Genomic DNA, 140,949 nt, shown 5'->3' on the forward strand with positions numbered 1-140,949 from the left:
TTTAAAAACACGCATAGAACGGTCCTTGGAAGTGGTGAGTGAACGCTTCGAGCACCTCTTATAAATTCCTTTATTTACTTATTTCATATATCGTTATTTCCATTACACTCTTTGCAAGTGATACATTAAAGAAATTAAAAATATATATATAATTGAATTAAAAAATATGAAAATTCAGAATGGCGCGAAAAATATATACCTATATAAAAAATTTAGAAGCCGTTTGAAAAAATTGGCAAAAAAGTAGCAAGAGCAACATCGTAACACCAACGTAATCGTATAACAATGAGCGTACTTGTGTGCTTAAGTATACAAAAATCATTTAAGACTACATGAAATTCGAAATATTATTTTTTTATTTCAAAAACTGATTAGTAAAATATAGTGGTTCAGTCTCAACTCATTGTTTATCGATTTTTACGATGACGAGAGATCCCTGTAATACCGGCTACTTATCGATCCTTTATTCCGCACAGGTCTCTGCTGCCCGTAAAACTCTTAAACATTTCTAATCGCACTATCGGAGTTGAAAACATCTGTCGGAATATATTAACCATTCAAAGAGCATTCGTTAAAACAGCGGTTCTCAAAAGTGTGATTGATGTCGGAAGTCAACGTGTAGTAAACGATCTATTGAATAAATTTTAAAATTTTAACGTTCAACAATAAATATGAAATAAGTAATAAAATTACAAAATAAAGATTTACAAGCAAAAAAATAATTAATTTTACAATAACAAAATGTAAATTCTAAAAATTCCAAACTTAAATTGTTTTTCGCAAAAACTAAATTTTCTATTCAATTATCTATTGTATTATAATAATTGATAATATTTCTTGATGACGAATTTTTTCGGTATGTTAAAGTTTTTCAACTAAAACTTAAAAATTCCAAAAGGTTCACAGGTACCAAACTACTTGTGTCAGATAATTACTGCAGCCATTCGTTTCGAAAATAATTACAAATAATACACCAATTTGCTAAATGCACTCGGAATGAAGAAAATCCTGGAAATGGAGACGGAAAAATGATAATTCGAACCAATGAAGAGCGAGCCAGCGTCTACCGTTGAATTTTTAATTATCCCGGCCCACAGTCTTTTGTTTTTGCCAACTTCTAATGGAGAAAATGCAGAGAACAAGAGGGGAGGGAGGTGTGGAAAGATGGGATGATGGCAATGCAAGTTATTAATGCACTCCGGAATGCATGTGCACGGTTTTAGGGTTAGATGGGGAAAAATACGGACTGGTTTCGAGAACTGTGAAACGGGGGGTAGTTTAATTGAAACGCCTCTCGTTACGTTAATTTGACATAATTGGTTAAACTTTAAGTCCTCGGTTTGCGCTGTAATTCAGAGTAACAGTCCTCCTCAATTCTTCAGATAGCGCCTCAATTTATAGGACAATGGGTAACACAATGGTTCAATTCATCTCAAACAAATGGAAAAAGTGGTTTTCGATTAATAACGAAGTTTTATACACTTAAACGAGCATTATATATACAGTTAAATGTAATTAAAAATAGCTATTTTGCGCAGTTTTTCAAAGAAAAGTGATTATCGAGAGGATATAATGTGTGATCAAGATTACGCGATGGCAAATATCCATATCATATTATTTAATGAAAGATTATTCCCGAGTCGTCATTTTAGTTTTTTATTCATTAGTCATTACGTCCTGGTGCGTAAAACTCCTACTATAAAGTTCTAATTCTTAAAAACGTCGCTATTTCGAAAAGCTCTTCTTTGCCCCTCTAAAACGTTTCGTAAATAATGGCGTAATAACTTAAATTTTCCGCGATTCGCTGACTCTGCTTTCGGACGATATAATTTAGGAATGTATTTACGCCCGCATTTCTCGGGGCCGTTTTATTTAATCCATTCTTTGTGAATAACCTTAAAAGATATTCATGAGAATTAAGAAACTCGTTGCCAAAGGGAAAACCGACTTCGACATAAGAGACAGTGACGGAGGAGAAATTGTTGCTGAAAAAATGCAAAAAAGACATCCAATAATTAATTGTTCAATAGTTTTCTTTCACTCTTAATATATACACAAATATAAAATCTAAAATAAAATTCTTCCCGAACTCGAAATCTCTAACTTTCCTCCGTAAACCAAATACAATTTGTATTTGGTACGCTCCTGATGCGCCATGTAACCTCAGGGATTTGTGTAATATGAGGTATAAATATTGAGATGCTAAATTTTCATCACTTTATAGTTATCAGCATCATAATCTGATATAAACTTGTAAAACATTTGCCAACTAAGCAAACGATGTACTGTTAATATATCTACAAGGTGTTTCGAGATACCTTGAAGATATTAGATTTTCAGAATCTCAAAATAAGGCATTATTTATGTATATTGTAGTTCGATGTAAAAATGGAATCGTGAAAATTCGATTTTTCTTAAATACCCTCAGAAATAACAGATTTTTTAAATTCTTGAAACGTGACAGTCTATATATTGTTTTAAATGTCGCCAATCGCTAGAAACATGACACGCAAATTTGTCATAAAAATTAGAGGCAAATATGGACAGAATAAAAAGTTGTGATATTTGTTTTAAAAATTGAGAACAAATTAGAGGAAATTTTGAAAATACCTAACATTTGAAATTTTCAAGCTACACCAATGCATTTTATTATAGGAGTACTCATAAATGTTTTTAATCATTAAAACAAGTAAAAGATATGAAAAAATGTAAGAGACCAATTCGAACAAAAAATATCAAAAATAAAAGAAATATACAAAATCTGAAACTAACATCATCTGTATGTTATATTTTTCTATAATTTCCCAATAACGGAAATCAGAACTGAAACATCCTGCATACAATAAATGAGTCTATTAAATTTAATGATGGAATTCTGGAAACACCCGCGGTGTCCTAACGATTCATGAAACGTTGAGCTTAAAACTTAAAGTATCCTACAACAGGGTAGCTACAAATAAAAGCAAGTCAAAGTGGCATGCGTATTAAATTTTTTTTAGGGTTTTTGCATATATAATTGTAATTTTATGTATATAATTTTGTATAAATAACTCTAACAGTTTGGTCATACAGAAACATTCGAATAGTTGGTTTATTCGGTACTTCCTCAATGAATTTAACATTTAATAATTTAAGTGAATAAAAGATTTATTATCGCGAAAAATAGCTTTATATTTGAAATTTTTAACGTTCATTCATCTCCATTTTTGTTTACCTTCTCGAACTTTCTCGAAAGTTAGTTCCAAATGAGAATAACCTGACAATAACTGAAGTAATGGCTAATATGTTAATTTTTTTTACACATCGGAGACTAAAACAGGAAGTTTATTTTTCACTGGGGAGGAACTAAAGTGGATCATTTACTCCCAGGAAGGGCAAACATTTTTTGAATCATTTTCATTCGTCTAACCTAGTAAAAACACGTTAATAAAACGAAAAGCTTGCATATATGTTTAACTTTGTTGTTTTTTATTATCATTTTTTTAAATTTTATCTGAATTTTTCGACGAATTACAAGTTACCTTATTAATGTTAATACCGTTGTAAATTAGAAATTAATAAAATTTGAACCGGTATGTTTATATGAGCAATTAACCATAAAACATGCGTTTCTATCCATTCCTAAAGTCCTCATCATAAACCTCACACACTGTAGATATATTTTAATAATTAGACCGGCTAATACGATAGTCAATTTGAAAACTATTAGTCTAAACAGTTGCAGACTATTTAATTATTCGAATAACTGAATAATGGTTATTCGAATAATTTTAAATATAGAAATATTCGAATAATAAAATTGGGAAATGTCCCAGTCTTAGTTGAAATTCAGTATATTTTGGAATCTGATGTCTGCCAGGTAGCTTGTTTTCCAAATGTTGAATTTAAAAGATTAGAGAATGATGAATGGTAGGTCATTAACACCATCATCATACCCACTGAGGATTGAGCCGACGCGCAGTAACAAACCTACTTAATATTCCCATGCATAGTTGACAGCACAAACAAAATCGATTTGACACCGAAATTAGACAAATTAAACTGTTGTTTTATGTCGCGTCCCTAAACCCCCAACTCGTCGAGCCAATTAATTATTCCCAATTATAATAATTGAACACATCATTACTAATTAAGCCGAATCTATTTGACGCCAAAAACAGAGCGATTGTGCCCCGTGTCCACACCGAAAACCCAACCTTAAATCCGGACTAAATAGGGTTGTTAGCGTTGCGTTAGCCAAGCTCCACCTTAACGCTTCCGGGGTGCGTTCCTAGATCAATTCCCCGACAAACCGAATGGTTTTTTGTCTCTGTCTAGCTCAACGGCGATGGGGAAATAAGCGAACGTATGCTAACGCAAACGGTAAACAATCAAGCGAGCTTGAGCTTCATGGCCGCTTCGGACTAGAGCGAAAATCGTGCTGCGCCATCGAAAACAAGAGTGCCGCGCTTTATTGGTTAAGGGGAAGCACCGCCTCCTTTGACAAACTTCTATTCAAACAGGAATATTAGGGAGTATCTTGTAGTCAATAGCCTCCCTACACTGGTATTTTTCCCTTTTGTATTAACTTCTCGCCTCAGTTTACGATGGGACACGACAGGAACGGTAGCTAGGGGGGTTATTAACGGTCACTTACATTTAATTTACCTCGCAAAAGACAGTAGTTTAGTGCGGCTATCAATCATAGTTCTCGATAATGGCTAATGGCTGAAGGTAGTGATAGTGAACAGCAGATAGTGACATTCAGTGCTCAATATGAACAATGAAATAGAAACAGCAGTAAAAAATTTTTCTGGTAAGTGTCTGGCGATTGAAAAATCGGTTTTTCATACAAGTTTGATTTTAAAATGTTCTCTACGTTTGGAATTTTTTTGGTGGAATTAAACGCATTATTTTCATTTGAAACTAACTTACAATATAATTTACCTTATACTAAGGGCTCAGATAAACATCCTTCAAATCGGATATATTCGAATAATACTTTTAAAATAGCTGAAGACACTTTCATGAAGTATATGTACTTTTGCTTTAAATTAATGACAAGAATTTCCCGGTATCAGTTAAGCCCGACGGCTCTTGCCGCCTCAACTAACTTGTATTTATATGGTCACCCGGTATAAACAGATTTTTCTAAACAGCCTGGATTCTGGAACTCTCAAATATTGGAGGGTCCAGCGTATTCAACGAGAATTTATTATTGTCTTTATTATCCTTTTTAATCTTTCCTTATCAGATTCCATTAAAATTTGCATATTCATTCCACGGAATCTGTTAGCTCCATTCAAATTCCCGTCGGATTTTTCTCTAGAAAAAAAGAAGAAAAGCTGAACATTAGCCCTTGTTTTCATGAAAAATTTCTTTCTGAGGAAAAATTAACAGTTACCAATTTATTGGTCGTAGTTTGAATACTACCAAGAAAACCAAATTGAAGAAGTAGGTTTCATAAATATGTAATAATTACTAAAATTACAAAGTGGAAATTTGCAAGAAAATCTGATTTGCGATCCTGCAATTTGCTATTGCAGATAGAAAAAAAATGAAATTCAGTATAAACAGTCACAAAATTCTTCTTATAATTTTGACTCTTCTTCAATCATTCATAATTACAACGGTATTTACTCATTGTCGTGATTATTACGTTATAATAACAATTATAAGTTGATCCGATCAAAATCTTATTATTATCATTATTTCAGTTATTACCTAATTATAAGGCAGTAATAACAAAAGTAATTTTGGTAAAAAATATTCAACAATTATGTGGATGTTTCATAGCAAATAGATAGCGTTTAAATATCTCAGTTGTGAAAATGTACTAGGTGATCTATTTTTCTTTTGTAGAAGATTTTATTCATATATGCTATGTCGAAAATTAATAATATGGCATTACTCTTTCAACTTGTTTTTTTACCGCCCCTGTAATTCCTTTAGAAAAACCCATCGTTGTTTACTTTTTAGTAAATAAAATTTTTTGTTTTTCCAAAGACTGATTTACATACATTTAAATGCTTTAAATAACTTAATCACTGAAAATTAATTAATTTTGAAACACAGCAACACAAATAATAATACAATAATAATACTAGATATGAATAACACGTAATTGACAAAACTTTTTTTTAATGAAACAAGGAATTAAAATTTAATTATAATTGGGAAGATGAAAAGGCACCAGACATCGAAAAAGTACCACCATCAATCTATATTTTTACAATAGGTTATTGTTTGTAATCGAATATTAGATTGAAGAATGCAGGTGTACAAATTTGCGATTTACAATAACTTAAAAAGTGCAGAAACCATGAAATAAAGCCGTTTTCAAAAATTCAGTTCACCACACGTCGTCATAAAACTTAATTTGTTGATTACACCACTGATCTGGATTCGAGCCACTGGACTTTTCACATTCAATTCGGAAGTTGCACCTAGACCATCATTTTTAGTTTGGTCAAGAGATCTTCGATACGACGCATAAATGATTCACAATTGTTTGTTTCCAGCCGGACATGGCGTTCCAGAGCGACCTTCGGCAAAAATGCCACAATAATTCCCAATGTTTAGCGACAATATACAAAACAGCATTTATTGGTGAAATAGGATGGTTAAGTATGGAAACACGATACATCGTTTGAAGTTAAATTTAATCGTCTTTCAGTACATTTCCTGATATACAGTGTATTTGGTTGAAAAATACTCTCTAAGCAGGTTTAGTGTCTAACATGTTAATGGTTGTAAATTTTGAGCTATCTTCCGTTTTCCATATGGGACAAATTCGTGGACCTCGCCAAAACAATCTAAAAAATTTCTGCTTCTTATGAATTCAAATCTCATTTTAATAGAAATTATTTCAAGAGCTTATTTTTAATTGAAAAAATGGAAATGTCAATTATTATTTCGAAAACCGCTGGAGATAGATTTAGGAACTATTGAGTAGAAATGATCAAAAGAAAATAGCGAACCTGAAGATGAAACTCTTTGACAATACAAAACAATGATTACTAAGATTTATTTATTGGAATGTATTTGAATGTCATTAATTTTGAGATCTAATATTAATGCTCTTGGCAACTTTCAGTGGATACGATACATGTGACGGCACCTAGCATCCTCAACAAGCCGTCGCAGACGATGCCTCAGAGATCTCCGTTCGCAATCCAGGAGTTACTGGGCTTAGGGGATTCGCAACATCATCGCTCACCCACCGCAGCGGTATCCGCTATTACCCCCAATGTTTACCCTCACCAAAAGGTGCGATGTCACAATTTTTAATTAAAACACTTCTAATATTGCTGATGGTACTTAGTACCAATTGCAAGCACCGACAGGGTTTCATCCTTCGGAGCATGGTTTCAGCCATCACCACATGACCATGGCCGCAAGCCGCATGGCCTATTTTAATGCTCAGGCCGCGGTAGCCGCGGCGTTTTTACCGCACGGAATAGCTGCGGCCGCGCAGATGAACGCTGCAGCGGGAGCGGGTCCCGGATCGGCCGCTGCGGTTTTAGGATTGGCTGGACATCAAACTCCTGGCTCAGGTAAATGCACTATGAATAAAGGTGGCCTGATGAGTAATCCAAATATATGCTATTCAAACTTATTAAAATAAATGTGGTTAGAAATTTAGCAAATCGTGTTAAATTTTGTTAGGAGTGTGCTAAATTTCTGAATGCTTAGCGTCTCCAATTGATATAATAAATATTTGATATTTATTATATTAATTGAATATTAATCTTCATCAATATTATCATGATTATTATCATCGTCATCAAATATCCGCACACGAGAATCGCATGTAGGGTTATAATCCACTGAAAAATTAGCATATAATTGGCAGTTAAAGTTAAACCCAGTACATTCCGAATAATTTAATCAACACACAAACTGGCGTGATACCGAGACTTCGTTCTCCACTTTAAAATCGACCGATCGCCTGGGCACCTCAGTTTGGCCCTTATCGCGTCCTTTTATAAAGGTCATTTTCGGCCAGGGACTCGGCGTCAGACTCTGTGGGGCACTGTTCTTTGTCTGCTTGTCACCACTGGATTAGGGCCGCATTCTTTAGGGAGAGAAGTAATAATATGTCCCGCTATACGTATAGTGCGAAAAATTATGTCTCTAATATTAACGCGATCTCTATGTTAAGCCCTTTGTACTCTTATCTCCGAGATATATGCGATGAGAAAAATGACAAATATTACACGTTTTCGATTAATATACAAGAATATAACGATGCGAAAATCAGCTCTATAAAGTATTTTCAAAAAATACATTCACAACAAATTTGATGAAAATTCGAAAATAATATCAACCAATTCAAAAATTAGAGACATTTCTGGTAATTGAAAAATAACAAAACAAAGAACAAATTAATAGAAAAAAACAATTCTGAAACGTTAAGAGTTACAAAATGGGAAACAGTTTTGCGGATTTGGAGAGCGATATATTTCCACGTAAGTGCTGAACATTGAACATTAGTAAAAACAAAATCTCTTCTCACATAATGATTTATTATTAAAACAGCAACGGGTGCAAACAAGCATAAAAGGTTTGGCACTTTCGCAGGTAGCCAAGCTTGGCAAGTTAGTTATTTCCGAACACCTCGCCATTCAGCGGTTTGAAAAGAGTAAACGGTGCGGCGAACGAAGACTGAACGAAAGGGCTCAGGAAATGTCGACCCCCCGCTACCCCTCCACCCCTGCGCTTGACATGTACTGCCTGCTTTTCACACGTTTTAAATGCGACGACGAAACGGTCTTATACACCGCGAACATCACCTGATGAATAGCCATAGTATGGGAATTAGAATGAGAGTTAGTTTTTAAAGTAAAGACCTGCCAATTTCAAAAGTTTCTCAGTTTTTTCCTTTCTCATTCTTTCTTTTTTTTATTTTGAGCCGTGGCCTCCTTATAAATATGTTTAACAACCACATTTAACTTCTATTCGTAAAACACATACATACAGGATGTCCATTCCTGGAACTTAACCATGACAATTTCGATAATCTTAAAAGATACGAGGTCGGTTAAATCGAGACGAAAATGCGCAATTTGAAGTTTACGAATACGGCATATCAAAATTTGGAAAATTCCAATAACATTCGCAGGTATTCGAAAAAAAAGTTTTATTTTTTCCTCGGCTTATTTAACGAATTAATTCAAAATTCTTCACATTTCATTAATGCAACTTTTCTTCTTTTACCGTCTAGCCATCTCATATGTGAAATCTGACGTTTCGATTTTCGGCAACCATCATCAACTTTGTTTTTTCTTATGGGGGTCACCTTAAATTTTTACATTTTTTTATTTAGCTTGTTTCTAAGTACAAAGATGCATTACATTTTAAGGTCCAGTCTTGAAATTTGGTGCCACTATCAAACATCCAGTTTCTGAAAAGTAAAACAGAAAAATTGTAATAATAGTAGTGAATAAAATTAATCATTTGAATTAAATCGCTAAGTTTAAAGAAAGAAAATGTTTCTCCAAAATTAATGTTTTTCGACTATGTACCTCTGGCAATTATCGGAATTATTCAAATTGTAAAACAGCATATTTTTTCACTCAAAATTGCACAAGTTTAACTTCCTATCTTTTATGGTTTTCGAGATTCTCATAGCGGAGCTCCAGCAACGGACACCCTGCATAGAGATTCTATAAGTTGAATCTAATAATCATTTTTTTTAATCAAACAATTACTAAGTAATATACATATTTTGCGAATGCCACCAATTTTGTTAAAATCTTAAAAGATGACTTAAAAAGCATAATTCAACAAGTATATCCGAACAAGCAAAGTCTCAAAATTCCAGAAACACAATAAGCCATACCTCGACGACATCTGGAAGTGTGAAAATTGCGCGAGGGCGCACCTAATTCGGAATTTCATTTGCAGCTCGCCAGGTCGCAAATCAGGAAAGGGGTAATTTCACAACCGACTCGCCTAAATTAACACCGCTACCGGAGAAACTACGTTAACGTTATTACGCCACGGTTATTAACACCCGTTTTAGATCCCCAAAATCGGATTAAGCGACTCAATTAGGATGCATTTTTCCTTTCCTTGACTGAAAATTATTTCTTTGTTTTTTTTTTTTAATTTGATTCGAGTTATTCCTCTATGACAGTACACATTACATCATAATTAAAATAGAGGTATTATTTATTTTCTGCTAAAAATAGTTAATGCTTGGAATTATTAGAATTTTTTTATACTAGAAATGGAGCAAAAAATTGGATTCAATTTTGAATTATTGTGAATCAACCTTAACACGTGAAATAAATTGTTAAAAGAAAAAACTTATCGATCTTTGGACGGAGTGATTGTAAAATTATTCGTGGGTGCGTAAATGCACCCATTTCAAAAACCAAAAAAACAAGTTTTTTTTAAAGCCATTTATTCCATAGATTGACTTATTCCAAACTTAAATTTTTGTTGCTATCCGATATAATGTGCTGCTTCCAGCAGGGCTTAATTGATATGTGTTTATTGATTGGTGTTTCTGCACTTCCATCAATTAATATCGATTGCCAGTTTTACTAATTACGACACTTTAGACACGTCTCATTAGAGCCACAAAGGAAGGAAGAACAATGGCATAGGTATATGCTTGTTACCGTCTCCACAAGACGGTGTTTGTCAAGATGACGATAGATTTTCATTGTCAAGATAAAATCGTCGACAAATTAATTATCCACTTACGTTTCCGTTTATTTTTTTTTAACGAATTAATAATACACGTACGCCCGCGGCTGTCACTCACTCTACCTGTACTAATTTGACATAATTAAGGTTGGAAAATGGTGTGTAGAAATTGCCTAATCACGTTACCGTTGCTGCACGGTCGGGTCGTTCTTTGCAAACGGTTACTTCGCGGTGCGCAGAAACGTTTAGGAAAGATTATGTGCAAATTACAAAACAGTACAAAATTCTTATAGCAGAATTTACGGTTATTAACTGTTGAAGAGAACAATAACTCTATATGGTGCAAAATGCTTTATTTAGTGCTAAAATTGTTAAAAAGTAATTCCTCATGTTTTAAAACGAAAGCGTATTAATAAAACCCTTGATATCTTATATGATATAAAGCATTTTCGTATAGTACAGGGTATTTAAAATTGGATTCACATTATCTGGGATTTCGAACACGGTAAAACATGAAAAATTGCCTAAAAATATTCTTAATTTTAGCTTTTAAAGCGGAACATTACTGGCCACAAAGTGTTGCTCAAATTTGAAATACTCTGTACATCGTCTGAAAACACAACTTTTACCATGGTCTCTTCTTTGCTTGTAATTGGACTGACACTGAATTATCAATTAGTCCGGTCTTCGGATAATGTCGTAATGAGCTATTTGATCCTCATTAGGCACGCATCCTGTTGGCAACGTTGCTGCTTCTATCGGCTATAATTTTATAATAATTATTGTTAATTATTATGAGCCCCATTTAGGTGAAATGGAGGCGCGCGCTTATTAGCTTCGTTATACTTGCTATGTGATTGTAGGTGCATGGGGAGATGCATAGACATTTATGCACATTTCCTTAAGCGAATCGCTAAATTTACTCAGTTTATATACACCAAAATAAGGCATAAGGTTTAAGACTTAACTTAAAATATTAAACGCTTAAGGAATAAGGGACAAGAAAGTCGCCAATTTTTATCTTTAAACGATATTCTTATTTAACTTTTGGCAGTTTCCATTTTCATGTAAAACACACAAACATAATAAGAAATCAATAAAGGTTTATAATTGATTTTATCCAAGGCTCATCTCCAATGTTTTCTTTTACCTTCTGACAGTATTTCCACATCTATCCTTAAATTTGGTTGGTTTTAAGGATATAATATAATATTATTCCTTATTCTGCTTTCTAAACAATCTAGATGATGTTATACCTAAAGCTTTATTCTTATGTCTTTTTCCAGCGTATAAACCCACCATTAATGTCTTGAAGATGGTTTCAAAATGAACAAAATCTCGATAAAGGGTATTTATAAAAAGAGATTGAAAGAGGTCCTTGTGGCTCGGGGAGAAGTACAACACACGATCCTCTGACACCTATCTGAAGAGGTTTCGAGGGCCTCGGGTAACCGGATGAAATGCTTGACAATATCTTGGAGGTCGAGCCGGTTTTGTTGTTTTTCAGTTCAGTTCAAAAAATATTTTTTATTACCGATGAGAAGTCAATTCTATTTCTGTTAAATTTCGTATACATAAATATATGGCAAATTGAGATATCTCAAAGGAATCGTTACCAATAAGAATAATTAATGAAGACATTACATTTACTTAACATTTACCGCGGACTATTAAAATTCCTTACCCGAGACGAATTAAGTCCCGAAGAAATACTTTAATTTAATTCTCAAATTGAAACGGTCCCGAACAGAGACGCGTCGCGAACGTTTTCGCAAAGTCACAAAAGGCGGAAAATAAACTAATTTATGTAAGTAGCGCTCCCCTAATGAAGAAAGCCCCGCCCTTTTGGTTCCAAAGTTTTTTGGCGTTGCCAAGTTTTAAATTGTATCTGAACTAAGCTGATTTTTAATAATTTTCAACTTTCAATTGCTGAGAGTTTTATTTTGTGATTATGATAAAGAAAAAAAACAGTCATGTTTTACGATTTCCTCTAACTTCTGATTTATTTTCTGCGAAAAATTGTTTAAGTTCGAAAAAAAAAAGAACAATTAAACAGTCATATTTTACGATATCCTCCAAATTTAAATTTGGCAACGCAGTAACAAATCCGGGATGAAGCCATTCGGAAACAAAGGAAGCGACCGGAACGCGTAATTAAGCCAAAAATGTTAAGAATCCCGACTTCTTGATTAAATGCAGTTTTACGGCCGACCCGCCTACTTTGCCGAGATGAATAACTTTAATTAAATCCTCCCGTTTTATTGTGTTGACCTGCCTCAGAATTAACTTTCTGCGACCCGCTGCTTTCCATATAAGAATGAATCATCCAGCTGTACTTTTTCATAATACACCATCACTGAACAGATATCAGATATGCACCAGATCCATTGTGAAGCTGAATAAAACCCAAAATGCCTCCTCACTTTTTCTATTGTGGCGAGATGTGTGTGTTAAACGAAATCGTTGACAGCCACTTAACATAGGTGTAAAGAGGCATAATGGCCCATTAATAGACACGAGGAAGTAGCGTTCAATTCATGAGATTACCGGATTAGAAAGAAGGCAGGGGGCCCACAACACCGCAGTAACTCGATACTTTTATTGGGATGCCGGAGATGTCTTATATAAACTCTCACGACGGACTCTTGCACCTAAATTGCATTTTAGAATGAAAAACGGCACACGGCTTATTTTCATCAGAAAAAAAATGAACCAACCTGACTGAACCTACATGAACCAAAATCTCTTGGCGATAACTAAAAAATAATAAAGGTGACTTTCGCGTATTCTCAGCTCTATCGATTTAAAAATATTTTGACCGCACCAAGAAATGGCCCTTTTATAGAGTTGAGATTTACGGATAATGGGCCATATTCAAGGCTTTATGCCGAAATAGGTGTAATCCTATATTCTCTAACGATGTACGGCCTCTATGGACTTCACAATAGTTTCGAGTCAAAACATTTAAGTTTAGTGGATTATCTGATCCGTCTCGTTGGGACAAGCAGCGTTTTTATACTCGTAAAGATTTTATGATTATTTTTTCAGCATACCCACAACACATTAATTCTGCTTAACTTAATTCCAGGTCTGGCGCAGTTCAAAAACTCATTTAGTTCCTCCAGTCCTGGATCATGTTTATCAGGTGAGTACCGTTTTTTCGTGTGCAACGAACAAAACCGCAGAAAAGCGAATAATGCATTCACGCGATCGAACTGATTAAGTAATGATTAATTAATTAGTAAGCAGACGAACACTTTGCCAAGAATTGGGAATAAGTGCTCAGGCCCTGTTTAATTGCAAACCGAAGTGACAATTACGACAGTTTCTCTCCGCTAATACGGTAATGTTATAATTGGAAGCTCCGGGCGATGGGTCCCGGCTTTTGTTCCAACTTCCATGGAGGAGTTTTCGCCGATCAGTGTGACTTTCAAATGGAAGATTAAAGCGAAAGTGGAGCAATTACTATGTATACCGCAAATAATAATTATCATAAACATGAGGAACTTCAATTGCTACGCACTGTTAATAATAAATCAGTAACACAATTTCATGCACAAATTCTGAATTTAAAACGCTACGAGCGCATAATTGATTAAACCAAAGGACGGCGTATAAAATGTCCCCAAAAATTGCAACTTTTTGCCACTATTTAACCAAGCTTGATTCTTGAATAGCAATAGGGACCGCACGTAACAGAAATACTCCCTGTATTGGTGTTAATTTTTAATACAGTAAATTGGCTTTATCTTCTGATTTAAGTGGTAATATAGTCATGTTGAAAATATTTTATTTGCTTGTCCTCCATAGACATTCATAAGTTTCCTGGTTAGTTTTTAACATTCTTCAAAATCCTTCAGAAAGATGTAAGTCATATAGTTTATTTATCCATTCATTATAAGAATGGTGAACACACTTCAAAAAAACATCCTGTATATACTGTATATACAAGATTCAGATTCCCTCATTAAAACTGAGGTCTGGATTTACGTATTGCAGAATAACACTTTTTTTGCTCGATACGGTAATCAAATTTAAAAGTTTTGTCGTTTCATAACTCCAAAAATTAATATTTATGATGTGTATCTATACGAAGCACGGATCGTCCCTTTATCTGCGTAAAATGTAGCAAAATTAAACTGGTTAAAGCCCTTTGTCGTCGTGCCAACACTTGCTAAATGGCTGCGAAATAATCCAATTATGATAATGTACACGTCCAACTTGTCGCCGAGCCGAACACTTATTTCATTTTCCGCTACATTTACTTTTACAACGCGATTTGTTTGCTTTTTTAATGTTGGCAAGAACAGAAACATCGATTTAAAAAGGTTTGATCAATGAATGACAGACCTTGGGGTAATTTCAATTGAACTTGTCAAAAGGTCTATATGTATAAAAGCGGAAACACGCTTTTTTAAATTCACTTCTCCACGAGAAAATAAACTAAAATCTTGAAATTTTGCGGTTAAGGACAATTCAGTGTGATGTGTCAGCTGCCATACACCGCGTATCTCTATAGAAAAATACTTATCGCACACATATGTATATATGTATATACATATATTCGTATATGAATGTATGTGTGCGATACTCCCTGAAAAGGGCGGTCAGCCGGGCCAGGTTTCCAGGAATTGGGGGGTAATTTACTTGGCGCGTTGTTTCACGTCCGAAAGGATCCATTGCGGGCGTGTGTGAGTGGAAACTGGAAAATATTCGGCCTGTTTGCGCACGACACCGCTCATTAGTCGATCGATAGTTCACTGGGTTTTTCGATTCACCCTACCACTAAGCCAATTTCAAGCCTTCTTTCAATGTGATCATGCACATAATGCAAGTTCTAATACCTAAATATGACTTGAATTTCAATTTATCTTTTTTGTTTTTTTTTTTGGTATTTTTAACGTTTACGCAGAAATAGCTATAATTAATGTGAACTAAGAAATAAAATTACAAAATGAAAACTTATAAGAGAACCTGCTGCGCCGTTTGCAATTGATTATTTTAAATACGTAGATATTGAAATTCATCATAAATAGTCACAAAATAAGGCAGATAATTGAAAAAAATTAATCAAAAAATTAGATTTAGTTTTGAAATGTAAGCCAAAATCAATATACGGAATAAATGGATAACAAATTTAATCATTTTTGAACGGAGCGATTAGAAAGATAAAAAACGAACGTCCATACGAATCCATACCAATATGTTAATAGTTATCAAAAAATGTTGAAAACGTTTTCCCACAGACTCTCCACAAAAATTCCATCAGCAACAAATTAATTGAAATTGATGGGTAATCGTCGCACCATGAAAAATTAGTATTTGTGTAATCTGTAAATCACAAAAGGGGCCCCTAATCGAATATAAAGCCACCCCAGGACTGTAAGTATATTCCGGATGGATGCCGGGTCAATGCTTTAGGGAATTGGGAGTAGAAATTAACAAATATGAGGGTGGTGATTATATGATTAATGATGTGTGATCATAATTATATGTCGTGACCTCTTAGTTGAAACCTTCAGAAAATTAATCTTACAGGATATTAATAAAATCTACTAAACCGCTTACACAAACACTCAAAACAGCAAATTTTAAAAATATTTTTAGAGCTTTTGGAACGTTGGCTCAAATTTTGGAAACACCTTGACCGAATTTTTTACGGTTTTTATTTCAGTTTAATGGCTTAATCGAATTCTTTCTGCACTATAAGGTTGAGCCGTGATTAATTATAGTTATGATTTTTTAACAAGAAACTATATATTATTAAATATTTTGAATTACTCGTTAATACGTTGAAGCTAAATGTAATTTGTTTCCATCAGCCTCAAGTAAACTTACTCGCATATTATATTTCTCATAATTATTAAATTTTAAAATTTTTCAACTTTTCAATTATAGAGAAACGTATCTAGACTTTAATATTAATCGGTTAAATAAATAACGTAAAGAATTAATTCCATTATTCATAGCTACAATTTATACAGCGTATGATGAGGGAAAAATTATATGACTGTTAAAAGATTTGATTCCATATGTTCTGTAAATTTTATTCGAAACTTAAAAAAACATATTTCTAAGAACATTTTATATTCAAATAAATACTTTATATATGTATGATATATATTACAACATAATTTGAATAAAATTTTTTTATTGTTGTTTTATTATATTGTTAATAATTTTAGGAGTTTTTTAAAAATTATATCTAAGCATCTCAATATACGCTCTTTTTCTTTTTTTTATTGGGAGTGTAGTACCTGTAGTAGGTATCCTTTCGGTAATATATTTTTTTTAGAATTATTAAAGGTAGGTATAAATGATAAGATAATGGATAGAAAAATTGGTGTTCGTTCAATAACAATAATGAAAACAAAGAAGTGAACGAATTTTCCAACCAATTGGTCCAAATCCTAACTCTTTCTCTCGCTCTCTCCCTCTCCCTCTCTCTTTCTCTCTCTCTCTCTCTATCCCTTTAAAAATGGGTTCGAAAACTTCTCGCTAGTCGTTATGTTCCTTTTTATCCTCCTCTAAACGAAACTAAGCTATTATACGCTTTCGCCCGATTAAGTCGCGCTAACAGCCTGTTAAATCCTAATAATTACGTTTTTCAAAAGGCTTTTTACGTCTGTTACTTCAGAGGCCCGAAATAAGGAGATTTGCCTTTCTAACAAGATATTATTACTGAGTTTTTACAAGCAAAAACTTTGCAAATTCCCTATACCAGTGGCGTTTCAAGTCAAAACCTTCGTGTAGGTTCTCTATACGAGAAAAGTAAAGTAAAATAATTTCATAAATAGACAAAAAAGTTCCTAATTTGAACAGAGAATTTGAATTTCCAAGTAGCTAGTGATGCATAACGAAAAAATATGAGGTGATACCAAAAGGCACCTCATCTCAGAAAAAGTTGTGTAGAATCCAAATCCTACTGTGTCTTCATAATTTTAACTTAACATCTAAAGAACTAAACCAATTCTGTTTACATTGATCTGAAATTGCATTTTTTACTTTTTATTGGCAAAGCCGTAGGTCACGGAATTTTGATTTGATCTCCATGTATTTCTTTTACGCATCATGACGTAAGAAGAAACATATCAAAATCAAATTTTCATGACCTATCGGTTTGCAAATAATTGTTTTTTTTTTAATTTGCCGTTAGCCTAGACTTTTTTTAAGGAATCAATATTTTTTTAATTAAGCAAAATTGTTGGGAATAATCTTTGATCATTTCATTATCATCCCGAAATGCTTGTTGAACAATTTAGATGTCAATTAGGCTTACGGCGGCGCAAATATATTTGTAAAAATCCAAGTGGAGGCCAATATGGCCGCCGATTCGGGGGAGCGGGACCTCATAATGAGCTTCGCTGCGGGGGAAACGGGCGGCACTCGCCCCCCACTGAGAAGGGCTGGCTCTGTTTTGCCGAAGAGGGTGCCAGTGGCAGCGCCGGCAAAGAAATACAAACCACTGCAGAAAATATGTAATTATAGAAAGGCGCATGAAAACTTCATGTTTGTTTTTTATACTCATCTCCCTTTTGCACTTCTCAAGAAGAAGGCAAAAAAAAACCAAAATATGTTAGCATTATAATGGCTTACCCTTTTAATAGTAATAAAATATGGGATAATACGTATACTCATATATTATGCATACATCAATTTTTCATACTTATGTTCCCTATTTCAATCCAGTATAAGTGATTTAACGCTTCTGGTTTTCAGGCATTTAAACTGCGAATTTTCCTGTAGATAGCAGACATTTAAAACTACATTTTCCCGTAAAAAAAGCAGCGGCGGAACGTGTTTTCTAAACCTAAAGTATTTTAGTTTATTTCTCATACCCCCTTGGAGGAGCAAATTTTCAAAAAAGAAAATATTCGAAATAACTAATGTACTGTTCTATACAGAAACAGAGTTGTAACTCTAAATCAGCGGTAGATAGAGCTACGCGGCGTATGACAGCCAACATATCACACTAAATTTGTTTTAGTGAGCATCCAATATTAATTTGTATATAAATTCCTGTATTGTATGGAAACGTTTGGATTATAAAAACAAGGAACGTTATATTTTTTTAATACATATCTATTTTGATAACATATTCATAATTTAAACATTTTCCTGTAGTAAAAGAGCTTTTGGGCATTATCCAAATTTCCATTTTTATAATACAGACATCAATCGACACGGACCGTGCCGAATAAGCCGCCCTCTCAAGGGATTCGCCCTTTTCAAAAATTAAAGTATCTCGGGCAATAAAAGAAATTGATTATCCCCAAACATCTGTAAGAGTGGTCGGGGTAACTACCCCTAACTAAAGCCCTCTCCGAGCATCCCATGGGACAGACTTAACGCTCGATTAGAACCGGACTGGGATGTAATACACTCTTCGGCAATTTTCGAACATTTGCTGGGCAAATAAATTGAATTAGGTGGCAAACAGAATAAAGTGCGCTGAAACCTGAGATAGTTAGAGATGGGTGTCAATTCCCTGATACACGAAAATTCTGTTAATATCTAGTGGAAACTGATTGAATAAAAAATTTGTTTTCTGGGAGAAATAGTTGGAATTTATGAAATAATGCGAATTCAAATTTAGTTAGAGAAAGGACACTGTTGAACCAGGTGCACTTATGCACCTGTAAGAAATGATTTTTCAGTCATTCTGTCCTAAAATGGGGAATATTTTCAATCCATTCACTTCATATGTTGACTTTAATTCACACTTTAAAGCCAAATCTTTTTTTTTTTACTTAATTTCGTCAATTACCTGCTTTAATGTTGTAATTATTTATGCTGAATTGCCTTATCGCAAAGCAGATTTGTTTGCATTCTGAAATTTTATTACTTCTGCGTAAACGCTAAAAATACCAAACTTAAGTTACAATTGACTTAGCCAAAAGTTATAGATTACGTTAGGGGTAAATTTATCAAACCGCCCTAAATTCGGATTTTTATATCCCGTTTTGGTCTAGCTGCAACCCCGAAAAGCAATCAAATAATCCCCAAACATGTTGACACAATTAAATTTGGAGGATCTCCCGCTGAGAAATTTACAAGCTTAGCCGGTCATAAATTTCCGTGATTGGATGTTATGGCCGCATTACCAATATTACGGACAGATGAAGCCACCACAATTTACTACTTTTGTTTTGGGGGAGGGGGGAGGGGTCTTTGTGGATTGAGGATGAAGGACGTGTTCGACTATTAATACTTCAACGATATAGCAAACGCAATAAAGTTGTTTATCGAAAGCCCTGATGGAAATGGAGTTTTCATAGCAGCTAAAGTTGTTATTTTCGCCAATGAAACATACAAAATTGATGGAGACAAAAAGCAAAGCACATGACTGTGACAAATACTTACAATTTAAAAATCCTAATGCAAAGCGTATTCAGACGAAAAAAACCTTAAATAAATCGTATAAGATTTAGTTTAGTAACTGTTGTTTTTTTGGTTCTAAAATTCCAGCCTTTTACATAATATTCAGGCAGAAAAAACCTTCTCTCTCATGGAATACCTTACCCATACCTATTTTTTAAAACAACCACCAATAAATCCCAATTATTTACTACTTACTGTGTAAACATCTGTCAACAGTCCACCCATTTCGCTTCGAACCTGTCATTACACATTGTGATTAAAATACCAGGTCTTGCTCAAATGGGATCCAATTGAAAGCCTTACAATGGATACCGAATACTACACCGTGCCTGCGTAGGAAACTAATAAAAATAAGGGCAGGCACCAAAAAGGTTTTTATTTACGGTTTGAAGGTGCACGCCCATGGCGAAGGGGGAAGGGTTAAAAGCAGCTGAAATTAGTTTGTCATTTAAAACTTGAATGTTTGGTGATAAGAAAAGAGTGCTGACGGAAGCTCCAATAAGCAACTTTCTGAATTGAACCAATCATGAGCTATTGAAAACTGTCATTGATATGGATGCACATATACATTCGAAAATAAAGTGTTGAACGGAGTCGATAAAATTAATTAGCGATATACTTATAGGCCACTTTAACCACCATAACTAATTAATGGTGGTTTTAAATGTCAAGTGCCCGTATAAACAGACGAAACGCCTATAAAAACAAACTGGCGGAAGCACCTTTGTGAAACTTTACACTGGCGCCAGCATGTCCTTGTTACAATTTTTGTCACTTGTCATAACAGTCTCAAAGTGACAAACTTAGTTTGGTTACAGGGAGGTGAGACAAAACGTGCTATGAAGCAGTTTGTACTGTATACGCATTTGAAATTCGGTAAAAAAAATTAACCGATAACAAACCCTGTCAAGGAACCGTGAATGTAAAATCTACTCCCTATAAAATCGTGTCTCGTCGGCTGCTTCTCGACTTAAATGAAAGAAAACCACCCCAGAAAATATCTTACTTTTTACCCCGCGAACACAAAACAGTCCTCCCCGTTCAGTTACCCTCTTTGAGAAAACTAAAAAGAAGAAGTATTAATTTCGTCCGGTGTACGTCTATATTCTGCGTTGGCTTTCGTCGGAATTACTTTAGAAATCCAGAGGGTAGAAAAGAAAAAGTTTAGGTTACACCGGGGGCGAATTTTCCTTGTTCGGAGCTTTTGCGAAATCGAACCTCGTCTTTATTTTTGCTAATCAGTGCGGTTTCCGGGGCATTGATATTTTGGATGTCTTGTGTGAGTTATATACATACATGGACGCATGAAGAAGGTTTTGTTTTGAGCTTTGAAAGGAGGTATAGGTACCTACATTGCAATCTCATTCAGCTTATACGAAGACAATTTTCCAATTACAAATAAGTAGGGCTTAATCTCTCTAAAATAGCAATTTATATACATAGCTGCCGCAAAAGAGAGGCTTAAACCTAAAGGGAAATAATATAGGTTTAAAATTACCCATATGTCCTAATCCGTTCGACTTGGAATTAGTCAATATATACGAATTGGAATTTGCTCAATAAGCTCCCTGGTGGCAGAAATTCAATTAGTTACAAGTGCATATCCCCCCTCACTATTTCGGTTCGTATTCTTGCACTCTTCATCGACAGATTTTACGAAATAGTGATTTTTTATTCGCTTAAATTTTCAGGCTTGTGGGAAAGAGCAATAAAATGGAATGTCAAGATAAACTGGAAAACATCCACCGAGCATAAAATTTTCGTACCCGCACAGTAGCAATAAAACACTTGGCGTTCCGTGAATGCAAAATAATTCTAAATTATGGATTTGGCATGGGAATATAACGCAAACTTGCTTAACTATTCATATATACTCATTCAGTTTTTTTTCTGTTTGGGAAATTATCAAACACCGAGTTTATAAAACGCCGGCAAGAACTATCGATGGTTTCCAATAAATCTTCACGGTTCCGAGTAGGATTTTTCGCGAAAAATCACTAAAATTCTTCAACACTTCGATGAAACAACGCGAAAGAATTCGAATGACTAAAGCGAACTGCAAACGGTGCGGTGGAATGCAACGTATTGCTTCGTTTTTTGCATGTACGAAAGGATGATGTCATGAATTGTTCTTTACGCAGAGGTAGGTACAAGGAATAGGAAGCAAACATAAAAGCAAATACAATTACAAAAGAGAAATTTACAAGCTGATGTATTTTGCGTCATTATTATTATAGATAGATTGAGAATGAAAGAGCCACAAAATAAAGAAGATAATTGAAGGAATTAAACAGAAGACTAGATCTATTTTGAAATGAATCAAAGTCAACAGTATGGAATAAATGAGTGACTGCGAAATCACTTTGTGTTTTAAATTTGTTCAACTAAATAGGATTTTGAATTATGTTTATCTTTAGTTCATTTTTTCATAAGGATGGATAAGTAATGAGCCAACAATTAATTTAAAGTCTAAACTAAAATCGGACAAATAAACTTAGAAGTTATTTAACGTCAAAACTGTGGTATATTTTTATTGGTGCATTAATTTTATGCAGGAGTTTATATCGTAGTTTGTTCGAGTGCCATTGTGGTCTCGAATCTTTTGCACCATCAACAGCAAAATATTAATTATTAATGGTTGCAGTACTTAATGAAAATGGAAGAGAAATGAGTAATGCTTTTCATTCATTCAGTAAATTTGCCTCAGATCCGAAGGAATTAATAAAATTTGCAATTCGCTGAAGCACCTAAAACAGACATATGGGATTTAGAAGCAATTTAAACCGTCTTAAATTTGAATCTTTTAATCGTTTAATTTAAGTTTGGAGTTCTTCTAAGGTTAGAGAAAGGGCACTGATAAAGCAGGCGAAATTACGTACGTGCAAAAGGCAATTCAAGAGAAAATTCAAGGCAAAATTCGATATGTTGACTTTGACGCACATCTCAAAATCAAATCTCATTTTTTGCTCATAACTTCTGCAATTATCTGATTTATTGTTGTGACTGTGCTCAAGTTTATTCCCTGTCTATACATCTATACATGTACATATTACAATTTGCATGACCGCAAACAGATTTGTTTGTAAGTTTCCATTTACTAATTTTGTTATTTACTTCGTAGTTTGACTACGCACATGTAATGAAAGAACTACAGGTTTGCTAAAAATAAAACATGGTCACCTAAAAAAGAGACTATACGCATGTAATGAACAATATTTAGATACAGTTTAGGACACCTGAAGGAAAAGAAACTCCGGGTATGTACGTAATGCATATGAAAACTCACGACGAACAAACTAGGGGCATACAGTGAAAAATTTAGAGTTGCGTTAAAAGTAAAATACGGACACAAAAAAGAAAATTCAGACTCAACATAAACAAAAATCTTGGGGCTTAATGCAAAAACTGAATATTACAAATGAAAATACGAGTAGGTCTACAAGCAGATAATGAAAAAAACGGCAACCACGTTAAAAATAAAATACGGACACTAAATTAGAAAGCCAAATAAGAAAACAATAATGAAAGAGGAAAACGTGTATTATTTTGAATCTGTTGTGTTAAAACACAAAACGCGATATAAAGAGAGAGGCAACGAAGCGAGATTGAAGTGAATGGAACGAGGTGTGAACTGCAGGGCCCCACGCCTATTAAGAAGGCATTAACCAAGGTGTGAAACACCCGTCGCATCATGGTCGTTATAATGGGTTCCCATTGTTTTAACGGCTGCGCCTTTTGCATGAGCCCCCACATCATTCGTTGTTTGATCTCTACACTCAACGAACAGATCAGGACTCCTCTATGTTAAGTAAGTATATGTCAAAAGCCACCATATAATCTGCTTAATTATCATAGTAATTAATAAACTAAAAAACTGAGGAGGGAATATGAAATTTTCCCTCATTATATTTGCGAGGGCGAAAGTCTATCGAGCCTCTAATAGAGCGTCACGGTTGTTATTTCACGAGAAGAGCGGTGTTGGTGTCTTATTTTCCAATTTTCCCTCCTCAAGTCTTTATTGGAAATTCCGATTCCGCCGTCAGACAGTTAATTTGAAAGCCGAATGAGTATATAAAATCGGGCTCCTCTCCCTAAATGCCCCAAATAGCTTTTACGCCAGCTTAATTCGTTTAATAATCGTGCCGGCACGCAACTCGAATTCTCATATTATTATCTTTTATTGATTGGTCTCTCTCTCTCTCTAATGGTGGTAACGTGGTTTGCTGCAGACGACGGAATGGATTTCCTGGCACGAAACGATCCTGATTGTATATACAACTGAGAATTCAATTAATTTTTAGCAAAAACTTGCCCTTTGGTCACTCGAGATCGATGGCAAGAAATGGTCATTTGAAAACTTTAAAAGTATAAGGACAGCAATAAAAAAAACCTTTCATGTGTTCGGGTGCGATGTATATTATTCCTCTGCAAAACATATATGCACGTACCGTGTAAAAACGATTCGTTACAACAAACTTTGCATACAGGGCTCATTTATCTTACGGGCAATTAAATGCTTTATGAAAAGGGTTAGGGCGTGAAAGCTAATACGGTTCCGGCACCCCGTAATTGCCTTTGGCCGGTAATAAATTGTGCCAATGGCCCAAAGGAATTTCATATAAGTGTGCACGTTAGTTACCCCTTTCGGTACTAAACTCGCATAGTTCTGCTTGGGGTGATGGGTGATAACATTAAGCCAGTGCACCATCTGAAGTTGAATTTCAAATTTTCTGGCTTGAAAAAATCTCGTTTTTGTTACAGGTCAACTAGATAATTCCAAAGATTTCTCAGTGCAAGACGGTTTAGGTAACTTTAGTAAAAAGAAGAAAAAGAAACGACGTCATAGGTAAGTGTTTAAACCGATATGATAAAGCAATTATTTCAGTTTTCCTAAATTTTATTCGCATAAATTTGTGAAATCTAAATTTCGGATAAAGGGGGATTAAAATTTAAAAAAAATTTTAAGTGTAAATTAACATTTTTCAAGAGGCTTTCAGCATACGAAAGTTCATCGTAAACCTGATTCTATACGAACAAATGAAAGAATGGGAATTCAATTTTTGCCTCTGTTGATTAATCTGTCAAATAATTCAAGCAGCAACGTTGATTGCGATTTTTTTACAGCTATTAAATACTACGAGTATATTATACATCGTACCTTAGAGATATTATGGTGTTATTACCTAGTCAGACACGAGAGATAAATCTAACACCTAAAAGAAGCATTAATTAACCAAAAAAACTTAAGATTTACCATCGTAGAGTAACCCAGAAATTTCTTGGCTAATACCCAATCCCTTGTGAATTTATATTCTTTCATAATTTTCCAAATTTATGCGTATATTATAAGTTAAGAATCACCTTGTATAATAAATGTGATATATGATAAGCATTTCAATTGTAAAATGTTTCCATTGAGGTTTATTCATCAGTATGTGGAAAAGTGCCTCTCGAATACACTTGTATATTTCATGTATATCCCGAGGCACGTAGCGAGAATCGATTTTGAATTCTTGATGGGGTTTCGTGAAAGATCTGGCCAATGAATATTTCAATCGGCCTAATTTAAAATTCCAGACGTTGATCAATTTTCCAGAATTTTGCTGTGAATATTTCTCCCCATCGAGCAATGGCCGAGTTACTTTTTCAGCCATCAATTTATCAATCTATGATTCTTGATTTTCCTTAACGACTGTTTTAACAAATGGAACAATATCTGTCAGTTTGACTACCCTTGGTGCGTATGTGGTAGGACGATTTTCACGAGCTATCAGCTGGAGGAACTGGAGAAGGCGTTCAAGGATGCTCACTATCCAGATGTGTACGCCAGAGAAATGCTTAGCCTTAAGACCGACCTACCTGAAGATAGAATACAGGTAAGTTCCAAAAATTTGCTCTTTTTTTATTACCTGATTAATTTGCCAAATTGTCTATTATATCATTTATATTTTACAACAAATTGCATTGTTTTAGACATAAATTTTCTTAAATTACAAGTGAATCAAATTTTTATACGTTTACTTTGATAAAAATCCAAATTAACTATTCCAAAGATGAGTTAACGCAAGCTAAAATTAGTTTTGTGTCTCCATCATATTGTAATGCAAAATGCATTGGCATAAATTTCTCTTTTCTCAAATGAAACTTTGTGAAACACTTCATACAATTAAGTGTTTGACAATTACGTTTAATCTACATATAAAGAGGAGAGAAGAAATCGCCAAATAATCTAAATCAGAGACGCAGCAATTAGAGAAAATATTATATATCGAATTCAAAATTTTCGAGAAATTTCTATTCACCCTGCGTGCCCACCACTGAATTAGTGTAGTGTATGCCAATAACTTAGGCATACATATACCAACGCACCAAACCCTACAATGAATCGAGACTGAAAAATTTTATTTAAAACTAAGTTAAATTGTTTTTTTTTATATTTTTAAATTAATAAAACCTTTTAAGAAATGCTTTACATAAATATATATTTCCCACGTTTTCACTTTAACGGTAATTCTTCCGTCTTCAGCAGTAGCCATTGTAGGCGTAACACTGCCATTTGCCAAGACCAATCAGAATGACGCGTCCTGGCGCCCTAGTGCATTTAAAAACTTTATTGGTGTAGTGGCAATAATTGTTTCAGAAATTCAATTATTTTTTGTTTAATCTCAGGTTGTTGGTTGCAATGAGGATGAGGCGAGGTGACATCCATTAAATTATTTTATGTGTCTAATCATTAAAGGCAATTGTATATACAGTTATTAATGAACAATTACAGAGATGTTGCAAAATTGTAAAAAATTTTGAACAGGCATAAAATAGTATGGAAACAGCTTCTTTTTCCGCAAAACTCTAGAAATTGATGATTTGCCGACCTCCGTTTATTCAGAAATATGTATGTATGTGTGCCTGTCTGCCAATCTCACCACTATTCGGACGAAGATTTCTTTTTCTTGATTGACAGTGAGAATTTTTGGTCACCCATTATCCGTTTTTAAACCAAATTAATCAATTTTATTTATATATATATATATATATATATTCAATTTGTCGTAAAATTCTTTCAAAATTTGATGATCTATTCGTCTATTATTGGAATAAAGTTCCCGGTAGTTTTCAACAGCACGACGTTTTCTAAAATTTGTTCACACATACAACAATCATGAAACAGCATGTTTGTTAATGTTGTACTTATAATTAATTATCTGTTAAAATGCTGTTTTATATGTCGTCACTACATGTTAGAGATTATTGTGGCATTTTTGTTGGAATGCCGTGTTCAGCTGTAAACAAACAATTGTGAATTATTTATACATCATATCGAAGGTCCTTGGCCCAAGTTAAAAATTATGATTGCGCCAAGATTTTCGTATTTAACCAGAAAAGTACAGTGGTTCGAGTTTAGATCAGGGACACAGTTAATAAATTAAGTTTTATGACCATGTTGTAAAACAAGTGTGCCCTACTTTATTATGAAACAATAGGCGTTTTTATTTTATTTTAGGAATTCTATTTAGGAATAAGGCCTCACACTCAAAGAGTGGAATTGCACAGTTCTTTCCCATATCATGTCGTTGTAAATCAAATCCCGCAGAATTAAAACAAGCAACTTTTGTTAAAAGAAAGTTTAGCTGAATCACTTTATTTGTTTACTCTCTAGTACCCAATGCTTATTTGCACAGTTCTTTCTGAATTCTCTGTATATCCTTTTTAATATCTAATACATGGTGAATGAAATTCTCCCTGTTATTACAATAATTAATAATAATCTTCTACAACAATCCATAGCCGCATGTTTTCGAGAAATGTATGTTCCTTCCATTAATATCTACGGCCGTGATGTTGGCACTAATGACTATTAGTAACCCGAACTCAGTTGCCTCCATTTTAATGAGCCTGCTTTGTGGCCAACTTTGTTCTCTAATGATTAATTTCACCATTACCGTAAAATATACTGTTCCCTCTTTTATTTTGCTTTGTTTTCAAATCATGGCTGACTTTCCGGCTCATCAATCCCGCAATCGATTTTCTGTTTCCGTGACTCTCTTTTCAGCGAAACAATTCAAATTCGATGTATTAATTTGGAAACTTTTCAAACTAAAAGTGTAGCAAATGTTCTTTATACACCACATACATTATTGTCATCAACATCATCATCATAATTACTATCAAGTCACCATCTACATGCATCCTGCATGACTATTCACTCCCAAATACAAATGTCTACATTTCAACAGTCCAATATAATTACGATGTTGATGCAGTTTCTCTGCCTTGGTATTTGCTCTTTGGGATAAAATACACACCTCTTGGCTCTGTATACCTAAATTAACTCGAAATTGCCGGTTATCACGATAATCAGAGACTACAGGGTTTTTTGTTTTTTGCCCCGATGGCTGTACATATATTATGTACATCTAACAACGGGTATGAACAAAGTAAAAATTAATTTAGATCAAAAGCGAAAACACATCATTTTTATTGTTATTCCTGAGGAATATTTTAATTCTACAATTGTGGAATCGAAAAGAAGAAAAAGAAAAAAAAGACGAAAAATAGATACAGATTTAGCTTGAAGCGTCATTGGCATATAAAAGATGCAAATCATTTTCATCGCCTTAACACTATGACTCTTCAATGAATTTAAGTATGCAGTAATATTAGCACGTTTTATTTTTCTAACATAACGAAAATTATCGACTGGCAATCCCTTCACGGGCATAATCCTTGCGGGTGTGAATTCGAGAGTAAACTCGGGCTTGTTTGGGGTTTAAAAAGCCCCTCTCGGAGGGTGCCGGGCTAGTCATTAGGGCATTACTTCGAAATTAATTTACAACAGTTACAGCAGTTTGTCGGGTAATGAATAGAACACGACCAGGGCCCGGGATTTACGTCTCTCTCTCTCTCTCTCTCTCTCTCTCTTTCTTTCTTTCTCTTTCTCTTTCTCTCTCTATCATTTTCTCCCGTGGAGGGAAAGTCAAATCTATAAATATTTAAAACGTTGTAATTGTCAGTTATGCGGACGACAAACCTACTACTTTATTTCCTCCCTCTTGACATCGTGCCTTGTCATTCTCCCGATGTCGAACTAATTATTTTGATAAGACCCCACAGAACAATTCCGTCACTGACTGATTATAGACCGAAACCCATTATAAAAGCAGTACTAATCAGCCAAAAATTACCCCTTAAATAACAATAACCAGCCCGTCACATGCCCAGTTAGCCGTCGCTCGAAAAACAGTCGAATCATCATCGTTCCGTGGATCTTCACGTGTTTCGTTTCATTGTTGTCAATAATTCCAATGCCTGCCTGCCTCGTTCGGTGTTGTTGAAGGGGGTATTCAAATGTCTGTCAGTTGCCACTAGATCACTTTTGGAAAAAATAACATCTCTGTCTGGTTGGTCGACAATTAGCACACAATGGGAGGGTTTTAATTGGGCAATCTTCCCTATGATGACGATGACTGATACGACGTGTCTTCTTTTAATTTGCTTTTCTTTCATATTTACACTGATTGAAAACCAATTACGTTCGATTATTGTGGCCCTGTCATCAGTGGCGTTTACAGTGATAAGTCAAGCGAGCCACAAAATAATCCCATCAAGTTCGATAAGATGTCCGATAGAGGGAACGAACTGCTAATCTTTCAGGCCCAGGTCCAGATTGTTGGACCGCGGACACAATCGCCCATATAATTTGATTTTCGTTCGCAATCAGGCTAAGTGCTCCGGGACCCAGGATTTAGGATATTATTTGCTGCCGAACAAGTTACAACTTAATCTTTTGCTAATAATTATTTCGAGGGATACTTCCACATGTTCGAAGGGGTTTGTGTTTTGATTGTGTTTAGTTAGATAGGAGAAAATCTATTTGGATTTATGGCATCTAGCCGACCGATGGGTTGTGATGTCATACAGATTTGAAATCAACACATGATTTCTTAAGTTCCCATCTGAGTATTGTGTGAATCAACATAATATTTTTGATATTACTGCGGATCACATTGGCTGTTTCAACCAATGCTATCACATTTCGTTTCATTGTTAGATGGGTGTAACCCAATATTTGCTAACCGATATATCCTCGAAACGCTAAGTGTCTATTAGCAAACAGCCACTCTCCTTGTTGGCTCTACTTGAATATCAAAACATGTGTCATTTCTCATCGCAATCATCTCGAAGTTAAAAACAAAATTTCTGCAAAAGTTCATTTTTTGTAAAGGACCAACCCACTAAACCGTCAAACGCTTCAGCCTATAAATTATAGCGAATCTGACAAGAGAAGAGGCGGTAGAAATGGAAATAGCGCAGCAGAGGCATTCCGATAATTTTCCGTAATAACTACTTTATTCGATCAATCAAAACGTTTCCACTCGCACAATCCAAACCCATTTCCGGCGAAATTATCCAATTATTAAATGTGCACACAGTTTCATTGTATTTAGTTTATTTGGAGGCGCCGAGCATGTCGAAAACATTCATTCGCCCGTCATTTCAGCCCGGATTCAATAAGAGCCAGTTAGAAATAACTTTTTTTGTTAAGCCCCGATTGATGTGTCGACGGCAATTGGATGTGCGGAAGCCTGTCAAATGGTATTAATGGCTTATAGCGTATGTACGTATAGCGCCGCAAAAATTATTTTTATGCTTAATAAAACTACGATTTAAAATTTAGCAAAGTATTCGAAAGAAAACATTTTTTCCTAAGTTTATTTGAAGATATTTCATGAAATAATTTTCACTTCTTTATAGGAAGTTGTTATTATTAACAAATCCAAACTTGATACAATTAAGTTTAAAAGTCGCCGCAAAGTAATTGGACGACGTCCGTCAGGCCGACACGGTTCATTTGGCGTCACGACGCAAGTGCCACGTGCCGTTCACGCGACGCCCTTTGTACCAGGCCTCTGTCGTTATGAATATACTTTCTATATAATGCGCAATTTTCTAATAACGGCCCTTTGTGAACGGACACGAAACTTGTTAAATCCATATTTATTCAATTAGAGGATGGATTTATTGGACTATAATGAAACTGATGCGTGCTCAATGGTCCTGTATGATTTATGATGCTATTTATGCTTGACGTAATTTAAGTTTAATGTGATATTATCATTTATTAAGCAGGTCTTTGGGTTTATTTGTGTTTAGCTAGATTCTTTTATAAAACCTAAAAAAACACTATATCATTACATAATAAGCAGTACACTTGTCGATTTTTCCTTCACTCCGATGTGTCCATCATTATAAAATGTGCATATATCCTACATTATATTAACAATGTATCCGCCCCATTATCGCACTCCACGGGGGGTAAAAAAGACAAGACCACGTGCCGGAAAGTTGAAACCCAGAGGGATTTTTTTCATCCCGTATTAGTTTCATTGTTACAGAGATACGAAACTCTCCCTTGAGATTTTGCTCTATTTGACAATAAATATACTTAACTGCGTTTCCCACAGTTATTATAATATTAAGCACAAGTGGCTCTGTTTCAGTTTAAGATAGGCACGCCAAAAGCTAAAAGTAATTGTGATGGTTTCACCCTGTATCTTCCATACCGGCTTCTAGTTCATTTTACTTTTATTTGGTTTGGGAATAACGCCGCGTACCTAAGTTTTACTAGCCTTTGGTAAAAAATGAACGTTATCTGTTAGTCTTAACTGAGAATAGTGTGCAATTCCAGAACTCCAGAAACGCCTATTTGTAAGTAAAGCGTTAGTACTAAAAGAAAAAACAAACCTAATATTCTACAATCAATTTCCAAGCATAGCTAGTTGATTAAAGGCAAACCTTGGGGGCTAATCGCCTTCGATTGTGGTCCGAAATTACACCTTTTGAAAGCACGCCACGTGCCCCTTCTCCTTCATGTAAAATACTATCCGCCCTCAACAGTTTAGCTATCGGGCGGGGTCTCAAAACTGTTATTGACATTTATTTCATTACCGCATTTTGCCGCGCTTTGTGCCTGAAATTGAATAATTCCATAGGAAAATTGATTTAGACCCGCCCGCCCTTGTTCGAAGTTTCAAATTAGACGTTGTCGAAAGCAAACACCTTAAGGATATTGAAAATCAGCATCCAAATTTAAACCGTCATGTACTTTTTAGGAAAAATAAAATCTTCACGTGTCTTTTATAGTAATTCTATCAAAGATCATCTTGACTAATAACCATAAAAAGTTGAGATTTTTTAAGTGACAAGTGATATTTAACTTCAACAGCTGGTCTGGTACTGTATCCAAGCTCGCTCGTAAAGAGTAACACTTAAAGAAAATATGGAGATAAAATGTCACCCCACCAAGGTTGTCGTGAAAAAAAAAGAAAGGAAAAGGTGTCTCATTAGATTATTTCAACTGCGAACATGAAGAGTGCCTAAAGATCTCAGGTCTAAAGTTGAAAATTGGAGTGAAATAGATCTAAATCTAAAAGTAAATATCTATTTCCAATAATTTTTAAAAAATCATAGCAAAGGCGGTAAACCTCAATAAAACTTTTACAAATTGTTCCATTTAACTTAAGAAGATAAAAGTATGTTAGGTTTCTTATTGAACCTTTTCTTGACATTCTGGAGGCAAATAAATTTCCAAAATACAAGAAGAATGACCAAATATGACTATTATCAATATGAATTTAAAAGTTCTAAATTCATAAACAATAATGATAATACGTATGTGACATAAAAACATATATGGCATGCAGCCCTATAAATGCAAGTGAAATGGAAAAAAAAATGAATATCAACTTTTATTACACGTAAGAACATAACTCTATTTTCATTAGAACAATTCTATAAAATACAATATTATTCATTATGTCTCAATAACAAGTAATAAATTAGACACAAAAAAGGTTTTCTGTTTGAAGCATATGATCTCCATTTTTCAAAAAATATCGTTTACGAAAACAAATTACTCTGTTATTATGTGTTACATTTTTGAAATATCACATCTGCGTTATGTAACAGATTACGAAATGAAACTCGTTTAGTCACCAGTTTTTATTAAAAAAATTGTCACTTTATTCAGCAAAATTAGAAACCATTTATGCAACCTGTTAGAAAATTTTGTGTAACAGACGATGTGCTTATCAATATGACATAAGTTCCATAAAATAGCACATCCTAATACATTTCATACATGATTTCTTTCCTAGCTTTGTTTTACGACGAAAAAACGAAATGAAAAACAGAGAAATTTGAACTTATTCAAGTTGCTCTTCGTACCTGCATAGCACGATAGCAGCAATCGTTGTTCCTGGTTCCATTTGTTAATGGAGTGAAGATACTTGTTTTCCTTATGTATCCAGTTATTAAATAGAACCCCTTTGCCGTTTAGTAATCGATTTTAATTAAGAACACTGTCACTTTTCCAAAATTAAGAAAATAGTACTATGATAGAAACTTTATCCTTCACCATAATGTCTAGAACCTTATTGATGATTAAATCAAACATAGGAAGACATGGTCTACGAATCAAAAATTCAACAAAGCTGTCACAAATACATTCGATTCCTGAAAATGTTCTCTGAATGTAACTCATGCATCGAAAATTCTGGATAGTTTTAGACCAATATAAATTCATACAACTTATAAAGCTTGCGCAAAGCCAATAAAGTGAGTGTGTGTGTGTGTGTGTGTAAACGCCTATGTACATCATTAATTAGATTTGAAAAATAATATAGAGCTTCGGATTAAGAAGAAAAAAAGGAAATTGTGTCACGTTCTTAAAGAGTATTTGCTTGTTATATTTCAGGTTTGGTTCCAAAATCGACGGGCGAAGTGGCGCAAAACGGAAAAATGTTGGGGACGAAGTACGATAATGGCTGAATATGGGCTGTATGGGGCAATGGTGAGGCACAGTCTACCATTACCAGAGACCATTCTGAAAAGCGCGAAGGAGAACGAATGCGTAGCACCGTGGCTGCTAGGTAATCCCTAGGCAGTATGTCTATTTTTTACTCGGTTATATTCACCCCTTAAAAAATATTTTGAAAACAATCGCAACCAGGTGTTCAACGAGATGATTTGAGGATTTCTACATGCTAAAAATCTTTAAGTTAGGAATGAAGTAAGTAATAAAATTACAAAATAGAAATTTGGAAGTAAACCTGCTGTGCGGCCGCTCTGTTGGTTGGTTGGAATTGATTATTGCTGATATAGGTAAAGAATGAAACTAAGCATAAATAGCCTCAAACAGATAATTGAAGAAGTTAAGCAAAAAATTAGATTTGGACAAAGTGCTATATTTTTTGGCTATTTATGCAACAATTTAATTCTATATCCACATATATCCATAATAATAAATTACAACCAATAGAATTGTCGCAAAACAGATTTGCTTGCAAATTTCCATTACGTTAATTTATTACTTACTTCATATTCATTGAGTCTACTTCTTAAACGCTAAACATTCCATAATATAACAGAAACTCTGTCATCAGTTCCTGCAGGTACATAAGCAAATGCACTTTTGCACCTGTTTCTCACAAAAAATAAACCTTATATTTAATACTAAAAATCGTAAGCTGCCACGCAGTGGGAAACGCATTAATAAAATATGTGCAAAATTGATATAATCGAGAATGAGAAAAGATTTTAAAAAAATTATGCCCAAGTCAAGGGCATTCTGGTTGTTTTGGAAAAACTTGCTAGCTACAAAGTAAAAAAAGAGAACGGCAGCACAGAAATTACAAATGACAGTGTTATTTCTAGTAATAAATATTACTAATTAGCAACGTTGCTACGTGGACTTGAACTTTACAGGCATTGTTGTACCATGGCCACGCTACATGATGATGGTATTAAAACTACACAACGATATGTTTATTGATCTCGAGAGCAATGTATAGTATACATTGTTTGAATTAACCTGAAGTAACCTGATATTCAATGATACATGTAGGTATGAATCAGTACTATAAATCAACCAGTTTAGGGAAGGAATTATGTTTAGTTCAATTAGGACCAGTTTTTTAATGGACTATTCACATTTCACAAACATGTCTGATGGGTTTGCTATTATTTACATATAATGAAATGCGCACTTCATCGTGCAAAACATCAAATTTGTAGTAAATCACAAGAATACTTGTAATTACCTCAAGAGGAAAGTGTATCTCGGCGGAAAGTAATGACTGCAGTGCCGTTTGTCGTTTTTTTCACCGATTTTATCCAATTTAAAAAATTTAATCGATATTATTTCTAGGAATGCATCGGAAATCCATCGAGGCCGCTGAACAACTCAAAGAGTCGGACAACACGACCAGCGACCACGAGGATACCACCTCGATGCGCACGGACACCAGCGACACCAGCGCCACATCTTCTCAAAACCACCCAACCAACGCCTCCTCCTCTCAACCTTCAATGTTAGACAACAAAGAACAAATGAATCTCGGAAGTGTGGGGCCCTCGCAGCCCCCCCAGCAGCAGGTGGCCTCGAACTTCCCGGATGACCCCGAAGTGTTCCGCAACAATTCGATAGCTTGTTTGAGGGCAAAAGCCCAAGAGCACAGCGCCAAGTTGATGAACCACAATTTGATGGTGCAATCAAGTAGGCCTCCATCGGGGGGCTGCGATGCCAATCAAAATACGCTCCATCATCAGGACGGCGGTGGGGGAGAACGCGGTATTTTTTGACAAAATGAGGGGTAGTAAATGGATAAATGCAAGAGTATAGATTGAAGGTTCTGAAATCTGATAGTACTGGAACTTTCATTAATTTTAGTTGCAAACCTGGATATTTTCAATCAACTGTGCAGAGTTGATCTAGAGAATTAAAACAAACACATTATTTTCTAATTCGTTTATGTTAAACGCATATTTAGCAATTGGCAAACCAACTAATTACAGGGTGTTGTATTCTACGCGTTAATTTAAACATAAAAGTTTAAATATTCCCTATAATTCCCTAGGGCCCAGCTGCATGCCTTCAGTTTAAACTTGACTTGCAGTTAAACTCAAGATTGTGACAGATAATCAATAGCATATTACGTCAAATCCAGAGCATAAATTTCAGGTTCGGTTTAAACCTCGATTAAAGAATCCGGCCTAAGGTTACCTAGTTAATATTATTTAAAGACGACACCAACAAAATTGTACCATTAAATTTTAACATGGAAGCGCTATATTAATATAAAAAAACGGCATTTTTTTTACAGTAAAAGGTTACTTTTATTCATCCGTCTGTGAATTGGGTTAACATGTACGTATTATACAGGGTGTCTTTTTTAAACGTGGCGATGCTTCATTTCACATTTCACTCCGTCTGAGAAGAACCAGGTATAAAACTCGTTCTAAAAATAGAGGGCCTATAAGCACAACTGCGTTTCGACTATCAGCTTAACGCTAACCTCCCTTTAAAACTACAAGATTTAAATTCCAGATTAGAGCCGGATGATACTCTTGAAACAGTGTTTTACATTTTTGAAAATATTGATGTCAAACCGCATAAACTTACATCGAAATTGTCAGGTATAAAAAAGAAGCCAAAGGGGTTCCCCATAAACATTTCATGCTCGTATTTTTCAGTGCAATAAATTTGAATGTAATCTAATCAGTAATAATAATGATAATACTCGATTAATGTATTGTATGCAAAAAGACATATTTTCAGCTTCATGCTATTGCGTATTTTTCAAATTTTAGTACTAAGATAACGGGAGTTGATTTTACTGATTAGAACTTGTACATTGTGTTTGTTGATGGATCTGTACATACTGTTAATTGAGTTAATGTGAAAAATGAATGTATCTCTCCACAAGATCATATATTCTGAAAATGTGCTTCTGCAAAAAAAAACGTTACTATTAAATTTTCCTAGATAGGTTAGGTGTTGATGGAAATTTGGTGGAAATTAACTAAACTATAAGAATTGACCTAAAAATGGCACGTTTTGGTTTTTGGCAGAGTTAATTTCTATCAAGTTTTAAACAATAGTTGAGTCATCAGTAAGTGCAATTATTATGTATTAAAATTTGGAAAGTTTTAACATAATTGGTAATCCATTGCAATATATATTTCCTAATTTTCGCTACATTCAACAAATTTTAATCGCATCTTGATCTCACACGATCACTTGTGGATTTGCTATTTTTATTAAACAAGTGATATCCCATTTATTGCTACAACACAGAATTATCGGGGGCATTTACGAATATTTAATTGTATATAAGGAAAACTCGACCTAAGACGACTTTTAATAAGAGAATAAAACATTATGAATTTTTGCAACAACCTAAATAAGTGGTAGTTTAATGGTATAGAATTTCGTGTTGAACTGTAGATAAAATATTCGTACTTAAATAATTGTACAAACACTTACTTTCAATCGAATAGAAGATTTATTTTCTACAAGAAATAGTTTAAGTTTGGAATTTTTTGCGTTTATGCAGAAAAAGGAACAGTAAAGACGATTCCGAACTTGAACTTACTTTCAAAGTAACATTTTCAAATATATTTGCAATAAATGTGTAATTCTTGAAGTACATGTAATAAAGAATATGTATCTAATTATAGAGCTCAGACTTTCATTTCTGCCGCAATCGAATAAATCATTTTTGCTTAATAAAATGTGAATCGTATCCAAATGTATTATGCGAAGGGGTGGAGCTTGAATATATTTCCTTTCAATCTTTATCTTATCTATAACTCAAGAAAGAGATAAAGTTTTTCAGTGGAAAATAAAAATTTATAAGAAATGCACTCTCATCGACGTCATATACAAGATGTTTTATTCTCTTTCATTTATTTTTGTTGTACAAGAGAAGCATGGAAAATATCTAACACAATACTCCTAGACAAGCTCAACAGGCTTCCAAATCGTTCCCTTAGTTACAGACCTATACTCCTATCTTCGTGCCTGTCTAAAATCCTTGAAGGTAATACTAAAAAATAGAATATAATGATCGTCGGTAAATAAATTAGCCTTCGCATGGTTTCAAACTGGTTTTGGGAAGAAAGAAGGCGTTCAGAACGTGTACGTCGTAATAATCCCACTACCGTCTTCCAAACACCTCGATTGAGGCTCTGGAGCCTTAAAAATTCGAGTTGAAGTACTTTGAGGCACTTTCAATATCATAAAAATCAGGACTAAAGTTAGTCCAGCACAGGCTTACTTGCATAATGTATAGAGCCCACCGAAGTGATTAACAGAAAAGTTAAGTTACTAGTGCAATTCCGAAATTTTCGACGTGATTTTTAATTGTTTACTTGAAAAACGATTTTCAAAATGATCGAAAATGTTCTTAAATTAATTAAGCAGGTATAATAAAGCAAAATAATAAAGAGTGCGAAGGCCTTGAACCGAAACGCATTAATGCCTGGAAAATTAATAAACCCATGTATTTGCCAAGTTAAAGCGATTTTATTCGTCCGCCTAGCGGCTAATTCGGAAACTAAACAAAAAATTCCTGGCTAAAGAACCATACCACGTCCCTATTACTATCTAAACTTGACGAGTTGAAAATATATCTACTAAATGTTGAGTCAGCGTGTGATATTGTAAAATTACGCTTTGATTTTTTGGTCGAATTTCGCCAGAAATCGTTTGAAATTTTTAAACATTTTTACAGATTCGGTTAGTACGTGAGTTAATCTTACCAAATCGATAGGAAAATTCGGGTAAAACAGTCTTTTTACAGGTGAAATTAGAGGATTTTTAAACGAGGTTCTGTAGTTTCTGTAGCAAACATCTGTGTCTCGTGAAGTGGTCGGTGGAGATCGGGTGCGATCGGCATCACTGATGGAGTACGTGCTTTCGTCGTTGCAAAGTTGGCGCATCATATAGGTGGCGTTGTCGTTGTGAAACTATTCAGGGTAAGTAATAAATAAACCCTACTTTTTCAACTCGTTTTCCACCCTCAAATTGCTTTTATTCAAGAATTTTCCGTTAAATAACGAAAGCCCCATCTTTAAACCGACCGAATACAACGAAAGATTCACTTTTCTCTCCGGTTCTAACCAAGAAAAGTGTCCTTTTATGTCGACTTGTCGGCGGAAATTTACTAACAGGTCATTAACATTGTTTACGGTTTTTCGTTATTTTTACTAAAATAAAACTGACTCTAAGTCTGATCTAGAGCTGGTCCCAAAAATGCCTTACTCTCGGTATTGCCATTCCAAAAACATTCATAGGACTTTCAAAAAAATGGAAGAGCTATTACTAATAACATTACTGATGACGAGATTGCTACGTCTAAAATAGTCGAATGAATGAATAGTCGTCAGTCAGTCGGAGGTCGGACATTTTAGTACCGGTACTGCGCTGCCGTAGCAACCATAGTTGTTCTCTTACTTTTCTGCTCTAAAGACTTCAGAAAAGCGCTGGGTGCCCCATTTTTGGAATCTGCTACGAAAAGGTTTTGGGGAAGGGGCTTCGATGCGATAGCTCAGAACGACAAAGGGAAATGAAAGGTCGTTTACGTCACATCTTTATTTTTTCTATTTTCTTTCTGGTTTCTTTTTATTAGAATTTGTTGAGACCTCCATTTTTTGGCTCTTCCCAGATGAAATAATTTGGTAAATTTGGAAAAAACTAGATAAGAGACATTCCCAAGGTGCTATAGACATAATTTAAATACCAAATATTATTTTTGGGAATATTCAAAAACTTTTGATTATTTGATATTTTTCAAAAATATGTATTTTACTTTACAGACAAATTTTCTTCTCTAAGATAGGGTGCTACGAAATTTTTATAGTTTGAGGGTTCAGATTTTCAAAACCATCATGAGCTCCATTTTTTCGACAGCCCTTGAATTGTTATATCACACTGTGTGTTAAACATATGCTTCTTTTTGAAAAAACCACACTAATTGAATTAAGAAAAATTTTGAGGTGGTACTAGTACCTAATTGCAATTTGTAAACCTGCAAACTCATTGTAATGTAAATTCTTTCCTCCTAATATTTTATGGATTCAAAAAAAATACTTCCTGTGCAGAAGAGAGACTAATGGAGATATGTTTTAATTGCATTTGAAAGGTTATAAGGGTGAATCATCTTTAAAAGACAGCCTGTAGTATTATCTACCTCGAGTTGAAATCAAAAGAATTTTGAATGGATATTACGGGTGATTATTTAAAAAAAACCTTGGTGATGAGACATAAATGTACAACTAAAGATCTAATTTCAATAGACAACAGATGAATTAATCTAAGACAACTGCTATTTAAAATCCTATGAATCCATATTTCAATGTAAATTTCCTTGAAGTTGCATTTTATGTTCTATAGTAGTTTTTCAAGTTTTTTTCTATCTTCTGAATTAATAATAGAAACCCATGTAATGGATTATTAAAATGAATAATACATATTGAATATATAACAAAGGTTTGATAGGGTGAAACATGTCCAGAGTAGCTAGTTTTAGGAATCACCATGGAAAATTGACTTTCTGCTTGATATCCGATTGACCCGCCAATATAATTTACTCATAAAGTTTCCATTAATAGTGAGTCCAATAATGTTTGCATTTAACTTCTCAATACTATTTGTTAATTGACTTTTAACACTAATATCTGTTGAGATTGACATGACTATATAGATTTCAATAATAATTCTCTTTGGGTTGGGAACTTCATAATTTTTGACACGTTTTACCGTCGGTTATCCTGTTTTATGTATCATATTAAAATACATACAAGATAATGAAATGAGTAGGCACAAACATTCAATAAATTCAATATCTGGGCTTGCGTATAATGTTTATTGTGGCGGAGATATCGACAGACGGCTACAGCTGTAACGTCTTGAAACGCAAAGGAAATAACATTGTTGATAGATGGCTAGGTACGTAACTGAAACCTTAACGCATATCTAGCTGAAACAGCGTTTTCTATTTTATCTGTTTTGCAATAATTCGGATTGCAAATTGTATAGGAAATTCTAAGTCACTTGATTAGATTTCTTTTTTTTTATTACAGCCCATGCAAACGCCCATCCAAATGCCATGGCAACCAGAGTTAAGAAGCAACCAAATACCACCTCCAAGGAGGTAACCTCGTTGCCTGCACAGATTAAGAATGAGGCCATTGGAAGCACTACTGGTACCATTGCGAAGAAAACTGGCAGATCTGTCAAAGCCACAGTAAAAACGTTTAAAGGGGTAAAGAAGACTGTGCAGTTAAAAGCAAAAACGCGAGTCACTAAAAAAACCCCCTTGAAAATTAATCCTAAAAATTTTGCCAGGGTGTTAATGGAAAATAGTAAAGGTAACTTTTAATAGCATGTTATATACATATGTGTTTGTAACAAATGCCCACTTAACTGTAGGTAAAGATGGAAAGAAAATGCTGCTTAAAAACGGCGGTAAGGAGGCTGTGAAGAAATCGCGACAAAAAACCAAAGTGCCTAAAATCAAGCAAGAACCTGTGGAGGATGAGAAAGAAGAGGAAGAACAACCCCCGGTATTGGAGCCAATTTTTGAGGACAATTTGGGGTTGAGGAAGAGCCCAAAGAAACGAGGCAGAAAATCACTGCAAGCCCCCTCATTAATAGATATTCGAAAAATTAAAATGGAGCCTAGTGAAGAGTCCAGTGTTGGTGCCAATGAAGACTTGAAACTTCCAGTTTTAATGGAATCTACTGCTAAAGCGGTGAGAAAACCTGGAAGACCAAGGTGAGGTTTTTTTTAATTTCGTTAGGAACAAGGACATCCAATTGAATCACAACTTTCGTACTTACCATTTCGGATTCGGCTTCCAGGAAAAAAATTTCTTTGAAAAGGGTATTTAGATTTTGTAAACAGTAAACAGGAACGTTATGATTCAATTGAAACACTTAATTGGACGCTCCTTTACATATAGAGCTTTCATTTGAAAACGAACTACCCTAAATATCTTTTAATTTTGTGGAAAGTTTAATTTAAGAAAAAACACATACATTGTTATTTGTAAGGGGAGTTTGAGTGTGCATTTAAAACAACCTCAAGTGATATATGGTTGTAAAGGACACAATAAAATTTCCTATTCAACAGTGAAATTAGTTGGTGCATTCACAAATTACAGCGGAAATTGCGTGGCAATAAAACAAATTACTTTTAAATGCAATTAATTTATTAAAATGAACAACTTTCTAGTGGAGGATGCAGGACCGTGGTTCGAGGGGGGCTTTCATATCATAATAATTGTTGATATCCTAAGGGAGTAGGTCAAACGTTTCACAGAGTAAGGGTGTTCATTTTGGAACGAACGCCCTATATACTATATAATTTACTGAAACCTCCATTGAATCTATCTACTTAGAAAATTATTTTTCTTCTCTAACGATATTTTAAATTATTAGATTCATTATTTTATTAATTTTACAGGAAACCCAAAATCGATCCATCTTCAATCGATGAAGGAATGACAGACCTCTCGTTTTTAATCGATTCGGATCACATAAAACGAGAATTGGTGGATTGCGCATCAGAATCCTCCAAAGTAGAAGAACAGAAAATTAAAAAGTTAACGAAAAAGCAGCGTTTGGAACTCTTGAAAAAAGATTTTATGAAAAAGGAAAATATCGAAAATACGCTTAGAAAATTAGAACCCGCAGATTTTAAAGTCATTGATAGATTAGATTTGAACGTACACAAGTCTAAGACTGATTTGCCTAAGATCAAAAGGAGGCATAGTATTGAGAGATTTCCTACTGGTGCTGTAAATGTGAGTGGAGACAGTTTGGTATCTGTTTTTAGCCAAATGCCAAGGTAAAGTAACTCTTTAATACAAAATCAAATTGGAATTGTGTTGGTCAAACTCTAAATTCTTCTTAAGGCGAGAAATATTATAATAATGATTTGATGTACAGAATTATGATACAAATTAAGTGTGCAAGAGTCTAAATAGTAAAACAAGAGCAAAAACATATGGAACCTTGGGAGAAAACCCGAGAAAGATATAAAACACCCCATATAATTACTGTGTTTTGTATAGTACTAGATCAAGCTTATCAATGCCCTCGATATTAATAGACTTTTGACCAATTCGCTTAATGTATACCTACACATATTACTTAACCCAATGTCTTATGAAATATTATTTGAATTGTATAGAGCCATAAGGCTGGGATCCAAACGGTCAAGTCCATATTCGACGCGATCCGATTCACCTGCAAGACAATTACGTAACGGAAAGCACCGCAAACTCAAGGATTTGAATCTTTTGGCAGGTCTGGAGAGCCCTAAGAGAAGGAAAAGGGTATATTCCGATATGAGTGGAAGTGAAACAGCCTCTAAGCTCTCGGGCTACGAATCAGACAGCAGTTTTTCCGATTTGGCCTCTTTACACGGAAGTGAGAAAGACATTGAGCTGTCTAAAACGGTGAGTGAGTAAATTCTTATTTGATACTTACTTCATATTTATTTTCCTTTAGGTATTAGACAGTTTACTAATAGACGGTTCTTGCACTTTGGAACCAAAATCAGCTACTGATTTAGTTAAACCAGTTATTGACACCAATTCGAATTTGTGCACTGATGCTGTCGCTACTACGGCTCCCAAGTCCACAGATAGCAATTTGACAGCTAAATTACCAGACTCGTGCGAAGTAATCCTTGAATCGCCGAGTGCAAAAGTGCCTCAAAAAGGGTTACTACTGGACATTATGAAACAGACTTTTAACGATTTGAGCGGCGAAAAATCAGCGGGGAGGGTCGAGATGGCGCCATTTTACGGGAGATCGACTATGGAAGGATCAGAAGAACTTCAAGGAGGGGTAAATTTTTGTAGAAAAGTGCCTTTAGAGTAAGAAATTGAGTCATTTTTCAGAGAAAAAATGAATACGCCACCGAAGCGACAACCTCCAAAAGTGGAATTTCGCCGGTTCAGGTATCTACAAACACAATGCCTGAAGAGGATGAGCTTAGATTACTGTTGGAACAAACTGATCCTACTTTAAATACTTTTGGTATGTGTATATAAAATAATTATATGCAACTCAATCATTTATTTATTTGCAGACATTAACAAAGAGAATTTTCAAGGTGGCTGCGTGGTTCATAGTAGCCCTAAACCCATCGAACAAGATCCTTTGTTGGATCAAGCTCCAATCTTGGAAAAACAAGTTTTGAATACTGCAGATGATAATATTTCTATTATACATCTTCAAGCAGCAGCAGATGTGGAGCATTTGGAACCGCCGGTATTAGAAATGGTGCGACCGGTTGCAAAAATCGATCAGAAAAAGCCCGTTGTCGATGACCATAAAATAGGAATAGCCGTTACAGAGAAGGACAATGTGGTGTTGTTTTCTATTGAACACTTGACCGATGACGCAGCCGATCAGGATGTCAGTAATGAAGATTTAAACCAAAGTTCTGAGGATAAAACCCAGGAAGAGGAGAATGCTGAGTGTGAGGAAGTTGAGAGTAATATTGAACTCATCAATACAGAAAAAAACCGAAGTGGAAAAGAAGCTGAAGAGAGCGCCCATACAGATGCTGCTTCTCTAGATTTGCAATCGTCCTCCACAGAACTTCAACGAGAAAATTGCAATCGTATTATACACGACATAAGGCCTTCACCATCAAAAGAAGTAATTTTAAGAGCTCATCATATAGAAAATGAATCCAAGAAAATGAGTGAAATTGAGGTAGGGGAAAAGGAATACGAAAAGACTGGCAAAGAAGCGACTGAAAAAAGGTGTGATAAGAATGAGAGTGAGATTAATGGTAATGAAGAATGGAAGGGAAATGTAGTTGGTAAAAAACAAGTCGGAAAGAAGGTTTCACACGAGTCAGCTGAAGAGCTGGCGAAGAAAGAAAGCATTTTAAATGTGAGTGTGATCTAGTTCATTAGCCGTCGATCATTTTGACTTTCTGTTTTAGGCATTGGGATTACAAAGCCTCAAAACAGCAAAAGGATCACCTTATCCAAAGAGGAAGAGCAAGGCGTCCGCCGCGAAGAGCGACCCGTACACTGGAACTTTAAAAACTGTGATAAAAATTAATAAAAAGAAAAGGAAAAATTCCCTAAAAATGACTTTACAAAAGAGTAAGAGTATTAAACATGACTCGGAGGGCGCCAGCACTGAGGAAGGTTACCAAATTATGAAAGAGGTAAATTTGGAAAATCTTCTCGTCTTCGTATAAAAAATCAGTGTTTTCCGTTGTTCATTTTTCTCAAACAGATTTGACCCAATAGAAAATTATTAATTTTTGGTTGTTCATTGTTTCAGAGTGGTTCCACTTCTTCGAAACACAACAGAGAGTCGTCCGACTCGGCCGGTGCGCATCGCAAATCACATTATTCTAACCGATCTAACATGGGTAATTATGGTTTTGGGTTTAGATATAAACGATTCACAAAAATAGTCGAAACGGCACGTTTTTTTTTTCATTATTTTTTAAAAGCTTGTATCATATCGGAAGCGCATTGGCCCCGTTTTCATGAACAAAAATCATATTCTGAAAGTCCACTTCTTTTACAATAACTAACGAACACTTGTTGAGAAATTTTCTTTTCCCGAACAGATTAAAGAATACATGCAGAATGTTATGTAAAAATTATTAATTTTTTACCTACTGCGCTTGACAGCTCTATTCATTTCAAAACTATCACTGTAACTACGTGGCTTTGAGACCAAACTTCAAGATGACTATTCGTCAATAGTTCTAGAAGAAATGAATTTTCAGAATTTCTTTTACTCATGGAAATCGGTTAATGCGTTTTCGAACGATATAGCGCACTATTTTGACTATTTTTGTGAGAAGCTTATTTTTCAATTAGTTCTCTGGTTTGGACACAACAACTCGTTAGGTACGGTTTTTTCAATAATATCCTGCTTTTTTTAACAAAAACGGAAAAACTGCATAATATTCACAAACAGCGCAACAAGGAAATATCTTATATCTGGGAGGAATATATAGGATTTATAATTCATAAACTGGGATATTTCCTTGGAGTGTATTTTGTGTATTACCTCAATCTGAAAGTTCAAATATGTATTGCAATAATACGTAACGTTACTCCAACTTATTGTATACAATGGCAGTGGTCAAATTTGCCACGCGAATGAACAGCAAATGTCAAAATTAGGCATGCGTTAAATTCCCAGCGTCTCAAAATGAATGAGATTAGTTCGGGTTTATTTACTATCTGTTGTTCATGACTACCCAGTATTTCTAATTAATAAGTTGGAATAACATTAAACAGGATGTCCCAAATTGCAAATACTATAATTTAATCACACATTCTACATCGAAAAATACTACTGGTTTGCTATATAAACTATATACTTTATCGAAAAACGGTTTGTCAAAGGTTGGTGGAAAAAAATTATTGATTGTTGCCAAGCGGCTGAAGATATTTCAATGGATTTTTTATTTACACTGTTTTGAGAACGTTTTGCAATGATAAATATATTTTTAGTTTTACCAGTGGTGTCTGGATTAACACTTTACTAGATATAAAAGAATTGATTTGCTACCCGCTCCAGACACATAAGTTAGGGCATTACAATCAAAACTTCATAAGCTGACGTTGCATTTGTGATTATAGTTACTTGAATTATTTATATCTTGAACGCAATAAAATGTTATTTTTTAAAAACGATTTTTTTTCATTTGAGTAACACTCAATTCAATTTGGAAGAAAAAAGCTGTCTTTCGATTTTTTTATTTAGATTTTTTATTAAACAATTGAAATATCTTTTTAATGCATCTTTAAAAACGGCTTTACAGCCGCCTACTCTTATAGCAAATCTTAATAATTGTCCCTTAACAAAATTTTTGTTATTATGGTTTATGGTATAGCAAACTAGTATGATTTTTTGATGTCGAACACGGGGTTAAATAGTTCCAATAGTAATTCGGAACATTCTGTACATTGGTTTCGGGCTATTCATCATATACGCGTATATGTAATAAAAACGCAGCTCACGGTTTTAGAATGGAGAATATTCATCTGTAAATCACAATTGTCCGTATTTTTTTGCCCCAAGTTAATAAATAACTTGGAAAACTAACGGACCTCTTTATCACAAACAGATGGCAGTAGTGAACAACACACTTCGGAAGGTGAACAAGGTGGTTCTTTCCATGAGAACAAGAGTCAACCAGAAAAGTCCTTGATTGTTCCCGAAAAAGCTAGTTCTTTCAGCATTCATCCTGGCCGGCTTTGTAAAGATGAGTGTTCTTACTGTTTTGGAAAGTTTGGGCTATTTGACACTCCTTGTCACATAGCTCAAATAAAAAGTGTTGAAAGGCAAAACAAAATTTTATCTGGTGAGTACCTACAAGTATATGGGTGTAGTAACGACAAATGAATCGAAACATCAATTTTAGCGGAAAAACACTTGACTAGGGACTCTTGTCTTTGCGACGCCTGTTACAGGCACGTCGACAGGAAATCCAATTCCCCATCCTATATAAATAAGTCGTTGAAACGTAACTCGCTGGTTGCTCCAGGACCAAGACAGAACCACTGCCACGTATTGGGCTGTAACAATGTATCCTCGAATATTTTGCGCAGGAAATGGATTATCAAAATGCGAAAAAGTATTTGTCAAGCGGTTAGTGACAGCGTTAGGGGGGTTTTATCGTTTTTTAAATACGATATATCGCTTAGATTAACATCGACTTGGATAATCCCGGATTGCACTCGATTCCGATTTGCGATGAGCATTTTTCTGCTTTAGAGCACTTAATGATTTGCGCCATGTGCAAAAGACGCCTAGCCAGGAATCACATCCATTATTTAGGGCCTGAAGTGCAAGAATTGAACGAAGCCCTTAAAGATGACGGTAAATCACCGTTTAAACACTCAAATATCTTTTCATTTCTGCTTTTTTCTTTTTTAGGTATTCCTATTGTGTTATCCGATAAGCCGGTAGTCTGTAAGCTCTGCAGATGCTTCGCCTCGATAATTCTTAAAGATCCCGAGGAGCGCATGGAAAACAGCGTGAATTTCTTCAAAGAATACAAAAAGAGGTAAGCAGAGAAATGCTAAAGTAAAGTTCTGTGGAATTTTGACAACGAACCCTAGATTGCTCCACTTCAATGATGCCTCCTTGGAAAACCCCGTAGTTGTTCCCGATAAGATCGATAAAAAGGATGTAGATTTAATCGGCAGAACCAAAAAACGGCCGAAGAATTTTTTCAACGAGAGCGAAGAGGATGAAGACACGTCCGGTGTTAGGTAAAGAGCGTTTTTGTTGATCGATAAAAAAAAGTGAATTTCCAACTACAGAAACAGGTCCAGAGCACCATCCACGGATTCCAGTCATTCACAAAATATCAACAATAATTCCCCCGACGACGGGGACGAATACGAGGGAGTGGATTATAACACTTTAATCCCCGCTATTGCTATGGAGTGTCCTAGTGATAATGAAAGCAAGAAAGAAGTACCGGGAGTGCAAAGAAAAATGCCCAGACTGGAGTTGGTAAGGAGGCATTCCCTAAAGTAAATGCGTATTAAATTTTTTGCTGTTTCAGCTGGGGAGTTCGATAGAAATCTCAAGAGTCTATAAAAACAGTATTGACAAAAACAGATCGAACGATCTAGCGGCTCAGAAATTGGGCCAAAATCCTTCGATATCTCTTAAGCCGACCTACGCAATGCCACGTTCAAATGATCTGTGGCAAGACGGAAAACCAATTTCCACCCCATCCTTGTCGGTGAGACAACTATTTCCCGGTAACGAACTTGTTTTTGATTATTTTCGGTTTTCATTTCTCAACTTGAATAATAAATAGGTGAAGAAGAATTAGGTTTGATGGGTGAAATCGATTTCAAGAACACGTTGTCTCGCACGCCTGAGGGGTGGGAGAAGTGTACAACCACCATCCAGTACGATGAAGACACCAAGTTGCTGTGGCAAGAATTGCAGAAGCCATATGGAAGTCAAAGCAGTTTCTTAAGGCATTTAGTTTTGTTGGAGAAATACTTTAGGTACGTTTTATGTCATATTTTTAGATCAAGGATTACTTTATCGTCAAAAACGGCAATATTGTCGACAAAGTACAAAATATAACAGTTGAACCGGAAAAATAAAGCTAAAAATAGGATTTTTTTTTCTTGACACCTTTCCAAAATATCGACATTAACGGAACTATAAGGGGGGCAAAAATTCTATTTAAAAGGTGAAAATTTATTAATTTCTGAAAAAGCCTGCGAGAAATATTGTAAATACCTATAAGAAACGCGCATTTTTTAAAATAAAACAATTAATTTATTGCAACAATAGTAAGTGCATTTTTTAATTTTTTAAGGAATGGTGATCTGATCCTCTCCCCTACGGCGAGCCACCATGCGATCAACTATAGGGAAAGTGTGCACAACCGTTTGCGGGCGTACGACAACCTGCCGACTGGGTCTGACAATATCCAACCACCCAGCATGGTGCAATTCAATAAAATACACACAAAAACTAGCGGTGGGGGAATAACTAATCATCCCAATTCGAACGGCCTACCACCAGTGACGATTAGCCAGATAGGGACCGGCCTAGATCAACATATTTCTCGAGCTCCCATAACACTTCAACAACTCAACCAACCTCCTCAGTACTCGAAAACTGCAGTTTTATCCACTTTAAATATGAAGAATAAGCCTCCGGGATTGATTTCAATCAATCAAAATGTGCTCTCTCCGGGGCGACCACTGATACCCGGGCAAAAGATTAAGTTCCCAATAACAAAGAATTGGAGACCGAACCTAATTCCCATTGATCCAGCCAAAAAGAGTGAGAGAAGACCCGGGCTTGTACAGGTAAAGAATCTCTTTTGTCATACACAGTGGTTAGTTCTCAGTGTCTACTAAAATTTTTAAGGTAATATCTGGTGGAAAACCCTACCATATCACCTTGGAGGATTACAAGAAAATGTGCGCTATTAAACGGAGTTTCGAGGCCAAACAGAAGAAAATACAAGAGCAACAACAAGCCAAGCAACAACTCGGCCAAAACTCGATCCTAAAGATGTCGTTAGCAAAGAAGGGCGTAATCGTAGGCAACACCTGCAATGGTATTGTGACCGAAGGAAAATCTCTCAGTCCGGTACCCATTTCCAGTGCCGCTTCATCTACCATTACTAGTTTAACTGATAATGGCGAAACTATTTTGGATAAGTTGGACAAACAAGTAGAGCGGTTGGGCAGATCGAGTGAACCAATATCCATATCAGCGATTGCGTTGGAGAGAAATCCAGCCATTCAACTGATACCGAGAATACCGAAATCTTTAACTGTTATTCCGCAAACTGTTCACAAAGACATCAGTGCTAGCCCGCAAAGGAAAACCAGCTCGAGTGCGTCTAGTAACGGTGAAGACAGCAATAGTCAGTCTTGATTCTTGTTGTTGCTGCTGCTGCTGAATTTGCCACCGCAGAATAGTGGAGAGACTTAATAAGTGCCTAAACTTTTCAATTATTACCAAAAAATTAAAGGAATGGAAGAGTGAGAGTAGTAGATGAAATAAGTAGGTTGTAAAGTCCGTCTTTCAAACGTAGGTATATAGCAGAGAATGAATATTCACAAATAATATGGTTAACCGAGACATCGTGTTTTAGATGTATTTCAAGATTTATTTTGCTAATTTGCGGACTAGGGACAAATATATGGAAGTATGTCCTGCTTCATAGAGCCCAAGAAAATATGCCCGGTAATGTATTCTCATCTTATGGTACGATTATCTTTTAACCGACGTCCGATGTAGTTAATTTACAGCCACGTAACTTTAGTTGAGGTATATCACAGTTACAGAGATTTTATACATTAATAACACCAATCCCGGCTGTCAAATAAATAGCAACAGCAAAAATCATACGTTCAAGTTGCACTTATAAAATTTTACGTGAGCCAATGTTATTATTATTTTTATTATTTTTTGAGAGTGAGTAATGTATAACATTAACGGTACTCGAAAGGTAAGCTAAATAAATCAATGAATTTATTCGCATATCTCCAGGCTCGTATCAGTTTGGTGCTCATATATTCGTTGAAAAATCTATGATAATGTGTATAAAGGGCCCGAATTTTCAAATTCTTGGTAGCTTTACCAGAAAGATATTTTCCATAGAAATTAAAAAGTTAAGCAATGCTTTGTTTTGATTTCTTTATTTCTATGGCAAATCCAAGCCTAAACAGTAAATTTTTAACATTCAATTCAATGTATATCTTTGAAGCGGTTCTTTCTTTCTAATGCGGTTTGAAATGGTTTTAATATATTTCATGTTAACGTCACATGGGACTGTTTTTTAAACCGTTTTTAAAAACGTTTGAACCAAGTAAGGACGAAATTGATGCGAAACTTCACATTTTTATGGAATGAAAAGATCAATACGGTTATCGAGAAAACACGACTTATGAATTCAATTCACGTTTCAAAAATCGATATACCAAAATTTGTTAAACGAATCCAAAATGTTCTGAAGCAAAAGCGAATCGCATAGAAAAATCCTTCATTAGTTACAAATATATTTTAGACGCTTGTTAAATTATTAGAAATTTAATATTTTGTTATTGTAAATACTTAGTCCTATTTTTTTAGCGTTTGAAAAGGAATTTGATATATTTATTTATACTAACCAGCGTATTTTTCTCTGATTATGAAATTTAAAAAATTGCCATCCTTTTGCAATTAAATAAAAAGTGCCTCAGTTTATATAATTTTATTCCTTTTCATTATTAGAAACAATTTAAATACGTTTAATATGACTCCATCATGGGGACTTTTTGTAAATATCGTAAGTAGGAACTAATAAAGAACCCACCAAATCTTACTTATTTATATTTTCATAAGAATTGCTGATCATGAATAGCGTAGTGTAAGACTTCGACCTGTTTATACGTGGCCAATGTCCATAACCAGCAATAACAGCACTTAAAAAAAAACGAATTATGCCATTTGCCCATGCATAAACATTCGTCTAGATGTTTCATGTTACATAATTATTATGTTATCACTCTCCTATATATAATTTTACATTAAAACTATCACAGCTAATAAGAATTATTATTAGCAGACTTATTTATTTTCTAGGAATGTAAGATTTTTTACATCCACATGTTTTAGAATTCATAGATTATTTTATTAAGGCTGATTTAAGTTTTTGATTGAAGTGGGTACCTACTCCTTACCTGCCTCCTATTGGGCCACAATCGTGTCCGCAAATTGCAATTAATCAATTCACTAAATTGTGTATGTAGCGATGGGAATCCCGCCGACTTCAATCAAACCACGTACATTTACTATAACTTTATTCTATTTACGTATTATTGAAGTTATATTAAGTATTGAGTCTTGTTTTAGTTTAATATTGTATTTTTTTCATACTAATATGATTTGTAGTTTCATTTAGTTCCTTTATTTATTCGAGTTGTAAAATGTCTGGCTCAAATGAATACATTTTATTTGTTCGAATATTTGGGCGGTAGAAGTGGGAAAAATATCCGGAAAAAGTGTATTAGTTTCTCACATTTGTTACAATTAGTTTTTGTCCGGACTAGTGGCGTCATCTAGATATCACGTACAGTACTAGTTGCTAAATGGGGACAGTTTCCTTCTATTGCATGATGCTCGGTTTGTCTACTCACACCTAGATAACTCCGTAAAAATGATAAAGGGATATTTAGAGTAGTGATATATCGATAGCACTATGTCAAATTTCAGGCAATCTACAATACAAATGAGTGTTATTCACGTTGCATCAGTCGACCTTCGAAAATCGTAAATCAGTTAGAACAAACCGAAATGATTGCATACTGATGTTCTTTTTCAAAATTATTTTCTCTCTAGAAATAGGGTATTTTTACTCGAACTTGCTTCCTTGAATTTTCTATAATGGAAATAGAAACGAGAACGAACAATTAATGTTAATATTGTATATTAATTTGAATTACCTTCCATTTAACAACATAAACCATTTTATCGCACTACATCCAAAAAATAAATGAAGTCCCGCAAACTAATGCATGTATTATATTCAACAATAATATTGTTCAATATGGTCAAATTATACTTATATACACATTAGGGGTAATACATCTAAAGCAGTCTTTGAACTGGCAATACTATCTATACGTAGCTGTGACCAAAAGTCAATGAATTGAAAAGAATATTTAAAACTACAATATTTAACTGTCCAGCAATGCATAGATAACACAATTTAGAAAAGAGGATTTTACTGTTTCTTGAAACTCTTTAAAATTGGATATATATTATCAAATGCCTCGTAAATTTCTTGTCTAACTTTAGCGCCAGTCAATACAACTTTGCCAGAAACAAATATCAGTAACACTATTCGGGGCTTCACCATGCGGTAAATTAAGCCAGGGAACAACTCTGGTTCATAGGAACTGAACGAACTGTGAGTGAGCACCAAACCTTCGAGACGGATCGGAAATTTCACGTCGCAGCTGCCTACCATATTCTTGAAAATGGGAAGTTTTATTACAGTTCTAACATGAATCAGTTACTAAATCTACCTGTATCTTGAAGTCTAAGAACTTGGCAGGAAAACCCAATTTCTGTATTATTCGCGCATATTTCCTAGCCGCCAATCTAGAGTCCTCCTCGCTCTTGGCCCCTGTGCAGACCATTTTTCCAGAGCTAAAAATCAATGCTGTGGTCCTTGGTTCCCTTATCCTCATTATCACAGCGGCAAAACGCTTTGGATTGTATTCAGCATTGCGTGCATGTAGAGCAATCTTTTTGAGTTCAAGTTTGCAATTTAAATTGACAGTAGAAACAATATTTCTGCAAATAATACACTGGAGACAACAAAACTTTTTAAACAAAAACAGAAGTTACTGGAGTTGTGGGATGATTCCTGGGTCTGCAGAATGTGGAGTCATAGGGGTCATAGGTGATGGGGTAGCTGGACCAGTAGTGCCTACGCTCATGTTGGGTGTACTTCCGCCAGTTCCACCCAAATTCACCATTGATGACATCATACTGTGTTGCTGTAAATACACACTAATGTTGTTTGGTTGTACTTTTACAAAACAGTGGATATATAAAGTTCTCATTCAAATTTTAATATAACAGAAAACAATTTCAATCCTCAAACAACCCAAATGAGGATTTTGTAATTATCACTATCCAAAACTCAATGAATACTTACAGGAGTTTGAGGCGTCATACCACCATGTACAGATCCCATGGGCATAGAGAATCCAGTCACATATTTTGTATGTGGTAGGGTCATAGCACTGCCCATACCCAAGTTGGGGGTAAGTCCACCCATAGGAGCCAGTGGAGGTACTTGACTAGTGACAGGTTGCTGTTGTTGTTGTAGGGCATTTGGAAGGATTTGTTGGTCCTCTTCTGGCTGGTGCAAGGGTGTACCTTTAAATTGGAAATGTTGTTTCTTCATTATTTGCCGCATTGATATCTTTACCTATGCTGGGTATGCTGAACCCAGGGCTGGGAAGCATTTGATCCATTGCATAAATGAGACTTATCTTTTCAATTAAACTCGGAATAAACAAACGAAATGAACAAGATCGGAATTCTACTATTTTTTAATTACTTAATAAATAAGGCAACATCTCAATAGCTTTCAATTTTACTTATACCTATTTACACGAAACCATTATTTTGTTTATTTGGGTTGAAAAAAATTATTGTTATATGACTTATGACAATAGTGACATTAAAGCTCAATGGGCGTCAAAACCTTGACCAAAAATAATAAGCCATTTGCATTGTATTGGCAACGTCGATATTTCGCGAAGCTCTAAAATATTTGTTAATCTTCAATATTAAATATTTCCAATACCAATTAATTGTATAATTAAGCTTAGGAATAAAAAAAGCGCTTCATACCACTTTAAACTATATTATTTTTATTGCTTCCTTTATTATTATTACTTGCTTCTAATTATACAACAACAATCGTGTCTTCTATGCAACATTACACACACAAAAATATTAAATTGAATTATATCACATACACAATCATTATTACTATTATTCAGTATCACTATTGGCTTGTTGAATAAACAGTTTGTTCTTTGTCCTTGTTATTTTCGCCTGTGGTGTGGGAATTACGTTTTGAAGTTGCCTAGGAACAATTTCCGTTCGTGCTATTCGAGTAAATTTTGCGATCAAACTACTTTTATCCACTTTGGTACCGCTGGCACCGCCCGCAGTCCTAGTTATCGCTTGCTTGCCTGTAAGGGTAATTTCCCTGTATGGTGTGTCGCTAAAGGTGCGAAAAAACTTACCAAATAATCTTATACCTCGGCCTTCTTCGCTTCCTGTATCGTTAGCCAAGTGCCGCAGAACAAGATGGATTTTATCTTCGTATTGCTGATGCAGATGAACAACCTTCCGTTCGCCCTCCAATCTAACCTGTTGCAAGTTATGGCTTAGGTTCTGAACTCTATTAATTAAAATTTCGTTTTGACTTTCATAGTCGAACACCTGCAATTCTAGTCGTTTCCCACTTAATCGAAGTTCGATAACCTAGAAGACCTTGCCTAGATTAAAAGCAAATTAATTGTTAGAACTACTATCACCTTCTGAAAATATCGATATAGCAACATCCGCATCTCGTTCTCGCTTAAATGCATCAAACGATCCATTAACATGACGTCACCTGGCTCCTCCACTTTTTCCACAGTTTTATCGTCGGTGCTTCGATGGCCGCAAAGCAGCTCATTCTTGTATTCAATAGCCAAGTCTATCGCTTCGATTGCCTCTTCATATTGTAAAAGTTTCTTCTCTTGAACATCGTTCAAAATCTTTTTATTTTGAGACTTGGCGTCAATCTGACATCGCTGTTCCACCAGGTACTCCCGCGTTTTACGCAAATTCCTAATCTCGTGTCGATATCGTTCGAGTTCCTCCGTGGAGATTGAGAGGCTCTCCTCCATGTCGGAGTTGGAGAGCATAAGTAGCACCAGGGCCTTGTTCTCGTCGGTACTTGTGGCGTTATCGCTTTTTTTCTCCACCAATAAAGACTCGTACATCTGCCGCCTTTTTTCTTCTTTCTTCCTCATTTTCGCAATCTTTTCTAATTGCTTTTTCGACGAAAACAAGCTCCCCTCCAGCTCTGCTAAGCGCCTATCGTCGTCTTCCGTGATGTTTTTCAAGTCTTGCGCACTCTTCAATTTGGCCTCCACTTCCCCCAGTTCCTCCTTGTATTTTGTTTCCATGAAGGTGTTGTTTTTTTTGTGCCAGAGCGTTACTTTTTCCTGTGTGCTCTTGATCTCCTTTCGTAGTTTTTGGCATCGCTGTTCGATTTTCGAGTGCGCACTCGATTTCGTTTCTTTGTGTTTCAACAGTTGCCCTATAAGAATTTGTTTTACGCCGATTGTCTGATTTAAATCGGCAATCTGTTTATCATAGCCCTTTATTGTCAGCGCTATCTATAAATTAAAAAAAAAATGAAATGCATTTCGCTCTTAATTTTTGAAAATCCATACTTGTTTTAAAATTCTCTTTCTGGCTTCTGATGTTATGGGTCGCTGTAGAGACGCTTTCTTGTCACATCCCTCAATTACATCTTCTCCACTAAAGGTTAATGAGTTTATAGTCTCATGTTTCTGTTGAAGTTCCTCCAATGAATGAACGCTATTTCTTCTACCTCTAGCACCTATACAATATTACCAAAGGCGTTATCAACCAATGAAAAATATTATTTAATAAACCCCTTAATTAGGACAAGATTCCTTTAAACACCAGGAAAAGAAGGATAAAGGAGCAGGCAATGTCGACGAAAACTTGCCTTTGTCATGATAAGCGTAACCAGTAGAACTATTGGCACTGTCAATCAGAGGTGTTTGAGAAGCCATATCAGCCCCATTGCATTTGGTAATTAGATTATCAGTTTTCTGTTGAAATTCCGAAATCAAATCGTCCAATCTTAAAAAAAAACGTAGTAAGTAAAGTTAGTACTAAAATATTAGAAGGATATACAGGATGTTTTAAATGCGTCCACTATTGCTATCTGCGCATCCCTCAGCTGTTTTCAAAAAAGCATTCTAAATTACAAAAACATGTTCCAACAAGTATGGGATACCCTATATATGTAAAACTTACCCACATTGTTCATCTTCAGTCAGGCTGTCATCAGTCTCAGAATGTTCCCCTTCTGTACAATCCTCAACATCCTCTTCATCAATCCGTTCTAAAGATCTATGGGGTTCTGAGGTGTCTCTTAAACATTCCTCGCATTCCTGTTTGAGCATCAGCCACTGGGATATTTGATCCAATTCGGACTTTTTCAGACAACCTGTACCAACCAGATTTTGGAACAATTCCTCTGCATTTACAACAAGTTTTAGTAGCTGATTGGCAGCAAATTGGAGTCCGAAAACATCTAGATTTTCTTGCCCAATCACATCTTGAGTTGTTATGTAAGAATTGATTGTCACGAAATTGTTAACAAGTTGGGCTTTGGAAGCTACTGCTAATGTATAGGCAGTCTCTCCAAAGTCCTGCATTAATGGTGAGATGGAGCATAGGAGAATGGTTTTTGCTCGACCCCCAAAGGAGTCCCTGAGTAGTGTGGTTAACACTGATTGATTATATGGAATTTGACTAGGAATTAACTGTGCATTTCTGGTATATTGATCTGATAGAGTCATGATGCAATTTTGCAGTGCCTGCAAACCCGGATCATTAGGCAAGGTCTGTATTTGTCCTCGAACATCTTGAACAAACATTTTCTCACAACCTGCGAGATCAGCAAAGCTGGCTGTTGATATCTTATGATGAATAGAAGAATTGACAAACCACTGTTGTTCCAAAGTAACAGTAAACAGTGAATGGGTTTGTTGGCTTGAAAGGCTGGACAGTCCTAACTGAATTAATTGGAATGCATCTAATAAATCTTCAATTTCTATGGAAGAGTTTCCCAGCAAATCTTGAATGGTTTCACCCACAATCTGAGACCAAGTTACATGTAAAGACCACAATCGATCTTTGCTTTTGTCACTCTTAAGCACATCTAAGACTTCCCTTATAAAGCGAGGTACAATACCTTGATCAGCCTCACTAGCAGCACAATGAAGACCTGATCCATACAACATGTATGTTTTTCCTGTGCGTTTTTGACCAAAAGTTACTAAACTAACATCGCAACCTTCCAAAAAATAAGCTACCAAAGGCTCCGCTACACTTTTGTATACTGAGTTTTGTGAGCAATTTGAGGGCAGTGCATGATTTACAGAATATACATGACTGTTTGACACTTTTATAATGTTATTCAACGGATCACTCTCCACACACATTACTTGCTCTTTATTGTCCCGTAACGGACATAATCGTACAGCAGTTTCCACACGTGATTCCATGTTAAAAGTAGAAATTTGTAGCTGGAGATTTAAAAAACATGGAACTCCTAGGTAATATTGTTCATTAATAATTTGCTGGGATCCTTAGTGGTTGAGGAAAAAAGGAAAACTACTTTTCTTCTCCTCGTTCTGATTTATACCTTAAAAATCATCTTCAGCAACCTTTTACAATATTTTACAACAAACAATTCAATTAACAGGAAAAAACATTAAAACACTGAAAAAAATTAGAAATTAAACGTAAATAGGTAATGGCGCAGGTGCGCTGCTCTATAATTTGATTCTAACCTAATTTTTTTAAATTGAAAAACTGAGTGAAATGGCTCTACACGCCATATTGCCATTTCTTTACATTTACAACAACATCTATAAATTTATTTTTTTGATAATTTATTCAAAAATAACATTCCAATGTGAGTAATATACTAATTATCACACCTGTTTTTTAGTGTTGCAGCTATCCTTATTTTTAAAGGCAAATTTAAAACAATTAGTTTCTTTGCTTTAATGTGAATGTTGCGCAGCGTTGTCGTTTCTCGTCGCGTCTGGTTTGCGTTATCTTTCTTAGGAAATTCTCTTGTTTCAGAAGTCGCGTAAGAAATTAAATAGCAAGTCTGCCAAAATATTTTCAGACTGTTTCTCGTCTATCATATGAATAGTTAGGTTTTTATTTTTTAAGGTGAAATTTAATTGGATATAAATTAGGAAGAATTCTTGATGTTAAGGTGAAAAAAATTTACCGTAATAAGTGTCCAAATGATCGATCACAAGCCAAGATTAACGCTTGCAGAAAAACTCATACAATAGTACATGGAGAGAGATCCCAACTATTTTGGAGTTTGAGTTTCTCCTTAATATTTTTGATCATATTAAAGCTAATTAATTATTATAGCTACTCATCTTTTTAAACATAAAATTAAACGAATTATGAGTTTCTTTGTTTCTTAGTATCAGTAACATTTCATGACTTCTAGTAATGACACATTTTTGGTTCATTCTCTTTCGTAGACGTAACTTCTTTCCCTTCACAGAGTCTTTCGCTACTACTTAGCAAAACTAAAAATTAAGTTCTGTACTTACCAACAATCGCTAAACGCAGCTATAAACTAAAGCCTTTATTCTTGGTATTAAAAGCCTAAAAATTCGGACATTGTATTTGCAACACATGCAGTGATTGTTGAATTATTTTATATACAATGAGTAGTATATAACTATTATTCAATCTTATTCAGAACGTAATCTGCGAGACCGAAATCTATCACGTCTTAAACTTAACTGGGCCTTAACGTAATCATAATCGTATGTTTCATTGAAGTCCGCGTTGGTAAAAAATGTATAAAAATGAGAATATTACCCAACACAATAAATAGCTTAACTATTACCTACTAAAGATGAACAAAACTGTTTACACTACGACTATTGAAATCTAAAAATGCTTCCACGCTTTATACAATATATAAAAAAAAGTATATACACTAGTGCGAGCTGCGAGACAAAACTTATTTCAATTAGGCACAAATCCGTCTTGGTTCTTTTTTAAATTTCGAAAACAAAAAATAACCAAATGGCAAATATCCCATATAATTCATAAGAACTTCTGAAAGAATATTTTGTCTTCTTTTTATCACAGAAACGATTAATTTACTAGACTCGGAACTTTCCCCGTTTGAAAATTCAGTCGACACTACTATAGTTAGTTCTACACGTAATTACTACCAGTGGAACAGTCTTCCCTGCTCCGACGAAGCTTTTTTTTATGTTGGTGCTTGAGATGGCCGTCCGCATTCTCGGAAAGTGTGGCATCCAGCCGCTCGGACTGATGACGCACGTTGTTATTGGCTAGATTTCGCATTTCAATCACGGTCGGATTCTGGAAAAAATCCGATCTAGAAATGTCTGGAATAGAGACGAATTAACCTAGTTTTAGTATCACTTTGGAGGGGCGCAGTGAAGGTCTGTCAACTATTTTCTCTTGAAGAACATCATTATTGATCTAAGTGGACAGTTGACAAACCCATTGCTGGGACAAAAACAATGCATATAATTGTAAGTAAAATAAATCAAAATTATTGTCCTAGAATTGTTTATGTCTAAAACTATTTCGCATTTACAAAGACTCATCCCGTGGTTGTTAGTGAGGTAAACATAAATAACCGAAGCATACTACGCAAAAGGAAAAACAAATGATAGTTATAACAGATAATAATTATTATTAACTTTTTCAATTATATTTTTTATGTAATATTTTTTACTTATCACCTTTGTTCATTATTTTTTTAAGAACAACACCTCACACATAAGTAGGTGTTGAATTGCACGTTATTCTCAGTTCATTCAGACCCGAATAAAAATATTTTTTGACATTTTGGTGGCCACCTCTATAACCTAGGAAAAATTTGTTAAAAAAAAAACGAAAATTAATAGAACTAAAATGTATGTAATGCAAATATGTAAAATATGTGAAACGCTCTGATAATTCCTAGTCTCAATTACTCTAAAACGAAAGTTTTCTGTTTATACATATAATATTACAAAATAAAAACTGTGGTTCCTCAGTAACTAATTGTAAGACAAGAATCTTTTAGTGTTTCGTTATACATACTCATATTTCATACATTTTAGTTTTATTAATTTTCATTTTTTTTATAACAAGTTTTTCCTAGGTTATAAAGGTGACAACCAAAATGTCAACTTCCATTCTTACTTGTGTGCGACGTGTTATTCCTAGACAAAATAAAAAACAAACATCTGTGTATAAGTAAACGTATAGAACATGTTTATTTATTACCTTATCAGCGTCCGCTAAGGGATTTGATGTGATGGTGATCCTATTCCCCGGCAAGGCGCATCCGTTGGTTCTGTGTAGAGGTTTCGGCTCCACCACGTAGTCGCTTCCGTCGGCTTGGATGTGGTGCTCGACCGCCGGTTTATCTTGTTCGCCTGCAAGACATCACTTCAACTTATTTAAAAAAATTCAGTGTGCTGCGGAAATCAAATGTTTTTCCCCTGCTGAGCGACGGTCACACTAGCCGAATTTGATAAAACAAGTGATGTTAGAAATTTAATAAACATCTTCATCAGTTTGTCGTTCACTGCCAATGTCTATTATTTAAAGAGACGAAAAACATTTGCATCGACGTCAACTCGACATTTATGATGCAATATCAGCCAATACCTGACAGTTTGTTCTTCTGCCACCTCCTACAGACAAACAGTAATATTACCCCGGTAGTAAGTAGGCCGAAAACGATTACGGACACTGCGCCTATAACGTAGATGTTGTTATCTGGGGCGCTCGTATCTATGTTTTTGCTCGTTGGCGGAACCGTAACCGTAGTCACAGAACCCGCGGGATTAGCTGAAAAAAAAATTACATAAAATCCCTACAGAAGGAAACGTTCGGTCTTACCAGCTGTTCGGCCTTTCATCAGTGGACTAAATTCACCGGCCAGCTTCTGAGTGAAACTTTGCATTTTAAAGTCATAACTGGTATCCGGTTGCAAATGATCAATTATGGAACTTCTGACGTCCTGTCCCTCCACTGGCGTCATCATATAATCATCCCCTGCTCTTGTAGCCAGGATATAATTAATGTAGAATCCGTCAATGGGTACGTTGAACGAATTGCACTACAGTAATATTATAGAATTGATTTTATATAAAGAAACGGATGAATATACAAGGATGTATTTAATGGCCGAACTACTGAATAACGAAAATTCCTATACCTGCGATGGCTAAAAAAAGTGACCTTTAAATGACACAAAATGGATCGTACTGTCTAAAGTAGCTGCTTTACTACCTAGGCATTATTTTCGTTATTTAGCGATTCTGCAAACAAAAAAATGCGTTCACTTACTTGCCAGTATATTTGAACCGCCGTATGATTGACAGTCTCAATGCGCGTGATCTTACAAAGGGGCAACGGATTACGCTGCTCGAAATCGAGAGTTTGCAAGTGGAACTTTTTCGACAAGGGGCTCAATTTACAGGCGTCGTTCAGGTAGACCGCGGCCACGCGAAATTTGTATATATGGTCTGGAGTGAGTTCCGTAATTTCGTGGGCTCTTTGAGCCGAAGGAATTTCCGAATTTGCCGTATTCCATTCTAGAAATGAATATGTAAATGCGGCGAAGTTGTAAATAGTTCTGATTAACTGTCAGTGCCTTTTTTTCGTAACAAATAGTCGGAATATACCTAAAACCACGAGCCTGTAGATTTAACGTTTTACTTGCTCTTGCTGTTTGAATTTTGAAATTTCCCCATTCCGAGTTGACAACTCGAAAATACTTATAGTTAACTGACAGATCTCTGACAGGTATTTCTTTTAGTGACGTGTTAATAGAAAATATTAATCACTGGTATTGAATTCAGTCTTTAAACTAACCTGAACTACTTCTATAACCATCTTTATTGTTGGTCCCAAGTCCTAAGTCTTTATACTGTATCTTAAAAAAGTTAATGGGTAGTCCATTGTTTGTCGTGACGTTCCATCGAACCACCACAGTTTCGTCGTTTACTCTCGAAATCACTGGTCGACTGGGCGGGATCATTTTGGCCGGTTTATGTTTAGGCGGTCTTTTTGTATTCGGAGATTTTCTATAGTTGAAAGAGATTAATTATCTCAATTGCACTGGGGACCTAAAGGAATCAAATTTCCTGATTTACTTGTTTTTATGTCGTTGCCCACCATGCATAGGCGTGGTCATCTCGTCTATACTGGTCGCTATGGGAAACACTCTGATGCTTACACTACTGTATACAGTCTTGACAATGTTGCGGGCAAATATCTGCAAATTGCCTGCGTGCCGTTTTTCAACGGGCCTGAAGTAGATTTTATTACCCATTGCTTCGATTTCGCTATCATTCAATACGGAGAACCCGTTAAGAAACCACACTATTTGGGGCTCGGGAACCCCTGAAAAATGGTCAATGTCATAATAAAATTTACGTAGTAAGGCCTAACAGACAAATGACGAACTTTAAACTACGATTTAAACTTACATACCTTTAACCTCGCAGCTGAAATCGAGGTTTTCTCCCTGTTTAATCTTGATGGTATTATTAGAGCAATCTATGCTCGGTTCCTCATTGTAATTAACGGTGATCTCTTGAGACAATTTCCCCTGAGAATTCGTATGAGTACAAACGTACACTCCATCGTCATTTGACGTTACATTGCGTATGATAAGACCACCTGGCACGATTTCCGTGCGATTAGAAGGCATTTGGGAGCGTAGTTTAGTCCATGATACTTTAGGAACGGGATTTCCCACAGCGGAACACTCAAGGAACAGATGCGCATCTAAGGTAATTTAATGTAAAACCTCATCATTTTTATCACAAAGCTGAAAATACCTTTGAGAGCAGTGTACTTCGTTAAAGGGTAAGAAATGAAACTAGGGGCTTTCATGGGTCCATTATGCAGAACTTCTAAATTGAGTACTGCATTGATCATTTTCTTTTCAAACATGTTTGTTGTGGTGCACCTAAAAATTAGAATAAGAAAATACATTTGTCAGTACCATTTCAATCAGCTTAATGCAAAGAGTGAGGCAATAACCCAATCTCAACATCAAATCTCACCTGTAAGTATTAGTGTCGCTCAAACTAACATTTGGCAATATCATGCTCCCAATCTTGTCCGCGTCTTTAGGATGCGATACGTACTGATCCCCTTTTTGATAGTACATATACGCAGGAGGATTGGATTCTGGTACTTTACACCTCCAACTCACTGTGTTACCTGCCTGCACCGACACCGAAATTGTTTCTTGGCGAGGCATTGGACCCATACGGGGCAGAGTGACTCGCCACGGTACAGAAGCAACCACCGAGGCTCCATAGTATGCCAAACATTGGTAATCGCCCACGTCCTCTTCTTTCAACTGCAGAGATTGACTTTAGGATACTTAAGCTAATAATTGAGGTCAATCTTCTAACCTTCAAAGGTAAAACAGATTTATCCCCTTTGATACTGTACACATTCTCGGGAATTAAACGATAACCAGGGTTACTCAGTTGAATGTTGGCATTGCCGTTGTAGAGCTCCGTTGACGGATAAAATTTCCATTGGAATTGGTCGGGCTCTATGTTCATATCGCAAGTGAGCACAGTTTCAAAGCCTGCCGGTAAAATTACACGTTCCGGCTCTACTTCCAGGTGTTCGAAGTCTGATGAATTAGAGATGACAACAAATATGTTTCATTTTTAGAGGAGAAAAAATACTTTTATAAATAAATGATAAATGCATTTGATAAACACCTACTTGCACCAGAATGACAAATGTAAACAATATTGCATTCGCCATATTTTCCAGAAACATTGTTTTGACCTAAAATTCAGAGTGTAAATCTTTATAAATTAAGCGGTAGTATAAAGTGAAATAATATACGGTACGCAATAGTTATTTACGTCGCAAGCCTAGTAGGTGGCTTGTTACAGTACAAATTTTGTGTTCTAGGTCAAAACAAACAATGTTTCTTGAAAATACGGTGAATACAATTTCTTGTCACTCTTATATACATCCTGTCATTCTACTATCGGATACTCTAATGTTGGAGTTACCGACTACAAATCGATACCGGGCACAGATCTACCCAAACAATATGAAATAAACAACTGTTAAATATACCTGCTAGCACGTAGGTAATCCTGCGGATAGTCAAAGCAACCAAAATGGCACAGAACCCATGGACCCACATATTCATGCAGCATCCCTGAAAAGAAAAAAAAAATTAATTCAATTGAACCGATTATAGTAGTAGTAATATAGAACTTTTATGATTCAAATTAAGCAGATATAAGGGTCAAATTATTTAAATGTAATTGGTGGTAAGATTATTCGTAACGTAATTTCCCACGCAAAAACCTCCTAACATGCCCTTACTCAATAACTCCAAACCCAATAAATTCAAATTGATTCTGCACTAAAGAAATATAAATTGTAAAATCGAACGCAATATTGCATTGAATAATTGACGGTAAAAAGCTCTTGGACCTGTGGGTGGTTGAAGGCGAAGTAGAATGGAGCTTGACGCTCTAAAATGGTAAGACCCACGCCTTTCAAGGCGATGAAAATTAAATCGGTTTATACACAAAAACCTGAGTGATGAATGTATTATGTATAGATTTACGTGTACAATCACTAGAACTATCCGCAACCAACGGAAATCCAATCAGGGCACCGGATACCGTAACTTATCGAAAAGGGTCAGAATGTCTGACATACACGTGAATGAATCACTTGAAACTTTACAAATCACCCCCTACTAAGTACGTAATTTTTATTCATGAGACCGTCAAGTACTTCTCTTAACATGGGTAGGTCTTCCCCTTCGACTCGAAGGGGCGCCTTGGGTGGCTTCCCATTGTTCCTGAATAACTATTAAAGCACTTTCTGCATATTGGTATCACCGCTGCAAAAACTCCTTAATTACACTGGTACCTTTACCGAGCGCGTTCTTTTGTGTTGCACTTTCCTTCTCGTTTTTTCGCCGATTGTCTCGATGGTTTTTCTTTCTCGGGGCCCATTGTAAACAGCTCACTCGCATGTCTGGAATTGGAATGCAGCCTCTTGGTCTCGATTTTCTTTTATTTGGAAATAACTGGGCGTTTCACGACGATGACGGGAACGACGATGGTACTGCTTCGACTCGCTCGCGGTACCAGAGTCGTTAATCTTTATTTGAAATGTATGGGAATATTGCACTGTGCCTATTTAGAATAAACAGAAAGGAAATTGGTAGTAAGAAGCAGAAGGTTTTGATGAATTGGAACTTCAAGAAGTGGAAAACATGGTGGGGAGCATGAATTCTATGAAATGACCCCCTTTAACCATAAAAATAACTCTAATTATTGTCACGCTATCATAAATAAATTTCTCATCATAACTGCCATAATGTTTGGTAATAAGCGTTAATAGTCTAAACCCTGTACAGTCCAACTCGCTTAATAACGCAATCAAGTAGTTGCATAAATTATCTACATGAAAGTACAGTAATTTTAGTTTGGTAAATGATTGTGATTTGTGTAGGCCCACGCCATGACTCCAACCCACGATAGTCGTGCTTTAAAGAGGTTAATTAATAAGTTAAAGAAAAACACCATTAATAATATTAGATTCCTATTAAGAATCGCGTAACCATAAAGGGAAATGGCTGAGATCGAGTGGATTGATCTTCATTTATAGACAAAGTATATGGAGTTTTCACATGGGGTCCTAAATTGATACACATTAAAGATTTTTAATACACTCTTCAATGCCAAATTAACATAGCCTTCCAGGAGTCATTTTATCTTTATTGCGTTTATATTCTAATAAAGATTTAAAATAAATCATTTTTATTTAAAGTCAATAGGGGATCAACGTAATTGGTGATAGTCATCAGCGCGACATCCCAAAGTTGTTACTTTGGAGATATTATATTGATTGGAAGACTGAACTAAATTGGCTGGTATTTTTTTCAAATTTTCGGTTTACTGCGGTGAGAACCTGCACATAAAAAGCTGACCGGGAAATTGGATTAAATAATTGAAAAATTTCGACTTTTGATCAAACAGTTCTTAAAACATTTTGCAGTTATTTGTCTGTATTTCGTTAATAATCTATACCCCATTAAAGTTTACTATGAACAGAGGTATGCCTACATCCGTACCAGCACCATGACAGGTCGTCACAAAGTGTTTCACAATCTTTTTAAATCGGGGCAATTAATAGAGTCCTTATACATACCTCTATCTCCTTTACGGAAAGGAAATGCTGACAGGGGCCAGATAGGGCATTAAATCGATAATGCTTAGAAAACATTAGGTACGCAAACATAAATATATATATATTGTTTGCCTTCAGGGCATCGATAAGGAGCTAATATGAAATTGTTGTGCTTTCAGGAACCGGCAACTGAAAGACAGATATAGTTCAAAGTGGCTATTGCACTTAATTCTTTTTGCACTGCTAATTGTTGGCTAAAAGTTGAGAAATAAATAAATTTCGATAACGAGTTGAGGAACGAGGCACTTATCAAAACACAAAAATCAGGGTGTTTTATTTGACACTTTGATGTATTTCCTTAAGTGGAAAACTCGGCGATTCTATCTTTACGCATTGATTTAAATATGAGTAATATGTTAATGAGGAAGGATTAACATAAAAATCTGTTTAGTGTCAGTCAGGCCATTTTTGATCAAACCACCGGCCTTTTATGGTAAATTTTACCACAAGTTCTACCGGTTTTGAAACAGCTACAGACATAATTTCACGTCCTCTTGCAGTGGTCATTAATATTTGAATAACAACGATTTAAAAGAGCGTTAGGTAGGTACCTACGCGCATACGAGGTGAAGATGCAAACAAGTTGATCTTCAATATTATGCATTATCTCAAATAAGCGATTTAACACAAACACACTATCCAACATTTTCGTATTAAAATTTATATTAAAGTAAATATTGAAAACTGACATTGAAATGATAACAACCTTTATTGTATTGGTAATGTAGTTTTTATAGCACGAAAATGGCCGAATTGAAATTGTTGCATCGAGAACTACGGGGACATGAAAAGGCCACTTTAAATTTCAAAAATATTTTGACAGAAATAAATTGCTCCTTATGTGCCTTGTTCGTTGCTTAATCAATCAATAATACACATCATTGTCAATTGCCAAAAAAACAATCCATATTGCACCAATGCAGCGATGCAGTAATCTGCATACTTATGTCATAGTTGTTTTCAAAACTTTGTCAACTACCCGATGAAATGACCGTTTGAGTGTGTTTTTACCCAGTTGGGTATGTTAATTCGATTTTTTTTTACCGTCCTTGACTTCTAGGTTGAGAAAGCATTGGACACTATTGAAATTTCACATAAACGCCATTTTGTGTAATGCTTCGTAGCGAAATAAATAATATAGAATGTCAGTATTAACTGCTATGCCAACTATGCACACCTATAGTTAAAAACCGCGCTAATCTAATTTCGTGTGTTTCTTTATGTGGAACTTCATATAAATAGCTCCAGAGCATCCAGTCCAGTCCCATCCGAGTCCAAATGACATCTTGCGCCGTTCTCATTTTTCCCAACAGGAAGTCTCCGTACTTTTAATAGCTACGTACACATTGCAACAATGCTGTGTGTCTCTATAATTTCTCTTTCAAATTTCAACCAGTACAAGAAAATATATTCATACACCTCAAGGAGGAAATATATCCAACAAAACGCACATTCTGAATGGAGGCACGGATAATCTCACTTGACTTGACACATAAATAAATGTACTCATTGAAATGCAGTACATACACGGAAAAAACTGATTAATATTCGCCGTATGCCAAAACCAAGCCCGATTACGTTTCGCGACAATTTGTCTTGATGCACACGTAATTGTTTTTTAAACGAGTATATAAATGTTGATAATTAATTATCTTTTATTAAATAATTTCTTTTGAGAGGTACTACCGACAATGGAGGAACTAACACATTTATCCAAACACGTGTCCGATACATATAGACAGGGTGTTTTTTATTGGATTTTTGTTGTGTGTTGAAAGGAATTTTTTTATTTATACAGAACATCACTGAAACCTATTGATTAAAACACACGTAAATGACGCATTGATCTTTCAGGATTGAGAGCAAACATGGAACAAGACATATAAAACCCACAGTAAAAATATAATTACTTTTTTGCTTTAAGCATTTTAGCAGTTTATTCTAATTGGAGATTTGCCTGCTATTTTCCTTTTTTGGATACATAAACAAACAATAACAGTAAGCAGGTATTAAATTTCGTGACTAATCTGCTCGTTTTCCCGTATTCCAGCACCGGCCCCCAGCAGGTGCAGACGGGGCTTAAATGAGGATCATAAACCCCGGCTACCTGGACCACTAATCATAGAAGTTTTAAGGTAATAATATAAGGATTAGGTAGTAAAATAAGGGTGCGTTAAATTAGAATAGAACAGATATCGATTTTTGGAATTCAATCTGCATGTCTGGAGATAGAGGGAATTGAATTAGCATTACTTGTGAATACATATTATGTATATCAATGTCAAACTTGACATGAACTTGTTTAGGTTAAACAACAAAACACTTTTTTTAAATTTATATACAGGGTGTTAATTAACTATGTGAATAAATTTTAAAGGACAAATTTTTAAAGAAGTTTTGGACATAAAGTTGGGACCGCAACGACTAAATTCTCGAGATACGGGATATTCAAATTAAAACTTTCGTTTTCTGATTATATTTTTGAACAATAACGTAACATTCTGACAAAATTTTGCATATCAAGAAAATTGATAATGGGAAACTCAAATGTTTACTCAGTTTTTTGGTTGGTTTTCAATATCACAAGGAATAACATAACCACTTATTGAGAAATATACATAAAAAGTTTCCATTTTTAGAGTAGAAATGGTGCTGTGGATAGGTGTTGGAAAGCAAGGACTGAAATGGACTCAAAATATCCAAGTTGCGCACAACTAGTATTGCCCCTTGAAACAATTGAATCTTCACCCCCTATTGCAATACTTTGTGCTTTGAGACAACGTGCACAAATAAATATATATACTTACTAAGCTCTACACACTATAAGAAATGGGAATAAGTTCTCTTCCTCCCCACCCTAATCTAGAACTATCGTCCGTAAACTTAATTAATACATTCCTAATAATTTTAATTCAAAATCCTTCACTCCCTCACTCAGTTAAATAAGCTTGAAGAACTCACTGCCAAAGACACACGTAACCAAACCGGCACCACGAAGTGCGACGGACGGGGACTGAAATGTACCGAATCGAAGTGAAGGCACGCACGCTGAAATCGTTGAGACGTCGCGGTACTACCTTGGTTTGTTCTCACAACGGGCAGAACCTGTCATGATTCTGCGCGATTCATACAGAAGAGTGAATTTTCAAGTGCTGCGCTCAATCCTGACTGTCAGCAACAGGTTTACACCGTTGCGCGAACAGAGCAAACGAGATCTTCGGCTCATGGAAGAGCATGTTGGCGATAATATGACCCTTTGTTTTACAACCTGCGGTCGAAGCATGGATCTGTTTTTACTATAAATATCCATACCAAGAAATTGTAATACCAATTACAACTCTTTTTACGTAAAAGGCGAGTTACGTCACCACTCCTCCTAACCTTATGACAGAACGAAATTCTCTGCAGCGATAGAGAAAGCTCATCACGAAAAGGAGACTATGAGGAAGGCCACGAAATTCTCATCTCTAAATGTTAGGAGTGTTCTACATGTACATACTATATTGGAGGTGTGTTCATTTACGTATGTTTGGACGAAATACGAAGTTTTTTCCCCTTGGCCATCCCTCTGCTAAATGCAAACGCACCTGGTACATATCTGCACTTGTCCACCATACATGACCTTATATTGTACATAAATACACCTTCTCAACTTTCCGATCCCAGGCCTCCGATGACATTTTTTCACCTTTTTTCGTTTGGTCTTTTTGCAATTGACAATTCAATTGACCGAGGCCGGTTTTCCAAGAACGGTTTCGTGATCGGCTTTTGTTGTATTGCCGCGACTCTGGCGCGCAGACGCGTTTAGTTTTTTCTTATTTGCGTTTTCGGTTTATCGGATCGAATCGCTTGATGAAGTTTGCGACTTAATTTAGCCGGAATACCATGGACATACCTGAATTTAAGTGGGTACGCGTTTTAGGAATTCATTTAGGGCCAAATAATGCGAACAACTGCTGTGGTTTTGCAAGTCATAACTGAGAAATCTGTATGTCATTGGTTACCATGTGACCGAGTCTTCGAAACTTACAAAAGTTTCAATTTAAACATGCAACCTGGCTTAATCGACAACGGTTTGTAAATGTTGTTAAGCAAATAAGGATCTACCCACGATTTTATCGAAAGCTCGATACGAGACACAACAAAATTCTCTACGTGATAAATACTTAAGGTACTCCAAGTCATTGCAGTGATGTACTCAAACAACTTTCAACACGATTGGAACCTGTTTTTAAGATGTTTTGGAGAAAATAATGACTGTCAAGCACGTTTTGAGGTTTGCTCGCCAAAGTGTTAACGTGTTGACGGAATTTAAACACTGGGCTTATATTTTGTTAGCAGTCACCATCAATCAATTTTGGGCGTCGGCATCATCAACATAAAAATTGATAATGAAAGTACTTCATAAGTGGAGATAGATTTATTCCAGCCACTGTAAGTTGACACAAATGCGCTGTTGTCCATTTCAATTTCCGGCCTTGTCAAAGACAGATAACTTATAATGGATACATGTCAACCCGTATAATGTCACGTCATTCAAAAAAATTAATTTGTTTCAATCTCATGATATTTTGTTATGATCATTCGCGAAATTGTTACTAAATAAGCCTTGTAACTTAAAACTGATCGTCCCTTGAAAAGGTTGCTTCAGGTGTAATAATCTCTGTTATCAATTAGAATTTGAACAGTAAATTAACCATTTCATTAAGAAATAGGTACCGTGATGAGGAAAAACATACACACATGATGCTAATGCTACATCGGACTCTTTGTCGTTTTCGAAAGGGGCCCCATTAATTTCCTGCTTAGAGATGCGTGTGAAGACGTTTCCGAGTGTTAAAAATAATTCAGAATAAAACGAGGAATGCAGCACATAATAATACGTTTATTAATAGCCAGTGGCGCCACAAGAGATTCACTTTTACGATGAGTTTGTTTTACTTCTACCTACTTATTATAAGGTTTAAATTTTTATTGTCTCGTAGCTAGCGGGGTTGTTGTTTTGATTGAAAACCCCTCAAACCTTCAAAAGATCTGAATATCTAGATACTAATCCGAAAGGTGCGGAAGTTTTTGGTTCTTATCGACAAATAGCACCTTTCTAGGCACTAATGAGTTATTGTAGGTCAGGCTAGGATTTAGGTTTCATCGGTATACTTTTTGTGTACAGCCAGATGTTTGCAGATGTTATCTTTTTATAGTACCGATGTATGTATGTATGTATGTGTTTTCCTACAATAAAGCTGAGTAAAGACAAAGAACTGTTTTGGTATTGGCGTCCGCATTAACTACTGTCATCGGATAACAATTAATTGAACATCTACGAAATGAAAGTTCGATTTTCCGTTAGGTATAATTAAATCTGTTGAACCAGTATATTATGCTCCCTGTTTTTTACGTCCGTCACCAGGCCCTTACCTTGTGAATGAAAATCGACACATGAGTGAAAAAACGAAACTCGTCCGACAATGTCAATGTGCACAGTTCACATAATGAGCCGTTTTGCAGAAGACCAAAGGCAATACAGACGTGTATCTTTACAAAGTTTATTGAAAAAAAAAACCAAAGCGAGGCAACATTTCATCATGTCAGATGATCTGGTTTTTCTGCGATTATTCCCTCGGCAACTGTGGGGGAAATATACGCCACCCGAAGACGCGCCGCCAATATCAAATAGCCGCATAAGCTCACTGCATAATATATGTTGACATCTGAAAAATGGACGATTGAGCAGCACAATCATTCTTCAATAATTCGCCTTGTAATGAAAACCCGCGATGATTACATACATAGAGATGGATCGAGATACTTATTTACATTAAAATCATTGGAGTTTTCGTTCGCGTGTCAAAATCGAACTATCAGTGTGCGTGGCGAAAAAAAGATAAATCATAATTTAGACTGAAATTAAAAAGGTTCTGAAGGAGAAAACTATTCTCAACGTTCGGTTTGAATCGATATATTAATCGATAATAGAGCAATGTTGTGCATGTTATTCGTTAAACATTTTCGCAACGGTTCACATGATTCATTTCGCGGATATTTATACTGTAAGGCCTTATTTGGTTTACTGAATGTAAATTTAACGAACAGGTGAGCGTTTTTCGGCCTCTTCGTTGGTTGTATGACGGATAACTGATGACCGTATCAAACATACTTAAACATGAAATTGGGCAGGCTCCAATCCGATTTTAAAGGGCAAAAAAACCGCTGCTTCGTTATTAAAATTTTAGCGAATTAGTACGGCTTACGGCGAACCATTAATTCTTTCTTATTGCGTCTATACTCCAGTTTGTTGATAAAATAAGTAATAAACCATAAAATAAGTGTGGCTTTGAATCAGGTAAAAGTCATAAAGAACAGCCGCTATTATTAAGTGCATCTGTAATTTAGTTCATGACAGTAGAAACTACATATGCATGTATGTATGTACATATCTAGCATATATGTATGTATGTATATCTATCTAGGTAAATACGTACACTTATTATTTTTGACTTATTTTTAAGTAGAACAAAATGATGCCGTTTTTCATCGAAGAGAAAACAGAGTCGCCTGAACTGAGATTAAAATAAATTAATAAAGTACGGGACTAATAAGTTAAAACAAACAGATGACACTGATGTTATACCGTTTGATCTCTCGGCCAATAAATATAGATACCTACGTGCCTATTTCTTTTTATAAGTGTATCTATTTTCAGTTTGCCTTCATAATCAGCATAAAACTTTTTAAACATAACGTTTGAAAAAGCTCGTGATTTAATAAGAATTCCATCAATGGAAAGATTCTGAAAACAATCTCTCTTGATAACATCTGATATGTGATTTAATAGTTTGAATATGAATGGTTAGTGTTTTAATTGTTCGAAAATGAGTCCTAAACCAAGACCAGGAGTTTGCTGCTATTATTATTATTATTAATCAATGTTCGTTCGATCCCTCAGTAAAAGATGAATGTTATTCTCAGTTTTAATTGAGAATAGTGTGCCAAGCCACCCCCATTTGTGTGTGTAATCTTATTCTAAAATAAGATAAACAAAAGCAGATTGTTGTAACTTTATATTCGAAGTAACTTTGCCATAAAAAATAACGTATGGCATATCTGTTAGAAAATCCGTGTTACTTGTATAAGAAATAAGAATTTGTCCAAATAATAAATCCTATCGGTCCTACCCAGCAGGAAGATTAGATGATGAGATCCTAATCTAAATGGTCTAGTGTCGTGTTAGACGGGAGTTCCAAGACCCTACGTCTCTATCTCGACTGAATTCATGAGCGCCTCACATAATTTCCCTCAATAACCTAATTTCAATTAATTGCCTTACAAAATTTTGGGCCCAGACTGAGTATCAACAATTATTTTCATTAATTGAGATTCAATTTATGTAAGATCAAGATGTTGTGCGTGGTTTATGCGCATTAACTAAATACGTATTACAAATGCAAAACAAATTGGCAAAATTCCAGTGATACGCCTCTGCAATGGTGATGCAGTTATAGTTTGAGATATGATGTATAAACCCCTACGCCCTATGCGCGGCTTGAATACAACCTGCCATCAGAGGCCTCGCGGGTCGCCACAACACTGTCTGGTTACAAAAAGGGTCCTTGTTAGGTCATTAAAAAATTGCCCTCGTCATTATTTTTTCCATATTATATGTATGATAATAACTTTATTCATGTGTTTTATCAAAGTCTTTTATCGCGTTCCTACCTGCTGCATCCGAGAGGTAGGAACTTCTTTTTTTAATTGGTAAAATTTTGTTGGAAGTAGCGTTGTTTCTGAACTATACACAGATGATATTTTTGCTATGATGAGTAACTCTCATGGGAACCCCTGTCTACAGAGCGTAACTCCATATTTATGCAAACAGGTTGCACGCTGTGAATCGCAATACAATCCGTATCTCATCAAAGATCTTAAAAATAACTTCTTAAGACCACTTCTTAGGAATGACCAGAAGAACTCCCGTTGCACGCATACTTGCAGGTGGACGTCAACAAACGCAGCAAATATATTTAACAAATAACTACTTCTTCTTTTGGCTCATATTAAATATTTCCAACTCTCCTTAATCATTTGCAACCGACGACATGAATCTATATTACGTTGATGCTTATCTGTTGCACCGTTATAAATAATATTCTCTAATAAAAATTATTTGATTAAATATGGCCCCTCATCTACACCATTCAATGGAATCTTTCACGGAGAACTATAAAAAGTTGACGTGTTCGGCTGCTCGTTTTATTATTGTGTTCTCAGATAGGCTGTTGGAACTTATATAATAGCGACCAGACGAATGAATAACTTGTTGGTCATTGTTTTACTAGGCAATGACCCATTATAAAATATGAACGTATATGTAGCTACAAGTATTTATACTTCTCACAAACGGTTTTCTGGCGTTCCTGGGACGAGTTTATTTACTTATAGGTATTAACAACAGTCTTTCCAATTTCAATAAACACCACAATTAGCACTTACCTTATAAGTGAAGAAGTTGTTTGGTCAACAATGCTTTTAGTAGAGGTACGTTTTTCCTTTTCGCCTCATTTCTATGGCGATCTTAAGGTTCACAGTTTCCTATAAAAAAATGTGAGTTGTAGATATTTCAAAGGAGGAGTCTTTTGTAAGTACGTTCATAAAAATTCAAAATACAAAATCAGTTAAACTGTAAAAAATTCCAGATCCATATTTTAAAAAATTGATGGAGACATATCTTAAAAACGAAATATCACCCTGATATAAAGGAATAAACTACCAAAAAATGTATTAAACTTTTTTTGATAAGACTGATAGTTTTTAATGATCCTTAGAGTCTTCCAGTGAGAATATATTTGTTGGAATTTCTATATTGTAATATCAAAAGCCTTTAGCGTAAAGGCCCCTGATTGCTAAGACTAAAACGGCTTAGCCAGACCGGTCTTGGCGCCGCCGGTAAAATTCTCGCTTTTGTCGTAGCCTTTATAGATATTTACTTTGCGGCGAATCGACAAGAATGGCCGCCGATTCTCTGAAGAAAAAAAAACTGGGGGGATTGGGAAAAATTGCAAGGCGTAACGCCGGCACGCAAAGAAATGAGATGCACTGATGTGCTTGCATTACGACGACGTCTTGATATAAGTATATGTATTTACATGTGGAGATTACCTACTGTTAAGTATTAAACAAGCCCCAACATGTCTTTTTTATTTTATTTATTACTCTATCATACTTGATCGATTTACGTTTACATAACAGAAGTTTAACCCTAAACACTCATGTCTTTTGAACTAAAACTAGAGAGAATCAACATAATCACTGGGTTTTTGTAGCACATCTGGTGCCATCTTATATTTACACATATTAATACTTCTTTGTAAATAGTCATAACTCAGTCCAGCATCATTGTAGTCTTTGCTGGTTTCAGCAGTCTTTGAAACCTCAAACCTCGTCCACTTGTAGTTAATACATTTCCGGCTTCCTGGATAAGTCTGAAGTAAATGCAACACTGTTGGATGTGTCAGACCAAAAAATTCGTTGCCTCTTGGGCGAGTGCTGACCACATTCAGGGAAAGGGCATCATTGATTTGCTGGAGAAGTAGTGAGTGACAAATGTCTGGGGTGTCCCCAGTGATTTCAGATGTGCCATCATCTGAAGCAATGGCAAATAGTGGATTACCATTTTCTTCTGAGATTTTGCATGTGTAGATACATTTAACAGTTGGATCTCTTAAACTGCCATAAATCCTGGTTGATACATAACCAATTGGGAAAATGGCTTCTTCGCAATGGAACTCTGGAAGATCTACTACTACATCTCCCAAAGAATGAATTGTTAACCTTCCAAGATCAATTGGAAATAAAGGTCTTCCAACACTATCAACTAAAACTGGTTGAATAAACTTTTTCTTGTTGCTTTTAACACTAGGTTTTCGGGGTTTTGAAGTTGAAGATCTCCTCTCCGTTACTGAAGACTCCGATGATTTTTTCCTTGATTTTTTAACATCACTTGCAGTGGATTGGGCAAGAGCTGTGCCTTTGGCAGCATTTTGTATCTCTTGGCAAAGCTGTGGCTCATATTCACACAGCTTTCGTAGAAGAAATTTTCTCTCTTCCTTCCTAATGATAATATTGATCTGCACCTCCTCCAGCTCGTCAACTAGAGCTGCATTTTCGTGCACATATTCCACAATCATTCGCTTTAACACAGATAGTTTTTGCCGATAGCTTACCGAACTAGGCCGTTTTGGCTTGAAAGAGTTTTGATATTTAGCTGTCATTGAATTATGTATTAAATGCAAATATTGTTGGTGATAGATTGGCCTTTGGTATGTACGTAAATACAATTACAAAATCACATAAATAAACATAAAAACTTTGTTTAATGCTTGATATCTAGCTATCTAGGACCCCACTGAATTTTATTTGATTTTCGACTTGTTTTTGTATGATTAGGATTAGAAATATGACTTGGTCTTGTCAAAACAAGAAACTGTCCTTTTTTACTATAGGTTTATAGACAAAGAGAGACATATAAACAGAGAGACAAATGCAGAAGGAAAGGCAGTATATAATTTCAGGAATCTCATCCTAAAAAAGCAACTTAAAAAGCATATCATTTACCTTGCTTTTGGCACAACGTCAACTATCATTTACAACTATATATAAACATTAGCTACACAGTCATTACCAGGATACAAACAATTAAATTAACATTAAATTTTAAAATGCCAAACACAAACAGAAACAAAACGAAAATGTAAAAAATGAGCAAACGACTAATGACATTTCTCGAAATGTCACAAGTGACAAACGTTCCTGTCAATAGAGTTGCCAGTAGGTGTTCTTTATTGATGAATTTTAAATACTATCGTGTACTTGCTGCACCCATTGCATCAGAGCATTTTCCATGGTAAATTTGACAGAACTAAATGTTTTTGCTATTGCAGTAAGTTCAAATCAAGTACGGCAGTGTGATGAACTCGATGTTTCAAACTTGGGATAAATAAAGCAAGTAGTCAATACACTTTAACTTTGTTAACAATGTAAACAATGCTCGCTTTTAACTTCCACTTACACACTTAATTGTTTTTGATCCATCATATCTTAATTTTATCTGAATTTTAACTTGGTACTTTTTTAACAATGTACGAATTGCTAGAAGAGAAGAACTGGATTTAAGCACGAGTGGATCAGAACCGTTGTTTACAACATGGTTTCCATGATCGAAATGATGAGGTTACTCTCAGATTAATTCAACTTTCCAATTTGAGCAATATGTAAACAAATACAGGAAGTCGACAGCGAAAGCCTCTTAGAGCATGCAAAAGTTAACTTTAATTTTAATTTCTATGTATAATAGGGAAATTAGTGGAGTAACCTTCAAATTTCAGTTTTCAATTACTCTATAAATTTTACATCCGTAAGGACGGAACGCCGGTTGAGAGCGTAGTGTTTTTTCAATTCGTTACATGTAAATGACCATTACTCCATTAGCTAGTACAGAAAATGACTTTAATTTAGCTAGGCAACAAAAAACAAATATAATCCTTTTCCTGCGTGTCTGCAACCAGATATACAGTTTACAAATTTGAAATTCCAATTTCCTTTTTAGAGATAATTTCCAGATTTAAATTTAATCTAGATTCAGCTTCAGCACACTTGTTTCATGATATTTAATTCTTAATAACTAGTCATATGTAAATTGCCACTTATACTCACTGCAACCAAGAAATAGCGAGAAAAGATAAATAAATGTAAAAGCAAAAGAATGAGTATCTGGCTTCTTTAAATAATTGTACCAATTCGATAAGCCTTTTTTAAAAAGAGTCATGTTCATTTTGCTTCTGATTCTAAGCCATCTTTGATAATTTTTCACTATTCCATAATAAATAATTTAAATGGCGCGAAAATTTGAAAGAACGTCAAACGGGTTGGCATCAAACAAATCACATATCATGTGTTTGTGGCAGAAAATGGTGTGGTCTTGATTTCAGTGTTTCCTTCAAACATTTTCTTGAATATTTTGTGTAAAGGTGAGGAGATTTTCATTAATTTATCATGATTTATGTGTAAGTAAGTTGTCCCTGTCATGACAAAAGTTTTCACTGATTTTAGCCAATAGCATTGTCCAAAAAAGCCCTTGCAACAAATTCCATGGTTCACGTTCTATGGCATGCCAAATACAATTTGTTTTAATGGCCGCATTTTTGACCTACATTGCCCAATCAAAAATGTTGTTTAGCCAAATATTTCGTTTATATTCATTAAAGGCTTCATAGCAAAAGTCTCTTTGTTCTCATTAAAGCTGAGACAAAGAGAGACCAAAAGACATTCTTGGGTCACCAAGATGGGGCAAAGTTATTTTGGAAAAATATGGTTATGTATTAACGCGTGGCATATAACTTTCCAAAAATATGCTTTATTATATTTATCACACTAGTCAGCTCTGTTTCAATACCCTTATTCCTAACATATTCAATTGCATTTCTATTTAGTATCAATGCTCCACCATCAAATGTCTCTGTACTGGAAGCATATGTAACTAAAACAGTTGCAAATTTATTAGTTTTAGTTATCTGCCTGAATTTTCATATAAATACTTTCAATGAAATAGATTAAAGTTTTAAAATGAAGAAACTGATTTGATCTAATGAAGCCCAAAATAGCTGTTTTCATCACATTTCACTGCCCTAGAATTACATAACAATTTACTGTCATTGATTAGTTTTGTGTGTTAGTTATCAGCATTAAGCATTGAAGAATAGGTTTGTATCTGGCCTGCAGCTAGGAATAAGGGATAAAATAACACATCATTGTTTTAACATTTAGTGTTACTTATTTGTTTTAATATTAATCAGTCAGTTGCAATACATACATGGTTAAATATATTTTTCTTGCCTTATTCTAACAAGAAATCGTTGTTTTTTTTATTTGTTACCTAACCATCATATCTTGCAAGTTGTTCTTTAACCTGACCTCAAAATAGGAGAGTGTGTCTTGCCAGTCTTATTGATAGATAAATTCAAAATTTGCATGTAGCCTTAGCATTGAATTTGTTGCAAGGATTGTTATCTCCAAATCAAATGCATAATATATAGCCTTTAAGAGCACCTGGTTCACTTCTTACGTCAATGTTTAACTGAACTTCTCATAGTAATTTAAGCCATAATTTTTCCGTCTGACATTGGCATTGATTCTTTGATGCTAATCTCCCAGCAAGTCCTCTTATTATTTAGGAAAAATCATTTAAAAACGGCAACCGAGCCAGCGGTTGTCATAGCAACGGTGACGCTGCAACCGATCTGCAGTGAGCTGCGACGCACGCCGTCGAAAACTAATCGGGTTTCTCCATAAATAAAACGCGCAGATACGTCGGAAGAGTGTCGCGACTCGCCCTAACTATGGATGCCCGGTTAACCAGTTGGCATAGCAACTGCACTGTCCCAAAACCCTAAAATGTTGCCATGATAAAGATGTCCAGAATTCTGGATTTGATGACAGGGAAAAATATTTTTTTTTTGTGGAATTATTTATAGTTGTGGTGCAGAAAAATTAAAGTGTTTTTAAGTTTACAGTTTTAACTTGGTACATAAATATTCGTGTGTAACTTCCTGGTTAGTCTGTTTTTATTAAGGATGTGTAAAGAAAGCGATAAAGAAAACACGTTTTACTGCGACGCGACTATCCTAAATTAATTTCTACTACTATTTACATCAAATAAGTCGTAAACTCATTCCATTTAGGTAAGCAGACGTCAGTCAAGGTCATATCGCTTTAAGAACGCCACCACATACAAAGCGACTGATGAAAATCGTAAGAAAGACAACTTGTCAATTCAGTGTAAATCAGTCAATGCAAAGTATGACATGTCGGTTTGTTGATCAAACTTCTTACTCGATGGTTTCTTGGGGTTTTATGACTGCGGTTTATGAGTACCATATTTCAAGATCATTAACAGTCAATACATACTTTTTATTTAGGCTAACTGTATTGTTTTGCAGCATTAATCCCTTCCAAATAACTTAATGTCACCTGAGCGACCAGGCTCAGCCCAGAGCGAGGCTGCGCTCGCTGCTCCACGTATGTCAGAACCGGGAAGTCCCATTGCATACACTCCTTTAAATAATGCTCAATCGCCAATTTCGATTTTGTTAGCTGTGGCACAGAGCCAGAAGGTACCCGACGATGATTTAACTAGTTTGTCTTGGTTACATGAGGGAGATGTTCTTAAAGGTATGGAAATATGTAACTAGATGTAGAATTATAAGTCAAATATGACCATAATCAGTTATTTAGTGTTGTGTGCCAATAGTGGACAAGTATTTAATAGAAGTGGTATAATGAATATATAGGATGGTCCCTATCCAATGGGCAAACAACATTCACCTATTTTTTTCTACAAGATTATTATGATTTGATTATATTTATCTTATAGATCTAAGAAGACAGGTAAAGCTAAACTAAATTCCTTATTTTAATTTTTAATTGAAGTGAAAATTTAAATTAAGTTGAAATTTAGGCATGATGGCAAAAATGACAAAAAAACTTTGGTGTAAAAATGCTTATTTGATAGTAATTGTCATTGTAGTCATGCAGACCCTAAAAACTGTTAAAATTAGTTATTATTGAAGTTAGATTTTGGTCGCAGGAATGAACATCAACGCGTCACCTCCAAGTAGCACCACTTCCACTCCTGTAAAAAATAACGTGTCATTCCTCCCCGACCAATCGCCCACGAGCGACTACGTGGACGATTCCTCCGTCGGCACGCCCGAGTCTTCCACTTGTACCGTCGTGAATTCGCCGACCCCGAAAACCACCCCCAATTCCAACCATCAGGTAAAATATTGCAAACCTATATAATTGTTCCTTCTAAAATTATGTGAGACTTTCTTCCAAAGCAGAGCAGTAGTAACCAAAGCATGCGCAGCTTGAACGTACCGTACGATCCCCAAGTGCACGTGCAGAGTAAACCTCCTTACTCATTTTCCTGTATCATATTTATGGCCATAGAGGACTCGAAACAGAAGGCCTTGCCCGTTAAGGAAATTTACGCTTGGATTTTAGACCATTTCCCTTATTTCAAGAACGCACCCACCGGTTGGAAAAACAGCGTCAGACATAACCTCTCGTTAAATAAATGCTTTCAAAAGGTGGAGAAGGTTCCAGTAAGTAATAAAGTAAGATCGCCGTTTTTTTTTTGTTTATTATTGTTAAAGTGTTAATAACGAAGAGCTCTCTTGTTCAAACACATTCACTCTGTATATCCACTTTGGTAGAACTTGGGCAAGGGGTCGCTGTGGACGGTGGACCCGCAATACAAACCGAACCTAATAGAATCTTTGAATCGGTCGCCTTTCTATCCTTGCCCTGCCATTGATGGGTCGATAGCTTATGCAACGTCTACAAAGAACACTCAATCTTCCATTAAGGATGAGATGATCGGCAATAAAGGCGCGAATCTCCCGAATCCCGAACTGTTTCCGTATTTGAGTAGGAAATTGGCAGCCACTGGGAGGTCTATGCAACATCCTAATGTGAAATCGGAACAGGTCAGTGTAGGTTTAATAACAGGGTATGATTGTATATTATACAGGATGGTTCAGGTTTTAGTTCACCCGCAACTTGTTCTGGGGTCACACCCCTTTTACCATACATTCTGTGTTGTCTCCTTTTTATAATCGTTGTTAATGTAGATGTTTTTTAAAGAATTGTCAGAGGACAAAACGCGACTTATTTTTAGGAGGAATCACTGGATGCTGCAGACGCGGCCGCAGTGATGCTGAGCTTGAAGCATGCCGCGAGGGTCAATAAAGTTAAGCAGGAGATGCAGGTATTTGTTGTACTGGGAGTATTTATTGTATAAGACCTTCTCCTACTCTGTTTTATTAGGTAATTACCACTTCTCCAAGTCAAGATCACACGTATAGCGCCGCGGATAGCGGCGACAACGAAGACGAGGCTTTCGAGAGTGACGAAGATAAGTAAGTCGCAATTCGTTCTCTTGTTCTCTCAAAAACATGTGTTTTGTAAAATGATTATTTTTTCGATAAAGCGATGACTTGAGGATCATCCGAAATAGGTAAGAAGCCCATTAATTTTTGGTTTTGGGGAAGCAATAGAGTTGCGAAGTTTAGAAATGGGCTAAAGTTTAGAGCACAAAAGTTTATTAAGCCCCGATAAAGTTTTTAAAAAAGAAAATTAAACTTCGTCTCTTTTTAGGAAACGGTTAAAAGTGGTGCGTAGAAAAATAAATTTTGAAGACGATGAGGAAAGAAGGATTAAAGAGGGTGCGGAGACTCTGCTTAATTTAGCAACATTAGTCACCAATAAAAGGTAAGTGTAGGCTTCATTAAGTCTTGCTAGGAGTTTGCGGAAAAGTCACTTTTTCGCACAGATCAATAATGGACAATAGCGATTGCGAGCCCCAAACCAAAATCCCTCGTTTTCTCGATGCTCAAGAAGAAAACAGCTGCGAAGAACAAAAGCACGTTCCTTTTCAGCCTCGAATGCTTCGAGTGAAACGAAAAGAGAATCCGTCTCCCAAGAAGGTGTTCAACAATAATCAGGACGAATGGCTCAAACACAGACGTGAACTCGACATTAATCAGTCGAGGTAATACACACCTTACAAACAGTAGTAGATTCGGTTTTTGTTTTTAGAGAATTGTTATATTTGTTTTTTTTCCTTCTCGAAAATGTGATGATAGCTGGAGAACGTTATTCACATTGTCACTGCGACATTTTTGTGAGTAATATAGCTGTTATGCAAGTCGTTGAATATTGCTTTAAGTCTCATCTCTGAAAATGATCAGGGAGTTTTTTTTTATCTACGAGTGGACTGAAATGTTATTTCATCCATTTACACTTACGTTTTCTGCACTTTCTTATTCTCGCGTGAAACAATTTTTCTACGACTGTCAAAGTAAATTACTGGAAATTCGAAATGCACAATGTAAATTTGTAACTTATATTTAAAGTTAACTCATCTCGATTTCTGATCAAAATACGTTATGATTCAAAAACCACGCGATTTTTAAATCACAATGTGTTCCAATCCGAAATCACAAGTCGAAGGAAAGCGGCTACCATTGAATAGTTAGTGATGGCCGCTGACGGCCATTTTGGTGACAGTCTTAAAATGAATTAAAATTTTGTGGGTTTATAAAAAGGAGGTAACCGTTTTTTGATTCAGATCATTATGAAGATGTCGGAAAGTAGTAATAGTGAATTAGCAGCGATTGTTCCGAAACACAACAGAAGAAATAGTGAGCAGGCAAAGAAGTCACCGCTTTTACGAAATACGCATTTTGGAAAGATAAGCCAGCTACTTTCTTTCGATCTGTGATTACGTATAAAAATGTTTTGTGATTCAAAAATCATGTTATTTTCAAATCACATCGCGTTTTGATCCGAGATAACAGGTCAACAGAAAGCGGCCCAGACACTAAAACATGTATCACTATGGACAATCTACTTCCACACTTTCAAAGTCATAAACTTATATTTTGTGACCCAATTGTAGTACAGTATCGTATTCAACTTGCATCAAATCCTTGTTTCGTGTTCGTTATTTAATTTGAGCTTAACAAAATCGCGCAGAAAACGTTTGCAATCAGAAAGTAATATACAATATATATTGTATAATAGAAAAGTGGCCATTCAAACTAGGCTTTTAAAAATATGTAAAGGTTACATATTTTATTTTATTAAATCATGTAATTACATATTATTGTTAGAATATTTATTAAAATGTGTAATTTTATGCTCATTAAGTATTTAACTCGATTTCTTAAATGTTGCAATGCAACTAGAATGCTTTAAAATGTCTTGGTTATGCTACACGGCATATAGTTTCAGAATGTAACTGTGCTGGTGAAACGTTAAACACTTTTATGCTACATATTGTAGGTATAAGAAGACGTCCTTCGCTTAATTGCTCTGTAGGATAGGTGAAGACAGGAGAAAAGGTGTAGCAAGATCATCATAATTTATGTTTACAATCCACTTTATACTGAATTCTTGCGGTTTTGCTGTATCCGATAGTGTACCTTTACTTTTAGGCCCACGTTAACTTCCTATTGTTATTAATTTATTTAATTGAACCATCGATTTGTTTCTTCTCCTATAAAAACAGACATGTTTAAGGTATGTGTGAAAAAGGCTGTGGTGTAAAAATCGTTTTAATCTATACAAAAATTACTTAATCGCACTGCTAGAAGTCTTCTCACTTCACAAGCAACTCTAACAGAGGAAGCTCAATGTGCGTTGCTTAACTCTTTCAATATTTGATTACTATGTCGTAATAAACCAATTCTAAATAGGTGTAGTATTCTCTTCTTTGTTTTTGTACATAAAGTAAAAAATAAGCGATACGGCTAGGAAATGTAGATGAAGTGCGGAATGGTACTAAATCGTGAGAAGTGCCACTTTCGTTCAATCAATGTGGTCAAATAAGTACATTGAGGTTCCACATGCACAAACAAGTTCACTAGGTAGGTACCTATAGTAGAAATTAAAATAAAAATAAATGCATAGCAATACTTTATAGTTAGAGCAGCTTTATCTTTATGAAAAACGTCGCCCTGCTTTTCTTAGTCTCCTCTAAAGTGTAGTGCCAAAAATGTCTATTAATCGCATATTAATTTCAGAATTTTAGGTATATTATTTCTGAAATAAGCGATTACCTACTATTATAGCAAATTTTCCTGTCTGTACATATACATTTCGAAGCGGTAAATTCGTTGATTCTTTACCGAGTTTTAGGTCTGTCTTCCAGAGTTTTATTAATAAGAACTAAAAGTGATATAGATTTGCTATGTGAAGAGAACTATTTTAAACCATTGTTGTACCTATGTATAAATTTTCTTTGTGTGTGTGTGTTTTTTTTGCGGATGCCTCCCGATTGTGATATAAACATGATATTCTATTTCAGCGCATTAGAAAAGATTATAACTTATATTGCTCTTAACGTAACTAGAGACATGAACCTTTTTCCTGTTCAATGCGGGCATTTTCCCATTTTTTTTTCACGTAAAAAAAGCGAAATGTATTTTAAGTCAAAAAGGCAATAATATGAATATCTATCTACTGTATATTGTTTTAACATGATTTTTTATTGTTATGAATCTGAAGAAAAATGTAAAATAAAATATTAATCTTCAGAAAAATTTACTTTGTTCTTGTTATATTTATTAGGTAATTATTATTCCTCAATGTAACCTATTAAAAGTTTTAGTTTGCATGGTTTTTTACATGTTCAATTTTTTTTGCTAGAATGTACGATTTAATATCAGGAATCCACCGTTGCCATTTTTCATTTCACATCATGATAGAAAAAAGTTATATTAGATCAGCGACTTGACAACATTGTAATTTTAACCTCACTTTAAAAGCGAAATAAAAAAAATACAACTCCAAAAAAATGAATTTAAACAGCTTAAGAGTGCTCTTAAAACAGAAACCGACAAATTTACATAAAGTTGTACATTGCTACCTTAATCTTCATTTCCACACATCAACGGCCGTCCATGAAATACAAAAAATGACCAGGCTTCGAGTAGTAGATAACAGCCCCATTGGGAAGCAAGCAATGGCAGAGGGCAAGCCGCCAAAGTGCATTCACGTTTATAATAAAAAAGGGGTAGGAATGATAGGTAAGTAAATAGGATGTTCAAGATATTTGAAGAGGCAAGATACAAGTTAAAAAATTGAACTAGGATTATTACTTGTACTTGTTTTGTTTTTTAGGAGATAAAGTCTTAGTCGCCATAAAAGGAGAGAAGAAAAAGGGCATTCTCGTAGGTCTCAAACAGAACCAAAAGCCAAAAGTTCCTAAGTTTGATAGTAACAACATAGTGCTCATAGATGATAATGGGACTCCTCTTGGAACTAGAATTTATGTTCCCATTCCAACTATATTAAGGACGATATTAAAGGAGAAAACTTTTTCAAAAGGGGCAGATTATACTAAGTTATTGGGTATAGCTTCCAGATTTGTTTAGATTGTTATTAGATATTGAATTAAAAGCTTTTATTTTAATATTAGCATCTAATTCTATTGCCCTTAAACCTCTAGTTTAAATGGATGTTAGCGACTTTAAAATAGGATTATTGTGCAACACTTAAAAGACATTAAAATTGATGTTAGTTAAATAATTAATTAGTGGCTATGTTGACGATTTTGTAATGTTATTTGGTTTAAGCACTCTGAGTATATATGCGTATAATATGATTTAATTCGCAGGTATTGAAAACTCTTTAAAATGTGTAAGAAAATGACGCCTTATTCTATCAACCGCAACATGTTGCCACATTTCCAATTATTCCCCTATATTTAATAGTTATGTTCAATATCTGACATGTCATATTAGTCAGAGCTGTCACTGTCAGTCTCACTCAGAGTTGAGTCTACTCGGCTCGGCAGCACAACAAGCCACGACTCAAGTAAAACACGTTTTAATTTCGTTTATTTAAACAAAAAGAGACATAAACCAGTGCAAAATTTGTTGTTTTTCTTCCGTTCGTTGTGATAATTAAAGTAGTAAGTAGTTTTCATTATTTATTTCTCATTCTCCATCGTAAAAACAACCCCAAATGACGTCCCTAATGGCTAAATGGCTTGGCGGGTGAGGCTTTAGTTGCCCCTGAAACACGTTTCACAACCAATGTTCGGATTAAATTTGCATTTTTCTGCATTTAGCCTTCTGCAATAGAATATTTGGTAATCAGTTTTGCTTTTTTTTTGTCTTAGTGTTAACCTTGTGCAACCCAATTCCTTTGTTCTCGGTTGCGATGTGCGTTGGATTAAAATCCCTCTCTATTAAATTTTAGGACAAATTTCCTAGAATTTTTACGCCAGTTATAATAATCATCGCTTTCGATATATTTCCAATGAAATTTATTAATAATAGAATTCGAAATAACTTACGAGAGGTTAAATTATTGTTTTGATAGGAATTGTACCTATGTTTTAAAGGCTTTATCAGTGGCCATTTTTGTACTGAAAATAGAGACGTCTACGAAGCAATATATCATTATTATAATATTTCATAGTAATAAAAATAAATAAATGGAAAAACAATTCCTACAGGTAGTCAATTTCTTATAAAAATTATCCTTGGAATGTACCTCTACAAAGACCTTGAATCTTGAATACCGTCAGCAGCTTTAGGTCGCTGACCTCCCACTGCTCTTTGTTGGACAGGTTTACGGATTTTTTTCTCTTATTGCAAGTATAAAGTTCTCTATCAGTTCTTGGCCATGCAGCATAGAATATGATCATTGAACTTCAGGTTTTCCATAGAATATTTACCTCAACTTATTTATTTAAGAATTGGGTAAGTGCAATGTACAATACATAAAAGTATTCTTGGCTGACTTGGATTTATGCAAAATCGACAATTACTTCAGATTTATTTCTGTATCTATGGACCATGAATCATTTAATCATTTAGCAGTTAGAAAGTTACTTTCAAGAAAGGCTTAAACATAACTGTATACTGCTTATCTAAAATCAACCAAAATAGCAAAATTCACCAAACGATCTCGTCATGTATTTTCTACATTGCATTAAATCTCTTCCCACAAAGAACTTCACTCATGTTTCCTCATTATCACTTCTGTTCACTTCTTTCCACTTGCTCCTTTGTTCTGCATTTCCTTAAATTTCAGATTTTGGATTTCTTCCATGAGTTTGAGTTATGGAAGAGTTGCTTAAAAATTTAAGATGTGTTGTTCTTTTAGCAGTTTATATACATTTTTTATATTTTTCTGTAAAACATTTAACTTTTTATCAATTATCAATGCCAACTCTGCATGAATGACTTCATTCCAGTTCCAATATTTGAATGGGGGTCTATGTATCTTTATTAATATTTTATCAACTCTGGACTTCTGCTCCTTAATTTTTATATTCTCTTGTGAATCTTGTAGCTGTTTCTTTTGCACTTCTCTTTTTAGCTTGTCAATACTATGAGTCTTGTTTTGAATTGAGATAAATAGTTTTTTTTCTCAATTTATGCAGTGTAGGTTTAAGAGTTCTTATCCAAACTGTGATTATGAGGCAAATATACAGTGTTAAGTCACTTAGATGGGAAAATTTCCACAATTTTTGATTCGAAAGCCTTCAAATTCTTGCTCACTTGGAATAGAACTTATGTATTCTAAGAATAGACTTAGCCGAGTCCTCAATCAGTGGTTTGGTACCACTTCAATTATTTCATTTATCTTAATAGGCAAATATGAAAAGGATAGCACTATGGAATATAATAATTGTGTAGCATAATACTTTTTTGAGTTACCCTTTGAAAAAGGATGTCTTTTATGTTGATATATCAGCATTGTTCAGGATATTATTGCTTAATTGTCATATTGAAATTAGCTTTAAAGCATACAATTCTAGCAAAACAGTTAAAAATGGTTCTAGTATAGAATGAAATCGCATTGGAAACCTTAGTCCATGAATGATAAGATGCTTTAGATTTTTTTTTACAGGTAATAGGGCCACTTCCTTGAAGAAACACCTTTCTTTGGCTACGCAAGCACAGCAACGCCCACGCAATTGGTTGTTCGCAGAACCCCACCCTCACCACGGAGAGCCCCAGGCAATCGGGGCCACAAGCAGCTCGTGCATCGGGGAAGGTAAAAAATTGTTCCTCAACATCAGTACACAATAAACTGTATATGCTATTATTTTTTGTTCAACTAAGAACAGTGACATATTTGTAATGAATTTTTACTTAATGAATTGAATAAAAACTTATTATATATTATCTTGTTTCGTAACAAATGGCGTCACTAAAAAAAACTTCTAAATTGCTTTTCTTCCACTTAACCGCACGAGTGCGGATCAAAGTGGTATCTGTCAATGTTACGGATTTTTGTGGAAAAAGTTAAGCCGTCGCCACTGATATGCTTAATAGAACTTTTAATATAATGCTAATAATTAGTTGAACTTGTAGACAGTAGATGAGAAAGTTGACACACGTACGCTCCTAGGAAAAATATTGTACCTGTCTTGTGCGAAAATGCCTTTACCGCACTCGAATGCTATTATCAGCTTACGGTAAAGTACTGACCTGAACTAACCTATTTTCAGGACGGCTTAGCCGCACCTTCCGCCAATAAACGACGCTGGGTCCCACCATCGACGCTCCGGCTCCGCGATGCGGCCGCCACGCCTGAGTCACGCAATGACCAGGTTTTCCGCAAAGTAGGTTTCAATTAGCACAATTTAAATTACTGTGATGATTTTTTTGTCTCCCCCAATCAAGGTCCGGGGCATTCTCAACAAGCTTACTCCTGAGAAATTCCAGAAGTTGAGCAATGATTTGCTACGCGTCGAGTTGCAATCACCGATCATCTTAAAGGGAGTCATTTTGCTTATCTTTGATAAGGTATGTTAATTTGAGATATCTCCTCTAAAACGAGAAGAATATCAAGAAAGTCTAAAATCACCTAAATATTTCCTGTCTTCGTGTCAAAACCCAAAAACGCAATTTTGTTTACTACACACGTGTCTTAGATAAGTTTGGCTTTAAATTTAACTTTGACAGGTTGGCTAATATAAGGTTTTTCAATGCTGAATATCTATGGCGGTAAAATTATGTCTTGTATATTTATATATCGGTAATATTTTTATACATTTAAAATAAGAAGGTTTATGACATTCATCTCCACAAACTGACGCATCGCATGTGATTATTCAGCTTTTAATAGCCGCGTTGTTACCCGCTTTCTTTCGACGAGTAATTTCCTATCGAAACGCAATATGATTTGGAAATCATCACATGACAAATTGTTAGAAATATTTACATGTGATTGACATGATATATCGTAATTACCGTTTTTGTTATTGGATAAAACAAGAAGTTTCTATTTTTTGTAAGAGTGCCATGGAGAGAAAACAATATCATCTGTTTCACTGCCTTTAGTTTTTAACGTCCCAGTTACAGATTCACTGTTAATCCAAAATATGAAATAATCAAAATCATTAAAACTTTAACCTGCCTCAATAAGCGTATCTGCAATCTTTTAATGTGTTTCTGGGTGTTGAGAAAAATGTATTGTTTAAGAAAATGTTTGAGTGTTTCATATCGGGATATGTTCGTTGTAGGCGCTAGATGAGCCGAAGTACTCGTCGATGTACGCTCAGCTTTGCAAAAGACTGAGCGAAGAAGCGCCCAATTTCGAACAAGGCGACGGATCAACAAACACGTTCCGCATTTTGCTTCTCAGTAAGTGCAAGGTCGAGTTTGAGAATCGAGCAGCGGCCCTCGAACGCAACATCAATGGAATCTCCGAGGATGGCACTCCCTTCGACCGGGAGGAGCTGGAGGAGCGCCGTCAAACGGCCAAACGCAAGATGCTCGGCAACATCAAGTTCATCGGAGAACTGGGAAAGTTGGAGATATTGTCCGAGACTATATTACATCGATGCATCCGAGAGCTGCTCGTGCGCCGAGGCGACGATCCCTCTGAAGACCTGGAGTGCCTCTGTCAGATCATGCGCACGTGCGGCCGAATTTTGGACACGGAAAGAGGTCGCAACCTCATGGAACAATACTTTGATCGGATGCGTTCGTTGGCCGAGAATGTGGATCTGCAGCCCCGGATAAGGTTCATGCTGAAAGACGTCATCGATTTGAGAGCCGACAATTGGACGCCCCGAAAGGCGACGGTGGTAGAGGGACCTGTTCCGATCGCGCAGATCCGACCCGCCGAGGGCGATCGGTCCGGATTCAGGAGAGATCGGAATCAGCACGATCGCGACTCCGACCGCAACCAGACCGACTCCCTGTTCAGACACCCCCTGAAGACCAGGGGTGGCATCGACGATATGCTAGCCGAACTCAACTTGACTGCATCACCCGCTCCGTTGATTCCTGTGGGGCCACCCTTCGGAGGACCGAACGGTTTTAGTGGACGGGACGCCCGAGACGCGCCCTTCAGGTCTGACAGAAGGCCCGGACAAGGCTTCAACAGTGGCAATTACGAAGGAAGCAGACGAGGACACTACAAGCACAACCAGAATAATTCAGGGTCCAACTTCAATAATCGTAAGTGGCATTTCTTGTTTTTATACAGGATGTTTCAAATTCGGTTCACCATTGGGATTTGGTTAATTAAAGTCTGCCTATTCAAATCAATTTAAGGGATGTCTTAAATTGATACCACTGGAAATACATTTTGACGTACAATTAATAAATGGAGATCTCGAATTTATTTTTACGTTATTTGTAAATTTCACTTACAACAGATTGAATTTTAAACCAGAAATCTGTGCATAAAGGAACGAATACGATTTGCTAACCTTAGCCTTTTTAGATCGTTTTCAAAAGCATTCAGAAGGTCGTGTTTTTAAAAACGGTTTACAAAGATTAATTGTGACGTATGCAGTTAACATAAAAATTTCTTTCGAACTGCATTGTCTAAAGAAAACTGAGTGAGCCCCGCATTTGGACCACCAAAGTTTGATTTTTTTCTGTATCCACCCTTTTTACAGAATCCAACAAAGATTTAGCGCCCAGATTCAAGCGCAACAATTTGATCGTATTCAAGGAGGAGCTACAGGAGGTAGAGTTACGTCCGAATTCAATGTTGTTCAATAAGGCATCAGTGCGCCATCACAACGCAGCGAACGCCGTCGGAACTCACGCCGCTCGTCCTCCGCCTACCGAGCCACCATCGTTCGGGGGTGGCAAACAACCACCCAGCGCCGTCAAAGAGCCGCTGCCAATGAAACAAGTCGCCCAGGACAGACCCAAATCCAAGAAAGATAAAGTTAGTACTAAATTAGCTAAAATCACCACTTTTCCACACCAATTTTCTGTTAATTTTAGGGCCCGAGTAAAGAAGAAGTGTTGAAGAAGTTCAACACTTTGTTAGACGAATATTGGAAAGGAGAAGTGGATCTCAAACAAGCGATTAATTCCTATAAGGAGCACAAAGTTCCGGATAAGTTCGTCAAAGAGCTCATCATGTCCGGTCTGTCTTTAGCTCTGGAAAAATCAGGTTAGTTTTTTTAGGATTTCATATTTGTTCCTCCTGGTGAATGAGATGAATTTTATGAAACCGATTCCAATTTAGAGATTAAGTCTAAGAAGATGCTTCCAATAAGAAATACCTATGTATGTACGAATTGGTTTATATCTTGCGTGGACACGTCAATTCTTTCGTCTCCTTTATCGGGGCTACATCAATCGCATTCTAACTATTTTTGTATCATTTAATTTTTAACTATTATGTCGTGCAACTTAGTTTTTTTTTCAAAATTATGATGCAGACGTGGAGCAGGAGAAGTTAATCAAGCTCGTTGCAAATCTGAAGGAAGACGGCGCCGTATCCGGAAGCGCCGTTCAGGAGGCCTTTAAGTCGCTCTGCCACGTGCTCGAGCAGCGCACCAGCGACGCTTCCGAAAACGAAAAAGATTCAGTGGTGGCGGCCGCTTCGGGGCTTTTGGCTGCCGCTGTTTGCGAACATTTGGCACCCCTATCCGACGTTGCAGTGCTGACTGATAACGGGGCCCATTACCCGCTTTTCTTGTCGGTGTTGCAAAGAGTAAAAATGAAGACCGGCAAGTCGGAACTCAGTGAAATGTTCAACAAGAGCAAGGTAATTTTTTCTGGAATGAATGTTTCCACAACTGTGGCTGATCGTTAGTAACTAAAAAATTATTTACGAATGTGATCGATGATATCCATGTTATTGTCGTTCTGGCGACAGCTGAAACGATGATTAGAAAATGTATAGAAGCTAGTAAGGCTGTGACTATCAATTCATTATGGATATCTTTTACTTTTGCCCTTATTTAAAAGTGAAAATAAATAAAGCAAAACAAATCTTGGAACACCTTCTAGCTAATAGGTAATGAAGCATTTAGGATTGTCCTTGTACTTCCTCAAATAATACTATTAGTATGAAACACCGTATACAGTTATCAAAAGTTTAAGTGTAAACATAGAGTTTGTACCAGTGGAAGAAGGACTGCATAAGTTTTGTTATGTCTCCGACAAAGATCATAATAAACTATTATATGTGCTTTAGATAAATTTAATGGCCCAACTTCCGGAAGCCGATCGCACCAAGGAGAGACTTTCAGAAATTTTGGAGGAACGCGAACTCACCTTTTTATACCCGCTTCTGCGTATCCAGGCCGACTTGGCCAGACAATTGTCCACCGATCCCAATCCGCAGGCGTTTTACAAGTGGATTAAGGTAGGTACTTGCTTAACGCCTACCTACTCCTTTGTTTTTGTATAATATGTTGTTAATTAGGAGAACCTGGAATCTGCCAATTTCAACGATCCTGGATTTATCAATGCGCTCGTCACTGTTTTGATCAAGTACATCACGCAGGAGGCTCAATCGGCCGGCGACGAAAAAGCAATGGTTAGAACATGATTGTTTTTATGTAAATGTTTTTGTTTCTACGTATGTTTCGTTACCAAATTATTAGACGGAAAAGGAACACGCCCTTTTGAAACGCTATCAACCAATTTTGCACGCTTTCCTCCGCGACAAATCGTCGCTGCAACTAGTCGCGGTCTACTCGCTTCAGATGCATTTTTACGCGCTGGGATTTCCGCGCGGACAGCTACTCAGATGGTTTATGGCCATGTATGAACTGGAAATTGTAGACGAGGAGGCTTTTCTCAATTGGAAGGAGGACGTGACCGATGCCTATCCCGGAAAAGGACAAGCTCTGTTTCAGGTTAGTTAAACAGGGACTGTTATTGTTTTTTTTTCCTATAATAATTGTCATTGTAGGTCAACCAATGGCTCACGTGGCTGCAAGAGGCTGAATCTGAAGAGGAAGAGGGGGACGACTGAGCAACAACACCCCCCTTCTCCTAACCAACACTTTAGACGTCTCTCAAATCTACTCTCTACTGTAACCACGCCCACTTTTAGCAGAATAATTACATGAGTGAAAAAGTAACGAAAAAAAAGAAATAACTGAAAAAACTCGAACAATATCTCGATTATTTTAATTCTTCTTACAAATAGTTTTACGTTTCTAGATAGGGGGTTTGGATTTTAACGATTGTTTTTCATCAGTTTCCAATATTTCGGCCATCGATTCGGTGGCAATCGAGGGTGGGGATTTCCAAGACGGTTTCTGTTCGTTTCGGAGCTTGAAGTTTTCTTGTTGGGTTCCTCATTTAGAACTAGATACAATAATCAATCACCTTTTGGTTGAGACAGACTACAAGACTGTGAAGCTTATCCTACAAGCATGCTTCAGGCAATAAGCACTACTCAAACAGCCCACCGAAATTGCCTTAAGTCAAATGTCAATGTAATCAGTGTTTGCGTGTAACTTAAATGTGCAATTTTCGTTCGCCCAAGCCTCTCCCTTTTTTTTAGAAAACTTGTTTAGGTATTAAACGAATCCAGTAATGGCTTATAGTTATCGTAATAGGATTAGACTTCGTGTATTCTTTAGCTAAATGTATTGTAGGTTATTAAATATGTTGAAAAGTAAGAGCCGACATAACTGCGAAACATCGTATTCTTCATCGTATTCGTCGTATTTCTTGTAGCATATAGATGTAGTGTAGTGCCCTCCTTTTATTAGGAATCTTTCATTTATGTACACGAAGGCCAACATTCAAGTAAGTATCAATTGCATATGTAGAGTATGATACAAATGGAAAAGTAACGATACAATTTCCTAAAGTTTATTTAACAAGTTTCATTTGCTTCACAGTCATTGCATCATTTAAAGAATGACAATTTTCTACCTCTATTATTCTATTCATTCTCGCTCTGGACAATACATTACGTGTCATCTATTTGTGTTCAGTCGATAAAGTCATCTTTCCAATTGCAAGGATACATTTTTAACCTTGGTCGTTATTTTTTGAAACGACGATTCCCTTATATGAAATTACATTTAAAAAGGCAGAAAAGTCTTTCACCACAGTATCTTTGGATACTTCAGTTATATGTGCCTCAGGTGAACTAAGTCGTCATCACGCAACCTTCACTTATGGGTAACGATGAATATACTTGACAGATTGGCGAATCTTAATTATTTGTAAATAAAGTTACTAATTTCCAACAATGTGACCAAATCTTGTTCAGCAGATTTTTTCCAAGTACTTTTAATACCACCCTTTGTCTCTCCCTTTAGGCTCAGAAATGGTTCTCTTGATAATGATTATTTTTCGAATCTGAAAAAATTTGTCATATAATACATGTCAAAGTCATTCAAAATTGCTAACGATTTTCAGCGACGTAGCCTAATCGTCTTTAACTAGATTTTTCCGGGCACTTGATACCTAAATTATTCATCCATTAGCATGAAAATGATTCCAGAATGTGGTGAAATTTAATCCTTGGTTTACGTACAGAGTGTTATAAACTTTGCATACGATGCCTTAGTTGAAAAATCCACAAAAATATATAAAATATGTTTGTGGAAAAAGTTATTTATGATGTTATGTCCGTCACTTTGAGAAGTTGCGTATCGTTTTTTTCCATCAAAAATTAGATCTTAAGTGATCACCTTTTTGACCCTATAATAAAATTTTAATTTTATTTGCGGTTTCTTCAAAAAAGACATCGGGCACGAAATTGGAAACACCCTGTACATAAAGGTAGTCAGTCAAATAAGTTTTAATTGCATGGTGTAGGGTATGATAGAAACAAAAAATAACTAAAATTTCCTAAAGTTTATTTAACAGGTTTCATTTGCCACAGCCCATCGTTTAAATAATGACAATTTTCTACCCCTATTCCTTTGTTGACTTTCGCTCTGGAAAATGCATTAGATATTATGTTTTACATGTTACTTTCAAGTTCACTTACATATCTTCAGTTGATAAAGTTGTTCTTCCAATTGCAAGGGCATGTTCTTTACCCTCAGCCATGATGGCCTGAAAAGATAGGTTTATAAAATTACATTTAAAAAAATAGAAAAAACTTACCACCACAGTATCTTTGGGTACTTCAGTCATTTGTGCTCCTGGTGAAGTGAGTCCAGGACACATTATGTTAGCACCACTGAGCACAAAGCGAATGGCACCTTTATCAACTTGTTGCATAGGAAGGAAAAATGGATCTAAAAAAGTTTCAATTGTGAGTAATATTCCCTATTTAAGCAAAGTAAATAGGTCTTACACTTGTGCAGAAGCCTTAAAGTAGGCATCCATTGTCCTTCCCTATGCCTAAAAAATTGTTGTTCACCTGCTGAATTTATTATTATTTCTATGTGGTCATGACTGAAATTAAATGAAAGATTACAGGATATTTTGATATTAAAACTGAATTCGGAGGGCTATTGTAGCAAGAAATATTGTACATGTGCAATGTCGGCAAAACTATTATACTTCACAAGGTTTACATAAAGTATAACAATTAAGTGTGTAAATAACTACCCTTACCATTTCACTATTTTGAAAGCGTCTTTCTTGGGCAGAATGGCATCTAAATAGCTTTCAAGAAAAGGATAAGATTCCAAAATTTTCGACCGGATGGATTTTTGCACAGACGACTTCAACTGCAGGACTCCTGAGACACTTTCTTTCTCGTAGAATCTGATTAGAATCGTAGAATTAGGACCTAAAAGTATACACTATTTAATTTTGACAAAAGAAACTCACTTTTTAAACATTTTCTTGTGGAAAAACCGCTGCGAAAGAAATTTTATCAACAATTAATCACAAACGTTACGAGCCAGAACTAAAAAAATGGGTTAGAGTTCGCTTCACAATCCTTGTCATTGCATGACAGATGTTTAAAAGTTAGGCGCCACCTGTCTTTCAATAGTGAAACTTGCTTAAAAAACGAAAAACATTAATTTTAAATGAAGAAAACTATAAAAGATGATACCCGAAACGAAGGCAGATTCAAGATTGAACAAGTTAAAATAAAAATACAGAATTATTAGCGCAAAAGGTAAGTTTTATTTTAATTAAACTCACCTGTATTGTAATGAATTAGGTGAACCGAAGTCTATCATGGCACACTCAATTTAAGTCGCCCTTTTATATTTCCCATTGATGTCTTATCGATAGATGTTTTTTTTGTCATTCTCTAGGGGAATCTTATCCGACTTTTTACAATGAAAATAAAATTGTCTTGATAATCTGACGAAAGAAATTTATATTGAATTGTTAACAAGAAACACACCTATAATTTAATTTATTTCACAGTAAGCCAGCGAACGAGGAAAAAATAAAAATAAATAACTATTAGCACAAAACATATATTTTTATTTAATTACACCTCGGTTTAATGAGGCTAAAGTACTCGTTTGAATTGACAGGGGCTGTTCAAAATCGTTAATGTATATGTCTATAGTTTCTGCGTTTCTTACATAACGAGACAATACATATTAAAAATACAATAAGTAATTAATCCATTATATGCTCCCTAATCTTGAAACTCATTAGGCGACCGTACATCATCAATCTTGAGTATCATCTTAACAAGCTGCGTTGCTAACAGCAGCTGCTGTCGTTTAGATCTCAGAGATTCAATAACATGTTGGTCGCGCATGTTGTAATTGCCCGTGAACATGCAATCGATTCCCAACGCTGGGTTGTCCAAAGCTGACTGTTTTGCCTGAAATTTACAAGAAGCAAAAAACGTTCCTTGAAAGCACGTGATAAATCGTATACTTTGACTTCTCCCAACGTGTGATTGGCGGATAAACCGCTATTTTCGGCTAGGGCCAGAGGAATTGCTTCCAGGGCTTCCGCGAATGCTCTAAAGGCATACTGTTCCAGGGAAGCGAGTTGATCAGCTTGAGCAGCTACCGCAAGGCTGCAGGAGATTTCGGCAGCTCCACCACCGTAAACCACGCGAGGCTCCTATTGAATCGAATATAACGCAAAGTGGTTTACACGCAGGGAAGCAAACGCACCTGAACTAAACTTCTAACAACACAAAGAGCATCGTGCAAGCTACGCTTTGCTTCTTCTACTAACATTTTGTTGCCGCCCCTGACTAAAATCGTTACTGCCCTGAACATATGTTCACATTATTATAACAAATAATAAAATGAAATATAATTTCAGACCTCGAATTGGAACATTCTTCAATGACCAACATTTTATCACTGGTAGTGCCAAAGGACAACTCACGAACCAGACCTGCCGATCCCAACTTTTCAGCACTCAGCTCTTCAAACCTGGGAACAATTCTACCGCCAGTAGCTATGGCGATAAGTTCGATTTCAGGTCCTCCGACCTAAAAACAACCATGATATGCATTAAGCATTTTCAAAAAAATTGCAAATCAAAATTTTCAACACGACAGATAAAGTTATATCTACCCATCTAACTGCTGGCAGCTGTTGTTCCAAAAGCAGATGATTCGCTTCATCATCAAATCCCCACTGGCAAATTGCCAGAGTCGTTCCAGCCTTCTTCACTAATCCTACCATCTCTTTGAACTTATCATGTTCATACTCTCTCAACTCCCGGTATTTGGCCACATCAGTGACTTCTAACTTATGTTTGGTCTTGGGTTTGGGTGGCTCAAAGGGGCAAGTCAAAATGGCAATTTTGACATTCTTCAATTCTTTGGGCATTTGCGGATGGGACATGGTTTTGTCAATCACCACCCCCTTTACTAATACTGTGTCCTCCAATTTACCACCTACCTAAACATACAAAAGGAAAAAAATGGTACTGGATCAGCAACTTTGATAACTGGAAATAGCACCTTTCCTTCAACTTTAATCAATTCAAAATTGACGTCTCTTTGATCCAAATCAGCGACAGCGAGAACAGCATCAACAGCTATTTTTGCCATTTGTCTGTGGCATTTGTTAATGATTTTCGAGCCCAATGTGGTCATGGCCACTTTAATTAAGGGTTCAGTATTGGTTGCTGACACAGGGAATAATTCAGCAATCTTATCCAAATGGTTGACAGCTGTTTCACAAGCAAGTTCAAATCCGTCTGCTATTCTAATTGGGTGTATTCCACGATCGAGTAGGGAGGAAGCCTGTTCAAGTAAAGCACCAGCCAGGACCACAACCCCGGTGGTTCCATCCCCTTGAAAAAAAAGTTCAAGGCTTATAATTAATCTTACACATTTTTTTAACTTAATTATTTTCTAATTTAACTATTACTAGTCATGATAAAGACAGGAGAAAAAGATAGCAATTTTTTCATTTCATACCAAAACTTTTTTCTAGGGAACAAATTTAGTTTTTTCAGCTGTAACTAGAAAAAGATATAACTAAATCAAATGGAACATTTATTTTGCTGATAACTGAATATTGATTTCTTATATAGAATTTAGAAACTTCTATCTTTAGCATAAATTTTGTTTTTTCATAAAAATACAAATTTTTTATTTTTTAGTTTTGGGTTAAAAAAAAAACAAGTTTTCATGTGTCTTGTATAAAGAATTTCAACTGAATTTGCAGATTACTAAGTGAGGTACTAAACAATATAAAGAAAATATCTTACCAATTTCATCGTCTTGCGATTGTGATAATTCAACTAAAAGTTTCCCAATTTCATGCTCAATTTCCATCATTTTCAAAATAGTAGCCCCATCATTGGTGACAGTTACATCTCCTGAAATAAAAAGAGTATATAAATGTTACCGGGAAACTTTCTTGTGATTCAGCATACCATCCGGGGAGACCATCATTTTGTCAAGACCCTTGGGACCCAGGGAGGTCCTGATGGTATTTGAAATTTGTCTGGCGGCCAAAATATGAGACTGAAACAAATAATTTTTAGGTAAACAAATGTCTTAGGATTGCAATAGTGTTTTAAGATCATGTTTAACGAGGGTTTCATAAGGAAGAAAAAAATGTTTAATTTTTTTACAACAGTTGCAAAGGCAAACAAGCGAAACATAACCTACTTTTAGGGCATCAATTCCGGTTAACCTTTTTTGTTTATCTTGATCCCTGAGGATAATGAACGGACGCCCATACTCGTCGAACGCTATACTACCGGGAAATCCAGCCATTTCGCCCAAAATTTCCAAAAACAAGATGATTGTCGATTTGTAAATTGGAGGAGATTTCTTGTCTATAACTTAATTTTTAGTCAAATGTCATTGTCATTAATACAAAAGTCACGTGTGTCAACAATCACTATTGGTAGCCAATAGTCGTCATTTCGTTTCCAGTACTCCAGAAATACACTAATTTTATTTACTTTGTGTAAAAAATGCGTTAAAAAAAGAAAAAGAAAATTTTCGTGATGTACCACTTTGCAATTAAATCAGTAATTAGTCATTGCAAAAAATATAAGACGGTTCTGAAATAGGGAAAGAAAAAGACAATCCTAAAAATGGCGGCGAAATGACATTAAGTTGTTTTTAATCATCTTTGACATGTAACCATCAATCTAACGTCACATCAATTACAGAAGATATTTACTATTAGTCATCGATCGATGTACTGTGTCTTCGTTTCAGAAATGAACGAAGATAGAGATAAGGTATGATCTGAACTTAAAGAGGTTAATAAAGATTACGAATTAAATGACCAATGTTTTTGTTTTTAGATTCCTTATACAAAATATTTAACATATATTTTTCAATAGTTTTTATAAATAAAGTTACCTTTATATCGAAAACGCCCTTTAAGCAAATGCGAATAGAGATTGATATTTTCAACCCAAATTATAGAATATGAATCGAAATCCAGCAAATTATGGATCAATCCGTGATCCAGAGGTGGGATTCAGTGGCACAAGGAATAAGGACACATTCAGAGAGTTTAATAGTTTGTGTGATGATATAGCAACAAAGCTCTATACAATTAATGCGAGCTTTAAAGCCCTGCAAGACTGTCTTAAGCTTATTGGCACAGCAAAGGATAATACGGGAGTACGAAATAAAATGTAAGTATATATTATATGTAACAAAATATCTCATCAAGGTGTCAAAAAAAGGATTTTTGATGTGTTCTGCATTTACTCAAAAACGATTTAAGGAGTTGTATTGAATAGTAGTTTAGTCCTTAGAAAATAAAAAAGATTTCTTACACAATTTTTTATGTTGATGGTGAAAGAGAGGTGTAGATTGTTAGGTCAAAAAATGGCAACATTAAATTGTCTGCCTGGCTCTGACACATAGAGGGATGTTACAGAAAAATAAGGATAGCTGCAAAAAGGTAGCCACTAATGATCTTTTTTGCTAAAACTTTATTTAGGGAAAACAGTTTTATTTATAAAATGAGCGACACCTTAAAATATTCCTTTTCAGACATGTCACTCAACTAACAGCCAACCAAGTGGCATCTGCTACAACAAGGGATATTGCCAAACTTAAGCGCACCACTCCCAGGCATGACAAACATAGATTGCTTCAAGCTGATAAACTGGAGGAGGATTTCAAAGAAGCCCTCAGCAAATATCACATTTTGCAGAAGGTGCAATAGAAAATACAAATAAGAGAACTGAGTTGTTTGGTGAAATAAAAACTAGTGGTTTTTTTAGGAGTTGGCTGAAAAACAAAAGGCAAATCTCCTGCTGTCCACTAATGTTGAACGGGGAGTTTCTGATGATGAGGACAATGAGGAACAACAGAAGCAGATGCAGTTAAATCGAGAGATGCAATTTGAGCAGGAAATGATGCTAGAAAGAGAGGAACGAGTCAAGCAGATCGAGGCAGATGTCCTGGATATTAATCAAATAATGCGAGAACTTGGTTCTTTGGTGTATGAACAAGGAGAGGTTATTAGTAAGTTTGTTGCTAAATAAATGTTGGAGAGATTAATTTTGTGGTTTGTGATAGGTACTATAGAAAATAGCATTGACCATGCTGGAGGCAATGTGGCGCAAGGAACTGAGGAACTGATAAAAGCTTCAGGATATCAAAATCGTTACCGAAAAAAGATCTTAATCCTAGTGATAGTAGCTGCAATAATTGCTATTATATTAATTGCGGTGCTCGTCAGTGAACTAAAGAAATAGTTCTTAATTACATGTATAAAAAGCACACATTTGTTAGCCTGACAGTGAGTTTTTGATTGCTCTTTTTTAGGCCTCGTTGCGGCTCAATATCTATGATTAATTTTAAGATTTAAATATTCATATTTTATAAATTAGCGATTATTGTATGCGACAATATATTATTAGATGTATATTAAAGTTATATCACAATTGAGAGTTTATCTTTAATTAAACCATAATTGACCAGAATGTAATATAAAATTTGGTGATGATTAACCACATCCACTGTTAATAACTTATCATCGAGTTATGACATTATCTTATTAGAAAACCGGAAATGGGGATTGTTGTCAATTATATTAACTTTTAAAATGGACGAAAAAGAAAGTGTCTTAAATATGAGTTTATGTTACAATACTTCAGAACAGCTATTCAGCCTAAATTCCAATATTAAATCCATAATGGAATATTGTAAGTTGTTAGGAACGATAAAAGATAGGGGAAGTATGAGGACGAAAATGTACGTATTTGGTCAATACCGATTATGTTATTATCTGAAACAGAGAATTGGAATTTTTATCACAACTTAATTGAACCTCAAAATTATATTTATATGTATAAATAAACTCAGAAACAATATTAACGACGAAATGTCTATCATAACAATGAACTTAAAAACCCTGAAACAAAAAGTCGCCAAGAACGATAAGGTAATCGAAATGCAAACTTGGAAAATGAAGATTTTTGTTAATGCTATTAGCAAATATAAAGAAATGCAAACGGTAACAAGCGTTAAATTTACAACACTCACACAGTTCAATAAGTTTCTACGCAAGAAATTTGTTAAAAAAGGTTTTCCCTTGGTGAAAATCAAACTCACGCGCGTCTTGCCTAACAATTTTATTCTATCGTTTCCTGGAGTTGAATATATCCCACCATACATAAAAATGCATCAGAGTCACCCCCGAGTGCATCTGTTTATCTTTAAGAGAATTAACATACACCATTCCACCTTTTTCCCACACTCGTAACTCTCAATCATTCTCTTCACACTTATGTTAGAATGAACTGATAGGTGAATTGTTTTCTGCATTTTATGTTTTAGCCAAGATGACAAATAGATTCTATCTTTTACGATAAATGATTTATACTAATTTAATACAGGGGTGGGTCAATTTCAAAACAATAAGGAATATATACACTTAATTATAAAAATTAGTTCTAACAGAATCTAAAAAATGAAGGTATCACCCCAACTCATAAATTAGATAAGTTCGACATGCCTACCATTAATAGCTATGCAAAACAGAACACTATCATTAATATCTAATCCTAAGAACAAGGGGTCTTTGTTCTTGTTGGCGGGTATAGTGTCGAAATATGAAGGAAACGCTCACGTACATACATGTCGGCGCCATCATAAATTTAGCGAATACCCCTAAGTAGACAGGCAGACAGACTCTTTGTATTGGTAGGACCCTATGTAATCGATCGGGGTTCTGGTTTTCTCGCTACTCTGTCAACCAAAAACATCCATTATCATTCTTTATAGTATGACTTCCAGGAACCCCGGGAATAAGGGACACACTTGTGTTTAACATGCAAGGGGGGCAGAACGGAGTCAGCGGACAAAAAGAAAAATGAAAGTTCAGGAAGAGAGGACAGTAATTATCGAGAGTTGAGATTGAGAGGTCTGGCCCCGGATTGTCACGTTTCTCATCCATTGATTAACATACGGTCTACCTTTCGTGAAAGAGATCATTGGCACAAGACATTTGTCACCCTATACGGTAGTTAGAAAAGATTCGTGTAAATGTACATTAGTGTAACCTTAGTGACATTCGTTCTTAGTAATAAGTTAGTGGTATTAAGTGACTTTTTCTTGTATTTGATTTACGACTCATGGCTTCTGGAAGCAATTCGCCTTCGAGTCATCCGACATACATATAGTACCGAGTGATTTTCCGAATACAATTTAATTATTAATTTTTGGTGATCATTTGATAATTCGCAACTTTTTGAAGACATATAAAATTATTTCACTAGTAACAACAAAAAATAAAATTAGAAGGGACGATATTTACCTAAGAATCATACGGAAAATATAATAAAAACAATTTCTTGCTAGTATTTTTAAATCGTACGGAGATTTTATTACGATAAAATTAATTTCTTTGAATTTTTTGTTTTTTGATAAGTACGATTAAAAATATTAGGTGTACAACTTTGCTTCCGCCGTTTTTGAATAGATGTATGTAGCGGTAAGTATTGATCGAAATAAATAACCCCATGTGGGCATGCAGGAGCCTTGGGCACCTGTTAACATAACCTCATAAAAATATTAGTCTATTTGTGTCTTCATCATAAAGTTATTCGCAATTGAAAATGTCAGTGTACGAGCCAAATTCTCGTCATTTGCGGGAGGTTTTACTTTTCTGCTTCAATATGAAGAAATCTGCTGCTGAGGCTCATCGAATGCTCTCAGATACTTATGGGGAAGCCACTATTAGTGAAAGGACATGTCGTGAGTGGTTTCAGCGCTTCAAGAACGGTGATTTTCACGTCGAAGACCAACATAGCGGTGGAAGAAAGAAGGTTTTCCAAGATGCGAACTTGGAAGCATTACTTGACGAAGACTCGTGTCAAAGTCAACAAGAATTGGCACAATCATTGGGAGTGACTCAACAAACAATCTCAAAACGCCTCAAAGACATGGGAATGATTCAGAAGCAAGGATATTGGGTGCCGTACGAGTTGAAACCAAGAGATATTGACAGGCGTCTGTTCGCTTGTGAACAGTTGCTTGCAAGGCAAAGACGGAAGGGATTTCTGCATCGTATTGTGACTGGGGACGAGAAATGGGTTCATTACGATAATCCCAAACGCAAAAAGACTTGGGAATATCCCGGCCATGCTTCCACGTCGACGGCCAAACCGTCTATTCATGGTTCCAAAATCATGCTCTGTATTTGGTGGGATCAACTCGGCGTAATATATTATGAGCTGTTACAACCAACTGAAACAATCACAGGTGCTCTTTATCGAACCCAATTAATGCGTTTGAGCCGAGCATTGAAAAAGAAACGGCTGCAATACAACGAGAGACATGATAAAGTGATTTTGCAGCACGATAATGCTCGACCCCATGTTGCGCAAGTGGTCAAGAAATACTTGGAAACATTGAAATGGGAAGTCCTACCCCACCCGCCATATTCTCCTGACCTAGCTCCTTCTGATTATCACTTGTTTCGATCCATGGCACATGGGCTAGCTGACCAACACTTCCGGTCTTATGAAGAAGTAAGAAATTGGATAGAATCGTGGATCGCTTCAAAAGATGTCCAATTTTTTCAACACGGGATTCGTATGCTGCCCGAAAGATGGGAGAAAGTAGTGGCCAGCGATGGACAATACTTTGGATCCTAAAGGTATAATTAGTTTTTTACAATAAAATCGCGAAATTCGGAAAAAAAACGGCGGAAGCAAAGTTGTACACCTAATAAAAATAGTAAGTAATACGTTTATCATATATTTTAAACAGTATCGATTCACTTATTCCATAGAAATGAATAAAAATATTCGTTATTTTTTTGCAATTTTAAAGTTAACGTTTGAACGTTAAAAGGTCGTACGGTGGCTTTCTTTGTACCACGGTAAGTTCTATTACTGAATGGAAGAATGGAAATTTTCCACGAATTATTAATTTTTTTTTACGTGTGGCGTCATCTGGGAACTTGGGTGATAAGCACTTGCAGATGTCTTCTTTGTGTTAATTTTCAGCTCATCGAGCATGACAATAATGACATTTTACAGTAATTGGACTTTGAGATTTCTTCGTTTGTTTATTTACATTAATTGAAGTGTGGAAATTAATTTAAAATTTTACGTTTGAAATGAAAATATTATGTTATTTAAAATTGAGAAGAAAAAACAAGGTCATTATATCAGTAGATCGATAGAATATCTATAGAACTAAGAACTAGAAGGTAAGAAAGAAAAGAAACCCATTGTTGAAGAAGTTTTCAATAATTCTCTATTTCCAATACCCATTCTAATGCTTACAGACCATACAAACTGGTAGTAAATTTCTCTTTTCTAACGCAATCAAAACTTATTTTTGGTACTGTCGTAAAGCAGATTTTCATAAATGATCACATTATTTTTAATCATCTTAGAGTCATCTTAGACTTGTAATTTGAAATTATCCAGTCTGAGTTGCAAGATTGGTGAGATTCCAATACTCTTGTGTATAATTAAAGATATCAAATATTACATTCTTCGTGGAATGGTACGTACTATAGCTGCCTGTCTTCTTTTTAGTACAAAAACTGCAGCCAAAAGATATGAAATTGTCGTTCCAATCAGAACGCGGCGAAAAAGATTCTACCAGTCTCGATAGTGGAGGCATTCCTGACGTTGATGTAAAAAGGTAAAAATTTGAATTTTTACAGTGCTAGACTTCAGTTAAAGTTATGCAACTGAAGAAACTTGTTATCGAATAAACAATTTATATATAAAATGAATTGAACCACTATTACAATACAGTATATCAATTTGAAAACGAACCTTTAGCGATTACAGAAAATACGTAAATATACCAAAACACGTCGATTTTATTTTCAAGGGGAATATTCTTTTAGGGTTCTTTAATAAATTGCATGCATCCACTAATGGAGTTTGAATTATACCCCACTTGAAAGGTGTTTTATTTACCTTTCCAAAAATATTTTTTTTTTTTCATTGAGAGATTTTTAAAAAATCACGTCCAAAGTATAAACAAGCTTTATTATCAATTGTATTGGAAAAAAATTGTTTATTAAGATCTTAATTATTCTAAATAGCGTTTATTATTTGTTAAATAAGGATAAAGTTAATCGCTTTTAAACTTTAATATTTATAGAAGCCTTTACTTAAATTTCCTTACACGCAGCTTTAATTCTTTCAAGTACGTTCAGTTAAGGTTTAACATGAATTATTAAACAGATTTCACGTTCATTTGTTCTTTTACTTTTTTTATAGTAGAACTTTAACAGTGGATAGAATAATTATAAAATAATATAGGCCCATAAACGCATCGTTTTAAAGATACCGGTGATATATTATTTTTTAAGGGGAAAAATTAGATACATTTCTGTACGTATTGATATTTAAGTTTTTAGATGATTTTAATATGTATATAAGAATACATAATGTAAAAGTACTAACGATTTTTGTGACGATACAGGAGTTATGTGTATAACATAGAATTGTAAATTTGGAATTGTTGATGCATATGTTATGTGAAATAATTGCGTCAAGACATAAGGTATTCATAGCGGGATCAATTTGGATTAAATGGTGGATGCGAAAGAATTTTTAGGCGTGGCGCCATCTGGGAGCGTGGGTTATAAATTTTTTCTTTGTGTATACTTGTAGATTTCTTTTTTGTGTGCTTTTACAGATTTCTGTTTCGTGTGCATTTGTAGATTTCTTGTTTATAGGAATTTTCTGTTCATCATGCATAACAATAATGACATTTTTCAGTAATTGTGCTGTGAGAGTTTTTCGTTTGTTCATATTAATTGAAATGTGAAAATTAACTTAAAAGTGTGCATTTGAACGGAAAATGTGGAATTTAAACTTGAAAAGCAAAAAACAAAAGTGGTGTCATCTTAGTCGATCGATAGAATGTCTGTGGAATTAGGAACTAGGAGGTAAGAAAAAAAATTGCCGAAGGAGTTTTCAATAATTCTCCATTTCCAATACCTATTCTAATACTTACAGACCATACAAACTATTAATAAATATCCCTTTTTTCTAATGCAATCAAAACTTAATTTTGGTACCGTCCTAAAGAAGTTTTTTCATAAAGATCATTGTTTTGCCTCAAGTTGTACTTGTCATTGGAGGTTATCTCGTGTGAGTTGCAAGATTAGTGGGATTCCAATACTTTTGTGTTTAATTAATGATATTTTGAATATTACATTCTTCGTAGAAAGATACGTACTATAGCTGCCTGTCTCTTCCTTTCAGCACAAGAATTGCAGCTAAAAGATGTGAAATTGTAGTTCTACTTTGAATGCACCGAAAAAGATTGTACCATATCTAGGAAAGTGCAAGTTGCCTGTTAGTGAAAGTATTCCTGACGGCGACAGAAAAAGGTAGGAATTTAAAATTTTTATGGTGTTAGATGTGAAAGAGAGTCACCATGCAATTGATGAAAATAATCGTTATCAAAGAAATAATTTATATTCAAAATTGTATGAATATTACAACAGTGAGTTAATTTGAAAATGAACCACTTTTGATATTTCTGGGATTATAGAAAATGTGTTAATATACAAAAATAAGTGGATTTTATTTTCAAGAGGGATGTTTTTCTTTGGGATTATTTTATTAAATTAGAACTACTTTTTAGTAGATGTGAAAAAAACCACTAAGATTTAAAATGGGTAGCAAAGTTCAGTGATACCTAATTTGAAAGGTTTTTTTAGGAAAAATAATGTTTAAAGCGTAAAGAAGCTTCATTATTAATGGTATCGAAGAAAAATTAGTTATTAAGATGTTAATTATTCTAAAGGGCGTTTATTATTTGTCAAATAAGAATAAAGTGAATTGTTTTTACACTTTGATATTTCTAGAAGCTTACACTTGAATTTGCTTGCATGCAGTGGTAAGTTTACTTAAGCTTTGTTGTGAATTATCATATGGACGTCACTTTTAATTTGTTTTTTTCCTTTTTTATAGTAAGACCTTAAAAGTGAATAGAATAATTACTTTTAAGAACGTTTCATACCAATATAGGTTCATAAACCTTTTGTTTTAAAGATATCGGGTGTGGAAAATTTTAGAAGAAATTTTAATTATTTTTCATAACTTTCTTAAAATAAATTTACCTATGAAATATTAACGTTTTGTCGTAATTATTATTTGAGTGTTATGGATCAGGAATATGTAGTAATTTAAGATAGAAAATAAACTATATATTATTTTTAAGGAGATTCGGTAAGTATTCATATTTAATTTTTTAGATGATTTTAATATGTATATAAGATAAGAACACATAGTGATGTTAAGGTAATAATGATTTTTATCACGATACAGGAGTTATGTGTATAAAATAGAATTGTAAATTTGGAATTGCTTGATGCATACGTTATGTGAAATAATCGTGTTTAAACAATGGGTATTCATAGCAGGACCAATTAGGATTAAATGGTGGATGCGAAAGAAGAGAGATTTTTCTGTGTGGCGCCATCTGGGAGTCTGCGTTGCAAGTTTCTTCTTTGTGTGGTTTTGCAGATTTCTTTTTCGTGTGTTTTTGCAGATTTCTTCTTCGTGTAAACTTGTAGATTTCTTGTTTGTGGTAATTTTCTGTACATCGTGCATGACAATGATGACATTTTTTAAATAATTGTGTTGTAAGAGTTTTTCGTTTGTTTATTTATATCGAAATGTGGAAATTAACAAATTAACTTAAAAGCGTGCGTTTGAAAAGAAAATGTGGAATTTAAAATTGAAAAGCACAACAATAAAAGTGGTGTCATCTTAGTCGATCCATAGAATATCCGTGGAATTAGAAATTAAGAGGTAAGAAAGAGAAGAAACTCATTGTCAAAGGAGTTTTTAGTAATTGTCAACTTTCAATAACTATTGTAGTATTCGCAGATTAGATAAATTTGACTTTTTTCTAACGCAAGGAAAACTTATTTTGGGTACCGCCTTAAAGCAGCTTTTTGATAAAGATCATACTGTTATGATTCAACTTGTACTTGTAATTTGAGGTTGTCTAGTGTCGAGTTGCAAGATTGGTGAGATCCCAATATTCTTGTGTTTAACTAATGCTATTGAATATTATATTCTTCGTGTAAAACGCATGTACTATAGTTGCCTCTCTTTTCTTTTCAGGACAAGAACCGCAGCAAAAGGATGTGAAATTGTGTGTGCGTGTGTGTGTCCACTCGGAATGCAGTGAAATGATTGTGTCATCTCAGAAAGTGGAAACTGTTTGCTGGTGGAAGTATTGCTGATGGCGACAGAAAAAGGTAGGAATTTAAAATTTTTATGGTGTTAGATTTGAAGGAGTTACTATGCAACGAAAGAAAATAATTGTTATCAAAGAAGTAATTTATATCGAAAAGAATTGAACGAGTATTACAACAGTGTATTAATTTGGAAACGAACCACTTGATATTTCTGGGATTATAGAAAAGGTGTTAATATACAAAAATAAGAGGATTTTATTTCCAAGGGGGACTTTCTTTTGGGGTTTGGTATTAAATTGCAAATACTTTCTTGTAGGGATGGGAACAATCACTAAGATTTTAAATAGGTTGAGTGATATCTAATTTTTTTATATATTTTTTTTCGTTTTATTGAAAGGTTTTGGGAAAAATGATGTTTAAACCGTAAAGAAACTTCGTTACTAAATGTTTTGGGAAAAATGATGTTTCCTTATTAAAGGTATTCAAGAAAAATTGTTTATTAAGATGTTAATTATTCCAAAGGGCCTTTATTATTTGTTGAATAAGAATAAAGTGAATTGTTTTTAAACTTTGATATTTATGGAAGCTTTTACTTGAATTTGTTTGCAAGTAGTTGTAATTTTTGCAGGTAAGTTTGCTTAAGGTTTTTGTGATTTATCATACAGCTTTTACCTTGATTTGTTCTTTTGCTTTTTTGTAACAGGACTTTAAGAGTACATAGAATAATTACTTGGAAGAACATTTCAAACCAACATAGGCTCGTAAACGTTTGGTTTTGAAGATATCGGGTGTGGAAAATTTTAGAACAATGAGGTTATTTTCATAACGTTCATAAATTAAAATTACCTATGTACTATTAACGTTTTGTTACAAAAAAGTGGGCCAGTGTATTTAGTATTTCATGGTGTGTTTTATTATTGCAAGTCCTAAAATTGAAGGAATTCTAACCTAGATGAAGATTCGCGGTTTTTTTTGCAACGTTGCCAGTTCCTCCCTTTTCTCCCAAAAGGAAAATGAATGATTTAATTTTCATTTGATCTTTGAATTTCACGGTTAAATAGCACATTTAACAAATTCATTGCTGAGGGAAATTATTTATCATCATATTTTAAATAGGAAAAACCATCCCCGAGGTGTTTCGGGCAGTAAATGTGTTAAAAAACACCTAATAAACCGATTGTGTATCAATTATTACTATTGGGTCATGAGTATTTGCATTTACTCGATTTAAATGGTTGTTTTAATAATTATTATGAAAATTTGGAAACAAAAACACGTGTAGTAAAGGATACCGAGGAAGGAATAGTAATAATTGATACATGATTGATTTATTAGTGGTTTTTTAACACATTTACTGCCCGAAACACCTGGGGTGGTTTTGTCTAATTGAGATATGATGATGAATAAATTCCCGGAAGGGAATTTGTTGAATGTGCTAATTTCACCGTGAATTTGGGGAAGGTGTGAAAATGATTTTGAGAGAAAAGGGGGGAATTTTTGTAGAGAAAACTGGGATTTTGATGAATTTCTTAAAATTTTAGGATTTCTTGCACAAGCCGGCAACACTGTACGGCACCGGGCCCAAAGAGGGCCCGGACAAAGTGACGGACGCGACGCAAAGTTACGTGGAGGCGATTGGCCTCCAGGTAACTTGGCGAGGAGTCGGCCAGTTTGGCCGACCCCTCTTTGGGGGTCTTCAACCTCGTTTTTCGGATTCGGCAGAACGACAACGTCGACATATCGGAGTCATCCCCTTAGAGAGCGGGGGAACGCGGGAATTATTCATGGGGCCAGCATGAATAAGGCCTTTGTTCCCGGCGCTCTCCGAAAAGATGGCGGCGACATGCGCCGCTGCCGTTAACTGGTCTCGAATCCCGAGTAGATGAAGACGGTGGGAATCGGCAAAAGCGCGAATGTCTATACACTTGTTTCTTTGGAAGCGGTGGGTTTTTCGCGTGGCTCCATCTTTTAAGGGTTCGGAAAGGTAGTTAAAACGGTAAAAGACGAGAATGGGATAACCTCTCAGATCGTCACGAGTATTCCGAAAAAGTAAATAAAGATGTAAAATTTTGGAAGTTAATTATTAAAAAATAAAAGAATTGATTATCTACGGGATTCAAGATTAGAAGATTGCGATCCACAAATTTACAAAGTAAGAAGAAAGTAAAGAAATACTGGATTTTTCCATAAAATTGACTCTAACAGTGGAATTTGAAATGGTACCGTGGATGGGAAAATATTACAACAAAAAGGTAAATTAAGGACTTAAAAGCATACATTTCCAGAAAGCAAACCGAGGGAGTTATTAAAAAACAGAACACAGAAAGAAATGGTCTGGAACAAGTACCTTTTTGGTTAGGTTTACGAGCAGGAGATTAGTAGTGAGGGTCCTCAAAGGAAAACCTAAGAGGATAGATGGAAAGTTTAACCTAGATATTAGAAAGAAAGAAGGTGGGTTGCTCCACAGATTTGATATAAATAAGATACACCATTAAGATTATAGTGGATTTCCTCGACAGATCAACAATGACGAAGGAGCCAGAGGTAGACACACTTAACTTTATCCAAAATTTGTAAGGAAAGTTGGATTATTGCTCATATTCATCGATAGGAAAGACACATTTTTGGGTGGAGGACCGAAAAGAATCTAGGTTAAGAGCAAAAAGATACCAAGGTAGTACTTTGTAGCTTTATCGAAGAATAGTGCTTTATTTATTTCTTCTTAGCGAAAAGGATATGATTTATAAGGGAAGAAAAGAGAGTCGTTACTTGGATACATGGAAATTTGAAAGACAAAAATTGGAAATTACAAGAACAGCAAAAGAAAGTGAAAATGATCGAAAAAGCTGACTGGGGCCGAGTAAGGAGAAAAAGAAAGGCAGCCAAAGTATTTTTTCACAAGGAAGGAGATACCGAAATTTGGAGGATTGCAAGTAAGTGGATTATTAGGAGACCGCTTTTTGTCTTAAGAGGAATAGGAATTTCCCAGTTATTTTGATGCATCAGAAGGAAATTTGATTAATTTAAAAGGAATTGTGTGAAAAATTGTCCCACAACTTATGGATTATTTTGGAATTGAATATTTGGAAAAATAGAGTGTTTAATTAGAGCACCGTACTACCGTAAAGGGTAATTTTATTTTGAATTTGTATGTCAGTACAGGAGGTAGGGTGCTTCATGGATATTTGGAAAATTCACCATTATAAGTATTATTTGACATAATTTGTTTAAAAGGTGAGATAACAGGTGTTATTATAAATTGAAAATTAGAATTTATTTGTATACACATAGTGAAAGTATATTATTTTTGAATTAGTAAATAATTGTGAATTACATTATGATTATTATTTAAGTGTTAAGGATAGAAAGTAAACTGGATATATTATTTTTTATAGGAAAAAACTAGGTACATTTTTGTAAGTGTTGATATTTAATTTTTTAGATGATTTGAATATTTATAGAAGATAGGAAATGATAGTGGTAAGGTACTAATAATTTTTGTGAGGATATAGAAATTATGTGTATAAACTCGAATTGTAAATTTGAAATTGTAAATGTATATGCTAAGTGAAGTAATTGTATTAAAATATTAGGTATTCATAGTAAGTAAAGGTAGGGACATAGTACTGGATTTCTTAGGGTATTTTTCTTTTGAGGGAGTGGAAAAATGTACGAGAAACATGCATACAGAACGTAAAACTTCAAAGAAACTGGATAGGATAGCAATTAGGTGTGAAGGGTGGATGCGAAAGAAGAGTAGGGATTTAAACGTAAGAATAGGACTTTATTTATTATATGGAAGGATAATACGAGCATTTGTAAGAAAAATGGGAATGAATGAGAAAGAATGTATATTAGAAAAGTAGAATTTGCCATCAGATCATTTATGTATTTATAGTTCATAAGAAAGTAAAGATTATTACTTTTGAATTGTAACAGTAGAGGTGAGGAAGAATTTATGTATATTTTAGAGGTAAATAAGAGGAGCTTTTAGAAGGAACAAATGAACACGTACATTAAAATTAGAGATAATTTATGGAAAACCTATTTGGAATGATAGAATAAGGGAAGTTATTACTTTATTATATTTTATTAGTATTAGTAAGTAGTGATTGTGAACTGGGAGCTTCTTAAAATTCCAGAAGAGCTTTTGCAGGAGCTAGAAAAGCTATTTGGGCAATTTTTCCTGGAAGATCTTTGGAAAAACACTGTTTTTTCAGGATAACTTGGGGAGTTTTGGACAAAATGGTGAACGGGATGTATTGACTGAAATTGTGGAGTCAGGAAAATTGACTATGGGAAAAAACCGAGATTGTGGAGTCCTAAAAGGGGTCTAACTGGAACTTGGGATGATTAATTTAGAGGATTTAGGGATTCGGTGCTTTTAAAAATTTGTAAGAAGTTCAGGAAGGAAGGGAAATGGTCAGTGGAGATAAGATTTTTTCCTGAAAGAGGAGAACTGGAAAAAGACTTGGAGGAAAAAAGCATTAGGCAAGTGAAGCGAGAAGTAGAGATTGGAGTACGAAGGTGCAGTAGTCATTGTATAAGACACGAGAGAAAAGACAACTAACAAGATTGGTTTATTTCGAGGAGAGTGGGGAAAGTGATAGGATGAATTTGAACGATAAGGGGAAAGAGGTCTTCTTAAGAAGACATTAAAAGGAAGATGGATTATAGAACATTAGAGATTTTAAGGATTTTTAAAGAAATTGTCTTAATTATTTCTAAATTAGAAAACTATTTAGGGATAAGTAGGATATTTATTAGTTTTTAACTTTTGTAATTGTAAACTAAGGTAAAAGAGATAATAGGATGCTCCACATAATTTGCACACAAGTGGGCCAAGTGTGCAAATTATTGGGGTAACATTAAACTGGCACTAGCAGGTATTTTCACGGTTCTAAAGGGTTTATTAGAACTGGGAAAGTTGCGACGGTAGAGACAAAAACAGGTGGCGAATTTGCTAGTTTGTGTTTCTATTCTTTTTTTATATATTTGCTTTTGAAGAAACACGGAAAAGTATTTTATATTTGTGCGTTTTACACATTATTTTTAAATTGAAGAATTTTTCACGAGTGCTGTAGTCTTTCGTTAGAGAGACTATCATTTTATTTTAATTATACATCGTGTCGGGGAAATAACTTCGGAATAGGAAAGAGGAAGAAGATTCGTAAACGTAACTATTTTGATTTCTTTGGAAAAAGAGAGACACATTTAAAGAATTGGCAATGTGTCTTTTAGTTTGTTTCATTTGGATGCTTCTTTAGAATAAGAGAAATTAAAGTAGGAAAGTTATTTCCCTAACACTCCGTACATTTAGGATAAGTGGGTGTCATCGTTGGTCATTATAAGTAACGAGACGAGGAAGTAACGAAAAGAAAGAGGACGGGGTGATTACCGCGCATTTTCGGAAGTTATCGTACCGAGGGAACCATCAGAACCGACATCTGCACCGAAAATTGACGTTCGAAGTTTGCACGAGAGAAACGGAAGACGAAAAGTAGGTCGCGAGGAACGCATCGCGTAGCTCGACCATTTTCTGTCAAAAAGAACTTTTTGACAGAGCGGAGAGAGGTTACATCGCCATATTTACTTTGTATTTCGAAGACGTTAAGGCGTATGACTAATTTTTAACAAAATTAGTCTAATCGTTCGACAAATGAACAATAATTGTAGAAAATGTCGTCCATTCACTTGAAACGTACAAATTTACCAGAACTACGATAATTTCGAAGACATCGCGGAGAACCGGTGGGGTGATAACTGCACACTGCTCAAATTCGTCCTTTGAGACTTTGATTAGGTGTGCTTACGGTGTAAAAGTGTTATTTTATAAAACTGGGAACAAGAAGCAACCCACCCAGGGGCGTCAGGCGTGAGGGCCGAGGTGGGTAAATATGCTCGGTACTGGAACTTAGCAAAGGAATGACTACATTCTCGAAGACAAACTAAGGTTATTCGAGCTGTGGATGAAGGAATTTGTCTAACAAGTAAAGCAGCTTTTTGATAAAGATTTAATTGTTTTGAGTCAAACGGTACTCGTATTCTGAGGTCATGTAGTGTGATTTGCCAAGATGAAATGTAAAGATTCCAAAGTTCTCCTGTTTAAGGATATTGAATATTAAATTCTTCGTGGAAACTTAAGTGCTACAGTAGCCTCTCTTTTCCTTCCAGGACAAGAACTGCAGCCAAAGGATGTGAAATTGTGTGTGTGTGTGTCTACCTCGAATGCAGCGATAAAGATGGTGTGATCTGGGAAAGTGCAAGGTGTCCAGTAAAGAAAGTATTCCCGAAGGCAACAGAAAAGGTAGGAATTTAAAATTTTTATTGTGTCAGATTTGAGGGTTAAGCAGTTGAAGAAAATAATATTGAAAAGAATTGGAAAGAGTATTCTAACAGGGTGTTAATATGAAAACGAACCACCTCTGATATTTCTGGGGTTATAGGAAAAGTGTAAATATACAAAAATAAGTGGATTTTATTTTCAAGGGGGAGTTTGTCTTGGGGTTTTGTATTAAATTGCAAGTACTTTTTAGCAGAGGTGGAAACAACCACTAAGATTTTAAATAGGTGAAGTGATACCTAATTTTTTAAAGAATTTTTTGTCTTTTTATTAAAAGTTTTGGGGAGAAATGATATTTAAACAGTAAAGAAGCTTCGTTACTAAATGTTTTGGGAAAATTGATGTGTAAACAGTAAAGCAGTTTCGTTAAGAAAGGTTTTTGGGAAAAATGATATCTAAAGAGTAAAGAAGCTTCGTTACTAAATGTTTTGGGAAAAAGATGTTTTCTTATTAAGGGTATCCAAGAAAAATTGTTTATTAAGGTGTTAATTATTCCAAAGGGCCTTTATTATTTGTGGAATAAGAATAAAGTGAATTGTTTTTAAACTTTGATATTTATCGAAGCTTTCACTGGAATTTGCTTGCATGCAGTTATAATTTTTGCAGGTAAGTTTGCTTAAGGTTTTTGTGATTTATTCTACAGCTTTTACCTCGATTTGTTCTTTTGCTTTTTTGTAGCAGAACTTTAAGAGTACATAGAATAATTACTTGGAAGAAAATTTCATACCAACATAGGGTCGTAAAGGTTTGGTTTTGAAGATATCGGGTGTGGAAAATTTTAGAACAATGAGGTTATTTTTATTTATAACCTTCTTAAATTAAAATGACCTAAGTACGTTTAAAGTTTTGTTACAAAAAAGTGGGCCAAAGTATTTAGTTTAGTATTGCATGGATGTGTTTTATTATTGCAAGTTCTAAAATTGAAGGAATTCTAACCTAGATGAGGATTCGCGGTTTTTTTTGCGACGTTGCCAGTTCCTCCCTTTTCTCCCAAAACGAAAATGAACGATTTAATTTTCATTTGATTTTTGAATTTCACGGTTAAATAGCACATTTAACAAATTAATTGCTCAGGGAAATTATTTATCATTCTATTTTAAATAGGAAAAACCATCCCCGATGTGTTTCGGGCAGTAAACGTGTTAAAAAACACCTAATAAACCGAAGATGTATCAATTGTTACTTTTGGGTCATGAATATTTGTATTTACTCGATTTAAATAGATCTTTTGACAATTATTATGAAAATTTCGAAACAGAAACACGTGTAGTAAAGGATACCGATGAAGGAACGGTAATAATTGATACACGATCGATTTATTAGTGGTTTTTTAACACATTTACTGCCCGAAACACCTCTGGGGTGGTTTTGTCTATTTGAGATATGATGATAAATGAATTCCCGGAACAGGGAATTTGGGGAAGGTTTGAAAAACATGATTTTTTATTTTGAGAGAAAAGGGGGGAATTGGGAACTGTTGGCAGAGGAAACTGGGGATTTTGATCCGGGTTAGAATTTCTTAAAATTTTAGGATTTCTTGCACAAGCCGGCAACACTGTACGACACCGGGCCCAAAGAGGGCCCGGCAAAGTGACAGACGCGACGCAAAGTTACGTGGAGGCGATTGGCCTCCAGGTAACCTGGCGAGGAGTCGGCCACTTTGGACCGACCCCTCTTTGGGGGTCTTCACCCTCGTTTTTCGGATTCGGCAGAACGACACCGTCGAGAACACATCGGAGCCATCCCCTAGAAAGCGGGGGAACGCGGGAATCTTTCATGGGGCCAGCATGAAAGATGCCTTAGTTCCCGGCACTTTCCGATAAGATGGCGGCGACATGCGTCGTTGCCGTTAACTGGTCTCGAATCCCGAGTAGATGAAGACGGTGGGAATCGGCAAAAACGCGAATGTCTATACACTTGTTTCTTTGGAAGCGGTGGGTTTTTCGCGTGGCTCCATCTTTTAAGGGTTCGGAAAGGAAATTAAAACGGTAAAAGACGAGAACGGGATAACCTCTCGGATCGTCACGAGTATTCCGAAAAAGTAAATAAAGATTGAAAATTTTGGACGTTAATTTATTAAAAAATAAAAGAATCGATGATCTACGGGATTCAAGATGAGAAGATTGGGATCCAGAAATTTACAGAGTAAGAAAAAGTAAAGAAATACCGGAATTTTGGATAATATTTACTGGAACAGTGGAATTCGAAATGGGATCGTGGATGGAGAAATATTACAACAAAGAGGTAAATTAAGGATCTAAAAGCATAAATTTCCAGGAAGCAAACGGAGGGGCTCATCGAAAAACAGAACACAGAAAGAAAGGGTCTGGAGCAAATACCTTTTAGGTTAGGTTTACGAGCACCAGATTAGTAGTGAGGTTCTTCAACAGAAAACTTAGCAGGAAGGATCGAACATTTAACCTACAAATTAGGAAGAAAGAAGGTGGGTTGCCCCACAGTTTTGACATAAAATGATGGAACCATTAAGATCATAGTGGATTTCCTCGACAGATCACCAATGACGGAGGGGCCAGAGATATAGACAAGGAACTTTACCAAAAACTTGTATCGAAAGTTGGATTATTGCCCAAATTCAAGGATAGGAAGGATAGATTTTTCACCGGAGTAGTCGGATTCAAAAGAACTTAAGTTAAGGGCAAAAAGATAGCAAGGTAGTACTTTGTAGTTTTATCGAAGGACAGTGGTTTATTTATTTCCTCTTAGCAAAAAGAATAAGATTTATAAGGGAAGGAAAGAGGAAGCTCACTAGATGGATACATGGAACTTTGGCAAGAGAGAAGTAGGAAATTACGAGAACAGCAAAAGTGAAAATGATCGAAGAAGCTGACTGGGGCCCAGGAAAGGGAAAAAGATAAGGGCCAAAGTATTTTTTCACAAGGAAGGAGATTGTGAGATTTGGAGGATTGCAAGTAAGTGGATTATTACGAGATTGCTTTCTTATGTTAAGAAGAATAGGAATTTGCTTGTAGTTAATAAGTAATTTGTGAGTTTAATTTTGAAAGTTAATTAAGAATTTTCTAGTGTCTAGTGATGTATCAGAAAGATATTTGATTAATTTAAAAGGAAATGTGTGAAAAATTGTACCATAACTAATGGATTGACTTGTGGAATTGTAATTTGAGAAAGTAGAGTATTTAATTGGGGCACCATATTACTGTAAAGGGTGATTTTATAAGTTAGTACAGTAGGTAGGGTGTTTGATTGGTATTTGGAAGTGTAAGGTGAAAGATTCACCATTATAAGTATTATTAGAAATAATTGAGGATTAGATTTTATTTATATAAACATAGGAAAAGTATATTATTTTTAAATTAGTAGATATTGTAGGAATTGTGAATTACATTGTGATTATTATTTAAGTGTTAGGGATAAAGATGTAGTACTTTAGAATAGAAAGTAAATTGGATGTATTATTTTTTATAGGAAAAACTAGGTACATGATTTGTAATTGTTTAGATGATTTGAATATTTATATCAGATAGGAAAGCTTAGTGTAAAGGTACTGATGATTTTTGTGAAGGTACAGGAATTATGTATTTGAAATTGTCGATGCATATGTTAGGTGAAGTAATTCGGTTAAGACATTAGGGGTATTCATAGTAAGTTTAAGTAGGTAGGGACATAGGAAAGGACTTTTTAGGCAATTTTTCTTTTGAGGGAGGAGATGTAGGTGGAAAAATGTAACAGAAACATGTACATAGAATGCAAAACTGGAGAGAAATTGGAAAAGATAGGAATTAGAAGTAAATGGTGGGTGCGAAAGAAGAGGAGGGATTTAAACATAAGAATAGGACATTATTTATTATATGGAAGGATAACTTGAGCATATGTAAGAAAAATGGGAAGGAATGTATATTGGAAAAGTAGAATTTGCCACTAGGTTATTTATGTATTTATAGTTAATAAGAAAGTAAAGATTATTTCTTGTGAATTTCAAGGATAAGAGTAAGAAAGTACATGTATTTCAGAAGGAAGTAATTAGAGCTTTTAGAAGGAACAAATGAATATGTAATATGTATATTAAAATTAGTGATATTTATAAGGGTATTAGGTAACTTGTGAGAAACACGTTTGGAGGGATAGAATAAGGGAAGTTGCATTATTATATTTCATTAGTGTTAGTATGTAGTCATTAGATATGTGTCAGCTAGGAGCTTCCTAAAATTGTAGAGGAACTTTAGGGTCTAGAAAAGCCATTTGAGGAATTTTTCCCGGAGGATATTTGGAAAAAAGTCTGTTTTTAAGCAATACTTGGGGATCCTTGGACAAAATGGTGAACGAAATTTATTCACCGAAATTGTGAGGTTTTAGAAAGGATGTAACTGGAACTAAGGACAAAGGGGAAGATTTGAAAGAGGCTTAGGAAGGGGCCGGAACTGGTGAATGGAGATAAGATTTATTCTGAAAGATGAGGAAAAAGACTTGGAAGAAAAAAGCATTTCCAGCAGTGGACAAGTCAAGTGAGAAGTAGAGATTGGAGCACTGTGGTGCAGTATTCATTGGAGAAGAGAAGAGAAGAGATAAGAAAAAAGGTGGAAAACACGATCGGTTTATTTTGAGGAGGGTTTGAATATAGGGGGCAAAGTGATAGGATGAATTTAAACGATATAGCGAATAAGGTCTTCTTAAGAAAGCATTGAAAGGAAGATGAATTTGAGCGATTTTTAAAGAAATGGTCTTAATTGTTTTTAAATTAAGATATTGTGTATATACGATAATATTTTTATAGCGTTAATTATGTATAAGTAGGATATTTATGTAGACTGAAGGGGCCTTTTTAGGATGCCCCACATAATTTGCACACAAGTGGGCCACGTGTGCAAATTATGGGGGTAACAGTAAACTGGCACTACTAGTAGGTACTTTTACGGTTTTAAAGGATTTATTAGAACTGGGAAAGTTAAGAAAAAGAGAGGTAGGGAATTGCTCGTTTGCTCGTTTACTTTTCCAAATTTGTACTACATTTTATGATTGATTAGTATTTTATACTGCGTTTCCTATAGTAGTAGATTCTTTGTGTAGTTCACGTACTGTGTGGGTGAGATATAACTTGTATTATTTTAGAAATTTATTAGTGCTTTAGTCTTGTGTGAAATAGACTGTTAGGACGTAGGTTCTATGTGAATTGTACAGGGTATAGGGAAATAACTTTGTCAAATTTAACCGACGATCGAGAACTTTATTTGGACAGAAGAGAAAGGGAAAGAGCAATGTTTGTAAATTGAGGAATTATTATTTAGAATTAGAAAATTAGAAAGGCTAACCGGAACTAACCACGATTAAAATAGGTAGTAGAAAAGTAGCAAAGTTATTTCCCCAACACTGTACATTTACTGTACGTGTGTAATTCTTGGCGGGTTTCGATTGACGAATTTAAGGTTAACATTAGCAGTCAGCGGTGGTAATTTACACGAGAGAAATAGAAGATGAGAAGTAAGTCGCAATTCGATCATGCGATTTGGAATGACAGAGTAGAGTGAGGTTATATTAATTTATTTATTACTATTTTTAAGTTTGAAGATTTCGATTGAAAATTTAGGCAATTTTTTAAGAAAAGAAGTGTAATTGTTTAAAACATTGATAATAATTGTGGAAAATGCGGTCCACTAATTTGAAAGTTGAAGTTTACCAGAACTTTGATACTTTTGAAGACATTGTCGAGAACTTGTGTGGGGTGATAATTGCACACTGTCCCAATTCGTTCCTTGGGGCTTTGATTACGTGTGTCGATTGTCTCGGAAGTAATTTTTGAAAACTGGGGACAAGAAGTAACCCACTGGTGTAAATTGGAATTGGTCGAAGGATTCCACATAACATTCTCGAAGATGAACTGAGGTTATACGAGCCATGGCTCCATCACCTCGGACATAACCCCATCGTACTTTGTCAGGGTGTGCGGATGAAGGTATTTGTGGAACAAGTAATGGTTCTTTCCAAAGTATTTGAGGATTATTTGTATTTTAGATTTGCATAGTTTGAGAATTTGCACATTCCGAGCTATGAAAGTAGGTATTATGACTGAGGAGTGTTGGGAATGATGGATTCAGAAGATTATTATGTGTATTATGTGGTGTCTCATGGGACTAGGTGCTATGAATTGTCATTGTTTCAGATTCCGAAGGATGAAGTACTCGGAACACTTGCATTTGGTGATAGGTGCCAGGAGATAAGTCGAGGGGACAATGTCTTCAAGAAAGCATTGGAGGTTTGAAGCTCCTTAATTAATTTTGTGAGAAAACAGATGAAATGCATACAGTAACTGAGAAAGGAAAAGGGAGAAATGGAAGGATCCAATGGTAGGTAAGTGATAGAAATAAGAAGTAGTGATAGGTGGAGGGATTTGAGAAGAAGAGTATTTTGTGAGTAACTGGGGTAACCCAAAATAAAGGAACGAAAAGTGAATTGTACTTTTTCCTCTAAATTTGAGAGTCGAGTAGATGTGTAATTGGTACTCGAGCAGTACAGTTTGTGATATTGTGTGGTTCTTTAGCATTGCTCATGACTCGTGTAACAAGAAATGGTGGATTCTTTTGAATTGTAAAAGGGGTTAAGGGATAAATAAATGGAAAGATTTGAAAGTACATTGAAGAGTACTAGTTTCTTAATGAATTTTTGAGAGAAACATATGAATTTAGTAAAAGTGCAAGGAAACTTTTCGTTCCTAGATAGGAAATGAGTGTGTTTTCGATTTAATGATTATGAAAAGTGTTATTTTTGATAAAAGATGAAATTTAAAATTGAAACAACTAATTTTCTATGGTATATGTATTATTTAACTGATTTTTGATAACATTTCTGTTTGTATTCTACTAACTGGATATTATATTTATTAAATTTGTGACTCTTTTTGTATTACTTTTGATGAGTCGAAAGAGTACTTGTCGAGGTGATACATTGGAGTGGTGGTATATTTGGTAACTGTATATTATTTATTATTATTATTATTTTTTAAGAAGCTTTTAGAACTAAAAGAAGGGTGTTTCTTCTGACTGCAAATAATAAAAGCAGAATTGAAGGATTTTGTGTGAGATTATTTCTAAACCTGTTACCCGATGAATAGGAAAGTGGTCTTTTGGGATTGGGGAGAGGATTGGGTTTATGCATTTTTGTCTTATTTTGTGGAAATGTAGTAACTTTTTATAGGTATTGTCTATATTTTTGGAAACATTCCCCGCAGTATTATGACTGATTTAGAGCTTGTAGTTTGTAAATTTAGTATATTTAGTATTTATTGATGAATATTATTGGTGTTTCTATGAATGAAGAAGAGATACATGGTCTGCATTATATTGAGAGATGAGTAAAGTGTTTCTAAAGACATGTACTCTTATTTATTTATAATTAGAGGATAGTTTAGATATTTAAAAAAAAGTGACACATTAAAGGGTGGTATATATTGATTATTAAATTGTATTGTGAGGGTCAGGATGCTGATTTGACTGTCTATTGGGAAATTGAATAACTTTGAATTTTGAAGTAAAGGGGAGATTATTCTTTGGGAAAGGGCCAACAAGTGATTTAGATTTTTTGACATAAAGTGTGTAGTAGATTTAGGGGGACATTTCCAGTGTGATTTTGCATTTTTTAGATTTTCACGGGTGTTAGTATTAATTTGTAATTATTTAGATAGAACTATTGAGATAATTTTTGTATTTCTTTATTGCTGAGATGATGTATTACTTTATTTATTTGTCTGATACTGCGGGGAAAGAGATTAGATGATTTGGAAAGTATTTAAAAAAAAAAGGGACATTCTTAGGGAAGATGAGATTTGGGAGGGGGAACTGAGGATATTAGAAAAAAGGGAATAGAAGAAGATGGGGGATTAAGGGACATTATGGAGGGAAATTGGGGGTTTTACTTATAAAGGGGGATGAGGGATAAGGGACAGGAGTATTTGGATACTATAAAAAAAGGATAAGGGACAGGAGTATTTGGATACTATAAAAAAAGGATGAGGGACAGGAGTACGGGAACATTAAAAAAAAGGGATGAGGGAGAGGAGTATGGAAACATTATAAAAAAGGAGATGAGGGACAGGAGTATGGGAATATTATAAAAAAGGGATGAGGGATGGGAGTACACGGAATAAGGATGAAGGATAAGAGTGTACTAAAAGGGGATGGAAGGAATAGAGGATGAAAAGAAGGGATTAAGAGAGAGGATAAAGGGGGGACTAGAAAGGGATGAGAGATAAGGTGAGTATTATGAAGGAGAAGGAGGAAAGGAGCAGAGAGGATTGGCAGGATAGGAGAAGAAGACGACGACGATGCTGAAGCAGAAAAGGGGGACTAGGAAGGATATATATTTTTAGGAGGGGGAATGGGGGCTTTTATGAGGGATGAAGGAAGGGGGGCATTAAAGGAAAGGGAAGGAAGGCTAGAAGGTGAGTATTTTAGAAGGGATGAAGGATAAGAAGAGCGTAGGAAAAGAGAGGATAAGAGAAAGAGAGGGGGATTGAAGGCTTTTGGAAGGAAGGTGGGATTATGAAGGGGATGGAAAAGGAACGAGGAAAGGATGGGGGAATGGGATGAGAACTGGGGGACTAGGAAGGGAGCTAAGAAGGTGCGAGTGGGGAAAGGGGGACTATAGGGATGAGGGAAAGGAGTATTTGAATTGGGAAGGGAAAGGGATGAAGGATAGGAATTTGTGAACATTAGGGAAAGGAGTATTGATATTACAGTGAGGGAAGAAAGTATTGATACAATCGGGGACGAACGATGAGGGACAGGAGTACTAGAACATTGGGGGAAAGAAGTATTGCTATTAATGGTGTGGGAAGAGAGTATTGATACAATGGGGGAAGAATGATGAGGGTGCGGAGTATTCCAACGGGGGGAGCAGAGGACGAGGGATAGGAGTAAGCTAACTAGAGATTGAGAAAGAAAGGGATTAAGAAGTGAGCTGGGGGGACTAGGGATGAGGGACAGGAGTGTGTAGATATTATTAGAAGGGATGATGAATAGGGGACTAGTGAGAAGGGGATTATAGTGCTATAGCGGGGATAAGAGAAGGCACGGAAAGAGATGAGATGGAAAGGGTGAAGGGGAGAGATTGGAAAGAAGGGATGTGTCTTTTAGGGAAGGAAGTATTGATATTACTAGAGAACTGGGATGTAGTGGAAGGATTCGGAGATATTTCCAAGGGAACTCGCAAGCGGGGGATTGTAGGGATTAGAGAGAAGGGGAGAACTGATATTTGGGGAGATGAGAGAGTGAAGAGAACTAGGAAAGGGATGGATTAAGAGATATTAGAAGCTGTGAGAGAGAGAGATACTGAAGGAACTATTATTGTAGGGATAGGAGATGGGGATGAAGGAAGGAAGTAACTGAATTATGATAGAAGTAGAAAGCTATTTGTGAAGGATTTATAGGAGAGCTACTATGATTAACTTTGTGAGAAGACTATTTAGATGGGACTAGATGGTTTACTGAGCATTGAGAGGATAGCTATGAAAGATATTTTAGGAAGAAGAGAACTAGATTAGGGATTTATATGAACTGTAGAGAAGGAACTACTAGAAGAGACACTGATGGGATATTATTATGAGATTATATTCCTGACGGATAGGGAACTACTGAGAGACGGATGATTTAGGCATTAGGGGAGATAAGAAGCGGATGGATTATTAAAAGAACTGTGGGATTTATAGAGGATGGTGAAGTATTAGATAAATGAGAGAGAGATAAGAGTGTGTATTGATAGCTAGATGATGGATTATTAAGAGAACTATGAGAACATTGATATTTTACTAGATTAGAAGGATATATTGATGATTATCGAGAAGGATTATAGGTCCGATGACTATATTATAAGAAGACTGTAGATATTACAGCGTGGGGAATGAGGAGAATAGAGATACTAGTATTGAATTTGAGAGAGATATTAGGCGATGGGGATAACTAATCTAACTTATGAGAACATAGGAAAAGATGAACGAACTATGGATATTATAAGAAATGTAGGAACTATTTGGAAGTAGCTAGAGAGAAGTATTGATTCGAAAGGAAGGATGGATATCAGTGTATTTCTTTGGATTTGATGGAAAGGAAGGAAGTATCGAAACGTACAGAAGATATTATGAAGGGATTAGATTGATATAGGATAGTGTGAAATTACTGGAATATAAGGAAGATGTGAGATGGTGGAAATAAGTACTAGTATTGATGATTGAATCGGACATTTCGGACTTATTGAAAAAGAAAGAAAACAAGGAGATCTGAACTAACTATCTAAAACTGTAACTTCTAGTGCTTTTAGGAATTAACAAGAAACTTGAGCATTTGTGTGACTTCTAGGATTATTGGAGAGATAGGAACTAAATGAATAAATCACTACTTCGAAGGAATATACAGATGCTTGAACATTTGTGTGATTTCTGGGACTTCTGAAGAAACTGCATTCAATTGGAACTACATAATTGAAATACCATTTCGAAGGAATTTACAAAAACTTGAGCTTTCTAGGATTCTGAAAAAGAAACACAATAAACCCTAACTAACCGATTATACAACTTTGGAAGATAACAGCTATTTTTGAAGAGTGTGAATCAACTGATTGAAACAAAGTAATTATAGGAACTTGCATAATTTAATGAAAACTGAACTAAAACAATAAATTTTAAAAGAAGATAAATTAGACCATTTCTAGCATTTTAGGATATTTGAGGAAAACAACACTTTTTGAAACTTCTTAGGAATTTACGGAAACTACCTTTTAGACACTTTTCACGACTTTTCTATGATTCTCAAAGGAGATTGAATTAACTGACTAAATGAGGATAAATTGCGACTATTTCTTGCAATTTTAGGATTTATAGTGACTGCTATTTTTCAGGATTTTTTCGTGATGACTTGACTTGATTTGAAACGAGACATGATTAATCGACTAACACAACACTTTTTGGGAATTTCATAGTAACTTGTAACTGAATATTTTCTAGGAATTAACAGATACGTACAGGATTTGATTATTTAATTTATTTCTTTGAAATTTTAAGGGATTTCTGGAATTTATGATATTTCTTAGAAAAGACAAAATTGACTCGAAGTAAACAATTTACAGAAACATACTTTTTGTACAATTTAAGGGATGGATGGATTAAAGGATATTTTCTCGGGTTAGCTAGGATTAGATTATTTCTTCGTAACTCGATGATTTTCTAGGATTCTCAAAGGAAATTGAATTAACTGACTGAAACGGTACGACTAGGAATTTACAGGAACACACTTTTTGTACAATTTGAAGGAATTCTCAGGTTAGCTAGGATTTGCTTATTTTATTTCCTCGTGATTTTATAAGAACATAGGAAACCTTAACTAATCGACTATTCTTGAGAAGAAGGGAGAAGAGACGAATTTGGAAGTTTTAAAAGAAAAGAAGGGAAACATAACTAACAACACTTTTCGAGCAACTCGATGATTTTCTAGGATTCTTCACACTTCTTATAGATTTAGGAATTTTATAGCACTTTAGACATTTCCTATGATTCTTCGTACTTTTAAAAACTTAGTAATTTTTGAGACTTTTAGGGATTTTACGGTACTTTTAGCATTTCTACGATTCTTCGTAAATTTAGATCCTTTTCGTCTTTTGTAGAGAATTTCATATTTTCGTGATTCTTAGTAATCGAGATGATTTTCGGATTTGCTAGGATATTTAGACGCTTTCTTATATTTCTAGGAATTTACAGGAACTTGTACTTTTGTAACTTTTGATATTTTTTAAGGATTTCTAGAATTAGACACTTTTCGACATTTCTTGTGATTCTTCAAAGAACAAAAGAAACTTGAACTAACCGAGAATAAACAACTTTTGGAGTAATTGTACTTTTCATAGTACTTTTGATATTTTCTGTGATTTAGGGATTTCGCACATTATTGTGATTTTAGACATTTTCAGTGCTTCTTCGTGATTTAGGATACTTTTTCGAGTAACTACATTTGTGCTCTTATGGGACTTGATGGATTTGCTGTGATTCTTCGAATATTTTGAATTTCTAGAGTAACTTTACAAGACAAGACTTTCTTTGGATTTTAGAAGGATTAAGATACTTTAGTATATTTGTACTTTTATGGGATAATTAGATATTTCTTGGATATTATAGGATATTTGCATACTCTTTGACATTTCTTGTGTTTCTTAAAGACTAGAAGAGATTTAAACTAACCAACTGTAAACAAAAGAACACTTTTCTGTGCTTCTTCGTGACTTTGTACTTTTACGTGATTTCTCGGATTCTTAGTAATTTAGATGCTTTGTGCTTTTATTGCATTTTACGTGTCAGCTAGGATATTTGGATTTCTTATAGAACACGCGAGATCTATACTAACCGACGATAAACACTATTTTTGATTCTTTGTGCATTTATAAGACTAGCAAACCTAACCGACTAAAACATACTTTTTCGTCTTTATTTAAAATTAGACACTTTGTGAAGTTTCTTGTATTATGGGATATTTGCATACTTTTTCACATTTCTTGTGTTTCCTAGGATTCTTAGATATTTCTAGATTTCTCGTGCTTTTTATAGAACAAGGGAAATCTGAACTAACCGAGTATAAACAACTTTTTTCGGTATCTTCGTAAATTTAGATACTTTTCGTGATTCTTCGTAAATTTGGATACTTAATTATATTTCTAGGAATTTACAGAAACTTGTAATTTTAGACGCTTTTCTTCGTACTTTTAGGAATTTCTAGGATTAGATACTTTTTGTCTTTTCTTGTATTTTAGTAAATTATGACTCTTTCGAGCGTTTCTTATAACTTCAGAGTCGGATTATACAGGATTAGGATATTTAGATACTCGGACATTGTTTGTGTTTCTTAAATATGACAAAGGAGACCTAAACTAACCGATTATAAACAAAAGAAAGAACTCTTTTGTGTGATTTGAGATACTTTCGTGTTTTCTATTATTTTACAGAAACTTATACTTATTATTATCTTGTGGATTTTACACGATCACACATTATTTTCGACATTTCTCGTATTTTCTTAAAGGACGACACTAACCGATAACGAAGAAAAGAACTCTTTTTCTGTGTTTCTTAGTGACTTGGATACTTTATTCACTTTTTCCAGTAACTTGTCAGGATTGTACTGATACTTTTCGTGTTTCCTCATATAATTAGAGTAGTTTTCTAGGATTTCTAGTGTACTTTACGGAACTTTCGATCGGATTTGCTAGGATATTGAGATACTTTTCACTTTTCTAGTGTTTTTTAAAAAATGACAAAGGAGATCTGAACTAACCGAGTACAAACAACTACAACTACAACTTTTCTGTAACTTCGTAAATTTAGATGCTTTTGTGCGTTTCTTGTATTCTTCTAGAATTTTTACATTTTGAATGATTTTAGAAGGATTAGGATTCTCTCGGGTATGTACTGCTTTTGAGATGATTTCTTATGACTTGGGACTTTTCGCGTTAGCTAGGATATTTACATTTTTTCTTATAACTTTGACATTTCTCGGATTTGTTAGGATTATTTCGGGTTTCCTCATACATTCGTAGTTTTCTACTTTTCTAGCGTTTCTTAAATATGACAAAGGAGATCTGAACTAACCGAGTACAAACACTTTTTTGTAATTTGAGATATTTCTTTGAGTAACTGTACTTTTAGACATTTTTGTGCTTTTCTTGGATTTGTAACGATTCGTGGAGACTTTTACATTTCTTGTGTTTTCTTAAAGACTAAAGAGAGATCTGAACTAATCGAGTAAAAACAACTTTTCTGTAACTTCGTAGATTTAGACACTTTTGTATGTTTCTTGTATTCTGATAGGATTTTTTTTTTATGTTTCTTAAAGACTAAAGAGAAATCTGAACTAACCGAGTATAAACTAGAAAAAGGATTTAGGATACTTCGTACATTCTTTGTGCTTTTATATGACTTCGCGTTAGCTAGGATATTTAGAGATCATTTCGGATTAAGACAGACACTTTTGTGTTTTTTTTTTACTTTTATGGAATTCGTAGTCTTCTACCGTTTCTAGATTATTTTTGACGTAACTTTCTGTCGGATTCGGAAGGATTGGGATATTTACGTATTTCTTCGTACTTTTCGGTGTTTCTTTGTATAATTCTACGATTCGTAGGGACCATTTCTTATGACTTCTAGTAACTTCTTCAGTTTGCTCATATATATATATATATATGGAGAGTAGGATTTGATTATTTCTAGTGCGTTTCACGAGACATTCTTATGATTTACAAAGAATGCGGATATTTAGATACTTTTCGGTGTTTCTTAGATTTTTATGTGATTTTCTCGGGTTTGCTAGGATATTGAGATACTTTTCACTTTTTCTTAGTTTCTTAAAAGAATGACAAAGGAGACCTAAACTAACCGAGTATAGACACTTGATTTTTTGTAGATTTCTTGTACTTTTCTATGCTTCTCTCTCTCGGGTTTGTACTGATTTTGAGAGACTTGTCGAGTTTTCTAGTGATTTTTAACAACATAATTTAGTATTTCTTGAAGGATTAGGATACTTTTGTGTTTCCTCGTACTTTTCTAGGACTTGCTAGGATAATTAGATACTTGACTGTTTTTGACATTTTTTCTTAAAGAACAAAACTAACCGATTATAAACACTCTTTCTTTCTTCGTAAGATTTTCCTGTGTTAGCTAGGATTCGTAGACTTTTTTTTTACTTTTTCTGGCGTCTCTCGGATTTGCTATGATTTTATATATTTTGAGTAGGATTTGGGTATTTCTAGTGTTTCTTAGAACTTCGGTGTCGGATTATTACGAATTAGGATATTTTTATGCGTCTTCTAGTATATTTCTCAAGTTAGCTAGGATTCTTATAACACTTTCTTGACGAATCGAGATACTTTACTGTGTTTCTTAGATTCTTACGATCCGTGGAGACTTTTTTTCCCCTTTTCTAGTAAGTCTCTCGGGTTTGCTTAGATTACGAGAGACTATTTCTTATTTTTTTTCTAGTGTTTTCACAACATATTTAGGTGTTTCATAAAGGATTAGGATATTTTGTAGGATTTGCTTATATTTTCACGGTTTCCTATGAACTAAACTTCGTGAATTTAGATACTTTTCACTCTTTCTTAGTGTTTCTTATAGAACAAGAGAGATCTGAACTAACCGAGTATATACTTTTTTAGTAACTTTGTAAATTTAGGTACTTTTCGGTGTTTCTTATATTCTTCTATGACTGATTTTGAGAGATAATTTCGAGTGGCTTAGGATATTTATGTATGATTCGTAGGGCTTATTTCTTATAAGACAAAGGAGATCCGAACTAACCGAGTACAAACTTCGTAAATTTAGTTGCTTTTGTACGTTTCTCGTATTCTTCTAGAATTTTGACATTTTGAATTATTTTAGAAGGATTAGGATATTTTCGTACTTTTCTATGCTTCTCTCGGGTGTGTTAGGATATTGAGATTATTTCGGATTTAGACACTTTTGTGTTTCTTTGTACTTTTCTAGGATTTTGTAGATTTTCTCGAGTTTGCTTATATTTTCATAATTTCCTACTTTTCTTGTTTCTGAAAATGACAAAGGAGATCTGAACTAACCGAGTATAAACTTCGTAAATTTAGATACTTTTCGGTGTTTCTTTACTTTATACGATTCTCTCGGGTTTGTTAGGATACTTAAGACACTTTTCGAGTTTTCTAGTAATTTCAGAGTGGTTTTCTAGTGTTTTTAACAACATCATAGAGTATTTTCATAAAGGATTAGGATATTTTGTAGGATTTGCTTATATTTTCATGGTTTCCTACTTTTCTTGTTTTCTGAAAAGGACAAAGGAGATCTGAACTAACCGAGTATAAACTTCGTAAATTTAGATACTTTTCGGTGTTTCTTTACTTTATACGATTCTCTCGGGTTTGTTAGGATACTTAAGACACTTTTCGAGTTTTCTAGTAAATTTCATAGTAGTTTCTGCCTATTTCTCGGGTTTGTTACTGATTTTAGAGATACTTCTCGGGTTTTCTAGGAATTTCATGGTAGTTTCAGATACTTCTCGGGTTTTCAAGTAATTTCAGAGTAGTTTTCTAGTGTTTTTAACAACATATTTCGGTAACATATAAAGGATTAGGATATTTAGATACTTCTACATTTCTTGTGTTTCTTAAAAAATAACAAAGGAGATCCGAACTAACCGAGTATAAACTAGAAAAAGGATTTAGGATACTTCGTACATTCTTTGTGCTTTTATATGACTTCGCGTTAGCTAGGATATTTAGAGATCATTTCGGATTAAGACAACAAAGGAGACCTAAACTAACCGAGTATAGACACTTGATTTTTTGTAGATTTCTTGTACTTTTCTATGCTTCTCTCTCTCGGGTTTGTACTGATTTTGAGAGACTTGTCGAGTTTTCTAGTGATTTTTAACAACATAATTTAGTATTTCTTGAAGGATTAGGATACTTTTGTGTTTCCTCGTACTTTTCTAGGACTTGCTAGGATAATTAGATACTTGACTGTTTTTGACATTTTTTCTTAAAGAACAAAACTAACCGGTACTAACCGATTATAAACACTCTTTCTTTCTTCGTAAATTTAGATACTTTCGTATGATTTTCCTGTGTTAGCTAGGATTCGTAGACTTTTTTTTTACTTTTTCTGGCGTCTCTCGGATTTGCTATGATTTTATATATTTTGAGTAGGATTTGGGTATTTCTAGTGTTTCTTAGAACTTCGGTGTCGGATTATTACGAATTAGGATATTTTTATGCGTCTTCTAGTATATTTCTCAAGTTAGCTAGGATTCTTATAACACTTTCTTGACGAATCGAGATACTTTACTGTGTTTCTTAGATTCTTACGATCCGTGGAGACTTTTTTCCCTTTTCTAGTAAGTCTCTCGGGTTTGCTTAGATTACGAGAGACTATTTCTTATTTTTTCTAGTTTTCACAACATATTTAGGTATTTCATAAAGGATTAGGATATTTTGTAGGATTTGCTTATATTTTCACGGTTTCCTACTTTTCTCGTTTCCGAAAAGGACAAAGGAGATCTGAACTAAACTTCGTGAATTTAGATACTTTTCATTCTTTCTTAGTGTTTCTTATAGAACAAGAGAGATCTGAACTAACCGAGTACAAACACTTTTTCTGTTTCTTCGTAGATTTAGGTACTTTTGTATATTTCTTGTAGTTTGCTATGATTCGTAGACTATTTCGGATTTTGACATTTTTCTTAAAGAACAAGACTAACCGACTGTAACATACTTTTTCGAGCTTCTAGGAAATTTGAGATACTTTTCGGTGTGTGATTCGTAGAGACTTGAACATTTTCTAGTTTCTGAGATTTTTGAGGGATTATTTAACATTTTTCTAGTAAGTCTCTCGGAATTGTAACGATTTTGGGATACTTTTATTACTTTTTCTAGTAACTTCTCGGGTTTGCTGGTATTTTCAAAGTAGTTTTAACTGTGTTTTCATACAACTTTAGAGTGTTTCATAAAGGATGAGGATATTTAGATACTTCTACATTTCTTGTGTTTCTTAAAAAATAACAAAGGAGACCTGAACTAAGGGACTCTTTTCTGTGTTTCTTGGTAATTTTAGAAACTTGGTACATTAGAGATTATTTCGGATTAAGACACTTTTGTGTGTTTCTTGTACTTTTCTAGGATTCTCTCGGGTGTGCTTATATTTTCTTGTTTCTTAAAAATGACAAAGGAGATCTGAACTAACCGAGTACAAACAACTTTTCTGTTTCTTCGTATATTTCTTGTACTTTTCTATGCTTCTCTCGGGTGTGTTAGGATATTGAGATTATTTCGGATTTAGACACTTTTGTGTTTCTTTGTACTTTTCTAGGATTTTGTAGATTTTCTCGAGTTTGCTTATATTTTCATAATTTCCTACTTTTCTTGTTTCTGAAAATGACAAAGGAGATCTGAACTAACCGAGTATAAACTTCGTAAATTTAGATACTTTTCGGTGTTTCTTTACTTTATACGATTCTCTCGGGTTTGTTATGATACTTAAGACACTTTTCGAGTTTTCTAGTAATTTCAGAGTAGTTTTCTAGTGTTTTTAACAACATCATAGAGTATTTTCATAAAGGATTAGGATATTTTGTAGGATTTGCTTATATTTTCATGGTTTCCTACTTTTCTTGTTTTCTGAAAAGGACAAAGGAGATCTGAACTAACCGAGTATAAACTTCGTAAATTTAGATACTTTTCGGTGTTTCTTTACTTTATACGATTCTCTCGGGTTTGTTATGATACTTAAGACACTTTTCGAATTTTCTAGTAAATTTCATAGTAGTTTCTGCCTATTTCTCGGGTTTGTTCCTATTTTCAGAGATACTTCTCGGGTTTTCTCATACTTTCACAGTAGTTTTCTAGTGTTTTTGATACAACTTGAGAGTATTTCATAAAGAATTAGGATATTTTGTAGTATTCTCTCGGGTTTGTTCCTATTTTCAGAGATACTTCTCGGGTTTTCTAGTAATTTCATGGTAGTTTCAGACTATTTCTCGGGTTTTCTCATACTTTCAAAGTAGTTTTCTAGTGTTTCTGATACAACTTGAGAGTATTTCATAAAGAATTAGGATATTTTGTAGTATTCTCTCGGGTTTGTTCCTATTTTCAGAGATACTTCTCGGGTTTTCTAGTAATTTCATAGTGGTTTTCTAGTGTTTTTAACAACATATTTCGGTATCATATAAAGGATTAGTTCAGGTTAGTTCAGGTTAGTTCAGGTTAGTTCAGGTTAGTTCAGGTTAGTTCAGGTTAGTTCAGGTTAGTTCAGGTTAGTTCAGGTTAGTTCAGGTTAGTTCAGGTTAGTTCAGGTTAGTTCAGGTTAGTTCAGGTTAGTTCAGGTTAGTTCAGGTTAGTTCAGGTTAGTTCAGGTTAGTTCAGGTTAGTTCAGGTTAGTTCAGGTTAGTTCAGGTTAGTTCAGGTTAGTTCAGGTTAGTTCAGGTTAGTTCAGGTTAGTTCAGGTTAGTTCAGGTTAGTTCAGGTTAGTTCAGGTTAGTTCAGGTTAGTTCAGGTTAGTTCAGGTTAGTTCAGGTTAGTTCAGGTTAGTTCAGGTTAGTTCAGGTTAGTTCAGGTTAGTTCAGGTTAGTTCAGGTTAGTTCAGGTTAGTTCAGGTTAGTTCAGGTTAGTTCAGGTTAGTTCAGGTTAGTTCAGGTTAGTTCAGGTTAGTTCAGGTTAGTTCAGGTTAGTTCAGGTTAGTTCAGGTTAGTTCAGGTTAGTTCAGGTTAGTTCAGGTTAGTTCAGGTTAGTTCAGGTTAGTTCAGGTTAGTTCAGGTTAGTTCAGGTTAGTTCAGGTTAGTTCAGGTTAGTTCAGGTTAGTTCAGGTTAGTTCAGGTTAGTTCAGGTTAGTTCAGGTTAGTTCAGGTTAGTTCAGGTTAGTTCAGGTTAGTTCAGGTTAGTTCAGGTTAGTTCAGGTTAGTTCAGGTTAGTTCAGGTTAGTTCAGGTTAGTTCAGGTTAGTTCAGGTTAGTTCAGGTTAGTTCAGGTTAGTTCAGGTTAGTTCAGGTTAGTTCAGGTTAGTTCAGGTTAGTTCAGGTTAGTTCAGGTTAGTTCAGGTTAGTTCAGGTTAGTTCAGGTTAGTTCAGGTTAGTTCAGGTTAGTTCAGGTTAGTTCAGGTTAGTTCAGGTTAGTTCAGGTTAGTTCAGGTTAGTTCAGGTTAGTTCAGGTTAGTTCAGGTTAGTTCAGGTTAGTTCAGGTTAGTTCAGGTTAGTTCAGGTTAGTTCAGGTTAGTTCAGGTTAGTTCAGGTTAGTTCAGGTTAGTTCAGGTTAGTTCAGGTTAGTTCAGGTTAGTTCAGGTTAGTTCAGGTTAGTTCAGGTTAGTTCAGGTTAGTTCAGGTTAGTTCAGGTTAGTTCAGGTTAGTTCAGGTTAGTTCAGGTTAGTTCAGGTTAGTTCAGGTTAGTTCAGGTTAGTTCAGGTTAGTTCAGGTTAGTTCAGGTTAGTTCAGGTTAGTTCAGGTTAGTTCAGGTTAGTTCAGGTTAGTTCAGGTTAGTTCAGGTTAGTTCAGGTTAGTTCAGGTTAGTTCAGGTTAGTTCAGGTTAGTTCAGGTTAGTTCAGGTTAGTTCAGGTTAGTTCAGGTTAGTTCAGGTTAGTTCAGGTTAGTTCAGGTTAGTTCAGGTTAGTTCAGGTTAGTTCAGGTTAGTTCAGGTTAGTTCAGGTTAGTTCAGGTTAGTTCAGGTTAGTTCAGGTTAGTTCAGGTTAGTTCAGGTTAGTTCAGGTTAGTTCAGGTTAGTTCAGGTTAGTTCAGGTTAGTTCAGGTTAGTTCAGGTTAGTTCAGGTTAGTTCAGGTTAGTTCAGGTTAGTTCAGGTTAGTTCAGGTTAGTTCAGGTTAGTTCAGGTTAGTTCAGGTTAGTTCAGGTTAGTTCAGGTTAGTTCAGGTTAGTTCAGGTTAGTTCAGGTTAGTTCAGGTTAGTTCAGGTTAGTTCAGGTTAGTTCAGGTTAGTTCAGGTTAGTTCAGGTTAGTTCAGGTTAGTTCAGGTTAGTTCAGGTTAGTTCAGGTTAGTTCAGGTTAGTTCAGGTTAGTTCAGGTTAGTTCAGGTTAGTTCAGGTTAGTTCAGGTTAGTTCAGGTTAGTTCAGGTTAGTTCAGGTTAGTTCAGGTTAGTTCAGGTTAGTTCAGGTTAGTTCAGGTTAGTTCAGGTTAGTTCAGGTTAGTTCAGGTTAGTTCAGGTTAGTTCAGGTTAGTTCAGGTTAGTTCAGGTTAGTTCAGGTTAGTTCAGGTTAGTTCAGGTTAGTTCAGGTTAGTTCAGGTTAGTTCAGGTTAGTTCAGGTTAGTTCAGGTTAGTTCAGGTTAGTTCAGGTTAGTTCAGGTTAGTTCAGGTTAGTTCAGGTTAGTTCAGGTTAGTTCAGGTTAGTTCAGGTTAGTTCAGGTTAGTTCAGGTTAGTTCAGGTTAGTTCAGGTTAGTTCAGGTTAGTTCAGGTTAGTTCAGGTTAGTTCAGGTTAGTTCAGGTTAGTTCAGGTTAGTTCAGGTTAGTTCAGGTTAGTTCAGGTTAGTTCAGGTTAGTTCAGGTTAGTTCAGGTTAGTTCAGGTTAGTTCAGGTTAGTTCAGGTTAGTTCAGGTTAGTTCAGGTTAGTTCAGGTTAGTTCAGGTTAGTTCAGGTTAGTTCAGGTTAGTTCAGGTTAGTTCAGGTTAGTTCAGGTTAGTTCAGGTTAGTTCAGGTTAGTTCAGGTTAGTTCAGGTTAGTTCAGGTTAGTTCAGGTTAGTTCAGGTTAGTTCAGGTTAGTTCAGGTTAGTTCAGGTTAGTTCAGGTTAGTTCAGGTTAGTTCAGGTTAGTTCAGGTTAGTTCAGGTTAGTTCAGGTTAGTTCAGGTTAGTTCAGGTTAGTTCAGGTTAGTTCAGGTTAGTTCAGGTTAGTTCAGGTTAGTTCAGGTTAGTTCAGGTTAGTTCAGGTTAGTTCAGGTTAGTTCAGGTTAGTTCAGGTTAGTTCAGGTTAGTTCAGGTTAGTTCAGGTTAGTTCAGGTTAGTTCAGGTTAGTTCAGGTTAGTTCAGGTTAGTTCAGGTTAGTTCAGGTTAGTTCAGGTTAGTTCAGGTTAGTTCAGGTTAGTTCAGGTTAGTTCAGGTTAGTTCAGGTTAGTTCAGGTTAGTTCAGGTTAGTTCAGGTTAGTTCAGGTTAGTTCAGGTTAGTTCAGGTTAGTTCAGGTTAGTTCAGGTTAGTTCAGGTTAGTTCAGGTTAGTTCAGGTTAGTTCAGGTTAGTTCAGGTTAGTTCAGGTTAGTTCAGGTTAGTTCAGGTTAGTTCAGGTTAGTTCAGGTTAGTTCAGGTTAGTTCAGGTTAGTTCAGGTTAGTTCAGGTTAGTTCAGGTTAGTTCAGGTTAGTTCAGGTTAGTTCAGGTTAGTTCAGGTTAGTTCAGGTTAGTTCAGGTTAGTTCAGGTTAGTTCAGGTTAGTTCAGGTTAGTTCAGGTTAGTTCAGGTTAGTTCAGGTTAGTTCAGGTTAGTTCAGGTTAGTTCAGGTTAGTTCAGGTTAGTTCAGGTTAGTTCAGGTTAGTTCAGGTTAGTTCAGGTTAGTTCAGGTTAGTTCAGGTTAGTTCAGGTTAGTTCAGGTTAGTTCAGGTTAGTTCAGGTTAGTTCAGGTTAGTTCAGGTTAGTTCAGGTTAGTTCAGGTTAGTTCAGGTTAGTTCAGGTTAGTTCAGGTTAGTTCAGGTTAGTTCAGGTTAGTTCAGGTTAGTTCAGGTTAGTTCAGGTTAGTTCAGGTTAGTTCAGGTTAGTTCAGGTTAGTTCAGGTTAGTTCAGGTTAGTTCAGGTTAGTTCAGGTTAGTTCAGGTTAGTTCAGGTTAGTTCAGGTTAGTTCAGGTTAGTTCAGGTTAGTTCAGGTTAGTTCAGGTTAGTTCAGGTTAGTTCAGGTTAGTTCAGGTTAGTTCAGGTTAGTTCAGGTTAGTTCAGGTTAGTTCAGGTTAGTTCAGGTTAGTTCAGGTTAGTTCAGGTTAGTTCAGGTTAGTTCAGGTTAGTTCAGGTTAGTTCAGGTTAGTTCAGGTTAGTTCAGGTTAGTTCAGGTTAGTTCAGGTTAGTTCAGGTTAGTTCAGGTTAGTTCAGGTTAGTTCAGGTTAGTTCAGGTTAGTTCAGGTTAGTTCAGGTTAGTTCAGGTTAGTTCAGGTTAGTTCAGGTTAGTTCAGGTTAGTTCAGGTTAGTTCAGGTTAGTTCAGGTTAGTTCAGGTTAGTTCAGGTTAGTTCAGGTTAGTTCAGGTTAGTTCAGGTTAGTTCAGGTTAGTTCAGGTTAGTTCAGGTTAGTTCAGGTTAGTTCAGGTTAGTTCAGGTTAGTTCAGGTTAGTTCAGGTTAGTTCAGGTTAGTTCAGGTTAGTTCAGGTTAGTTCAGGTTAGTTCAGGTTAGTTCAGGTTAGTTCAGGTTAGTTCAGGTTAGTTCAGGTTAGTTCAGGTTAGTTCAGGTTAGTTCAGGTTAGTTCAGGTTAGTTCAGGTTAGTTCAGGTTAGTTCAGGTTAGTTCAGGTTAGTTCAGGTTAGTTCAGGTTAGTTCAGGTTAGTTCAGGTTAGTTCAGGTTAGTTCAGGTTAGTTCAGGTTAGTTCAGGTTAGTTCAGGTTAGTTCAGGTTAGTTCAGGTTAGTTCAGGTTAGTTCAGGTTAGTTCAGGTTAGTTCAGGTTAGTTCAGGTTAGTTCAGGTTAGTTCAGGTTAGTTCAGGTTAGTTCAGGTTAGTTCAGGTTAGTTCAGGTTAGTTCAGGTTAGTTCAGGTTAGTTCAGGTTAGTTCAGGTTAGTTCAGGTTAGTTCAGGTTAGTTCAGGTTAGTTCAGGTTAGTTCAGGTTAGTTCAGGTTAGTTCAGGTTAGTTCAGGTTAGTTCAGGTTAGTTCAGGTTAGTTCAGGTTAGTTCAGGTTAGTTCAGGTTAGTTCAGGTTAGTTCAGGTTAGTTCAGGTTAGTTCAGGTTAGTTCAGGTTAGTTCAGGTTAGTTCAGGTTAGTTCAGGTTAGTTCAGGTTAGTTCAGGTTAGTTCAGGTTAGTTCAGGTTAGTTCAGGTTAGTTCAGGTTAGTTCAGGTTAGTTCAGGTTAGTTCAGGTTAGTTCAGGTTAGTTCAGGTTAGTTCAGGTTAGTTCAGGTTAGTTCAGGTTAGTTCAGGTTAGTTCAGGTTAGTTCAGGTTAGTTCAGGTTAGTTCAGGTTAGTTCAGGTTAGTTCAGGTTAGTTCAGGTTAGTTCAGGTTAGTTCAGGTTAGTTCAGGTTAGTTCAGGTTAGTTCAGGTTAGTTCAGGTTAGTTCAGGTTAGTTCAGGTTAGTTCAGGTTAGTTCAGGTTAGTTCAGGTTAGTTCAGGTTAGTTCAGGT

The 140,949-nt window shown here is 35.2% G+C and overlaps 12 protein-coding genes across 25 annotated transcripts; 6 read left to right on the forward strand and 6 right to left on the reverse strand.

Moving 5' to 3' along the window:
• The first annotated feature begins 4,543 nt into the window (after positions 1-4,543).
• Positions 4,544-37,497, forward strand: LOC136414471 (visual system homeobox 2-like). 2 transcript variants are annotated; one of them, XM_066398508.1, is made up of 8 exons: positions 4,544-4,795; positions 7,076-7,248; positions 7,304-7,535; positions 13,727-13,783; positions 24,781-24,865; positions 25,772-25,895; positions 33,773-33,947; positions 35,225-37,497. In XM_066398508.1, exons 1-8 carry the CDS (start codon positions 4,756-4,758, stop codon positions 35,656-35,658), a joined length of 1,320 nt encoding a protein of 439 aa, XP_066254605.1. In that variant the 5' UTR covers positions 4,544-4,755; the 3' UTR covers positions 35,659-37,497. The 2 variants fall into 2 exon arrangements, with proteins under 2 accessions (XP_066254605.1, XP_066254604.1); XM_066398507.1 differs by having other exon boundaries at positions 24,781-24,864; positions 25,768-25,895.
• A 984-nt stretch (positions 37,498-38,481) lies between these two features.
• On the forward strand, positions 38,482-52,296 carry east (enhanced adult sensory threshold). Of its 4 annotated transcripts, XM_066398484.1 has the most exons (21): positions 38,482-38,640; positions 38,696-38,835; positions 40,942-41,229; positions 41,291-41,636; positions 42,327-42,710; positions 43,056-43,323; positions 43,376-43,717; positions 43,771-43,909; positions 43,962-44,776; positions 44,829-45,059; positions 45,179-45,269; positions 46,989-47,225; positions 47,286-47,512; positions 47,569-47,743; positions 47,801-47,930; positions 47,986-48,138; positions 48,190-48,385; positions 48,438-48,639; positions 48,699-48,894; positions 49,215-49,713; positions 49,775-52,296. In XM_066398484.1, exons 3-21 carry the CDS (start codon positions 40,968-40,970, stop codon positions 50,288-50,290), a joined length of 5,409 nt encoding a protein of 1,802 aa, XP_066254581.1. In that variant the 5' UTR covers positions 38,482-38,640; positions 38,696-38,835; positions 40,942-40,967; the 3' UTR covers positions 50,291-52,296. The 4 variants fall into 4 exon arrangements, with proteins under 4 accessions (XP_066254581.1, XP_066254579.1, XP_066254578.1 ...); XM_066398482.1 differs by lacking the exons at positions 38,482-38,640; positions 38,696-38,835 and adding an exon at positions 40,690-40,807 and having other exon boundaries at positions 48,196-48,385; XM_066398481.1 differs by lacking the exons at positions 38,482-38,640; positions 38,696-38,835 and adding an exon at positions 40,691-40,807.
• Positions 52,297-52,809: 513 nt separating this feature from the next.
• Positions 52,810-54,525, reverse strand: Tbp (TATA binding protein). The gene is made up of 5 exons (XM_066398386.1): positions 54,342-54,525; positions 54,066-54,289; positions 53,753-53,904; positions 53,428-53,698; positions 52,810-53,372 (listed from the first exon to the last, which is right to left on the reverse strand). The coding sequence occupies exons 1-5, from the start codon at positions 54,385-54,387 to the stop codon at positions 53,124-53,126; spliced, it is 942 nt and encodes a 313-aa protein (XP_066254483.1). The 5' UTR covers positions 54,388-54,525; the 3' UTR covers positions 52,810-53,123.
• A 270-nt stretch (positions 54,526-54,795) lies between these two features.
• cos (kinesin-like protein costa) lies at positions 54,796-58,358 on the reverse strand. The gene is made up of 6 exons (XM_066398485.1): positions 56,990-58,358; positions 56,676-56,812; positions 56,374-56,543; positions 55,465-56,316; positions 55,171-55,411; positions 54,796-55,116 (listed from the first exon to the last, which is right to left on the reverse strand). The coding sequence occupies exons 1-6, from the start codon at positions 58,243-58,245 to the stop codon at positions 54,914-54,916; spliced, it is 2,859 nt and encodes a 952-aa protein (XP_066254582.1). The 5' UTR covers positions 58,246-58,358; the 3' UTR covers positions 54,796-54,913.
• A 987-nt stretch (positions 58,359-59,345) lies between these two features.
• Positions 59,346-75,613, reverse strand: boi (brother of ihog). 3 transcript variants are annotated; one of them, XM_066398487.1, is made up of 13 exons: positions 75,509-75,613; positions 64,880-64,964; positions 64,189-64,418; positions 63,832-64,133; positions 63,604-63,734; positions 63,254-63,550; positions 62,914-63,163; positions 62,633-62,844; positions 62,105-62,352; positions 61,655-61,874; positions 61,421-61,603; positions 61,034-61,185; positions 59,346-60,115 (listed from the first exon to the last, which is right to left on the reverse strand). In XM_066398487.1, the coding sequence occupies exons 2-13, from the start codon at positions 64,953-64,955 to the stop codon at positions 59,945-59,947; spliced, it is 2,472 nt and encodes an 823-aa protein (XP_066254584.1). In that variant the 5' UTR covers positions 64,956-64,964; positions 75,509-75,613; the 3' UTR covers positions 59,346-59,944. The 3 variants fall into 3 exon arrangements, with proteins under 3 accessions (XP_066254584.1, XP_066254583.1, XP_066254585.1); XM_066398486.1 differs by lacking the exon at positions 75,509-75,613 and adding an exon at positions 69,826-70,060; XM_066398488.1 differs by lacking the exon at positions 75,509-75,613 and adding an exon at positions 69,826-70,061 and having other exon boundaries at positions 59,961-60,141.
• Positions 75,614-75,847: 234 nt separating this feature from the next.
• On the reverse strand, positions 75,848-77,567 carry LOC136414474 (transforming growth factor beta regulator 1). The gene has a single exon (XM_066398515.1). It carries the CDS (start codon positions 77,284-77,286, stop codon positions 76,303-76,305), a length of 984 nt encoding a protein of 327 aa, XP_066254612.1. The 5' UTR covers positions 77,287-77,567; the 3' UTR covers positions 75,848-76,302.
• A 1,361-nt stretch (positions 77,568-78,928) lies between these two features.
• On the forward strand, positions 78,929-85,331 carry LOC136414468 (forkhead box protein N2-like). 7 transcript variants are annotated; one of them, XM_066398499.1, is made up of 10 exons: positions 78,929-79,041; positions 81,010-81,241; positions 81,657-81,847; positions 81,910-82,188; positions 82,288-82,560; positions 82,752-82,841; positions 82,901-82,992; positions 83,064-83,090; positions 83,231-83,344; positions 83,406-85,331. In XM_066398499.1, the coding sequence occupies exons 2-10, from the start codon at positions 81,034-81,036 to the stop codon at positions 83,626-83,628; spliced, it is 1,497 nt and encodes a 498-aa protein (XP_066254596.1). In that variant the 5' UTR covers positions 78,929-79,041; positions 81,010-81,033; the 3' UTR covers positions 83,629-85,331. The 7 variants fall into 7 exon arrangements, with proteins under 7 accessions (XP_066254596.1, XP_066254598.1, XP_066254597.1 ...); XM_066398501.1 differs by having other exon boundaries at positions 81,910-82,176; XM_066398500.1 differs by having other exon boundaries at positions 81,913-82,188.
• A 1,063-nt stretch (positions 85,332-86,394) lies between these two features.
• Positions 86,395-87,050, forward strand: mRpL14 (mitochondrial ribosomal protein L14). Its single transcript, XM_066398526.1, has 2 exons — positions 86,395-86,664; positions 86,759-87,050. Exons 1-2 carry the CDS (start codon positions 86,433-86,435, stop codon positions 87,010-87,012), a joined length of 486 nt encoding a protein of 161 aa, XP_066254623.1. The 5' UTR covers positions 86,395-86,432; the 3' UTR covers positions 87,013-87,050.
• A 2,492-nt stretch (positions 87,051-89,542) lies between these two features.
• NAT1 (N-acetyltransferase 1) lies at positions 89,543-95,495 on the forward strand. The gene is made up of 11 exons (XM_066398495.1): positions 89,543-89,650; positions 90,108-90,221; positions 90,283-90,405; positions 91,125-92,067; positions 92,514-92,791; positions 92,851-93,022; positions 93,294-93,622; positions 94,055-94,225; positions 94,286-94,399; positions 94,467-94,721; positions 94,778-95,495. The coding sequence occupies exons 4-11, from the start codon at positions 91,152-91,154 to the stop codon at positions 94,838-94,840; spliced, it is 2,298 nt and encodes a 765-aa protein (XP_066254592.1). The 5' UTR covers positions 89,543-89,650; positions 90,108-90,221; positions 90,283-90,405; positions 91,125-91,151; the 3' UTR covers positions 94,841-95,495.
• A 1,177-nt stretch (positions 95,496-96,672) lies between these two features.
• MCTS1 (malignant T-cell-amplified sequence 1 homolog) lies at positions 96,673-97,720 on the reverse strand. The gene is made up of 6 exons (XM_066398525.1): positions 97,618-97,720; positions 97,399-97,551; positions 97,136-97,236; positions 96,943-97,076; positions 96,824-96,891; positions 96,673-96,770 (listed from the first exon to the last, which is right to left on the reverse strand). The coding sequence occupies exons 1-6, from the start codon at positions 97,626-97,628 to the stop codon at positions 96,689-96,691; spliced, it is 549 nt and encodes a 182-aa protein (XP_066254622.1). The 5' UTR covers positions 97,629-97,720; the 3' UTR covers positions 96,673-96,688.
• A 565-nt stretch (positions 97,721-98,285) lies between these two features.
• CCT5 (chaperonin containing TCP1 subunit 5) lies at positions 98,286-101,023 on the reverse strand. The gene is made up of 9 exons (XM_066398498.1): positions 100,847-101,023; positions 100,609-100,699; positions 100,441-100,551; positions 99,686-100,020; positions 99,294-99,623; positions 99,039-99,208; positions 98,883-98,982; positions 98,638-98,829; positions 98,286-98,581 (listed from the first exon to the last, which is right to left on the reverse strand). The coding sequence occupies exons 1-9, from the start codon at positions 100,952-100,954 to the stop codon at positions 98,390-98,392; spliced, it is 1,629 nt and encodes a 542-aa protein (XP_066254595.1). The 5' UTR covers positions 100,955-101,023; the 3' UTR covers positions 98,286-98,389.
• Positions 100,714-103,100, forward strand: Syx13 (syntaxin 13). Of its 2 annotated transcripts, XM_066398523.1 has the most exons (5): positions 100,714-100,729; positions 101,551-101,835; positions 102,200-102,365; positions 102,433-102,676; positions 102,731-103,100. In XM_066398523.1, the coding sequence occupies exons 2-5, from the start codon at positions 101,624-101,626 to the stop codon at positions 102,907-102,909; spliced, it is 801 nt and encodes a 266-aa protein (XP_066254620.1). In that variant the 5' UTR covers positions 100,714-100,729; positions 101,551-101,623; the 3' UTR covers positions 102,910-103,100. The 2 variants fall into 2 exon arrangements, with proteins under 2 accessions (XP_066254620.1, XP_066254619.1); XM_066398522.1 differs by lacking the exon at positions 100,714-100,729 and having other exon boundaries at positions 101,508-101,835.
• The last annotated feature ends 37,849 nt before the right edge of the window (positions 103,101-140,949 follow it).

Source organism: Euwallacea similis, chromosome 17 (assembly GCF_039881205.1).
Source record: "Euwallacea similis isolate ESF13 chromosome 17, ESF131.1, whole genome shotgun sequence".
NCBI classification, from domain to species: Eukaryota; Metazoa; Arthropoda; class Insecta; order Coleoptera; family Curculionidae; genus Euwallacea; species Euwallacea similis.

Bases quoted from the DNA above. Each gene is read 5' to 3' on its own strand.
- LOC136414471 (XM_066398507.1), top strand. From the start codon at position 4,756: ATGAACAATGAAATAGAAACAGCAGTAAAAAATTTTTCTG. The intron at 7,249-7,303 runs GTGCGATGTCAC...GATGGTACTTAG, and splicing joins ATGTTTACCCTCACCAAAAG to TACCAATTGCAAGCACCGAC. The intron at 7,536-13,726 runs GTAAATGCACTA...ACTTAATTCCAG, and splicing joins ACATCAAACTCCTGGCTCAG to GTCTGGCGCAGTTCAAAAAC.
- east (XM_066398481.1), top strand. From the start codon at position 40,720: ATGTTTATTGTGGCGGAGATATCGACAGACGGCTACAGCTGTAACGTC. The intron at 41,637-42,326 runs GTGAGGTTTTTT...TTAATTTTACAG, and splicing joins AGAAAACCTGGAAGACCAAG to GAAACCCAAAATCGATCCAT. The intron at 43,910-43,961 runs GTATGTGTATAT...ATTTATTTGCAG, and splicing joins TCCTACTTTAAATACTTTTG to ACATTAACAAAGAGAATTTT.
- Tbp (XM_066398386.1), bottom strand. From the start codon at position 54,387: ATGGATCAAATGCTTCCCAGCCCTGGGTTCAGCATACCCAGCATAG. The intron at 53,905-54,065 runs GTAAGTATTCAT...GTGTATTTACAG, and splicing joins GTATGACGCCTCAAACTCCT to CAACACAGTATGATGTCATC. The intron at 53,373-53,427 runs GTAGATTTAGTA...CCCATTTTCAAG, and splicing joins TCTTAGACTTCAAGATACAG to AATATGGTAGGCAGCTGCGA.
- cos (XM_066398485.1), bottom strand. From the start codon at position 58,245: ATGGAATCACGTGTGGAAACTGCTGTACGATTATGTCCGTTACGGGAC. The intron at 56,317-56,373 runs GTATGGATTTTC...TTTAATTTATAG, and splicing joins GAAAGAGAATTTTAAAACAA to ATAGCGCTGACAATAAAGGG. The intron at 55,117-55,170 runs GTAAGTTTTTTC...TTACCCTTACAG, and splicing joins CCGAGGTATAAGATTATTTG to GCAAGCAAGCGATAACTAGG.
- boi (XM_066398487.1), bottom strand. From the start codon at position 64,955: ATGAATATGTGGGTCCATGGGTTCTGTGCCATTTTGGTTGCTTTGACT. The intron at 63,551-63,603 runs GTATTTTCAGCT...AAATTACCTTAG, and splicing joins GAAGTACACTGCTCTCAAAG to ATGCGCATCTGTTCCTTGAG. The intron at 63,164-63,253 runs GTATGTAAGTTT...ACCATTTTTCAG, and splicing joins TTTCAGCTGCGAGGTTAAAG to GGGTTCCCGAGCCCCAAATA.
- LOC136414474 (XM_066398515.1), bottom strand. From the start codon at position 77,286: ATGACAGCTAAATATCAAAACTCTTTCAAGCCAAAACGGCCTAGTTCG.
- LOC136414468 (XM_066398499.1), top strand. From the start codon at position 81,034: ATGTCACCTGAGCGACCAGGCTCAGCCCAGAGCGAGGCTGCGCTCGCT. The intron at 81,848-81,909 runs GTAAAATATTGC...TTTCTTCCAAAG, and splicing joins CCCCCAATTCCAACCATCAG to CAGAGCAGTAGTAACCAAAG. The intron at 83,345-83,405 runs GTAAGTGTAGGC...TTTTTCGCACAG, and splicing joins ACATTAGTCACCAATAAAAG to ATCAATAATGGACAATAGCG.
- mRpL14 (XM_066398526.1), top strand. From the start codon at position 86,433: ATGAATTTAAACAGCTTAAGAGTGCTCTTAAAACAGAAACCGACAAAT. The intron at 86,665-86,758 runs GTAAGTAAATAG...TTTGTTTTTTAG, and splicing joins AAAAGGGGTAGGAATGATAG to GAGATAAAGTCTTAGTCGCC.
- NAT1 (XM_066398495.1), top strand. From the start codon at position 91,152: ATGTACGCTCAGCTTTGCAAAAGACTGAGCGAAGAAGCGCCCAATTTC. The intron at 92,792-92,850 runs GTTAGTACTAAA...TGTTAATTTTAG, and splicing joins CCAAATCCAAGAAAGATAAA to GGCCCGAGTAAAGAAGAAGT. The intron at 93,623-94,054 runs GTAATTTTTTCT...TATGTGCTTTAG, and splicing joins AAATGTTCAACAAGAGCAAG to ATAAATTTAATGGCCCAACT.
- MCTS1 (XM_066398525.1), bottom strand. The intron at 97,237-97,398 runs GTAAGGGTAGTT...ATTTAATTTCAG, and splicing joins GCTTTCAAAATAGTGAAATG to TCATGACCACATAGAAATAA. The intron at 97,077-97,135 runs GTAAGACCTATT...AAACTTTTTTAG, and splicing joins TTTAAGGCTTCTGCACAAGT to ATCCATTTTTCCTTCCTATG.
- CCT5 (XM_066398498.1), bottom strand. From the start codon at position 100,954: ATGGCTGGATTTCCCGGTAGTATAGCGTTCGACGAGTATGGGCGTCCG. The intron at 100,552-100,608 runs GTATGCTGAATC...TTTTTATTTCAG, and splicing joins AATGATGGTCTCCCCGGATG to GAGATGTAACTGTCACCAAT. The intron at 98,983-99,038 runs GTCTGAAATTAT...ACATATGTTCAG, and splicing joins GAAGAATGTTCCAATTCGAG to GGCAGTAACGATTTTAGTCA.
- Syx13 (XM_066398523.1), top strand. From the start codon at position 101,624: ATGAATCGAAATCCAGCAAATTATGGATCAATCCGTGATCCAGAGGTG. The intron at 101,836-102,199 runs GTAAGTATATAT...ATTCCTTTTCAG, and splicing joins ACGGGAGTACGAAATAAAAT to ACATGTCACTCAACTAACAG. The intron at 102,677-102,730 runs GTAAGTTTGTTG...GGTTTGTGATAG, and splicing joins TGAACAAGGAGAGGTTATTA to GTACTATAGAAAATAGCATT.